Genomic DNA, 144179 nt, shown 5'->3' with positions numbered 1-144179 from the left:
TTTCAGAAGTCATAGCCTATCATCCACTCAAGTAGCAGTACATTCTGCACAGCAAAACTGAGCCCCACTTCTCACTCCATTACAAAATCTACAGCGATTTAGAGTTCGCAGCACCAGGCGACTCAACTAATGGGCTTACCTTGCTCGTGTAGATTTTTAAATATATTACATGTTAGCTGCTGTTGTAGATTGCAAAACTAATCTCCCTGTATCCAGGCCCTTTCCATGGATATGATTTTCCTGCTCCTCCCATCAAGATGTGGAATCTATTGCCCTTCCTTCTAAGTCTCATTGGCATTGAGACTTGTTTTGGTCAATAGTATTTAGTGGCACACCTGTTCTGAGTCTTGGCCTTGAAAGGATCTATGTGCTTCTACTCTTTCCTGGAACACTGCCCTGCTGCACCTATGAGGTAAGAGACACATGGAGCAAAAATGAGCTACCTCAGTGGAAGTCATTTTGAAATGGTCAGCCCCAGCCAATCTGGTTGCTGACCACAGACAAGTAAGTGATCCCTGGCAAGACCAGAAGAAAACCCAGCTAAGCCCAGCCCAGCTTGCCAACCTACAGAATCGTGAGCGAACAAAATGGTTGTTGTTTAAGACACTAAGCAAAAGGGTGCTTTGTTGAGCCACCAAAACAAACTAATACAGAGAAGAGATTATCTCTTGCCGAATGCACAGGACAAAGAATAAAGATATTCAAAGCTTGGGCAATCACCTCATGTGTCTGCCCAGAGACTTTATCCCCTGTTTAATATGCCTTATACTCCAAGGCTGTGGGGAGACACATGAGTCTCAGTAATTTGGCAGGCACTAATTATGTGATCGTGTATCACTGCCATTTCCAGGAGAACTTGGTAATACCTAATGGCTGCTCACTTCTAATTCCAAGGGAGCTGAGAGAAGGCAAATAAATAAATGAAGGGCCTCAACACATTTGTAGCAATCACTGGCTGCATAATTAAAATGGAAATCTGTCATTGACAGCCAGGGGTGAAGCAGGTAAAATTAAACATGAACTGTCACAAAAATAATTAAAAACTAGACTTTCAAATTAAAAGATGTCTTCTAATAATTAGTTAACATTTGCCATTGTTCTAAACAGACTTGCTATTAACCTTTAACACTTTGCTCAGGCAGTCTTTTCTTAACCAAATTTTTTATTATGTCTGAAGGGAAGTAAAAAGTTATCCATTCATTAATTTATGAAGTTCTTTGTCTATATAAGATGGGCCTTCATGGGATGCCTCAAAGAATGGGACAACCTCTACTCTCAAATATATGATAATATAGAAGAGGAGATAAGTGTTCCAAAATATCACTTAATTGTTCTTTTTTTTTCTTTTTTTAAACCCCGCATTTATTTATTTATTTATTTTTGGCTGTGTTGCGTCTTTGTTTCTGTGCGAGGGCTTTCTCTAGTTGTGGCAAGCGGGAGCCACTCTTCATCACAGTGCACGGGCCTCTCACTCTCATGGCCTCTCTTGTTGCGGAGCACAGGTTCCAGACACGCAGGCTCAGTAGTTGTGGCTCACGGGCCTAGTTGCTCCGCGGCATGTGGGATCTTCCCAGACCAGGGCTTGAACCATGTCCCCTGAATTAGCGGGCAGATTCTCAACCACTGCACCACCAGGGAAGCCCAAGTGTTCATTTTTAATTAATTGGCATAAGGAAAAGGCATTCTCAAAGAGGTGGCGACTGAATTACCGGAAGATACAGGACAAGAGGTTGGTATTTAGAACACACAAAGGCCATACAAAGCTACAAGCAGTGCAGTTGATGTGGGAGTCTTCAGAACTACATTTTCAACAGTGGATTGAGTTTTAGCAATCTTGGGAAGGGGATTGTCAGTAATCTTGGATTGGAAAGCAACCCATATTATCCCCTAGAGGTCCAACAGAGTTTCCTTAAATAAACAAACTTCCTTCTTAGAGCCACAAATGGCAGAGAAATGAAAGCCTAAGCACCAGGAGACTCTGGAGTGAAAGAGCTTCTCCTGTAAGAAGACCAGGAATCTGGTTCTTCAGCATCCCAGCTGTACCAAGTCACAAAACTATCTGCAGGCCACCTTTGCTATGGACGTCCTTATTTATGTCTATGGAGGCCAACTGTCCCTCTCTGGGTTGAGGATTTCCAACACATTGTTTGGAACTACAGCACCAGTATGGCTTTAAGAAGGTGCCTGATTGAGGCTACCTTAGTTGGAGGTAAGAGAACTGACTTTGGACAATGGGCAGATGTTTCCCTCCTCACTGAGAGAACAGAAGCCCCCAGCTCCCATCAGCACATCTCTCACCTACCTGCTTTTGTCTCCAGTTACTCTGCCCTCCCTCTAGACTATGTGGATGAAAGGTCCATGCTTCTAGATAAAGCACGTACCTTCCATCCTGCACAGAATCTATCCTCAACACTCAAGGCCATCAATTCAGTAATTTTCCTTCTCTTCTGTATTGTTATTTTTTCTTGCTTTAATAGGTCTCATAATTATGTTTCTCCCACTTACAAAGAAAATGATTCTCCCTTAATCCTCCATCAGCCTCCAGCAAACACACAAACAAAACTTTTATAAAACTTCTTGGAAGAGTGACCTAAAGTCACTGTCATCAATGTCTCCTGTCCCATTCTTTGTTAAACCCATTTTGACAACGTTTTTGCTCCATCATTCCAGTTAATCAATTTCTCACAAGATCATGAATGGTCTGCATGTCACTCAACCTAACAGTTGTCCGTCCTTATCTTACTTGACATTTCAGCTGCATTGGACTAAGTTGAAAACTCCCTCTTCCTTGAAAATGTTTCTTCATTTAATTTCCATGATATCACACTCTCATTTTCTCTCTCTTATATTCATTAATTCTAAGTTTCTGTTGCTGGTTCCTCACCATCTTCTTTGAATTGGAAATTAGAAGGTTCAGGCCTTTGTGTTTTGTCACTGTTTTATCTAAACTCACTCATTTGGTGATCTCATTCGGTCTCATGAGTTGATTAACTTCACTCCTACACACAAGCATAAAGAACAAGGCTCCAACATCCATCTGTCAGCCTGGACCTCTCCTCCACTCATCTAACTAGTTGACAGCCCACTTGACTTTCCACTGAATGACTAATAGGCACCTTACCCATAAAGGGTCCCAAACTGAACCCTGATCTTCCTTTTTCATGGGTTCCTCACAGAGTCTTTTCCATTTCAGGAAAATAAATTCCTTTTTTTCCAGTTGATTCAGCCAAAATCTTAGCCATCATCCCAAACACCACTCTCTCCCACACTGAAAATCTGATCTGTCAGCAAACTTGATTGACTCAATTTCAAAATATTTCCAGAATCAAATTCAGTGACTTATCATCATTTCCACTGCTATGACCCTTGTCTAAGCCACCACTGTCTATCCCTTGTAATATTGTGATGGCCTCTTAGCTTGTCTCTGCCTCCCCACCCCAACCAGTCCATTCCCAGTAGGTTATCCAGGATGATCCAGTAAAAAGTATAAACATACTGCTCTTTTTCTGGAAATCCTCCAATGGACGTTCACCTCATTCAGACTTAAAAGACAAAATGTTTCACTGGCCTCGAACAAGCTGTTCTCACCTCATTGGTCTTCTTCTCACTCCCTTGGCTCAGTTACAGAGACCCTCTTTCTGCTCTTCAAAGATGCCAGGTCAATTCCACCCAGCCTTTAAAGGTGCTTTCTTCCTCTGCTTTTCCTCAGCCATCTTCACGGTTGTCTCTCTCACTTCCTTTAAGAAAGTTACTCAATTGTCATTTTGTTTTGTGAAGTTAAACTTCCTGGCCAATCTTCAAAAATGTTAGCCACTATAATCACCTTTATTCTTTCTAACCTCCTTCCTTGCTTTACTTTCTTCTCCTCAGCAGTTACATCTGTCTAGTTTTACATACTTTATTTATCAATCCTTTTTCTACAGGATATAAACTACACAACGTGAAGATTTCAGTCTGATCACTGCTTGTATTGATGCATTACTGTTACAAGTTAATTGCTTTTTTCTAAATCCCTGTCCTTTGTCATGTGCTTTGCAGTTTATCCCAAGGGAGGGTGATTATTCCTCTCTGCCCCATGGCCATTCAGCATGGCCATGAGACTTGCACTGATCAATGGAATGTGACAGAAGTGATAGTGGGGCAGTTCCAAGCCTAGACTTTAAAAGGCATTGTAGGGCTTCCCTGGTGGTGCAGTGGTTGAGAGCCTGCCTGCTGATGCAGGGGACACAGGTTCGTTCCCTGGTCCGGGAAGATCCCACATGCTGTGGAGTGGCTAGGCCCGTGAGCCATGGCCACTGAGCCTGCGCATCTGTGCTCCACAATGGGAGAGGCCACAAGAGTGAGAGGCCAGCGTACCACAAAAAAAAAAAAGCATTATATGTTTCCACTTGCCCTTCCTATATTTCTGCAATTGCTGTGAGAAGCACATGCGTCATGTAACCAGTTCCAGGAGGATATGTAGTAGATTCAAACAACCTGTACAATGTGTAGGTTGAAGTATTGCTCAGCTGAACCCAAGCTAGATCAGCCAGATCCTAGTGACCTGACACATGCACAAAAGAGAAATAAATGCTTATATTGTATGTCACTGAGATGCTGTGATTTTTATGCACCAATAACTGAGTAACATACTGTTATAGCCACTGATTCTGGCACATAACAAGTATCTGATAAATAATTGATGAGTAAATGACCACATAAAAGAAATACAAATCATTTTATCTGTGGGAATCATTAGCTTGCCAAATGTCCTGCCTTTGCATATTCTAGCAGAGAGCACAGGGACATACAACTAGTTCTGATCAATGAGTTATAAATTGCAGTGACAGTGTGTCACTTCCAGGCTGGAGTATTTAATTGCCAGACATTCTAGAGCTCTATTTTTCTCTTTGGCATGGTGAGAAGCAATGTTTGCAATGAAGACTGCTCCATGTATAACATCAATGAGCAGAACCTCCTGGTGACCTGCAATCAACATACAACCTGCATGAGAAGTCAACTGTTGTTGCTTTAAACCACTGAGATTTGAGGTTTGTTTGTTACTGTAGCATAACCGAACCTATACCTTATCTCTGTTTTGCATATATGCAAATAAGACACATTTAGAGTCATCATAAATAAATTCAAGTGGTATGGGGGTGTTTTCCTTATGTCTTTGTTTCATGAGAGAGTAAGTTTCTAGTGTAAATTTTTGCTCTAAAGGAACTTGAGCTGAGATCTAGAAATAGCCACATTTTGTATGTGTGACATTAGATAAATCATTAAACAACTCTGACCTTGTTTCCTTATTTGACAAATAGGAAAAATAATATTCCTCTCAGAGGTTGTTTTTGTCATTCATTCATATATACCTGGCATTTACTGAGGATGTACCATTGAGCTCAAGGAGCTTGATGCCCAGGAGGAACGAGCCGTACACACATGTTGCTATGTTACCCAACAATGCACGTGAGAAATGCCAGGCTAGCCTCAGAACAAGAGTATGAGAGGGCTGGAGAAGAGAGATGAAGACACCATGCTTGACTCAGCAGCAATGATCTACGCCAGAGGAAAGCAAAATGTGGAGCCAACTTTCCAAGTAAATTCCATTCTCAGTACTTAGCTTTCTGGTCCACGAAGCTGCTCTATGCTACTTCTTCACAAGAATTTCTTCTTCTTATTCAAGAGTACCTACCCCTTTGAACATGACTTGGCTGTCCTGGATAGCACCATGACCCTAGAAAAGTTGATTTATGTGACCTTCCCATTCTTGCAGAATCTGTTAGGCTGTAATAACCCCTTGCTCACCTTCGTTGAGGTCATTGCAATCTTCAGTTATTAATGCTGTGATTATGTAACCACCAATCACCTCACTCAATGCAACGTATGTTCCATGAGGACACAGTCTATATTATATACCGAGTGCATAGCATGGTGTCTGACAAATAGTAAGAGCTCAGTAAACATGTGGTGAATGAATAAATAAGTGTCAGGTCTCCTGTCTCCACTATGTCACTCCACTCAACTCATGACTGAAGTTAGGTTCAATAATGCTTATTGAATCTGAATGCTTCAAAAGAAAAATGATCCAAATAAAATAAATTTATCTCAAATATAACCCAAACTATTCAGAAGTTTTCATATTTTAATAGAGGATTGTAAAGGAAGTCTGTTTATGCCATATGAAAGACTGTCTAATGATGGAATTTCTGATTAGAAGTTTATTTAATAGAAAAGAGACAAGAAAATGTTTTGAAGTATTTTCACATGCATTATTGTGCTGCTGTTTAAATTACACCATCTGTGTACTTGTTTACTCATAAGGTTGAGCCGGAATAAGAGAATAGAGAGGTAAAGAATCACTTGGGAAAAAATACCTACTTTTTACTAAATCAGGATAATTTTTATTTATTCTGCCTTCATTTAAGGTGAAGAACTAATTGAATTAAGTGTGTGCTAGAAATTATAATAACTGTCCTTTGAAGTGCAAATGCTTGGGTACATAAAGAATAATTTAAAAAGCAGGTCAGAAAGAGTCCTTAATGCATTCTGATGTAGCCAAACATTATAGGTTGTGTTTTTCATGTCACTTCATTTGGAAATATTTCACCATAATGTGACATACCAGAATAACTTAGGCATAAAAATCCTTTTTTTTCTCTTTAGCAAGAATGAACTGTGAACCATTATGTGCTTGGATATAAACTGAAATCATAGGACTAAAGAAGTAATTCCTCATCATAAATGCTAACTCTGTGAAGAGTAAAAGACTAACAAATCTGCAAAGAGTGTGGATTTCCATCTGAATGTTGGGATGCTGAACCAAATAATACACATACTTGATTTGGATTGAAAATCAACTCATTTAGCACAGTGTCAATGGCTCTAAAAATGGCATGTTTCTTATTTTATAGGTATCATCTGCTCAATTTGCCTTTAATTTACTATATAAGTAGTGTGACCTCATTTCATGGAGATGAAGACAACCTCGGATTCATTCAGAAGCAATAATTATGGATTGCAGAAGGAGAACATAATGAGAAGATCCCGTTTGCATAAAATTGCTGTTTGAATGTTGGATGCCAGTGTTGGCTTTCTCAGGGTTTGACACATCTGCCAGACTCAGCTAGGGCTCCAATGGGAAACAACAATTTAGTGTGAGTGCTGGAAACGTTGAAGCCTATAAGATTTGTGGGGATGGGCATTTCAGCTGATGGAACAAGTTGTCTTTCTGCAAATAGAATTATCACAGGCCTGCCAACTTGCATTTATGAAGCTTATCTCTATTCAGACTTTAAAATGACCCTCTGAGGTCAGTATTATTAGTAGTATTCCCATTTGACAGATAAAGTAACTTGCCCCAAATCATACAGTTAGGCAGTGGCAGAACCAAAACAACGAGATCAGAATACAGAGCCCAAAGTCACATTATATTACCTCTTCTCTCTCTTTAATTATCTATCTTTTATCCATGTATTTATCCACCCTTCTATCCATTTCTCTCACTCCTCATTCTTCCTTCCATTTGTCCGTCCAACCATGTTCTTTCTCTGTGTTTTTCTGTATCTTCATGTATCTCTCTGTCTCTGTCTTTCTCCGTGTATGCTCTTTCTCTGACTTGGTCTCAGCCCTTGTGAGTTTTTGTCTTTCTCTTATTCCCTGTCTCTTTCTTTCCCTTACACTTTCAGTCTATTTATATAATTCTGTATCTATCATCCACCCATTATGTATCTATATATCCACCCATGTATGTTTTGTCTTTATTTCTTCATCCAGCCATCCATACTCCCATTCATGGTTTCTATATCCCAATATCCTTTTATGACTCTGTCAAATACTTTCTATTTTCCTCTCCTTTTCTCTGTCTCTCTCTTGCTCTCACTTTTTTCTATTCCCTCACCCCCATCTCTCTCTCTCCCTCCTCTCGCTCCCTCTCTTCATTCACCATATTTTTCTCATCCAGGTATTTTAGGCATAGCCGTAACCCCTGCCCAAGGTCAAGAAATGCATCCATCCCTTGTGTCAAAGGTATATGCCTTGCTAAAGCAGTAAAACATCTACCTATGGCTCAACTAAAGGTCAACCCTGAGGCCACTTGATGAAAGACAACATATTAGAAAGAAAATTATCCATGGGACTCTCACATTTCTATATATTTTATGAGTAGAAATGAGAGGCACTAGCTGCCCTTTGTTCCAGATTACCTTTTCAAGGACATGTGCATACTGAACAGCCTTGGAAGACAAAGATAGTGTCTTCCTCTGAAGCTAAAAACAGGTTTGCTTACATCCTTGGAAGATCGAGATAGTATCTCCTTCCAGAGGAAAGGGCAGGCAGTCTTAAAATCCAGGATAAATGAGATCATGCCTCCCTTGAGCAGAGGGCATACCTGGCCAATGGGTAACTCAGATTCCTTAAGTTTAAGGTTCCTCTCCTCTAATGTAACCTACTACCTGAACAGGCATCTCTATGGGCCCATCTGTGTAGACTCTGTGAGACTGGAGGGTAAGGAGAATGGATGCTCATGTTGCCTGTGGTACCCTAAGTAACAAAGTCCTCTGTGTCTGGCACATGAGCCTCCTGTACTCTGCAGGCTTCCATGATAGTGTGGCAGGCTAATGCATCAGCTTGCAAGTGGCCAAAAATATCAGCCTCTTCACAGTCTTGCCTCAAAATTGTACGTTTTTTCCTCCTGTCTCAGCACCATATGGTCCTCAATTTTTTTTTATATCTTGAAAAGGGGAACGTTTTAACCAAATTTTTCCAGCTTCCTATTTTCCATTAGGAAATGGCACCTATTTGAACAGCCAACTCAGGTATCTCTTGCTCTATCTGTGATTTCAATGAGGAAGAAAATCATTTCCATCCAGGCCCTTCACAATGCCTTCCCCTCTACACTTAATTTGGTGGGGTGGGACTGGGCATGTACAAGCTTTACCATCTTTGCAAAGCCAACGCAACTGAAGGATCACATGACAGTGTGACATGGAGGGGCTGTACCTGGGGAAGTACAATTGGATCAGATGCCCCTGGCACCTCAACTCACATCTGATCCCAGGTGTCAGCTGCAGGCAGGTGCTTACAGGTTTTGACTTACTTCATACCTACCATGGTTCATCAGTTATGCCCTCTGAGTCTTTCCCTTTCTATTCTGGGGATTTTCTGATGTCCCTAAAGCAAGCAACTGTCCACTCCCAGGCATCAATGCACTTCCTAGAAGTGCAGAGCTGGTAGTGCCCGAGGGACTGCCCTCAAATGTGGGGTCTGGGGGATTATGGCTAGATATTTTTCTCCATTGATCCTTAGGTGGAAAATTCTGAGCAACATCTATAAGCTGTTTAGAGAGCCCTCAAAACCATCAAATCTAAGTGGCCTATAGTAGTGACCTCAACATAATGCACGCTCACATGGTTTTCCTTCCTTCCTTCCTTCCTTCCTTCCTTCCTTCCTTCCTTCCTTCCTTCCTTCACTCTCCCTTGTTCCTCTCTCCTCGTATCTGGGGTCACCTCACAAATAAACTGCCTGTACACAAGTCCTTGCCTCAGGTTCTATTTCTGGAGGAAATGCAAGCTAATCTAAAGGTGAACTAGAAAGACCAAGGCCTCTGGAACCAGATAAACTTGAATCTGTATATTAGCTCTACTGCTTTCTTCTGGGAGATCTTGAACTAGTTATTTAATCTCTGTGAGTTACAGCTGTTTTTTTTTTTTTTTTTTTTTTTTTTCAGTATGCAGGCCTCTCACTGCCGTGGGCTCTCCCATTGTGGAGCACAGGCTCTGGATGCGCAGGCTCAGTGGCCATGGCTCACGGTCCCAGCCGCTCCGCGGTATGTGGGATCTTCCCAGACTGGGGCACGAACCCGCGTCCCCTGCGTCGGCAGGCTGACTCCCAACCACTGCGCCCCCCAGGGAAGCCCAAGTTACAGCTTTTTCATTTGTAAGATGGGAAAAAATAATACTTTGCCCAGGTGGGGAATATTGATTGTGACAAAAAAACATGCAGTCCTTAGCACAGGGTCTGGCAGGGCATCAGTGTGCAACAAATAGCAGCAATTATTGTTATTATAGCCTGAGCAAATCCCAAGGGTACCCTGGAAACTAGAGGTGCAGAAATCCTGATGTTCTGACTGCAGTGACTATCTGGGGACTGCTAAGCTGCAGGACTTTATCACTTTAAGGACCCCGAACCGCATGAATTATTTATCAATTACCGTTTATAGAAATGGTTGCATCATAAGTAGCTTCTGGATCACTTAAACTTTTTAAGGCACAGGTGGAGAGAGAATACATTTGGAGAATTACGCCATGTTGTTGCTTTCTTCTTCTTCTTCTTCTCCTTGATTCTTTCTACCTCTCATTCTTTCCTCTGTCCAGTCAGCTAATCATTGTGCATTTGTGGCCTCATGGAAGTCATGACACAGCAGACATGTACAAATTTAAAAAAAAAAAGATTCAATTCTTGTTTATGTATTTATTTAATGCAATAAAGCTAGAGTAGAGGCCATAGCTTTGGAGAAAGTCTTCCCCCCTTTTTATTTTATTTTTTTAAATTAATTTTTATTAGAGTATATTTGCCTTACAATGTTGTGTTAGCTTCTAGTGCACAGCCTCCTTTTTAAATAGTAAGGAATTCTCAGAGCATAAGGAAAGTTAGAGAGAGTGGAGGTTCATATGGAGAGTATGGTGAACTCACACAGGTGAGAATGGAGGCTGTATTGGAAATGGCCCCGCCTCACCTGGAGTGCCATTGGGTGAGCCCCATCTCTCTCCCTGGCTAGTTGCTGTAGGAAATACGACTGAAATTCCACAAAGAGCTCAGTGCATTGCAGTGAGCACTGAGTGCTTCCTCTGATTGGGACACTTGTCAGTTGTTCTACCTGTTGTCATCCACTGAATACCTCCCTTCAATAGCAGTTGGATTTCCAAATGGGCGCCTGAAACTTTGCTGAGTCAACATTCAACTTACTCTATGTGAAGAATTCCCTTTTCAGAATCCCAAGATTCCTAAAAGACCTGAAATGAAGGATGGGCCCAAGTGTGGAGGTGGGAGAGTGTTATGTCTTTGGTATGGCGTCTACCCCAGGCCAGGACAGTGGTAAATCAAGTCCCATGATGCACGCATTATTTATTAAAATATACAACATATTGAAGGAGCTCAGAATATGCCACTCCAAAATATTCCACTCTGGCATATTGATTATTTTGAGCTAAAAGCACTTGAAAAACAGAATATACAAGGAAAACACTCTATCCTTCTTTTTCTTAAGAGCAGGAGATGAAATTCCCACATGAAAGATATCCTCCCCAGATCCCAGCAGGAAAGTATCATTCTTATCAAGGACAAGAAGTTGAGATCAAGAGAATTCTCTACAAGCAGTTATCATATGATCCTGCAATCCCACTCCTGAGCATATATTCAGATAAAACTATAATTTAAAAGGTACATGCACCCCAGTGTTCACTGAAGCACTATTTACAATAGCCAGGACATGGAAGCAACAGAAATGTCCATCAACACATGAATGGATAAAGAAGATGTGGTGCATATATACAATGGACTATTACTCAGCTGTAAAAAGGATGAAATAACGCCATTTGCATCAACATGGGTGGACCTAGAGATTACCATATTAAGTGAATTAAGTCAGACAGAGAAAGACAAGTATCATATGATATTGCTTATATGTGGAATCTAGAAAGATGATACAAATGAACTTATTTATAAAATATAAACAGACTCACAGACATAGAAAACAAACATATGGTTACCAAAGGGGAAAGGGGGGAAGGGATAAATTAGAAGTCTGGGATTAACATATATATACTACTATATATAAAATAGATAAACAAGGACCTACTGTATAGCACAGGGAACTATACTAAATAGTTTGTAATAACCTATAAGGGAAAAGAATCTGAAAAAGAACATATATATATACATATACATATGTGCATATGTGTCTATATATATATATAACTGAATCACTGTGCTGTACATCTGAAACTAACACATTATAAGCCAACTATACTCTAATTAAAAAATTTAAAAATTAAAGGAGAATTCTCTACAAACAGATCTTGTTAAAATAATTCTTATCTTCCTTAAGCCACCCTGCATAGTTTAATTACTTTTCCATAATTGCCTCTCCTTGTTCAAGCTCATATAAAGGCATGTAGTTTCACCATATCTTCAGATTGTCATTCATTACGAAGGCTCCCATGTTACATAAGACCCATATTAACTAAATTTATATGCTTTTCTCCTGTTGATCTATCTTATGTTAGTTTAATTCTCAGATCCAGCTGGGAAAAAAAACCTAAGAGGTAAAGGTAAAATTTTGCCTCCCCTACGATTTCCTGCATGTTTTTCTGGCTTATGCTACACACACTCTATGGTCTCTGGGAATCCTGGAGGGTAAAAGTCCACACATGTGTGGGTTCCAACCCCAGAGAAGACCATGCCTATAAGATGGGAGTTATGAACTGATCTTCACATACACCCTCCCACTTAACCCCAAAGTGTCATTTCCAGAAGATCCCTATGTTACAGTCACTAATGAATTAGACCAATGGGGATCTGGAACACTCTAGCCAGGAGGCACATCTGGCTGGAAGCATCCCCACTAGTGGCTGAGAAGTAGATGCCCTGATTGTGGATGGCAGATTCAGGACTTCTGAGATTATTACGCTTAGCAGGCAAGGGGGGATTTACATAGAGATAGAGTAAAAGCTGATGGCAGCAATCTTTTCCTTGACAATTTCAGTGAGGACCAATGCCCTCTAATTACATAAATGCCCCTTTACCATGAAAGAGGTGGTTAGTTATACAGGAAAGGTCACTGTACTTCTGAATGGCATTGGGAAAACTGTCTTCTCTCTGCCCAAGCCACCTGACCTCCAAACCTAGGCAAAACTTTTTGTAAAGTATCTCTCCTTCAGCCCATTAATTGATGGTGAATGTATTCGTTATCTCAAACTCAGTAACAAATTACCACAAAACGTAACAGCTTAAAACAACGACAAATGTCATTTCACAGTTTCTGCAGGTCAGGGACAGAGTGCAGCTTAGCTGGGTGCCTCTGGCTCCAAGTTTCTCCTGAGGTTGCCATCCAGGGGCAACCTGAATTCCTACTTCATGACCAAAAATAAGTCATCCAGCCATTGTCTTCTCTAGTTTCTTTCTTCACTGCAGAATTTACCTGTATTTAAACCCAATCCCCCTTTTCTCTGTTGTCTCAGAAAAAAAGGGATGAGAGTGAGAAAGAAATGTAATTTTGAGAGCACCTCCTCTCTGTTTAGCCAAGCTCTGTTTTATATACATATCACATATAACTTACTAATATTTTAACATATGCCATGCAATGGATTTGGCATTGAATTATCTCATTTAATCCCTGCACCATTTTATAGGTGGCCTGAGACTCAGAGAAGCTAAGAAATTGTCTCAAGCTGAGACACCTGGCAGGGGATTGGGAACCCAGGTTCCTACCCGTCACAGTTTCCTCATCTCCAAAACTGCTTCACATCTACGTTGTTGCTCCTGTCTCATCCTGTTTTATATGGGCACCTCTGCCCTTCATCACTTGTATTTTCCCATCTCTGGATGTATTGATTACAAACATGCTCTTAGGCAACAAGTTCAAGCCTCTTTTATTCTAAAAAAAAATAGGAAGGAAAGAAAGAGGGAGGAAGGAAGGAAGGAAAGAAGGAAGGAAGAGGGAGAGAGGGAGGGAGAGGAAGAGAGAGAGAAAAGAAAAAGAAAAAAAATAAGGTCCCCCACTTTCAACCATGACCTTATCATATTTCCATTCCAGCACTTCTGTTCCTGTCCCCAGATGTCCCAATAAAGGGTCTTTCCTCGGTGCCTCCAGGCTCTTGCCTGTCCTCCACCCATCCTCGCAGTCCCTCTCTAACCCTCTGTAAGGTGGACAATGAGCAGAGCTTTGGCTCAGTCCTTCTCCTTTTCTGCTCACCCACACAGACCATCCTCAACGTAAGCCTGGTTTCTCAAAATGCTCCATTTTTATGGGCTGCAATATTAACCATTCCAGCTTCTTCTGTATTTCTCACCGGTCCTCTTGATTCTAGTCATTCTCCTTCCACTCACCTCTAAAGTAAGCCTCTGTATCAGTTTCCTCCAGCTGCTATAGTAATGTACCACAAAACGAGTGGCTGAAAATAACAGAATTTATTTCTCTCACATTTCTGGAGGTTAGAAGTCTGGAATCAAGGTGTCAACAGGGCCATGCTCCCACTCAGATGCTTCATGGAATCCTTCCTTGTCTTTTCCTAGCTTTTGGTGCATCCTTGGGGTTCCTCGGTTCACAGCTGCACCCCTCCAGCCTCTGCCTCTGTCATCACGTGGGCTTCTCCCTTTGCATGTCTGTGTCCCCATTTTCTTCTTCTTATGAAGACAGCAGTCACATTGGAATAAGAGTCCGTCTCACTCCAGTATGACCTCACCTTAACTAATTATAACTGCAATAAACTTATTTCCAAGTAAGGTCACATTCGGGGTCCTGGGGGTTAGGACTTCATCCTACATTTTGGAGGGGACACAATTCGACCCGTAACAGTCCTCTTTGAGATTCTGTGTTCTACCCTCCACTCTTGTCCTTGATTCACAGCTATAACCAGCACCACCACCAGAGTTCCCAGATGATATAATTTTCCCTAAATTTTGTTATTTTGCACTAATGTTCTCTTGGACTAAAATTAGCAGCTCCAAATGCCTGAAAGATATCCCCACTTGTATGTCCCATGGGCACAATAACCCAATATTTCTAAAGGCCAATGGCCAACATGAGGCATCTTTCACTCATAAGCCGTAACCACTAAACCACCATCCTTGCTCACCTCAACCCCTGCAGCAGCCCCCCACCTAATCCTGCTTCTCCTCTGCCTTCTCCTCCATGTCTCCCAGTAGCCAACAGTAAACTCTTAAATGCAGAAAGCATAGCACTCCTTCACCCTACAAAACCCTGTGGCTTTCAGTTGCCTTTAGGGGAAGAAACCAAGCTCCTTCAAGACTGTTCATGTTCTCCTGCAGCTTCTGGTCCTGTCACATTCTGTGTATTTCATTTCCAGGAGTTCCATTCATCTGTTCCATACATGCATCCCCAGCACCTAGGATAGTGTTTGGCATATAGTAAGTGCTCAGCAGATGTGTTGCAAAAAGTAATTAACTCTTTATTGCCCCCATATTCATCACACAGACACTCCTTGAAGATGTCTCTTTCACCATCCTAGCCATTTGTGTGCAACGTTTTGTCCATCAATAATTCAGATGCAGCACAGGTAGACTTTTCTTGTGGTTTTACACCATCACTCCCATGACTGGCAAGGCCAGTGCCCTCTCTAAATACTCAGTTCCCAGAAAACCATCTGCAAGGATATCCTCCAACACCATCTCTCAGAAGTCAAGATGACCTGCATCTCTCAGGCCTTCCATCACAAGGATGTCTCTCCCTGATTCTGCGCTGTGCTTTGTCTTCAAAACCCCAAACAGCATTTCATGCACCTCATCTTCCTTAAAATCCCTCTTTAGAGCTCTTCTCCAAAAGTCAAGGGCTGGGCAGTTACTGAGTTGTGTTTTATCAGTGCATCTCAGTTATATTAGATGCAGGACCAGGAATTTGTTGTTTTTGTTTGTTTTCTCTTTTAATTTTTAATTCCAATCAATCACTAGCTGCTATTATCATAAAACACAATAAAAATGAATTACTACAAAAATGAAACGTCTGTTGGATTTCGCAGCAGTGTCAGGTTGCTATGACAGCTCCCACGTGTTACATCTGTGGTCTGAATTTCCTTCGTGGATGGGTAACCAGCAGTTCATGGGTCAGCACCAGTGCACAGAGCACACTTAGAGAAACCTTGATCGACTGTCTTCCTCCTTCTACTCACCTCTGTCCCCCAAGCCTTCCCCTCAAAGACCCTGTTCTTCCATTGACATTGTTCCATTGTTCTTCCATCTGACATTGAATGTCAACTCAGGCAAAGAGTCCTGCAGTTTCCTCGCCCTCCAAGTCATCATTTGTGCTCCTGGATGTGAATATATCCTGGATCTCTGTTCCCCACATGTGTTCAAATCCAAATCTCTCTCCTCACCAAGTTTGCTCTTTCTCTCAAGCTATCAACTCTGTAAAGAGATTGTGATTATCCCCGCCATTGATGGGAGACCACAGCCTCACCTACACATTTCCCTTCCTTTTCTCCCAACACATCCATTTGGTGGTCAGGACCCAGGGATTCAAGCCCTGCACTGTTTTCTTGCGCCTTCCCTTTTCTGCCCCACCCCATAGACACACTCCTAGCTCAGGGCCATATTATCTCCCAACCAAATTATTACGGTTGCTTCTAAATTGGTCTTCATGCTCCCTGCTTTCTCATTCTCCAACTCGTTATGCAGAACGAGTCCAGAAAACAATTTCTAAACCAGAGCCATGATGATTATCCCACAGCTTCTCTAAAGCCTTTAGTACATCCCCAGAGTCTACAGCATAGAAGCCTGTGGTCCTCAGATGCACTTCCAAGCCCTCCACAGCGGCTGAAGGTATTGTCTTTCCTACAGGTCTCAACCTGTCTCAGGTGAGACCTGTCTTTCCTTAGGTCTCAGCCAACCCCAAGAGTACTCAGAGAGTGCCAGAGATGTAACACCACAGGAAGAGCCCCTGACCAATGAGGGAGAGGAGTTGGTGGATCAATATCTCAGAGGACCCCCAGTGGTGGGATTAAGCCCACCATGGTAACCTGTTCCATGCCAACTGGAGCCTGAGGCAAAAGAAATAGGTACCCTCCTATATACAATTTTAAAGTAGTTTTAAATGGTTAATGGTTTTAATGAAAATATCATTGATGAGTTTGTTTCCATGAAAACCAGTAAAGTAAAATTATAATGAAATTTGAGTTTGATGTAAACTAGTATTTAAATTTAAAATAATGGTGTGAGTTTTTAATACACTTATTTGATTTTTCAATATCTTTTCAGTTATTTTCATGTTTTGAAGCAAATTCACCATTTTAAAAAATACACTTAGAATGTGTTTTTACATATTTTTTTTTCCTTTTGCCTCAGGCTCCATTATGGCTCAGCACAGCACCGTCAGATCCTATCTTTATTTAAAATGTTGATAATTTTTATCACATTTTTGTGGTATTTTGATATTTAAAAAAGTATTTCATTAAAATATTACACATCCTGATTACTGAGTGTTTGGAGCTCCTTACAGTAAGTTCCCTACATACGAACAAGATCCGTTCCAAGAGTTCATTTGTAAGTCCAGCTTTTTTGTTAAGTCCAACAAAGTTAGCCTAGGTACCCTGCTAAACACAGTCATTATCACTTGGTGCTTCTTAGCAGTACCAGCTACATCATCGCTGCTTTTACGCTTGCTTCCAGACATCCTGGGCTTGAAATAAAGATATGGTACTACTGTACTCTATAGAGTACTGTACAATAAAGTACACAAAAGCTCAACCAACTGTAGAGGATGCATGCATGTAACAATGTATACCAGACACGTGAACTAACTTATGTGATTGGACATGTGAACCCACGTTCGCATCTTTGAAAGTTCGCAACTTGAAGGTTTGTATGTAGGGGACTTACTGTATTTTCTGCATCGAGGTCAGTGCCTCCCTTACTCCACCCTACCTTGGCCCTGGTGGGATCTGCTCACTCTTTCCCTCATCTCTCCCTTGATTGGCTTTCCTCTCTTCCCTGCCTCACTTTGCACTCCCCTCACCCTTCTTCCTGGGATTCCTTCCCCAAAAGAATAAAGTCTATATTTTAGGATCTGCTTTTGGAGGTATCCAAATTAAGATATCGTTTGTCGTCTAGTAACAATTGACTGTCACAGAAACACTCACACCACTGTCCTTCGAACCTACACTCAGCCAGTTCAGGGTGTTTTCTACTCCTACCTTGATTAACTGTAATAAAATATGGGGAAGCCCTTGTTCTGAAAGCTCTAAATAATCATGGACAGTCTTTATTAACTTCTTGTTTGTCTAGGAAACTCCCTCTCCCTAGAATTCCTTGAGTCTATGTTTACCAGTTAAAAAATGAGTCATGCCACCACCCCCATGAAGTCACTGTTCCCACATTTCCTCACTCAAATTTATCCCCTTTCTCTCTGTCTCCATAGCTTAGTGATCATCTGTATGAGAGCCCTTATCCCAGGCAATTTATATCCTGGGTATTTTAATACCATTTATCTCTTCTATTAGACCATCAGACTGAAAAAATGGGGACAACCACTGCATCCTATCTTGCAGTGACCCATTGCACGTTAAATGTCTAGTGAATTGAATTAAATGAAGAATTCAATAAACTCAGAACCAAATGCATTCAACAACAGGACCTTCACTTGGGTGAACAGAGCAGGTGGAGATACACACAAATATATTCAAAGCAGAGCTATCAGGGAACACAACGTACCAGATTAGTTGGCTTGACTTGTGCCTGGGTGGTAGGTTCAGAAACATATGCACCCAGCAAGCTGGAGGTAGATTTGGCAAACAAGGATACACAGAAACTCCTGGCCTCACCCAACAACTAAAGTCTCTATCTTTACTGTTACCAAACTCTCTGATGCTGATGTTTGCCTCCTCGTGCATTAGGTGCCAAATATTCCTGACGGGTGTCCTCAATCAGGTCAGAATTGGGGCATGAGAAAAAATAGCTGGCATCTGCTCTGATCCTGATGGTAGGGTTGATTTAAGCCTTGGCAAGCTCTTCTCAAAACCACGTGGCAGCAAATCTGAACACACCCACAGATGCCATTCAGTTGGCATTTTATAGAACTTCCATAAATCTCTAGGTTCTCCAAATTGCTCTATGGCCAGCTGAATTTTCCTTGGCCATGATTAAACTGCTCGCGTCACCATCCCCACCTTGCCAACAATTCAGGCGGTGCAGGAGCCAAACAAAATAACACCCTGTATTTCTACCTCACAGGCTTTCCCCACCATCTAAGTCATAACAAGTTGTTCACCACAGCATTATTTATCATAGTGGAGAACTGAGAAAAAACCTAAATCACAGAGTAATGATTAAGCAAACTATTCCCTTTTCACAGGACTATATATAGAAAAAAATTACACTAATAGTAATTACTAATAATATTACTAGTTGCAGTAATTTAGATTATACAAACATGGATGATTGTTTTCTCCCTTCCATTCATAATCCATTTTAATGCATTATGGATATGTATTCCTTTAATAAATATATGAAATAATGATACATGGTACACATTTTAGAAAATTAACTGCATGGACAACCTAAATTAGAGAAAAGTCATAAAAGAAGAGCACTTGGGAGAGAGAAGTTCTAACCTGATTCTTTGCCTTGACAAAGACTGACAAATTCTCAATGTGAGTGGTGGTGGTATGTGTTTGTGTGTGTTTATGTGTGTGTATAACATCTAGTTGTAATGTTCATACATGTTAAACAACTGGCTCTAATAAATACCTCAATCTGTAGCATTTGCTGATTTCCAGAATGTAAATATTGTCACTGTAGCCAAGGGTTGGGCAGAAATGCACACAATTGATCTCACAAGGTTGTAAGAGCAGAGCCAGCCCAAGGCACCTTTGGACTTCATTTACCATTGAGAGCATCCCTGAGCTAACCACCTAAAAGTGGCTCCAGGAAAACAACTGTTGTGGTCAACTCAAAGCTCCTCTCCAAAGTTCATAGCTCCCTGACAAGACAAACTCATTGAGATACAAGATAGAAGGAGAAGGGCTTCCCTGGTGGCGCAGTGGTTGAGAGTCTGCCTGACGATGCAGGGGACACGGGTTTGTGCCCCGGTCCGGGAAGATCCCACGTGCCGCGGAGTGGCTTGGCCCGTGAGCCATGGCCGCTGAGCCTGCGCATCCAGAGCCTGTGCTCCGCAACGGGAGAGGCTACAACAGTGAGAGGCCCGCGTACCGCAAAAAAAAAAAAAAAAAAAAAAAAAGATGGAAGGAGAAGATGCACATTGCCTCTGCCCATCTGTCCATTCCCCTTGAGTCCCTCTGCTTCTCCTGAACCACTGGAGCCTTAGAGGGCTCTAACGTCTAAGCATCAGACAGGAAACTCAGTGTGGGCTTTTTTAACAGAAATGGCCAAGTTATGAAAAATGTTAAATGTGAAAAACACGTGTGAAGAAGAGCAGTAAGCATACTTTGGGATTTGTAAGTAAACATGAGAAAACCAAAATATCAATTGAAAAATTGATCAAGGAATTTCAGGGCTAGAAGGGGTCTCAGTGAATATTTAACTGTTCATTTTACAGAAAACAAAACTGAGGCCCAGAGCATTTGAATGTTTCAAAGTCAGGTTTCAAATCAGTGTATCCTGATTCCAAATAAATTGCTTTTGCCATTAATTTGGCACCATACAAAAATTCATGTGAGCTCAAATTTTAGACGGTTATAATGATCTATTTCAAGACAACAAAGACTCTAAGAACTTTTTATATTTTTCCCAGTGAGTTTAAGTAAGAAGTAAAGTTTTTTTTTTAATATCTTCAATAAGTTTATATTCTAAGCAGAAACTTTCCCCACACCTAACAGGAAGGTATTGGTATTCAGTGTAAATGAAACTCTCTCTGATACTTTTCTGTTCCCTGTTCTGGTAGAAGGTAGGCTGCCCCCATTCACCTCTTTCCATTTCATCAAAGTGAGTGTGTCCCACGCACACACTGCAAGGAAGCCGCATCTTTGACTTCACTGCAGACATTAGTCTTTGTGGAATTAAATCTGGAAATGACTTCCTCGGGAGAGCTGGAAGCTTGCTTTCGCTGTTACTGCCAGTGGGCTGCATCTTATCACAAGTGCCTACATTTCTGAGCGAAAACCTGAGCACTCTGAAACCTCATAAAACTATCCAGTTAAACATAAAACAGTGGAAAGCCAAATTCATATCTGTGCTTATATTCCCGCCATCACATTTGTTAATTTTATGAGCATGTCTTGGGGTGTGCAAATCAACCCATGCATGTCCGACACATTAGGAAGGTTTCTTGATTTGGCCACATAACTCCAGTTAGAATTTCATCTGAGCATTTCTCATTGCTAACATGCAAATATATGTTAATATTCTGTGTCACTGGCTGGAATACAGATTCAGTCTCAGAATGAAAAGTAGAAACATACTACAATACAAGCAGTTTAAAAGAAAGTAACTGGTTTGGCAATTAAGGCGTTGACATAATCCATTGTTTATGGACCATAAATTTAGCAAAATCCTAAAAAGCATAATTCCCCAGCTGATATATTGAATCAGTAAGCTTGCGATACTTATTTAAGTTTCTTCTGGGTTGTGTTGGAGGGGGATTAGAAGGTATCCCATGGGCAGAGAATAATACTTGGGGGAAAGTAGGAAGATCATTACTCCGAAAGCTCTTACTTCTGAGATTGACGTTTTTCCTGCAATGAGAGTGTGAAATTGTAGAGAATCCATTCAGGTACCAAACCACATTCACATGATGATTTAGGGAATTTGGACTTCAGTATCACACTTAATAGAGTTATTTAAAATGACTTTAAAGTTATCTATCTATCTATCATCTATCTATTATCTATCATCTATCTATTATCTACCTATCACCTATTATTTATCTATCTATCTATCTATCTATCTATCTATCATCTATTTATTTGCTTATTTGCTTATTTCCAGAACTGGAAGTTAACTTGGGGAGAATCATCTGTCCACTTGCTACTCAGAGCATGATTTCAGATTTCACAGCATCAGCATCACCTTGGAGACACTAGAACTGCAGGATCTCGGATCCCAACCCAGACCTACTGAATCAGAGTCTGCATTTTAACAACATCCCAGGGGACTCAAATGTGCATTAAACTTCAAGAAACACGGGTCTCAGTCCATGCACACCTGGAGCAACTGAAGAATTGTTCCAAGTTCTCATAGCTAGTTAATTGATGATCAAAACTCATGCCCATCCTTCTCTCCACCCCTTTGTCATTTCTGTTTGCATGAAATATCTTTTTCCATCCCCTCACTTTCAATCTATGTGTATCCTCTGCCTTAAGGTGGGTCTCTTGTAGGCAGCATATTGTAGGCTCTTTGTTTTTTTATCCAGTCTGCCACTCTACGTCTTTCGATTGGAGGGATGGACTGGGAGTTTGGCCTTGGTAGATACAAACTATTACATTTAGAATGGATAAACAACAAGGTCCTAATGTATAGCACTGGAAACTATATTCAATATCCTGTGACAAATCATAATGGAAAAGAATATTAGAAAAGAATGTATATATATATGTATAACTGAGTCACTTTGCTGTACAGCAGAGACTGGCACAACACTGTAAATCAACTATACTTCAAAAAAACCCAGAAAACTCAGACCCAGGGTTCTTGAATTCCAGAATTCCAGAACTACATCTTTTCCCTGCTTTCTGCTCTTCCCTTGATGCATTTTTAGGCAAAAAATGGACAACTCTTTCTCCATAACCACTTATTACTAATGTAGTTGCTATCAATGCCCATCATTAATGCCAGGTTTGGCTGGATCTGTTCTCTGCAATGATTTAAGTTTTGACATCTTTTATGTTAATATAGTCCCAACTTTGACACGGGTGCAATGGTTGGCAAAGTCAAGAGGAATGTATTTGTATCTGTTGGCAAAGATGAATCTACTCAGGAGACTGGACAATGGTCTTTGGAGTATTTGTCAGTTTACCAGCAAATTAGAGAAGCTTAATTCCCCCCACCTCGTTCCAATCAGGAAAAAACAGAAGTAGGCCTTGAAATAGCTTATGTTTTCCTAGAACCAACAAAGTAAACAGAGCTTTGCTTCAAAAAGATGGCTAAGTACAAACCAGCAGAGGAAAAAAGTTTCAACTAACAACTCTCTACGGAACGGAGATTCACAGCTGGTGAGAATGACCTGGAAGCAGATCATAGGAAAAACAGTTTATTTTCTATCACCCTAAGAGAAATGAATTGGAGAATATGGCTTGTTTTTTCCAGTCTCTTAAGTTATATCAATGAAAAACAACAGCCATTACACAGCAGGAAAGGGGGGAGGAGGGGGGAGCGAGCACCAAATCAGTGTCATTGCGAAGAGACAAAGACCCACTTGGTGTTTTAGTTGAGAGTTTGAAAACTGGCACAATAGATTTGCCATGGACTGTTATCGCATAGATTTCTCCAGATTCCCATTTTTTACGAAGATGATTTTACATTATTAAAGATAAAAGTGAATGTGAGAAGTCACTGTCATTTGACAGTAAAGGAAATTAGGTTCAGAACAGTCTGAAGGTCAAAGACAAGGTGTGTGTGAGGAACCTATGAATCTGACCCTCCATCCAGCACTCTGACTTGGCATAATACCCGCACTGAGTGCCTGGATTTCAAGCTGGATTTTGTAAATGGAAATAATCTTATTTCTTGTTTAACAATTCCATAAGAGACTATTTCACAAAAACAGAAAAAAATGTTAAGATCTTGGGGAGATAACAAAAGGATGTGGGTTAGCTTTAGAGGAATCTATTCTCCGGAATTTAAAATTTTGACATCCTTTTATGTTAATAACATCCAGGCTTAGAGATCTGGTTCAAATGGGATGAAGGTCAAGAGAAGTCTGCTTGCATCAGTTGGCAAAGAATAATGCATTCAGGAGGACTGGACAGGGGTCCTTGAAGTCTTTGAGGCTTAATTAGTATCTCAGTAGTACATGTGGCTTTTGGTAGCGCTCCTACTTCTGTTTCCTAACTTTAGGAAAATGAGAATTTGGCCTCAAAGCTACAGACGGCTGTGAAATTGAATGCTCTATTGGAGCATTTTAAATAGCACATTTGGCCCTTTGGAGGTAACTAAATGGGTTTCACTTCTATAGATTTATAGAACTTGCTCTTTTGCCCAAATTTCCACCTCTTCCAGCTTACTCATTCCCAGGACTTTTGAATCATGCCCTTCATTACTCACATTCCCTACAGTCTGTAAGGTAAGCTGGGATTGACTTCACACAAGACTAGCAAAGCTTATTTCCTCTCAGATGCTAGAATTTTTATCCATCTCTTTTCCTTCCCTATCAATACACTGAAAAGTACAAATTGCAGATACTCTAGTCTTGTGCCACTAGAAATGAAGATATGGTCAAGGAGTGACTTTTAACCTTGGTTGCACATTTGAAAGTCTGGGCAGCTTCAACTAATCCTCATGTCAGACTGTTTTCCAGTCCAGTTTCAATTGAACTGGCTAGGTAAGACCCAGGCATTGATATTATGTAAGCAACTCATCAGGTGGGTCCAATGTCTAGCTAAGGTTGAGAACAATTGGTTTAAAACAGTTCTTCTCAGACTTTGGTAAGTGTCAGTATCACCCAGGGGCTTGTTAAAACACAGACTCCTGGGCCCAACGGCCCAACCACTGGTTAGCAGATGACTGCCTCAGTGTTACTCAGGCGGTGGCCCTCAGCCAGCATGACAGCATCACCCAAGAGCTTATTAGAAATGCAGATTCTCAGGTCCTACCCAAGACCCAGTCACGGGAGGTGAAGCTCCTGAATCTTCAAGACTACTAGCTCTCCAAGTGCTATTGATGTTCACTAGTTTGAATAACAACCCTCTAACAATGAATACAGCTGAAAATATCTCATCAATAATATTTCAAACGATTCTAATAGTCTAATCACTCTTTAACTGCCTGATTTATCTTTTGACTCTGCAACACCCTGACAACTGTAGAAGGCCTGGTCAAATTCATTTGTTTTGTTTGTTTGTTTCTTCAAGTATAGTTGATTTACAGTGTTAGTTTCAGGCGTACAGCAAAGTGATTCAGCTATTTATATATATATATATATTCTTTTTCAGATTCTTTTCCCTTACAGGCTATTACAAAATATTGAGTATAATTCCTTGTATTATACAGTAGGTCCTTGTTGGTTGTCTATTTTATATATAGTAGTGTGCATCTGTTAATCCCAAACTCCTAATTTATCCATTTTTGATTCCTCATCTCACCTTATCTCCCCAGATGAACCTTCCTGATTCTCTCACAGACAGTACCCGTAAATGCTGAAGTCACCTCAGAAGAAGAGAACCCCTTATGGCTAAGCCAAGTCTCTGAAAATTAACACAGTGGTATGTCTGCCAAGGACCCAGATTCTCATTTTTTATCAAGGCTGGAGGAGGGGAGTATGATTTGAAAGCAAAGTCCATGACATCTTAGGGGGAAAGTGTCCAGGACAAAAATGTACGTGGGAGCCTGGCATATCTTGCTCCAGCTTCAATCCGGCACGATGTTCAATCAGGCTTCTAGCTGCTTCATGGGGCCGAGACAGTGCTCCAGACACAGAGCATACAGGCGAAAGAGCTTCTACATGGACCTGTTTCCAGCCCCTCTTCCTCCAGCACACTTCCCTGGATTTATACCCAGGGCTCCACTGCTTAACTTCCCTAAACCCTCCCTTATTATTTGCCAGGTCCTCTGAGGTACCTCAGCCCCTACGTTTTTTTTTTTTTTTTTTTTTTTTTTCTGTTCAGCCATTGTCTTCCTCAGGTGAACACTGTTCCAGAGCTGAACCAGAATGTCAAAGTCACCAACAATTACAGGGTTATCTTTCAGTACCATCACTGGCCTTCAGCAGTGTTATAATGAGCCTATGAACTAGCCTCTTCTAACCAGAGAAACTCCAAAAAAAAAAAAAAAAAAAGCTTGGATGCCCTGATGGTTGATACACAAATCACGACTTCCCAGCCTCTATCCATTTTGAGCTCAGGGACAAAAACTGTGACTATCACTTAAGAGCACAAGTCACTTTTTTTCTTCCCTAATTAAAATGCTATCTCACGTCACAATACGAAGTAAAAACAATCACTAGTGTTTCAGACACTTGATAGACATCAGGGAAACTCATTTGAACATTAGCATAAATATTGTCACTTTGAGATTTTGATTGGCAGGACCAGAAATTTGCCTTTCTCTAACAAAAGGAAGAAACATAAATCTAAGAACAGTGGGGTGAAGCTGACCTATGTTGAAATTCCCCATAGGGAGCAGTAAGCTTCTTATGCTGGTTGTGGGTTGTGTATAATATTTTATCATTTCCCACGTGTTTTGGCTTATAGAAGTGCAAGTGGAACAGAATGCCTGGGCTCAGGAAAAACATGCAGATTCAATAATTGCATAAAAGCCTAAACAATTGCTAGTCTCCGGGTCGGGTTGTCCTCTTTGTTATGAGTTTTAATATAACCACCTGCCCCCTTAAAATTATATTTTAAAAATTGGGTTCACTTCGCACATTGATGTATGTCCTCCTTAGGAAGGTGCTTTGTAACCAGGAAGCTGCATGCTAATGCAGGGGTTGCTATGGTAAGCAATCTTTTCTATTGAGCAGGAGAATAAACAGTTCCATGAATTCCTAAATCAATAGCTGGGACTGAACAGGATCCAACCAGGTATTTTAGCCCCTAAATACAGGTTTGGAGCTAGCAGAGTGTCTTCTCTGTAAATTCCTAATATAATTATAGGTGCTTCAGGAAATCTTGTGTTTTCCTCTTTCAGCTGATTGTTGATATTTTTTTCAAAGTTTTTCATAACCCTCTAACATTTGTTTAAACATTTTTTTTCTTTCAGCCAGATAAAGGCAGCTGAGAAAAAACTGCTGATTTTCATAGCTAAGAAAAGGAGCTTGCAGAATTAGTCCCTAATTAATGAATGCTTGATGAGCTAGAAGTGTTTAATGAACATTAACTAATAGTACAACAGGTATGCACTTTTTAAGAAAAGAACACAATCTAACCAAAAGGTTTGTTCTATTTTCTTGAGAAACTTAACTATCCATATGCTGCTAGGTATTCTCTGCTCACCCTATGGCCCTCTTCTGCTTGAGGTCAAGAGGAACTTACCCGCATGGACCAATCAACAGACTCCTTGTCCGCTCCCCCCAGCTTCCAATTGGATTCATCCAATGGGTGATACCAGTGGGGGATGGGGGGAGGATGGGAAAGTAGGGTTTGGCTCCCTCCTGCCAAGTTGCTGCAGGTTGGTTGAGATTCTCCACCTATAGTCACAGCTCCTGGGTGCTGGTTGCTGTTTTCTCCCTTATTCCATTCCCTCCTTGGAGTGATAAAGAGCCCCTCACTATTGCTAGCCCCAGGGGCTTCACAATTCGTTGTGGGTTCCCCTTCCTCCTGCACACAGTTTTGTAAACATATTTTTTTAACTCTCCTCAAATTCCCCATCTGAGTGTGCATGTGATTCCTTCTGGGGCCCTGACCCCTACTCCTAGGGAGTCAATTTTTCATTAGGATAAGAAAATAAATAGATTAAAAAGCATAACTAAATTTTTATTTAAGTATACTTTTTAAGCATACCTTTTAGGATATGACTCTGCATTGGGCAATTTCAGGGCCAAATCAGCCACCTCTCTGACATAATTGGTAAGGTCAAAAATTCTCTCTCATATTCTTATGAATCACTTTGATCCATAATTTGAACCTTATTTGCATCCTGTTTCCTGTATGTTTTCTGTGTCTTCACCAAAGTGAAAACTCTGTGAAGGAGGCTTTCCAGATAGCTGTTGTACTCACCAAGTGGCAAGAGACATAGGGAATAGCATAAAAATTCAACCTGCTACAAAGGAGGATGCTGTGATAAAGTTTTCCTCTGTGCGCTTTGTCTTTTACTCCCATTGGTCACTTCCATCTGAAAGGTAGGCCCTTTGGAGGGAGATCACCCACATCATATTTTTTCTCTCTACTCTAGATTCTCTTGAATAAATTTATTGGTCATGATTGACAAGCAGACACTGAGCAAAAAACTCTCTTTGACCGTTACAGTGGTCAGGTGCTTTACCTCAGAGCCATAAGGAATGGTAAGGTATGCATTTTAAATAGAAGTAGGGGTGTCTTTTTCTTTCCCCCATGGGCATGTCCTCCTTCAAATCCTAAGGCTCTGCCATCCTCCACAGAGAGGCATCCGTGTAAGAAGCATCAGGAGAGAGGCAGTGGCCCCTCTTGCCCTGACAGAGCAATCATCTCATTAGCACAGCCCTTGAACAGGCCTCTCCCTCTCTGTGGGACTCTATATGACAAATGACTCTGTCATTGGGACTCATTCGGCACACTCTAATTTTCAGACACACCATCCTTCCCATGAGAATATTGGATGATGATGTATTAGGACATTTTCCCTGTGTGTGATGGTGTTGATGGTAAGAACCCGCATCTCTTACCAATTTATGAGTAATATTGGATATAGCCCCGCGAGATAAGAAGCTAGTCTGGCTTTCAAAACTGCCTAATTCACAACAAAAGAACAGCTTAGGCCCAGAAAGATATAGGCTTGTTAAGTTTTAAGTGGAAAATCACAAGGTTATACATGAAATGTAGCTACATGCTCCTATGACTAAGTCTACCCTCCTGTCAAACTCTTGAAATAGAAGCTGAAAGTGCCCACGAACTATGAACATATATAAATTCTATGACCCACCATGCAGGTTTTACATTTGCCCATAAATTTACCTTTACTAAAAAACTTTACATTTTCATATAGCTTTCAGTTACTATCTACTGTCCTTTTGTTTCAACTTGAAAGACTCTAGCTTCTTGTAGAGCAAGTCTATAGCAACAGACTGCCTTTGCTTTTTGTCTTAAATCTGAGAATGTCTTATTTCTCATTTTCTACTTCTGAAGGATAGTTTTACTAGAGGTAAATGGTTTTACTGGATATAGATGAGATATTGACAGGTTTTGGGGTTTTTTTTCATCTAGCACTTCAAATATATCTCCACTGCCTTATGGCCTCAGAGTTTCCACTGAGAAGTCAGATGTTATTCTTACTGAGGATCCCTTGTATATGAAGACCCCTTGCTGCTTTCAAGACTTTATCTTTGTGTTCCAACAGTTTAATTATAATGTGTTTTTGTGAGTACCTCTTTGCTCAGGAATCACTGAACTTCTTGGATGTGTAGGTTCATGTATTTTATCAAATTTAGGAAGTCTGAGGCTGTTATTGGTTCAAATATTTTTTCTGCTCTCTTTTCCTTTTGGAAATCCTATAATATTTATGTTGGTATGCTTAGGCTCTGATCATTTTTCTTCAATCTTTTTTCTTTCTTCTCCTCAGGCTGAGTAATTTAAATTGCCCTATCTTTGTATTCACTGATTCTTTTGTCTACCCGTTAGAATCTCTGGTTTAACTTCTGTAGTGAGTTTTTTCATTTCATTTCAAATCCAGAATTTCTATGTGGTTCCATTTTTTATTTCTATCTTCTATCCCCTACTTGTTCATGCACTATTCTTCTGGTTGCTTTTCGTTCTTTGCCCATGATTTCCTTCAGCTCTTTGAGCATATTTGTTTTAAATATGCAGTTTAAATAGACTGTTTTAGTCTATTTAAAGTCTTTGTCTAGTAAGTCCAATGTCTGGGCTTCTTGAATGGTTGCTATTGATTAGTTTTTTTCCTTAGAATAAGCCATATTTCCCTGTGTGTGTGTGTGTGTGTGTGTGTGTGTGTGTGTGTGCTTTGTAGTTTTCTGTTGAGAACTAGGCCTGTTGAATATGGTAGTATGGTAACTCTGGAAATCAGACTCCCTCCCTTGGGATTACTGTCGTTTCTTATTGAGGGCTACAGTTGTATGTTTGTATAGTAACTTTTCCATATTATTCCTGCAAAGACTTTATTTCTTGTCTGTGTGGACACTGAAGTATTTGTTCTGTTATATCATGGTCAGCCAGTAACCTGACAAAATTTCTTTGAGTGCCTAAATCCAATAAGAGAAACACAGAGAGAGAGTAGGTGTTCTGTCTTTCATAGTTTCTTCTATAGATTCTGCCTGGGATGCCACTTTAGTCAAATGAGTTTTAAAGAGTGGATAGCCTCTCTGCTGGTCCCAATGACCCACCAGGCAGATAAAAACACACAACTTCAATTTTTAGAGAACAAGGTCCTTATTCCACATTCTGGCACAAACAAGCTGTACCAGGATCTCAGGCTGGAGACCTCATGGTTGCTTGCCACAGGGCTAGGAGATGGAGGAGGGTAATTACTGTGCAAAACCCTAAAATCCACTGAAATTTATCAGCCTCTTTCTTCAAGGACTCCCTTAGATACTATATGACTAGATACTAGAATTCCAAAATACTTCATTCTAATAGTTCTTGCCAGCTCAATAGTTATTGTGATGTAGGGACAAATTCCTGAAGCTTTCTACTCTGCCATCTTTTGTGATGTTACTCAACATATTTTAATATTTGGTAAACTGAATTCCTTATGTGTCTTCTATTGTCAGATTCTTTTTCTAGCTGCTTTTGCATACTTATTTTTCCAGGCAAACATTAGAATAGTTTTTGTCACTCTTAAAAAGAAAGAAAAACAAAATCATACTTGTTTTTCTTTGTAAACTGAATTCAATGTATTGGTTAATTTTAGGAAAATTGACTTATTTCCAGTATTATAGCTGTATCTATATAAGATATAGTTGTCCATTGATTCAAGTCTTTTTCTAAATCATATAGATTTTAATATTTTTATATAATGCCTGTCCATTTATTGTGATATTTTTCTTTATTATTTTATATTTGTGAAACAATATCAGTATTTAAAATATTACTATTGTAAATGCAATAATTTTCTGTATTACAACTTCTAAAATATCATTATTATACAAGAAAACTATATTTGATTGTTTATTTTGTGATTGGCCTCACTACTGAACTCTTCCATTAATACTAATTGTCATTTTTCTTAGCATTTCTTGAATGTATAATCACATAATTTGCAAATAATAATTATTATTTTCTTCCTACTTCCAGTATTTATATTGCTTATATTTTCAGAACAATTATAAAGAATAGTGATGATTGCAATTGTTCTTCTTTTGTTCCTAGCTTAAATGGGAAAGTGCCTAGTGTTTAAATATTAATCATGATGCTGGCTATTATTGTGTGCTATAACTACATATATAAACTTACCTATATATACACATATAAGTATGTGGAAATTACATTTTAATTAAATATTCTATTATTATTATTAAAACTTCTAGGTGCCTTAGATACAATGTGAATTATATACCTTTTTAAGATGTATTGAGATAACTGTAAACTTCATATTTTTTAATAGATTTATTCATATAGTAAATCTGTTAGTAGATTTCTGGAAATTTGGTTGTTCTTCATTTTTAGCATTAACCTCACTTGATCACTGTAATTGATAATATTTCCTAATACAGTTCATAATTTTATTGAGTATAATTTAACTTGATCAGTCTTTTTTTTTCCTCTTTGATTTTGTCATGATTTGTTTAACTAAGTTCACTGGAAAACTTGTATTTCCTTTCTTTATTTTAATATTGTATAAAATGCAGACATTTATAGTTTTTTGATGTTTAAACATAGTAATGATAAAAACATATATTGTTTTCCTTTTGTGTAGGTAGATGTTTAAGTCTTTACTGCATTTTCTACATGATTATTATATTATTTAGACTTTAAATTTGGTAATTTAAAATTTCTTAGAAAATCATCCATTTCAATTGTTTTCAAATTTATTAGCATAAAGCTATGCAAATACTCTCATAATTTTCTAAATTGCCTCTTACAAATCAATATCTGCCTTTAGACATGATTTATTGGTACATTTATTTTGTGGCTATATATATGTGTGTACATATACAAACATTATAAACATATATATATATATTTATATATTATACAAATATATAGTAGCATTATGTATGTTTAATTAACCTCTCAAAAATACCTATCATTACATTTCTGTCTTATATTTATTTATTACTATTTTTAATCTATTAAAAAATATGAGGTAATGAGTTCTCAGATATGTCACCAAAAGCACAATCTATTAAAAAACCAATAACTTAAACTTTATTAAAAATTTAAAATTTTGCTTTGCAAAATACCCTGTTAAGATGATAAAAGACAAACCATAAACTGGGAGAAATTATTTGACAAAGGTTTGGATACAGAATATATTAAGAATTTTGTAAACTAAATAATAAGAGAACAAACAATGCCATTAGAAAATGGACAAAATCTTGGATATTTTGTGAAAGAGAATATAAGGATGGCAAATGTTCATATAAAAATATGTTCAACATCACTGGCATTAGTGAAATGCAAATTTAGGCTATAATAAGATGCAACTATACACCGATTAGAAGGACTAAAATTTTTTAAAATAGTGTTAATTTTAAGTGCTAGCAAGGATGTGAAACAACTAATCTCTCATACTTTGTTAGTGGAGATATAAAATGGTACCACCACTCTGAAAAACAGTTTCACAGTTTCTTGTAAAGTTAAATATAACAATCATCATTTGACCCAACAATCATATTCCTGGATATTTATTCTAGAATCCTGAAAATGTATGTTTACACAAAATCTGTGCATGAATGTTCATAGCAGTTTTATTTGTAATTGTCCAAAATTGGAGATAACCCAAATGTCCTTTAACAGTTAAATGAACAGAGGTTCATGCATACAATGGACTACTTCTCAGTAATAAATGGGAATTAACTACTGATGTATGAAACAACTTGAATGGATCTCAATGATATTATACTGAGAAGCTAATCTCAAAGGATAATATGCTGGGTAAATATGAATATATAAATATAAATATAAATATAAATAAATATATATATATATATATATATATATATATATATATATTACACACACACACTCTTAAAGAAACCAAATTATAGTCATGGAGACTATATCAGTGCTTGGTAAGGGGTAACATCTCTCTGACAAGGAATACTTAGGGAATCCCAAAGTCAACAAGAAAGAAAAAAAAAAAGGCACGCTGGAGGAAATTAAGGTCTTTTGTACCTATCACTAGGGTAAACATTAAACATAGTCCAATTTTTAGCCAGGTTAACCTAAAACCTCACACTAAAGACTACTTACTTTAATTCCTCGTATCTAAGTTCCTTTCACATGTGCATCTTTCAACAAAAATATTAAAAGGCATGCCAATAGGCAGATGTGGAGGTTGTTATATAGCATTTTATAGTAACAAGCTGACTAATAAAGAAATCATCATCTATAAATGTTACCTAAATTATTCTGTGTCTTGTTTATGGCATGTGAAGACATTTATGGCATGAGGTTGAAATCCCAGAGGCCCAGGCAATGAGCTCCACAATTCATCACCGAGTCTGGGCTGAGGCCTCACCTCCCAGGGCTGCTCCCAGCCAATCATGGCTCATGCTAAGGTGGGTCTTTCTGAGAGACATAGGACTCCTCCTCTGATGACTGACTTTGGCTCAGAAACACCCAGAAAGCCTTGCTAGAACTCAGACTGTAAAGTGGTCTAGGAAGTTTTCACCCCACTTTTATTCACTCTCACTTTCTCTCCTGGTCAGATGTGTACTGTTGTCTAACAGCTCTCCCAGATATTCCCAGCTCCCTCCTTATTTTTTCTCACAGCTGTTCCCCTGCTAAAAAAATCCTTTGTGTTTAATGCTTTCTTGCCATCTGTTTCTCAGAGGATCTGGACTAATAGTCGCTTATCCCCTCACTACTCCAGACTGATGAACAGTGTTCCCTGGTGGGCATTTTTGAATCACAGATATTCATACATAGAAACTGTCCGTAGTTTTAGATTTATTTTCTCCAGGAACACAGAGAAATTCAGGGAACTTCCTCAAATATACACTCAGGGTTAGTTTTTGAATCTCCTGAGTTTCAAGATGGGATGTCTTTATAGAAAGCAGTGCCATATCCTTTACTGTAAACTGGCATCGTAATAAAAAGAAAAGGCTAGATTTAAGAAAGGTAGAGCCTGTCCACGAGATTCTGTATGATAGCCACACATTTCATGGATATTTAAACAAAGCCAGCAAGATGAGCTTTCATTTTTCAAATTTAATTATGAATCTTAAACACACTGAAGTTTTGTAGACACATGGCCTCTGAATTAGCTCATGAAGTGATTGGGTTAATAGGACACAGTTGGATCTTTGCAATTATATAGCCATGACCTTGGTTTTATTTCTCTAAGCTCTGAGGAATTTGGAGGCTAGGAACAGATTTTAAGTAGATCAAGTAGTGTGTATGTGTGTATGTGTGTGTATGTGTGTGTGTGTGTTTTGTGTATATGTATATGTAAGTAGGCCAGTGTGTGTGTATGTTGTGTGTATATGTAAACTAGGCCAGTTATGTTTTCTTAACTACCACAACAGCATGTACGTGTGGTTCAATAATTGCCTCTTTTGTGTATTCAATTTTGAACACTGCACCCCAGCTAAAATCCACAAAGGAGATGGAACTGTAATTTCCTTGAAGCTATTAAATTCTTATGGAAAATTACTGATGCACTGAAGCCAGTTTTCAATTTGAGACTCACCAGGAGTTTGGTATTTTTAGGGGAAGTTAAGATCCTTTTGAGTATCATATGTCCAAAAACACCCTTGAGGAAACGGCTCTTTGACACTGGTCTTGGCAACAAATTTTTAGATATGATACCAAAAGCACATGAAACAAAGGCAAAAGTAAACAAGTGAGACTACATAAAACTAAAACGTTCCTGCACAGCAAAGGAAACAATCAGCAAAATGAAAAGGCAACCTACAGAATGAACAAAATATTTGCAAACCATATATAGAATAAGGGGTTAACTTCCAAAATATATAAGCAACTCATTCAACTCAATAGCAAAAAACCCAAATAACCTGACTTAAAAATGGGCAAAGGACATGAATAGACATTTTTCCAAAGACGACATGCCAAAGGACAACAGGTATATGAAAAAGTGCTCAACGTCACTAGTCATCGGTGAAATGCAAATCAAAACCACAATGAGATATCACCTCACTACTGTTAGGATGGCTATTATTTAAAAAACAAAAGATAACAAATGTTGGCTAGGATGTGAAAAAAGGGAACTATAGCACACTGTTAGTGGAAATGTAAAATGGTGTAGCCATTATGGAAACAGAATGGAAATTCCTCAAAAAATTAAAAATAGAACTATTATATGACCCTGAAATCATACTTCTGGGTATATATCCAGAGGAATTGAAATGAGAATCTGGAAGAGATACCTGTGACATTATTCACAATAGAAAAGATATGGAAGAAATCTAATGTTTACTGATGAAAGAATGAATAAGGAAAATGTGGCATATACAAACAGAGGAATATTATTCACCCTGTAAAAAGAACATTTGGCCATTTGCAGCAACATGGATAGACTTGGAGGACACTGTGCTAAATGAAATAAGCCAGACACAAAAAGTCAAATACTGTATGGTTTCACTTACATGTGGAATCTAAAACAATCTCATAGAAACAGAAAGTAGAATGGTAGTGACCAGGGGCTGGAGGAATTGGGAAATGGGGAGATGTTGGTTAAGTTTCAGTTTTGCAAGATAAATACATTCTGGAAATCTAGTGTATAGCATGGTGCCTCTAGGTAACAATAGTGAACTGTGTACTTGCAATCTGCAAAGAGGGTTAATTCTAAGTTTTCTCACCACTGCACACCCACAAAAAAGTTAACTATGAACTGTGCGAGGTGATAGATATATTAATTAGCTTGATTGTGATGGTTATTTCATAATGTATATGTGTATCATATCATCAAGCTGTACACTTTAACTATATTAAAAAAATCTTGAAGCCAAACTTGCTTGGGTCAAGACGGAGGTGGGTTAAAAAGTGCACAATATTTCTAAACAAGTAAATTACCCAAGAGTCATGTGAATTTTCTGTGGACAAATGAATACAAACAGTTCTGCATATCAACACTCAGGTACTCACATACCTGAAAAACACCTGGCTAAGAAACCATCAGTTCATGCCAGTTGTTCACATGGGCACAACTGATCTGCTATAGACCTAGTAAGTCAAACTTTGGACAACTGACCATTCATCAAGATTGCTGGAAAGAAAAAAAAATTCCATTGGAAAATGGTTAGTCTATTGTTTCTGAATAGAAACAGCTTTAGTTAGAAAGATAGAAAACAGTTTTTCAAAGTAGGTAGTTGAACTGCTAACATCTTAGAAGAATAATAAGAAGTAAAAGACCCTCATTAAAATGAGTGTTTGCACCACACCAGAAAGCTTGGAATCCATTCTTTTCCCATAACAAAGGGGAGTGTCTCTTTCCTCAGAGCTCAATTTTGCATTTCCTTGATTTACAGATGGAAAGAATTCTAATTCTCTGTTTATTTTGTAATGCTTGGTATGTGAACCTCTAGCTGGCTCAAGTAGTTCTGATGAAATGCAGGACAATGACACCTTGAAAGGTAGTGACAGTGTCTCTACTTGAAAGTAGAAAGTACTTGAAAGTAATTGCTCCTGGCTTCATGCACAGTAGCTTCAGGACGGAAAATACATTCAGAATAGCAAATGCCAAGAATGCTTCTAATCCAACTTGAGTCCCTCCTTTATCATTTTAGGGAGGCAGATAGGATAAAAATAATGCTAAAAAGCATTATTTATTACATCAAATTTAGTGTTTGTTAAGTGTCTATGTTCTCTACTTTTTCTGTCTCTTTGTGTTTGTCTCACTTTCAAACTCTCTTTCTGTCCCTCTTTGTCTCTCGCTACCTTCCCTCCTTTTCCCTCCTTCTCTCTACCCACCCCCAACCTGCCCCTCAATTTCTCTATTTTTAATGCTTTTCTTCTTTTCTTATACAGGGCTTCCACCCAAAACAATTAACTGAATTCATTTTCAAAAGATTAATTAGTATTTTTTTTTTTTTTTGCTGCTGTACACGGGCCTCTCACTGCTGTGGCCTCTCCTGTTGCAGAGCACAGGCTCCGGACGCACAGGCTCCATGGCCATGGCTCGCGGGCCCAGCCGCTCTGCGGCATGTGGGATCTTCCGGGATCGGGTCACAAACCCGTGTCCCCTGCATCGGCAGGCGGACTCTCAACCACTGCGCCACCAGGGAAGCCCTAATTAGTCTTTTAAAATGTAAAGCTCTGGAGATATTTTGTCTTTTTATTGTTTTGAATTTAATTTAATTAACTTTTGATAGGGTGCAAAGAGCTGACAAATGGATTGATTTTACTTTTTAATATGTAAAGTTTGATGCATACAAAAGAATATATGTAATATATATGTAAAACATGTAGCATACCACTAACAACCCATGAAACATCTCTCACTTTATTTTAAACTATTCTTAATCTTGATGCAGTCACTTGTTTCCCCCTTTCCTACCCTTTACCCCGTCTTCTCCTCAACTCTTGAAGTAACTATTATTCTGTATTTTGTTTTTTATCATTCCTCACTATGTTCATGATTAGTTTGTCTCCTATGTATACGATAACTACTTCTTAATTTAGTCAAATGTATCTATCTGGATTTATGTTTAGCACTTTTTGACTCATTTGACTTCCTTCTCCAAAGTTATGGATATATTCTTCCAAATATTTTAGTTTGCCTTTTAAATTTAAGCCCTCAGTCTATCAGGAATATATTTCTGTGGGGGCTATTTTACTAGGTGCATACAAATTTAGAATTTTATATTTTTCTGTTTTAATTTTTGTTATCATTGCACAAAGACCCTTTCCACCCCTAATATTGTTTTATGTCTTAAGGTCTTTTTTTATTTATTTTAATATATTAATTATACCAGACTTCTTTTGGTTAATATTTGCTTTGTATGTTTTCCACATATTTTTACACTCAAATTTTCCATGCCCTTGCATTTTGGATATATCTCTTATAAAAAGCATGTTGGTGGATTTTTAAAAATACAATCTGACCATATTTCAAGGATTGGAAATTATCAATAAAATTTAACCTTCCAGCTAGAACTCTTTATTTTCACAGAAGTATATGTACAGTATAAAAATATCAGATTGGATTTTATTATGCAATTGATTATTACCATAAAGATGAATTAGCAGCTTTAAGAGAAGTTAATTTTATCTCCAGCCTAATTCTTTTAGAACAACTTATGCAGACACAGCCCTAAGTATACATTATGTTCCTTGGATCATCTCAACTCTTAGAAGAAAAATCTTCCAAAGAGAAATGAAAATGGCCCTATCAAATCTTATAATCACACATTTAACAATATGCCCTATTTCAGATTAATCTAAGCAGGGTGAATACCAAATTATTTAATCACATTTATTCTTGATTGCATTTAGCAATTTAGCCAGGAAAATGCCCAGGTGTAACTAAAGAAGTCTTGTGAGATATCCCCTTCCCCACCACATCCCCAGGAGAGTATTTTCTCCTATTGGGAAGATTATTCCAGCCACAGTTCTGGTTCTGAAGGTCTGGGCTCATGAAGGAAAGTAAGAGATTTATCCACATGGAAGCAAAGGCTTCATGCTTGTGGGTTGTAAAAGAAGTCTTCTGGTCTTGGTTAGGCTCATCACGTAGGTTGGTGTCACTGGCTATTGGCCGACTTAGGATGGGCTTGGCTGGGTTGCCTTTTATCTACTCTTACATCCTCCAGCAGGCTTGCCTAGACCCTGTTGATGTAGACATTACAGAGAGCAAGAAAAGCACGTGAAATATGCAAGCACTTTTTTAAAAAATAAATTTATTTATTTACTTTTATTTTTGGCTGCATTGGGTCTTTGTTGCTGCACGCGGGCTTTTCTCTAGTTGCGGTGAGCGGGGGCTACTCTTTGTTGCAGTCCGCGGGCTTCTCATTGGGTGGCTTCTCTTGTTGCAGAGCACGGGCTCTAGGCACAAGGGCTTCAGTAGTTGTGGCACTCAGGCTCAGTAGTTGCGGCTTGCAGGCTCTAGAGTGCAGGCTCAGTAGTTGTGGCGCATGGGCTTTGTTGATCCACAGCATGTGGGATCTTCCCAGAGCTGGGCTCGAACCCGTGTCCCCTGCATTGGCTAGCGGATTCTTAACCACTGTGCCACCAGGGAAGCCCCTGCAAGCACTTTTTGAGCCTCTTCTTGCATGAAGGTTGCTAACATCCTATTGGCCAAAATAAGTTATATAATCTAATTGAGTTTAGAGTCAGACAGGAGGAATTAGTGGGGCCATTAATGCAATTAATCTACCACAGAGACCAATTTCCTTCCTGGACTCTGAGAAATATAGGATATGAGCAAAACAAGCCTCTGGAGAGGACTGACAGGGAGCCATCATCCCCAAGGAAAGGCGAGTTTCGTCGGAGGCATGACCTCTCTGAAGGACAGCTTGTCCTTCAGCCTGGGCCCTCAGCAATCTCTGCTCACTTTTTGATAGCTTGCTTTTTTGATAGAGCATCTAATTGTCTTGCATCAGTTTTTACAAGGAGAAAGAAACAACCAACCACAAAGAAGCAGGGTCCTTTGTCTAACATTGCATTTATGGCAGGCAGGAAGCAAGATGGTAAAGTGACAGTGCCCATAAAGGAAAGGTATATTTCTTCTCAGGGATAGAGAGAGCTTTGGGGAAAAAAGACAAGTTTCTTATAACTGCTGGTTGGGAAGTGTTGATCCTTGATTTGCATAAGCTGTGGGCATCTCCTTTGAATTTTCAAAAACTTGCAAATTGAGAAGGACAGATACATTGAGAGGGAGCATCTAGATTTCTGAGACACAATAACAAAGTACTAAGGAGCCTTGATTTGGAATAATAAAAGGTACTCATGATTTCTGTATTTTATATTTTGGAACATCCCTTTTATTGTTTTAGTGTGTGTGTATGTGTGTGTGTGTGTGTGTGCATATGTGATAATCACACTACAGACTTGATACATAATTTTATTTGGGTTGGTTCCACAGTGTTATATTAATGCATGTTTTTGCATTCACTGCTGGAAAACAGGGCAATAAATCTTCGGACATTCAGACCTAATCTGTGTTGCCATATGAGAATGAAAAGCTACAATTTCTGCACATATTTTAAGCTGCTTCTTTCCCTAATGCCTTGTGTCATGTTCTTAGCAGTTTCTCCCATATAAGATAGGCTTTCAATGTGCATGTCGGCTTGGGGGAAATCTTGCTCCTATGTATTAACTGCTGACTCCTTTAATCCTGTTAGAATTTAATTTCCCTTGATTGAAGGCGGTGTTATCACCAGGTGCCGAGTGGCCCTTTCCTATCAGTACATATAAATCCTGTTAGTCCTCCCCAGACTCCATATGTTCCAGTGTCTTCTGAGGTCAGACTCTTCTGAAAGAGTGTTTACTCTCAGGTTCATACAATACAGAGAGTGACAGTCAAACTTTTGGACACAGATGTCTTCTTTATTTGTGTCTGGCTGAGTTGTGGAACTGAGGCCTCTCTGTCGACAGCCTGTGAGAGTCCCAGCAATTTTTAATCACTTTTGCATTAAACAGCAAGTTCAAGGACTTTAAAAAAAAAAGCCTTAAATTAAGTTGAAAGGTGTTCATTGATTAGCAAGGTACTGACTCATAAAACTCTGTATGGTTTTCAACTCTTCCACTTTTACTAAACAAAGCATTTCATTTTTATATGTGTGACCTGCTTTAGCTACTTGTCCCAGGAAACTTACTGGGATTTGTAATGAAATCAATTCACGAGGATCCCAGTGTCTTTGGTTCTTGGTGAGAGAGTCTTCCTGCTCCCAGCTTTGTCTTTCTGCATCTTATCTATTGGCCATTTCCTGCTAATTATCTTCCTTCACCAGACCAACAACAACAACAGAAAATGCCAGTTCTGTTTACAGTCAATTTTGCTACTTGTTAGCCCCTCTATTTTTTTCAAAAGTTTGATTTAAGAAGAAATTATTGGATAAGTTGAGGTGTTTGGGCATCTGTGGAGTTCAGGAATTAATTAAAATAAATCCACTGTACTAGCAATCAAGTTTGGTATGTATACTGACAATTTTTTAAAGCTCTAATTTAACTATTTCACTAACATCGAAATAGATTACATAAAATGTAGTCTAAGTGTTCTGTAGCATGCTGTAATTTAAAGATAATTCATTGAAAGCACTTTTCCTCAAGGAACTAGAATTTTGGATTTTTATGCACTATCTCATAATTTATAAAATTTAACCTTCATACTAGCTTTATAAATGATTAATCCACTACCTTTACTGTATATTTACCTTTCCAGTGAGATTTATTCTTCCACATGTGTCATTGTTACTAATTAGTACCCTTTCTTTTCAGCTTAAAGAATGTCCTTTAACATATCTTATAACACTGGTTTAGAGGTAATAAGCTCCTTTAGCTTTTGCTTGTCTGGAGAACTCTTTATCTCTCTCTCTCACTTCTAAATGATACCTTGCTGGGTAGAATATACTTGGTTGGAAGGTTTTTCTTTCAGCGCTTTGAATTTCCCTTCTGGCCTGAAAAGTTACTCTTGCAAAAACCTGCTGCTAATCTTATGGGGGTTTCCTTGCATTTAAATTGTTTTCCTCTTGTTGCTTTTAATACTCTCTCTTGTCTTTAACTTTTGACATTTTAACTATAATGTGTCTTGGTGTAGGTCTCTTTTGGTTTCCCTTATTTGAAATTCTCTGGGCTTCCTGGATCTGGCTGTCTGTTTCCTTCCCCAGGTTGGGAAACTTTTCAGCCATTATTTCCTCAAATAAGTTTTCTTCCCCTTTCTTTCTCTTTTCTCCTTCTAATAGCTCTATGATGCAAATGTTACTCTATTTGATATTGTCCCATAAGCCCCTTAAGCTATCTTCACTTTTTTCATTTTTTAAAATGTTTGCTGTTTTGATGGGTTGACTTCAAATATCTTTGAGGTGACTGATCCTTCCTTCTGCTTCATCTAGTGTGCTGTTGAAACCTCCCAGTGTATTTTTCAGTTCAATTGTTGTATTCTTCAGCTCTGTGACTTCTATTTGGTACTTTCTTATATTTCTCATCACTTTCTTGAAAATCTCATCATTTTCATTCATTCTTCTCCCTAGTTCAATCAGCATCTTTATCACCAAGACTTTGAGCTCTTTATCAGGTAAATTACTTATCTCCATTTCATTGTTTTTTTTTTTTTTTTTTTTTTTTTTTTTTTGCTGTACGCGGGCCTCTCACTGCTGTGGCCTCTCCCGTTGCGGAGCACAGGCTCCGGACACACAGGCTCCGCGGCCATGGCTCGCGGGCCCAGCCGCTCCGCGGCATGTGGGATCTTCCGGGATCGGGGCACGAACCCGTGTCCCCTGCATCGGCAGGCGGACTCTCAACCACTGCGCCACCAGGGAAGCCCCATTGTTTTTTTTTTAACGAGGTTTTATCTTTTTCTTTCATCTGGGCCATATTCATCTTTCTTCATTTTGCTCAAATTTCTGTGTGAGTTTTTGTACAGTAGATGAAATAATCACCTCTCCCAGTCTTGAAGGAGTGGCCACATGTAGGAAATGAACCTTGTCTCTCAACCCTGCCTCAGCTCCTGGTTGTCTCTCAGACCTCTGTGCTCATGCAAGCAGTTTATTGTATCTTTAATAGCTCCCAGTAGTTGAGAATGTGGCATGACCTGTCAGTGTCCCAAAGGGAGGATCTCAGCACCTAGATTTAAGCTGACTGGGAGTCAGACCCTCAGGCATCAGCTTTTAAAAGTATATGATTAATACAATAATAAAAGTATGAAAAAAAATCTTCCAGACAAACAAAGGTCCAGGACCAGATCACTTCACTGGTGAATTTTGGCAAACATTCAAAAAGAATATAAAATTAAAATAAAAAGACATTTTGAAGTTACAGACCATGTTTAGCCTTCTGTTATACCCTTTTGCAAAGAACAGTTGCAGATCCAATGATCATTGACAACTGGCAGGGCATTTCTTATTGTCTCCTGCAAGATTGATTGTTGAGTCCTCAGTGAGCTATAGCCTATACACCATAATCCACATATTATACAAGAGATGCTTCTCATTACTTGACCAGTAAGAGAGAATTACAGAGATAGTGGGCAGAATAAAGTAGAGATGAGGAAATATAAGCTCTGGGAAAGGGAGACCCTTGGATCCCAGTAGTTTTCCAGTTCTTGGATTATTTTCCACTGAAGCTAAGGTTTTATTATTTCTCCATGTCCTTTAATAACTTCCCCCCTTTTAAATATACAACAAATATATGGGGCAAAATACATATAAGAAAAATGTTAACCAAAAGAAATCTGGTATAATTATATTAAAATGAGCCCAAAAAATATTTAAGGCAAAAATGAAAATGAAAATTACAGTCTTTGAATAATGACTTAAAAATGTAAAACAGAAAAATAAAAACTTCTAAATGCTAAACTGTAAATTAAAATAAGGAGCTGGAGTCTTTTCGTGGTCCAGATGACAATGAATCACATATCTATTAGCTAATAAGGAAAGGAAGGAGATTTAAGAAGGAACAGAAGGAGGCTGACTTTGGTCCCCATTTAGTTGTGCACAGTTGTTATGATGTGACATACTGTTGTTTTATATGTTCCAGGTCACATTGATTTATGCATTATATTCTCGGAAAGAGTCAAAACTTTATAATACTCATAAAACTTTGTAATGAATGGGATGGTACCAGGTACCTAATAATATGGCTTCAAAATATATAAGCAAATTTTGACAGAAGTAAAAGAGAATAGAGACTAACACATACTCATAATAAGATTTTCATACAACTCTCAGTATCTGATAGAACAAGTAGACAAAAACTAGTAAGTCTATAGAAAATATAAACAATTGGATTAATACATCTGACCTGATTGTCATGTTTAGAATACTATACCCAACATCTTAATTAATATTATTTCAAGTGCACACAAAATATGTACCAAAATGAATATGTTTAGCTGTAAAACAAATCTAAACAAATTTCATGGGATTGGAATCACACTTAGTTTGTTCTCCAAACAGAGTAGAATTCAATTGGAACTCAATAACCAAATCAATCAAACAAACAAGCAAATAAATAATATTAGGAGACTCCTTTACTAGTGGAAATTAAATACTGACTCCTAAGTTATAAATGGGTAAATAAAAAACAAAGAATTTTAAAATGAATGAAAATAAAAATAAGGCAAATCAAAACTTGTGGAACATTGCTCAAACTATGATTCAATGAGACTTTACAGCCATATATACATAGAAGAGAAGAAAAACTGAAAATCCATTATCTAAACATTTATGTCAAGAAGTTAGAAAAGAATAGCAAATTAACTTGGAAAGAAAAGTAGAAAGGAATAAAGATTAAGGAAGAAATTAAAGAAATGAAAAGTAAATATAAAATAGAAAGAATCAACCAAGCCAAAAGCTGATTTTTTAGAAAGAAAATGGAATTGATGAACCCCTGACAAAACAGATAAGGAAAATAAGAAAGGGGCACAAAGCACCAATATGCAGAATGAAGATCAAGCACCACTATAAGTAAAAGATAATAGAAGAATGTTATGAAGAACACTGTGGCAAAATTTGTTTTGCTTTGTTTTTTTCTCTTCTGTTTTTTCTCTTTTTCATTGAGGTGACTTTGCTTTATAACATTATATGCTTTGTGGGTACAACATTAAATTCGACTTCTGTATACACTACAGAGTTCTCACTACCAAACATTTAGTTTCAATCCCTCACCATTAAGTTGATCCCTTTTATCCATTTCACCATACTTCCCAACCTCTTCCCATCTGGAAACCACCACTCTGTTCTCAGTACCTATGTGGATTTTTTTTTTAATGTTTTTATTTTTATATAATTTTTAAAGGTTACTTTCCATTTACAGTTAATACAAAATATTGGCTATATTTCCTGTGTTGTATAATACGTCCTTGAGCCTATCTTATACCCAGTAATTTGTACTTCCCACTTCCCCGGCCCTGTATTGCCCCTCCTCCCTCCCCACTGGTAACCACTAGTTTGTTCTCTATATCTGTGAGTCTGCTTCTTTTTTGTTATATTCACTAGTTTGTTGTGTTTTTTAGATTCCACTTATAAGTGATATCACACAATATTTGTCTTTCTCTGTCTATATCACTTAGCATAATGCCCTCCAAGTCCATCCATGTTGCTGCAGATGTGTGGCAAATTTTTTTAAAAATTTAAACACAATGGATAAACTCTTGGAAAAATAAATCTTACCAACTCTGAGTCCAATAGTTCATTTTTTAAATTTTAATATGTTATTAATATTTTTTCCACCAAAAAAAAAGCAAAGACAACTTTGGACTCCAAATTATGTTACCTGTGATTTCCACCAAATGTTTAAGGAAGAAATAAGACCATTATTACACAAATTATTCCAGATAATAGAGAGGGAAATCACATGGCTTCTTTTTTTTTTTTCCCCAGTACGCAGGCCTCTCACTGTTGTGGCCTCTCCCATTGTGGAGCACAGGCTCCGGAAGCGCAGGCTCAGCGGCCATGGCTCATGGGCCCAGCCGCTCCACGGCATGTGGGATCTTCCCAGACTGGGGCACGAACCCGTTTCCCTTGCATCAGCAGGCAGACTCTCAACCACTGCACCACCAGGGAAGCCCACATGGCTTCTTTTAATGTAACCAACATGACCTTAATATCAAAACCTAATGAGAACATTATAAGAAAGAAAAATTATAGGACAATTTCCCTCATGAACATTGAGGCAAACCTAAAAAAAAGATATTAACAATCAAAACCTAGTAAAATATAACTAGAATAATAATATATCATGGCAAGGTGGAAGTTGTTCCAAGAATGTGCGGATGGTACACATTCAAAGTTCAATCAATATCATTCACCACATGGAGGGAATAAAAGATAAAGCATTCGATAAAACTCAATATTCACAATAAAAAATCATTGGCAACTAGGGACAGAAGTGAAGTCTTTTAATCTGATAAAGGGAGTGTAAACAAGCTGCTTTCCTATGATATTGGGAAGGGGATACAGATACCTGCTGTAGGGGAACAGGATTCGCCACCCCCAAATAGGTCTCTCTGGCAAATTCATTATCTTAAGCTGGTTATTTCCTATGAAACAGAAGACATGGGAAGAACTCTGAAAACTGAGTAGAAGTTATTCTTTTGTAAGAAACAATTGCATTTATAAGGGAAATCTCCATTTGTAAGGGTGTCTCCCTGGATGTACCAGGGAGAGGAAGATCATCGTCAAAATCTCTAGATGGAGAAGACAAAGACTTAAATCTGCATAACGACCTTACTCCTGTTTACTATGCTCTTCCTGGTCACCATCCAGAACTGACTGTCCCTACCCTCAACACCCTCTTTTGTCTTTAGCTGAGGGTGGTATTTAAAGTGAGGGCTTCAGTTCCTTAAAAAACTAAAAATAGAACTACCGTATGACCCAGCAATCCCACTACTAGGCATATACCCTGAGAAAACCATAATTCAAAAAGAGACATGTACCAAAATATTCATTGCAGCTCTATTCACAATAGTCCGGAGATAGAAACAACCTAAGTGTCCATCATTGGATGAATGGATAAAGAAGATGTGGCACATATATACAATGGAATATTACTCAGCCATAAAAAGAAATGAAATTGAGCTATTTGTAATGAGGTGGATAGACCTAGAGTCTGTCATACAGAGTGAAGTAAGTCAGAAAGAGAAAGACAAATACCGTATGCTAACACATATATATGGAATTTAAGAAAAAAAAATGTCATGAAGAACCTAGGGGTAAGACAGGAATAAAGACACAGACCTACTTGAGAATGGACTTGAGGATATGGGGAGGGGGAAGGGTAAGCTGTGACAAAGCGAAAGAGAGGCATGGACATATATACAGTACCAAACGTAGGGTAGATAGATAGTGGGAAGCAGCAGCATGGCACAGGGAGATCAGCTTGGTGCTTTGTGACCGCCTGGAGGGGTGGGATGGGGAGGGTGGGAGGGAGGGTGATGCAAGAGGGAAGGGATGTGGGAACAGATGTGTATGTATGACTGATTCACTTTGTTATAAAGCAGAAACTAATTAAAAAAATGGGAGAATAAACATTGGAAGAATAAATGCTTCCAGTCATCAAAAGATGTAAAAAAAGTAAAAAAAAAAAAAAGTTACATACTGGGAGAAGGGGTTTGCAACATGTAACCCAAAAAGAGCTCTAGAACTTAGACTTGGAAAACTATATCTGTTTAACACTAAGCCCACTAGAAAAATGGTCAGAAGACTTGAATAGACACTTAAGAAAAGGAAACCTGGGGACTTCCCTGGTGGCACAGTGGTTAAGAATCCACCTGCCAATGCAGGGAACATGGGTTTGAGCCCTGGTCTGGGAAGATCCCACATTCTGCAGAGCAACTAAGCCCGTGCACCACAACTACTGAGGCTGCACTCTAGAGCCTGCGAGCCACAACTACTGAGCCCACATGCCACAACTATTGAAGCCTGTGCACCTAAAGCCCGTGCTCTGAAACAAGAGAAGCCACCGCAATGAGAAGCTCACGCACTGCAACGAAGAGGAGCCCCTGCTCGCCGCAACTAGAGAAAGCCCATGCACAGCAACGAAGACCCAATGCAGCCAAAAATAAAAATAAATAAATAAATTTATTTTTTAAAAAGAAAAGGAAACCTGAATAGTGAGTAAACGTAAGCAAAGATGCCAATCCAACAGTAACCAGGAGAAGGTTGAGTAAAGCCTCAGTGAGATACTATCACCATATCCACCTGAGAAACAAAATTCAAAAATTCAAACGGACAGTTTCAGAATTTAGAAAGATGTACAGTATAGGGAACTTCACATACTGCTGGTAGGGGTGTAATTTGGTTCAAGTATTTGAAAAAAAGTTTAGTACTACCTAGAATGTAGAACAGGCACACAGACTATAAGATTTAGCAAATCCACTAGTAGGTACATACACTTAGGTAAATCTATCTTGTAAAGGTTCACCATGATTCATAATTTTTAAAGTAGCATTGTGTACAATAGCAAAAAACTGGAAACAACCCAAATGTCTACCAACAAGAGAAAGGATAACTAAATTGTCAAATACTTATACAAGAGAAATGAAAACAGTGAATGTTATGGATTTCATGTCTGCTTCTCCCCAAAATTCATATGTTGAAGCCTAAACCCCAGTGAGACAATATTAAGAAATGGGAGTCTTTGGGTCATTAAGTCATGAGGGTAAAGCCCTGATAAGATTAGTGCCTTGATAAGAAGAGGCACACACGAGGGAACTTGCTCTATCCTGTGAACCAGGAGGAGGGCCCTCACCAAAAACCCATCCATTCTAGCACCCTGATCTCAGACTTCCAGCATCTGGAACTATGAGAAATAAATGTCTGATAAATTGAATAAATAAATAAATAAATAAATAAATAAATAAATAAATAAATAAAGTGAGGGCTTCATAAACAATGTCCTATTGTATAGCACAGAGAACTATATTCAATATCTTATGATAAACCATAATGAAAAAGAATATTTAAAAAAAAAGAATGTATACATATGTATAATTGAACCACTCTGCTGTACAGCAGTAATTAACACAACACTGTAAATCAACTATACTTCAATAAAAAATAATAAATAAACTGAGGGCTTCAGCCATTTTCACCTAAAGTGAGTTACTCAGTTCTCCTGGGTCTCTCCCATGTATACATGTTATTAAAATTTTATTTGATTTTTTTCTGTTAATCTGTCTCATGCCAATTTAATTCTTGGATCAGCCAGAAGAACCTAGGAGGGTAGAGAAAAATTTCTTTCTCTCTGACGTTACTATGCTATTATAACTTCTAATCATTATTGTAGTGGAGGCCTAGCCACTGCCGTAAAGAAAGAATAATAAATAAAAGGTGAAATAATATGACATGAAGGAATAAAGTTGCCATTATTTGTCAATGAAATGATTGTGCATGTAGAAAATCCAAAATAAAGACTATTTGTATTAAAAATAAAAATAATAAGGTCACTGTATACAAGATTAATTTAGAGGATTATTTAAATCCTATTTTCCAAAAAGAAACAATTAGAAAGCAACTTTAATTGATATCTTTGACTTAGACATTGGAGATTCCATATAATTCCTGCTATATTAGCTTCCTCTCTGTGATGGAGGAGATCATGAGATTGATGCTGTGAGTGCTGTTCATATTCCTTGATGAATTTAAGGTTTTATTCACTTAGCATATACGTTTTGTGTTGTTGAAAAGCACAGATATTTTTACTGAAGTGCTAATAAATGCTGAAATTTAATCAGTTAAAAAAAGGATACCCCTTTTAATAGCATTTAAAAAATGAAACACCTATTAAAAATTTAATGAAGGGTTTTTAAAACCTCTACAGAAAAACAACAACAACAACAACTAAAGAAACCAAAGAAATCCTTCAAAAATGGAAAGATTGACTATTTTCTTAAATTGAAATTTTCAACATATTTAAAATGTTAATACTCCTCAAATTAATCTATAGGTCCAATGAAATTAATCTAAAGATCTCTTTAAAAGCTGTGACATTTTTAGGGGAAATTAACAAGCTAATACTAAAATTTACATGTGAATAGTGACTAGAGAGCCCAACAGTCTGGAAGATCAGACTCCTGGATATGATGACTTGTACTACCTATTATCACGATAAAACCTCGGTAAATAAATTAAAGTGGGATTCTCTGAGGGACAGGTGAATAGATCAATGTAACAGAATTTAGAGTCCAAAGTCAGACCCGTGCATGATAGTTGATTGATGACAAAAATGGCACAGTAGAATCACAGATAAAGGATAGTTTTTCAATTAGTTGTTCTGGGTCAGTTGAACATCTATATAGAAAAATGCAAAATTTCCCCTATTATCATCTACAGAAAATCAATTCCAGGCTGATCATGATGGTAGAACAAAATATAACTGGTAACTAATAAAGCTTCTGGGATGTAATATAGGAAAATGCCTTCATGGGGCTGGGCTGGGAGAAGACACTCTAAGCTTTTAGCACTAACTATGAAAAAAGAGATGAGTAAATAGGTCTTAATTATCACTAACCACAAAGAAATAGATGGATGAAATGGGAATTAATTAAAATTAGAAACTTCTGTTCAAAAAACATACAACTAAGAGAATAAAAAGGCAAGTCAGAGGATGGGTAAAGATTTTTGCAAAATAAATAACTTGTATCCACAAAGCACTTACATTTAGAAAACATAAACATTCTTACAAATCAATTAAACAAAGAAACAAATAATACAATGGAAAAATGGACAAAATTTCTGCATGGTTATTTCACAAAAAGAGACTATGCAAAGGGCCAATAAACTTATGAAGAAATGCACAATTTCATTAGTCAGTGTAGAAATACAAATTAAAACCATACCAAAATATTTTTTATTACACACCAGATTGCCTAAAATCCAGAATAACAATACCAAGTGTTGGTACATATATGGAACAACTGGGTTTTTCACACATTGCTGGTAGAAATGTAAAATAATACAACCACTGTGGAAAACTGTTTGATAATTTCTTATAAAATTCAACCTATATTTACCATATAACCCAGCAATCATACTCTTAGAACTCAACAGAAATGAAGATGTGTATGCAACAAAAGATATGGTAAAACATGGTTATAGCAGCATTATGTCATATCCAGAATTTGAAGTAAGCCAAATGCCTACTGATATTAAAATGAATAAAAAATTTGAGTTATATCCATATAAGAAAGCACTGCCTATCAATGAAGACAAATGACCTATCATTTCTTGCAACAAATTGGATGAATCAGATAAACATAAAATTGAAGAAAAGAAACTACTCACAAACAAGAACATGCTGTATTCTCTCTTTATATAAAGGTTGAAAACACTATTAGACAGGAACAAGACAAGGCTGCCCACTCTCACCACTCTTATTCAACATAGTTTTGGAAGTTTTAGCCACAGCAATCAGCGAAGAAAAGGGAATAAAAAGAATCCAAATCGGAAAAGAAGAAGTAAAGCTGTCACTTTTTGCAGATGACATGATACTATACATAGAGAATCCTAAAGATGCTACCAGAAAACTACTAGAGCTAATCAATGAATTTGGTAAAGTAGCAGGATACAAAATTAATGCACAGAAATCTCTGGCATTCCTGTACACTAATGATGAAAAATCTGAAAATGAATTCAAGAAAACACTCCCATTTACCATTGCAACAAAAAGAATAAAATATCTAGGAATAAACCTACCTAAGGAGATAAAAGATCTGTATGCAGAAAATTATATGACACTGAATAAAGAAATTAAAGATGATACAAATAGATGGAGAGATATACCATGTTCCTGGATTGGAAGAATCAATATTGTGAAAATGACTCTACTACCCAAAGCAATCTACAGATTCAATGCAATCCCTATCAAACTACCACTGGCATTTTTCACAGAACTAGAACAAAAAATTTCAAAATTTGTTTGGAAAAACAAAAGACCCCGAATAGCCAAAGCAATCTTGAGAACGAAAAACGGAGCTGGAGGAATCAGGCTCCCTGACTTCAGACTATACTACAAAGCTACAGTAATCAAGACAGTGTGGTACTGGCACAAAAACAGAAAGATAGATCAATGGAACAGGATAGAAAGCCCAGAGATAAACCCACGCACATATGGTCAACTTATCTTTGATAAAGGAGGCAGGAATGTACAGTGGGGAAAGGACAGCCTCTTCAATAAGTGGTGCTGGGAAAACTGGACAGGGACATGTAAAAGTATGAGATTAGATCATTCCCCAACACCATACACAAAAATAAGCTCAAAATGGATTAAAGACCTAAATGGAAGGCCAGAAACTATCAAACTCTTAGAGGAAAACATAGGCAGAACACTCTATGACATAAATCACAGCAAGATCCTTTTGGACCCACCTCCTAGAGAAATGGAAATAAAAACAAAGATAAACAAATGGGACCTAACGAAACTTCAAAGCTTTTGCACAGCAAAGGAAACCATAAACAAGACCAAAAGACAACCCTCAGAATGGGAGAAAATATTTGCAAATGAAGCAACTGACAAAGGATTAATCTCCAAAATTTATAAACAGCTCATGCAGCTCAAGAGCAAAAAAACAAACAACCCAATCCAAAAATGGGCAGAAGACCTAAATAGACATTTCTCCAAAGAAGATAGACAGACTGCCAACAAACACATGAAAGAATGCTCAACATCATTAATCATTAGAGAAATGAAAATCAAAACTACAGTGAGGTATCATCTCACACCAGTCAGAATGGCCATCATCAAAAAATCTAGAAACAATAAATGCTGGAGAGGGTGTGGAGAAAAGGGAACACTCTTGCACTGCTGGCGGGAATGTGAATTGGTACAGCCTCTATGGAGAACAGTATGGAGGTTCCTTAAAAAACTACAAACAGAACTACCATATGACCCAGCAATCCCACTACTAGGCATATACCCTGAGAAAACCATAATTCAAAAAGAGATATGTACCAAAATGTTCATTGCAGCTCTATTCACAATAGCCCGGAGCTGGAAACAACCTATGTGTCCATCATCGGATGAATGGATAAAGAAGATGTGGCACATATATACAATGGAATATTACTCAGCCATAAAAGGAAACGAAACTGAGCTATTTGTAATGAGGTGGATAGACCTAGAGTCTGTCATACAGAGTGAAGTAAGTCAGAAAGAGAAAGACAAATACTGTATGCTAACACATATATATGGAATTTAAGAAAAAAAATGTCATGAAGGACCTAGGGGTAAAACAGGAATAAAGACACAGACCTACTTGAGAATGGACTTGAGGATATGGGGAGGAGGAAGGGTGAGCTGTGACAAAGTGAGAGAGGGGCATGGACATATATACATTACCAAACGTAAGGTAGATAGATAGTGGGAAGCAGCCGCATAGCACAGAGAGATCAGCTCGGTGCTCTGTGACCGCCTGGAGGGGTGGGATAGGGAGGGTGGGAGGGAGGGAGACACAAGAGCGAAGGGATATGGGAACAGATGTATATGTATGACTGATTCACTTTGTTATAAAGCAGAAACTAATAAAATAAATAAAAAGGAAAAAAAAAAACTTCTGGATGGATCAGGTTTACACCCTGTAAGTGCTTTCAATTGGACAAAAAGGACTAAGAGAAAAGAGACTGAAGTTGTGGGTCTTCCAAAGAAACCTGATATTCCCAAAGTACCAACAATTAATATGAGAGTTGGAAGTGGCAATAAAGCAAAAAAATAGAGCAAATCTAATACTTCTGTCTAAAAAACAGCTGTAGGTACAATCATTTGTATACGAAAATTACCAGAATAATATTGATAAGAAGTCTAATAAGTTTAAAAAATTGTGTACCACCAAAGAAATAGAAAACCTAGAAAAGCTCAAGATTTAAATGACTCTTGGAGTTATAACTAAGATCAGGAAGTGGGTCGAAAAACCTCCTCAGGCCCCAAGAGGGCATATTCCCTGATGCTCATTTTTTATGTGGCCAAGGAGTATAATAAAAAGTAATGAACAAAGAAGACAAATCCAAGGACCACAGTGAACTGTGGACAAGGAAGAAATCAGAGGCTAATCAAGGAGTACTCTTCACTCCAGATAGGGACCCTCAAAATTTCTCTCTAGGATTTTAGACTTGTCATGGACCAGTAACTCCTGTGTGCCCTTTGCTTTTCCTTTCTTGGATAGAGTGATGATGAATGATGAAGATACCACTGTGCATTATCCCGAAATCCTGGGCTTTGAATTTGATGCTGTAATCGTATGGAAATTTTAAGTTGTTTCTCCTGGGTAGGGGTAGATATGTTTTGCATGCAAGAATGGGAATGAACCAAATGTTTGATAACCTGAAGGACAGATTGTAGGACTACAAATTGTAGTAGTCATCAGTTCTGTTTACCAAATTTTTCTGGTTTTCTTTTTAGACACACGGTAAGTTTGTATTTTCTTGCTCCCTTTGTCCAAAGAAATGCAAACAGAAATTACTTCTGGGTAAAAGCTTACAGAGTCAAGGAGTAGTTAAATATGCTCTCTCTTTCCTTTTGGTATGGCTACCAGAACCTTTCAAGCACCCCTCCAACAGCTCAAATCCTTGTGGACTATGAACCTAAAGTCTGCAATGCTGATCTGCAATGAATGGTAGTGTATTTGAGAAGTAAACTATTGTTGTCTTAAGCCACCATTATTTGGAGGATTATTTGCTACCGCAACATATTCTACTCTATCCTGACAGATCCAAACCCCAGCTGGAAAATGAGGTTGTTAAATGGATATTAATAAAATGCATAAATTAAAAAAAAACACTATTAGATATCCCTTTATGAGAGACTGAAGGCATAGTTACACTAAGGGTCAAAAAAGTAGCTTATGGGGTGTGGGATTGTTCTATTTTGGGGTCTGGGTACGTTTACTTTGTGATAATTCATTGAATTATATGATTAATTCACTTAGTGGATGGCATACTTCAAAAAGTATTCAAAAATGTATCTGTATAGATAAAATTATATACAGAATTGAGCCTAAAACTTTAAAATTGTGCTATTACAAGTTTTAAGCTAAGATTTTTAAAATAATGAGGAATATTCACTCTCATTATTACTAGAAATATTTTAATGTGTTCACTATTCATAACTAAAACAAATAATATATAATGATAGCAGCAATACATAATAAAACAGCATAGCAAATATAAAATAATGGTTTAAAAATTTATATCATCTTTTTTCAGTTTTTTTTTTTTTTTTTTTTTTTTTTTTTGCCATACGCGGGCCTCTCGCTGCTGTGGCCTCTCCCGCTGTGGAGCACAGGCTCTGGACGCGCAGGCTCAGCAGCCATGGCTCACGGGCCTAGCCGCTCCGCAGCATCTTCCCGGACCAGGGCATGAACCCGTGTCCCCTGCATCGGCAGGTGGACTCTCAGCCACTGCACCACCAGGGAAGCCCCTTTTTTCAGTTTTTACATTTCTAGTTTGTTTGAGCTTTATAATGTACAATATACCTTATTGTAGCAGGTCATATATTTAATTTATAAATATGTAAGTATACTTATAGTATACACATGTAAGTATATGTACATGATAACATTTTTACTGCTAGGATTGCATAATTAATGACACATGGACACCGGTGATTTAACTGATTAACAATGACACCCAGAGTGATAAGCTAACAGCCAGCTGAGAATAAGAACATCCTTGCAGGTTTATCACCTTGAGGAGTTTGCAGGAGAGCAGTTTAAGAATATTTGTAAGAAACCAATCATCTTAAATTAAAATCTTATTCATTTACTTAACTAGTAAGTGTTCTATTGGTTTCAGAGGTAATATCATGTTATTGAAAGGATCCATAAAGTCAATAAGACTCAAATTTATCTACTGATTGTCTGACCTCGTTTGAGTTTTTCTTCTATCTTCTCCTTATATCTTGATATAAGAAAATATGCCATAACTATCCCTAATTATTAATATTGAGAAAAGTAAATTAAACATTATACCTGAAAGTTTTTAGCACATGGCTGGCAAATAATAGTTGATCAATAAATGGTAACTCTTTTGTCCAGCCTTTCCCTTGTTATTCTGAATTATTGTCACCCAGGTTGCTAGGGGATGTTTGTATGAACTCTGCCAAGGATGGGTATGGAAGTATAATTCTCAACATTCAGAACATGCAAGGAATTTCCCCATCATCACCCCCTCCAAATATAAGTAACATTCCCTGGTTATTTACATACAAGAGCACACATTAACTTGGACACTTTTTAATATAAGTACCAATATTTGGATTCTTATACTCTTAGGTTAATTCAGCGACACAGATTTACAATATGCAATATATTTTCAAATTTCCTCCTATTTACAATAGTGTCCATGAGATCTGTGACTGAAATTGCTGTTTCCTAACTACTGTTGACATTTTGGATATGGAAAATATTGGCATATTCTACTGCCAACTTGCATCACTTTTTCTTCAATTATGACATATAAACCTAAAAAATCACATCATGGTGATAGCTGAACAAAGGACCCCATTGTCTTGTGCTTTACATCCACTTCCTGCCCATTTCCTGTCTGCTGCATTTAATCTTCCTGTAAACTCCAGGCCTTGAAGAAGCCAATACATCTTGCCAAATTATTCGCCAGGGTCAATTTTCTATTCAAATTGCCTTTTCATCCTTCTTAAATTTTACAAAAGGAGTTTGGCTTCTTTCTGTTTCAATTTCCTCCTCGCTTTACCATTCAATTTTTGCATTTGACAGCCCTGGAGTAGGTCTGGATTAATACCAGTACGAGATGCCCGTGTTCTCTGAGCCTACTATTCTCAACTGTGAAATTACATGTTTTTTTTCAAAAAGGAAATAGAATGTGTATAGCTGATCCAATGACATATAACAAATTACATAGATAAATGAAAAATTAAGCTGCATTATTTCAAATAATAAGCCACCTTTCTCTGGTAATAGTAATACTTTGACGTATTCAATATATTTTAGTTGAAGTGAACCAAAGGTGAAATTTGCCTTGCATAGGAATTCATCCCTCCATCCCCAAATAGCAATATTTCTTAGGCTTACTTTATGAATCATAACTCAATGGCTTATGAGGAAGGCCATGAGGATTATCATGGCCTGAGCCCATCCACCTGCTGGGATGTTGGTGGGAAGAGACTACCCTCTCCTTTTGCCTCAAAAGGCTCCCTGGCTGCTTTTGGAAGTTTTCCATGGCACTGTTTGATGGGCGCTCAGAGCCTTTATGTTCCTGCTCCCTGCCTTCCTCATGTACCATCTAGCAATTTTCTCTTTGCCCAAAATTTCTCTTAGAATAACCCTATGCTCTAATATCAGCCCCCTCTGCTGGTTGAGGCTACCCCTGGAAGTCTGAGAAAGAGTCACCCCCATATCTCTTTGGCCCAAGTGTGGACACCGGCCCTATTCTGATTCCTTGGAACATACCAGAGGCCAAGCTTAACTTTTAACAAGGTGTCCCTGAAGTTTCTGCATGACCACAGATGAACTGATGGTAACAACACAAGCGTAGCTCCATCTAAAATCTCAATGTGGCTGACCACAGGCTTCTTACTGTCTACACTTACCAAGCCCATTTCAGGTTTCTCTAAGTTCTAGAGTCACAGCCAAACAAATGAATTTTGATTTTTAGAGAGAGGAAGATTCTCTTACATCCTTCTTTAAAATCTGCATAATGGGCTGAATGGTGATCCCCAAAGAAGAGAGGTCTGTGTCCTAATTCCCTAGAACCTGATTATATGGCAGAAGATGTGATTATACTAAGGCTCTTGAGAGGGTTAGCTTATCTTTCATTATGTGGGTGGGCCCTAAATATAATCACATGTATCTACATAAGAGAGAGTTTTGAGACAGACACACAGAGGAGAAAACACACAAAAGAGGAGGCAATGTGACCACAGAGGCAGAGATTGGAGTGATGTGGCCTCAAACCAAGGAATGCCAACAACACTAGAAAGTAGAAGAGACAAGGAATGGAATCTCTCCTAGAACCCCTGAAGGGAGACGGCCCAGCCAACATCTTGATCTCATACCTCTGGCCTCCAGAACTGTGACAGAATACATTTCTGTAGTTTTAAGCCACCAAGGTTATGGTCATTTGTTATAGCAGTCCTAGGAAATAAATACAATCTACCTTGCTAAGTTTTCATTCTTTCCCCAAGATTAACCCCTCTGTTTTAGGGGTAGAGTTCAACAAACTCTAGAAATAGGCTGGGTAATTTCTTATAAACTGAAATTATTTAACTGGACCCTGAATTGGTGTGGTCAGGGCCCAGATTGTCAGAGTCTTTGAAAATAGTAAAAAGTTAGATATTATTTCCTTTAGTTAGAAAACAATAAAATAAGGTTCTGTGTAGTCAGTTATAGGAGTTTCTCTGCCTCAACCATGTGCAAAACCCATGTGCTGGGCCACCACTACATGTCTGGCACCTGCAGAGAAGCCAAAGGCCAACTTCTGTGAGAGAGCAGAAGGCCTGGGAGCTTCCTAAAGCCTCGTCTGCCCCTCCATCCCTCAAAGAGCCAGGGGTCAGTATTGTTCTAAATGAAACTCAGCTCTCCTCCCATTCTCTCCATGATTCCATGCTCCCCAATATCATTCAAACTGACCAACCTTTATGTCAGAGGAAGAGAAGATCAGAGAAATGAATGTTACTCAAAACAAAATGATTTACTTGTATATAGAAAAGAAAAAATTTACACAAAGCAAAAACAAAAGGCCCAGGTGTGCATTAACCTTTCATGAACTTATGATTAAAAGAGAATGTAATGTTACTTCTTACAGATTTTATACACAGTGGAAAGGGAGAGTAAAAGGCTTTACATGGGTGATTGATTACCAGGAAAATTGATTAAGGAAATGTCAATTCCCTCCCAGAGAAACCCAACCCCAGTGGCTCTGACAAGAGACTCAGAAAATAACTCACCTTTTATATATTTCCTCAAGTCTTGTTCCCAGCCCTATTTGTTGCCCTTTATTGAATATCAGTGGTGTTAGCACCTAAACAGAATTTCCAAACTCACCCCCTCTAGGTCTAAGGTTTCATACTTTGCAAATCTGAATTGGAAGCATCAGGGTGTCCTAGAAAGGGTGAGGCAGACACAAGTTCAAGTTTAGCTTTAGCCACTTCTTAGAGAGGAGAGCTTAGGAAAGTTATTAATTATTCACCTTTTCTAATACACATTTGTTTAATCTACTAAGACAGGAAACTGACATTTATGTCACAGAATTGTTGTAAAAAATAAATACAAAGAAAGATATTTGTGAGGCCACTTTCCTTCCATGTAAGTGCCTACATCACGGTGTGAACATAATACCCTGCATTGTACCATCTATGAACAATAAGTATTATTAGGGCATAGTAATTACAGGTGATTCTTCTTATAGACCAGGGCTATAGTAACTATTTTAAGCTTTGTAGGCCATGTGGTCTCTGACACAACCACTCAACATGGCTCTTGTAGCATAAAAGCAGGCTAAATGAATGAAGTGTAGCTGTGTTACAATAAAACTTTATTTAAAAAGTAAGTTGTGTTTCAGTGTCTTTGGGCCACCATAACAAAATATCACAGACTGAATAGCTTATAAACAACAGACTTTTATTTCTCACAGTTTTGGAGGCTGGAAGGCTGAGATCAAGGTGCCAGCATGGTCTCATTCTGGTTAGAGCCCCCTTCCTGGTTCCTAGCTAGTACCTTCTCACTATGTCCTCACACGGTGGAAGGGACAAGGGATCTCTCTGGAGCTTTGTTTATATGAGCACTAATCTCATTCCTGAGGGCTCTGCCCTGATGATCTCATTGCCTCCCAAAGATACCATATCTTAATACATTACCTTTGAGGGTTAGGATTCAATGTAAGAATTTAGGGGGGGACACAAACAAGTGACATCCTACATTTGGTTTGTGGGGCATAGTTTGCTGGCCTTTTGTATAGACTTGCTCTGATCATAGCAATAGGGAATATTTAGTTGGAAAGTATAACTGTCCCATATGGGGTCAACCTCAAACATTAAGCAATAATTCCTGAATCCCAAATTCTCATTAATGATTCCCTACGAGGATGAATTTACTCATAATTGTAGCTATTGTATACTTACTGGTACTACTTAAAGATAACTAGTTAGGATTTTATCATTTAATACATGCATTGTTCATTCTTCCATTTGTTACTAAAACTGTCTTAGTCAACTTTCAAAGCATCTTGCTTGATTTTAGTACCCTTGCTAATCATAAACATAATACCTGTTTGACATTATCTTTCTAAACGACAGCCTTTTTAAAAACGTAAAATGTGATAGGTACCTTGTGAACATTCAAATACCTTTCCAGGAGAGGTAGTCCTGGAAAAAACACCCTAGTTTTTTGAACTCACCCCCTTTAAACAAAATTTTTTTTAGAATAACAGGCATATAGTAAAGTCAATGATCTTAAGTCTAAATTGATTTATACATATGCATACACCTTTGTAACCACCATCCCCAGAACAAGATCTACAATATTTCCAGCCCTCCCGACAGACGTGTCCCCTGTGCCTTCCCAGTTAGTACCACCTAAAGGGTAACCATTATTCTTTTAAAGGTTTTTAAAACTTCAAGCAAATCCTATTACCAAATTCTTTCTTGCCTTTTTATTTTCTAAAAGGAGTAGATAAATTGATCAGGCATAGTTTTCTCTAATAAAAACAAATCTGTCTCACCCCAAATGTTCTGTTCAATTAAACATTTGATGAAGCAACATTTTTGCAGAAAACCCACCAACTTACCAGGTATGCAAACGAGGTTCATTCTCTGTGATTGCCACAGTCATTCTCCTTGGAAAGGCTTCTCATGGATGGCAGACATGTTGTCAGGATGCCAGTTGGTAATCCAGCACGTACCATCAATCAGCCCAGTGGTTTCACATTTCTGTCAAGAGTATTCCAATTTTGCCCTTAAACTACTGCAGCTTCTTAACAGATATGTTTCTGAGCAATTTATGCAAATTGAATTTTATGTCTTCTCAAAATGAAGTTTTATAACAAAACCTGAATGTAAAAATGTTTAAAGCAAAGAAACTGCAGCTGGAAGGCAGGAATTCAATGGCAACTTTTATGAAAAATGAGAAAAATTTAAAGGAACTCTTTAACAGTCAGTATCCTCATATATCCAATTTATTTTTAAGCAAACTGCACCTATAGGGTGGATGGTAAAAAAAATCATGTTCAGAATCCTTAAACACTACTTTAAAAGGGCACTAGTTTGTGTTAGGAAAAGCACTTAAAATTTTATTCAAGGTGGTGAAACTTAACCCCTATACTAAAGATTTAGAATTTAACCAAAATAGTGTGGATATGCTACATTAATTACCTGGACAGAGGTATTTAATGATGGCTAAAGTTGATTGGAATCTACCAATGTATGTATCTATTTATAAATATACTGATTCACTTGGCTATAGATGCTTAATGAACCACCCCAAAATATAGTGGCTTAAAAAAGATATCATCAATTAGCTCACAATTCTCTGGATCAACTGTGTATTTCTGCTGATTTGGCAGGGATTGGCCAATCATAGTTGGGCTTACCCATGTGCCTATAGTCAGTTGGAGTCTATCTGAGGACTCCCTGGTCTAGGAAGCCTCAGCCTCATTGTTGATTTCTGCTTCACATGGTCTCTTACCTTCCAGAAAGCTAATCTAGGTCTCTCTCTCATGCAGCGCTCCTACAGAGAGCAGAATTATGCAAGGTCTCTAGAAGCTAGGTGCAGAACTTGCTTCATTGTCACTTTTGCCACATTCTATTGTCCAAACAAATAAGAAATCTGACTCTGATTCAATAACTGGGGATATAGACTCCTCCCGATGGAAGGAACTGTAAAGTCATATTATAAAGGAGTGGAAGGGTAAAGAATTGTGGATATTTTTTTAATGATTCTCCCAAACATGTATATGTGCATGGATATATGTCTATGCTGAAATATTTATATAAGTATATTAAATAATAAAAGTTTTCCACAAATGGTGCCATTATATATTGACTACATATAATCATTTTCTCCAAAGATAAGTTTTCAAACACACATTTAAGTTTCACAATTTCACATGTTGAGCCCACATACCCAAAACTGACCTGCCTGAAAGGAAATTAAAACTAAATGATTTGGACTTCCATTTCTGGCCAAGCTGGAGTAATCAGGACCAGATTTTTGCTACCACCTGAAACCACCAGAAAACAGACAAAATATATGAAACATATGTCAAGAAACTGAGTATTAGGCAATAAAGGAACAGGGATCCTCAAAAGACAGGAAACAAACATGGCCAGACCTACAATTTTCCCAGCTAACTACTTGGAGAGTTTCCACTCCATGGAAGGGGTGCACAGGATAAGACCAGTAGGCTCTGAGCTGTGAAAACAGAGATGACAGTCTTGGGAGACCAATGCAATCAAAGTTCATTGGACACAGGACCAGAGAGGAGAGAACTGAATATAGACAGAACTCAAGAAATAAGCTGAAGGTTCCACCTGGGTTTTTAGCTGAGTACTGATCAGTGCATATGTGTGAGGAAACATCTAGAGATGAAAGCTACAATGTCTCAGAAAATTACACTGATGTGTTCGGTAGTTAGTCAGACATTAGCAGCAAGGAGGTGACAGTGGTGAAAAGACAAGAGGGGAGTAGTCCAGTTACACCCACTCATCTGGGGACCCTCCCCTGACCCCACCCAGAATGGGCAAACTATGGTCATGTGGTGGGCAATTTATCCTGATAAAGAGGGAACACAGTAACACAAGGGAACTTCCCTGGGCTGCGTATGCCCAGACCAGACAGGTGTATAATCTATAGTAAACCCAAACTCATTATACCATCACTATAATAAAATCTGCATATGGTTTGGCAACACCCCCCTGACCCCAGGCTGTTCTTAGCGAATCAAAGGTAAGGGTATGCACAATAATGAACTTGTTACATAGATGGGGACTGTTAATCAAATAATGATGCCCCTGTCACTCACCCATGATTGCACCCCATCCCTCCCAGAACTCTCCTTATAAACACCTTTAAGCCTGTACAGGACAGCTGGTTTCACTTAGTAGAAAGAGCCCACTCTCCCTCTGAGAGTGTAACTATACTTTAATAAAACTTTGCTTTGTGCTTAAGCCCAAAGTGGTAGTCTGCAATTCTTTGCTTGCTCTCACAAGGACCAATGCTGGTCCAGCATTGACCTCCTTTGTTGGAGCTATTCTGACACAACGCACGCCAGCCTGGTAACAGATGGAATTAATGGCAGATTAGATATGCAGAAAAAAATTAGTAAACTTATACACATAGACATAGAAGTGATGTAAAATGAAACAGAATAAAAAGAGAACAACAGGGACTTCCCTGGTGGTGAGTGGTTAAGAATCCACCTGCCAATGCAGGGGACATGGGTTCAAGCCCTGCTCAGGGAAGATCCCACATGCCACAGAGCAACTAAGCCCATGCACCACAACTACTAAGCCTGCAAGCCACAACTACTGAGCCCTCACACCTAGAGCCCATGCTCTGCAACAAGAGAAGCCACCACAATGAGAAGCCCACGCACTGCAACAAGGAGTAGCCCCCACTCACGGCAACCAGAGAAAGCCCATGCACAAAAACAAAGACCCAACACAGCCAAAAACTAATTAATTAATTAATTAATTATTTTAAAAGAGAGAACAACAGCAACAAAGCAGAACATCAGTGATCCGTGGGACATCTTCAAATGGCCTAATATATGTGTGAGGGACATGCCCAGAGAGAGGAGAAAGGGGGAGACAGAAAGAAATAGTCAAGCAGTAATGGCTGAAAATTTTCCAGATTTGATGAAAACCTGCAGATATGAGTAGCTCAAAGAATCCAAGCCCAATAAACTAGAAGTAAATGACATCAAGGTATATTATAATCAAAATACTCAAACTCAGTGATAAAAAGAAAACGTTGAAAGCATCCAGAAAAAAAGACATATTATGTATAGTGGAACAAAGATAAGGATGATATGAATACACAAAAAGGATTACACATCATAACATGTCAAAACTTATCAACTTCCAATATGTGCAGTTTATTATATGTCAATCATACCTCAATAAAGCCATTTGAAAAAAAGAAATGATGTTCTCCTGATATAATTTCCATCTTCTATTTGGGAATTTTGCCTTCAGACACACTGTTGAACAATGTCTATATGAATGATTACACTATGAATTGTAAATATTGACCAAAAATATGCAATATTTTTGCAATTCAGAGATGCATTAAGGGTAATTTTCTACTTCAAATTTTCCTTTTTAAATATTTTGAATTCCTTTTAAAATGGTTAAAGAAAACCACATATATTAAAATACACTAAATATACTGAGGATTGGGACTTCCCTGGTGGCTCAGTGGTTAAGAATCCGCCTGCTAACGCAGGGAACATGAGTTCGATCCCTGGTCCAGGAAGTTCCCACATGCCGCAGAGCAACTAAGCCTGTGTGCCACAACTACTGAGCCTGTGCTCTAGAGCTCATGAGCCACAACTACTGAGCCCATGTGCCACAACTACTGAAGCCTGCACACCTAGAGCCCGTGCTCCGCAACGAGAAGCCACTGCAGTGAGAAGCCCATACACTGCAATGAAGAGTAGCCTCCACTCACCGCAGTTAGAGAAAGCCCGCACGCAACGAAGACCCAATGCAGCCTATATATATATATATAATATATATTATGTATATATTATATATATATATATATATATATATATATATATATATATATATATATATATATACTGAGGATTACTGATATTTTAATTTATTCTGGTGGCAACTCATTTTTGTGCAACTCTCCAAATAAAAATCCTCTTGCTGTCTCAGTTTAATTAAAGTGTGGCCTGAGTTTGCAAAGGCTCCCCATGTATTTGTACTTGGTGTAAATGTGTTGTGGATCTGAAAGGTTGCTGTTCTGTACTGACCTTTCGTGACTTCAGACCTGTGTGTGTTCATCTACTTAAAACTGTACAAATAAGTTCAAATCTACAGAACAAGGACACCATGCTCTATTAAATACAAGTAAGACCCAGGCATATCAGTCTAGCATAATGTGATCCATCTGAGTAGAAACATATTATGCAAAATTTTGTATTCCTTACGTATTTAATGTGGTTCTTATCTATTTTATTTTTAGTACACTTTTTGTTGTTGGGATAAAACAATAATTATTTAAGCCATAATTGGATCACTGATTAAAAACAATATTTGAAATGAAAATTTGATGATGTAACTGGCATGATCAAAAATGCTCAAGACGGAGCTACAAATCATGCTCTATTAGCACCAGGTGGATTCTTGAGCTGATGCTAATCACACTGAAATCAATACATAAAAGCAAATGTTAAAAAAAAAAAACCTTATGCAGTGACTTTTAACTAAAAAAATAATTGAAACTATAATGTAAGGAGTATGAATTTATCAACATATTTTTTAAGCTTTTTAAAAATTAAATTTAATGACGCCAAGCCGTGTTGGTGAGTTTTGCCGTATTTTCTATGGCTTCCTTGGCTACACTCTACTGCCCTCAGCGCTGGTCTCCATCCCACGTCTGGGCACTGTGTTCAAGCTCACCTGCTCACAACCTTGACCAAAGGGGACCCCCTAGATTCTGTCCCCCAGAACTTGAGGCTTCGTGACAATCATCCACGCATGTTCTTGACAGTCTGAGAAGGTCACAGTCTCACCCCCAGCCTTTGCCCTGGAGTCTCTCATCTTTTAAGACAATCTAGCTCTAGGACCCACAAGAGCTAAACTTTCCAAAACAGAAACTATCAATTCTCCCCTGGAGCCAGAGGAACTCAAACAACAGGAAGCAAAGTCTTCCTCGCTACTTCCAGGTCCACGTTTCCCCATGCTCTCTGTGTGAAGTGTCTGCTTGTTCAAGCGGCTGGCGAGGCTACAGTGACCCAGATGCAGGGAGGGACTGTCTCATTCCTTTGCAGATGCCTGTAAGTGGAAGCTGGCAATTTTTCCTTCAGATCATTCTGTGACAAAGTTATTTGCTATCTTGGCTCACCTATAGAATTTTTGCAAAATAAATTTATATTCATTTTTGCAGACTAATTCTATAGCTAGTCCTATGAAGTCACAGTGTAATTTGTAATCAAAATAAGTTCAGCCTAAAAGTAAGTATTTCAGTTTCACTTATCATAAATCGAAACAATAAATGCTGTCAGAAATTTTATGAAAAACAATAAAATAAGCTAATAGTGTCATTCAATGTAAGTTAATGCCTTCAATTTTCATATATTTTATGTATTTTAAAATGTGTACTTATATTTTTTAATATATTAAAATAGAAAGGCAGTGACTTACATAGAACATATATATACATATATATACAATTTGCTTTGTTGTTTAGTAAATATAAATGTAGGACCAGTGTTTTCTTCACAAATTGTACCTTTTGCCTGTTGCATACTGCCTCTCTTTTTTTTCTTTTTTTGGCTGCTTTGGGTCTTCGTTGCTGCACGTGGGTTTTCTCTAGTTGCAATGAGCCGGGGCTACTCTTTGTTGCAGTGAGCGTGCTTCTTATTGCAGTGGCTTCTCTTGTTGTGGAGCATGGGCTCTAGGCGCACGGGCTTCCATCCTGCCTCTTTTTGTCCTCTTTCACCCCTTTATCTCTTTTTTTTATTTGATAGTAATGTTTCTGCCCCAAGTTTTTAGATCCTGTAAATAAGGTAAGACTATTTTGTAAACAAATTTAATCACCTGTTTTTTCATAGGAAAACTTAGAATGTTCTCACCTAAGATAATAAATGAAGTATTGATTTTATTCTGTTCACCTTTCTTCATATTTTCCTTTTTTTTTTTTTTTTTTTTTGCTTTCTCAATTTTTTGTCCTTGTTTACTTGGAAGAAACTACATGACAGGGTAGTTTCTGATTCCTATGATGATTCTCTTCAAAGTGCTAGCACTCATTATCAAACACAAATTTCTCTACTATGTGAAAGCAAGTTACCACTTATTTCCCCTCATAAAGAAATTCTCTTCCCCCACAACTCACATTTCAACAAAATGAGAACTTTAGATATTTTTGACAACTTTTTAAAATTCATGTTATCAAGGAATAATTCACATATAGCAAAATACACAAATCCTAAGCATACAGTTACAGGAATTTGACCTCTGTATGCAATCTGGTAACCACCACTCAGGTCAAGATGCAGAGTATTTCCAGCAGCCCTGAAAGTTCCCTCAGGCCTCTGCTTAGTCAATACCCTCCATACTCCAATATAGTCACTATCCTGACGATTCTTGAACTTTTAATAAAAGGAATCATATAGTATGTGTTCCTTTGTGCCTGGCTTCTTTTATTCAGCATTATGTTTCTGAGATTCATAAAAACATCTGTCAGTAAATTATTCTTTTTATTACTGATTATATTTTATTATATGAATAAACCACAATTTATTTATCCATCTCCCACTGATAGACAATTGGGTTGTTTCCAGTTTGAGGCTATTATTAATCACTCTCTCATGAACACTTGTATATGTAGTCTCATTTTTCTTGGGCATATATCTAGGGGTGGAATTGCTGGATCATAAAGTAGGTGCATGTTTAACTTTAATTAAAAGTGTCAAATGATTTTCCAAAGTAGTTTTACCAGTTTGCATTCTGATTAGCTATATATGAGAATTTCCATGGTTCTTAGTTTGTTCCAACACAAGGTATTGATGGTCTTTTAACTTTAGGCATCCCCATAGGTTTATAGTTATATCTCAATGTGTTTTAATTTGAATTTCCCTGATAACTAATGATGATGAACACCTTTTCATGTCCTTATTAGCCACTCATACATGTTCTTTTGTGACATATATATTCAAGTCTTTTGCCATTTAAAAAAATTGTGTTTTTTTTCTTATTAGGATTTTGGAAGAATAAAATATTCATTGTATATACACCTCTAAGAATTAGTAAAGAGGACATGGAAAGAGCTCATTCAAAATCAATAATAAAAAAGATTACATGCAAAATAAAAAGAGGCAAAATAGTTGAACAAGTAATTTATAGAAGTAGAAACCTGAATAAGCACAAAACATGAAAAGATGTTCCATCTTTTGAAAATTTAGGAACTGTAAATTAGAACATTAATGAACAATCAATAACTATAATAAATTATGCAAAAAAAACACCAAAGGTGTGACATAACCGAGGGTTGGTGAGGATGAGGGAAATTGAGAACCTTTGTAAACTACTGATGGGCATGCAAACTGGAACTAATGCCTCGAAGACTCATCTAGAAAATTTGAAAGTGTACATCACTAATATTTACCCATTTTGCTTCATGGTATATATACACTGGGAGACATGTAGAAAAATCTTCATTAAAGTCTTGTTTATAAAAACAAAATTTTGGGAAAATGGGAATAACCAACAGTAGGGAAATGGATACATAATTGTTCTAGAGCAGTTAATATCAATGAAGTGTATGTATAGATATGTTTCACATGGATAGACCATGGGAACACAAATTTGAATTAAAACAAGTGATAACATTACATAGAGAATATTACTTAAAGTAAGAATTAATATATATACATATATATAAGTGGTTCTTAAAATCTGGTGCCTGGACCAGCAACATCATCATTTCCTGGGAACTTACTAGAAATGCAATTTCCTGGGTTCAACCTCAGACCTACTGAATCAGAATCTCTTGAGGGTAGCGTCCAGCAACCTGTACTAACAAGCCCTGAAGTGGATGATGATGCTTGATAAGTATGCATTGTAGTTCTACATATTACAAAGATATGTATTTACTAAAAATATAGTATAGATAGCTGGGACAATACAAAGAAATTTCCTGACTGTTGTTACTTTTGGAGTCAGAGCTGAACAAACGACTTCAAATATCTGTCATGCCATGTGTATAAATATTAAAACAGATTTTAAGAAGGAAGGATGAAATACTAATATGTGTTAATTCTCAGTGGTGAACATGAGGGTCTTTTATATTATTCTCTGCATCCTTCTAAATACTTTAAACTTTGAAAAATTAAAAAAGGGGGGGCTACAGAGAACATGATGTAAGTGATTGTTGAATAGTGTAGGGATTTAATGTGGTAACCAAAACATCTTAGTTCTTTCTCAAGTCTCCAAGTTTAATTAAGAATATCTTGAGACTGCAAGACAAGCTCTAAAAAAACAAATCAGAGCCCATGATTTGTAATCATTTACAATGTTTAAATTTACTGAATCAAACTTTTCATGATTTTCAGCTGAAAAAAATATAGAGAAATAAATCAGAGAGCAGAGCGTATGTTAAATTGTAACTGACATCTATAATCTCAATTTTAGCTATTTAATTTGATCAGAATATTGATATCATTGATTGCACAGTAAGAGAAGTTAAAATTAGAAAATATACTTAATTGAAAAAAATGTTACTTGTATTTGTTTATATATTGGGATTGTGTAATTAAGCAAAGAGCTCACTGCTTTACAAACGGTTAGCTTTGTAAGATGATGTTTTACTTCACTCTCTTCTTCCTGGAAGGGCTTTCCTTCAACCCCCAGATAGAGATATTATTTTACTTGAGTAACTTCAGATTCCCCAGCTATTCTTAGTAAGGATTTTTTAAGTCTTGCAATTCAGATCTTAGGGCGTCTTTATTATCTTCTGCCACATGACAGCTCTGAAAAGACAACAGCCATTTCCTATCACTCAGAAGATGTTTCCCCAAATAACTAAGCTCACAATTAAGCCTACTTCACTTGTCAGTACTGGAGGTTAAGCCCATACAGCCAGTATACCCTGGTTTTCTTCCACTGAACAGGGACCCTCTCTGTGTAGCACAAAAGAAGTACAAATACTGCCTTTGACCACAAAAGGAAAAATGGAAAGCTCTTATGCTGCTAAAATATTTCCCAAAATTTACCCATATATGATAATGGGACCATTCCCAATGTATAAGCAAGAAGAGACTTCATTACATCTTTTCTAACTCAGAATCATATTTTTTAATTAAACTTTTTATTTTGAGATAATTGTAGATTTACATACAGCTGTAAGAAATGATACAGAGAAATCCCATGTACATTTTACCCAATTTACCCCAGTTTTGCAATGATCTTGCAAAACTTTAGCAAAATGTCACAACCAGGACATTGACATTGATACAGACAAGATACAGAATGTTTCCATCACAAGGATTCCTCATGTTGCCCTTTTATAGTCACACATAATTTCCTCCTGTCCCATGCCCTCCTACTTCCAGGCAACCACTAACCTGTTCTCCATTTCTATACTTTGTCATTTGAAGAATGTTATGTGAATGGAATCATACAATGTGTAACATTTTAGATTTGCCTTTTATCCATGAGTATAACTCTTAGGAGAATCATCCAGTTTGTTGCATGTACCAAGCCTTTGTTCCTTTGTATTGCTGAGTAATAACCCATGGTAATAATATCACACAGTTTGGTTTAACCATTCACTTGCTGAAGGGCATCTGTGTTGTTTCCAGTTTGGGACTATCAAAACTAAACCTACTAAGATTATTTTTATTCATGTTTTTGTGTGAACATACATTTTTGTTACTCTGAGATAAATGTCCCCAAGAGTGTGATTTCTGGATCATATGATAGTTATATATTTATTTTTATGAGAAACTGCCAAACTGTTTTCCAAAGTGGCTGTACCATTTTACATTTTCATTAACAGTGTGTAAGTGATCCAGTTTCTCCTCATCCTTGCCAGCATTTTTTTTAACTATTTAAGTGTTTTTTTAAATTTTAGCCCTTCTGATAGGTATGTAGTGTTATCTCCCTGTGGTTTTTGTTTGTTTGTTTGTTTTGCAGTACGCGGACCTCTCACTGTTGTGGCATTTCCTGTTGTGGATCACGGCCTCCGACACGCAGGCTCAGCAGCCATGGCTCACGGGCCCAGCCGCTCTGTGGCATGTGTGATCTTCTCGGACCGGGGCATGAACCCATGTCCCCTGCATCAGCAGGCGGACTCTCAACCTCTGCACAACCAGGGAAGCCCTCTCCCTGTGGTCTTAATGAATCATGTAATTTTTAATCTTTACTAATTTAATGCAAGAAGTGTTTTTTCATTTTAATTTGTTCTGTTTTTCATCTTCTCAATTTTTTGACATTTGTCTTTCCTCTATAAATTATAACTCATGTGTTTTTTCCAATTTCTTATGTTTTAGTGCTTTTAAAGTATATGTCATGTTTATATATTAATGATATTAGTCCTCCACTTTTTAATTTCTTTCTTTTCCTGATAGCACTAGAATTACTTGAGCAAGTAAATATTTTAATTTGCTTATAAAGCTTTATTTTCAAACCTTGAATGGCCACTACACTCTAATAGATACTTTTGACATCTATTTTACTTCTTTGTCAGGTCATTTGGTTGATTTGAACTGAACTGAAGGCTCTTAAAATTCTTCATAGAATCTTCCCCTGTATATTATACATAAACTACTCTATTTCTATTAAGATTATGCATGGTTCATTATTCATCTACAGTACCATGTTATTTGTTATTATGGATTATCAGTTCTCTCTGAAACCAGGTGTTTTTTTTTTTTTTTTTCTGGTTAGTATTTTGTAGTCTTCAGCCCATTTCTCAGTCCTGGAATGCAAGTACTATACCTGGAAATACAGGCATTTAAATCCACAGCATGTATATAGATTTCTGAAGAAAACAGAGATTACTCATGTAGTCAAAGGACTGACAGAGCTTAAGAATTTTGCACCTGGAGATGTTCATTCAAGCTCAGCCATGAACTTGCTCAGTGACCTCAGGAAAATTACTCAGCCCCTTGCCCTTTCCATTTCTTCTTCTCTAATCAGGGATCAAACCATTTTCTGCCCCCTTAGTCTGATCCAAGTACTTCACTGATGAGATAAAAGCAGTGAAAAGGTTATGACAAGAGACAGCCTTTAGCTGGGAACAGGTTCATTTTAATTATCCAGCCAGGGAACATTTGTGTTTGCAGTAACGCCTAATATTGATTATCAAATGTGGGGGAGTGTATTGATGTCTGCAGCAGAAGGCATGGGGGGGGTGTTTCAGGACGCTCACCCAAGAACCCAGGTCTACACTAGCAGCCAATCACAATAACTGAAAGTGCCATGTAGGTCAGCCTCAGAAAGTCTTAACTACACCAAGGATTATTCCTAAGGGCTGCTGTCCGCAGGTACAGTCAGCCTGCTCTCTAGATGAAACCAGATGAAAGAACTCATGGCAACGTACAAAGGTGACGTACAAAGGTGAAACAATCTGAGACAGGGGCAAACATTGTGGGCTGAATCTACTGCTTAGAGCCTGAGAAAGTCAACCCTTGTCAGAACCGATCCTAATTCCCGCGGGAGGGAGCAACCACTTCCGGCAGGGTGAGATCCAGTGAAACATCCACCTCTCTCTGAAACACATTTAACTCTGGAAGACAAGGATTTACCTGTGGAAGGCAAGCCCCTTCCTCTTGGCTGGAGGAAGCCACCTCCAGAGTATGCCAAGCAAGGCCAGAATCCTCCCTGCACCCCCAGACTCCTGACATTTTGAGGTTCATCTAGGCCAGAGGTAAACTAACGGTCGCATGCCAAAAGCAGCCTGCTACCATGTTTTTGTCTGTGAGCTAAGAATGATTTTCACACCTTTTAATTATAGAAAAAGAAATCAAAAGATGAACAATATTCCATGACACATGAAAACTGTGAAATTCACATTTTGGTGTTTATAAATAACATTTTATTGTAATGCAGGCAATGCTTATTTATTTATGTGTGGTCTGTGGCTGCTTTGGGGGATACAACAGCAGAGCTGAGTAGTTGTGACAGGGATTGTATGGCCCCAAAGCCGAAAATACTTACTATCTGGCCCTTTACAGACAGAAATTGGCTGACCCCTGACCTAGGCCATCCTTCCACGCAATCCTTGTATAGAACCAATAGACCATCATCTTGCTTTGTGCTTCACTCCTGTCGTGGCAGGGAGTTCATCACCTCACAAGCCAACCTGTAACTTTGACAACAACACTTCTCAAGATGATCATTATTTTGAACTCAAATCTGCAGCCCACTTGGCCTAATTAGGCTGTGTTAGAATGACCTAGAATAAGTCTACCCCCTTCCATGCCTGAAGGCAAAAGAACATGAGAAGAAAATTCTTCCTCTGTTTATACAGCACACATGTTGTCAGCTGCTCAACACCATGAGCTTCCAGAGCAATCTAGTCCACTCCTCACTGCTCATTCTCCCCTCAGTGTCATTCAGGAGAGTTAGGGTGTGCAAGAGCTGGGAACCACAGAGACCCACCATGTCCCACCAAGCACGCTCTTGTCCATGTCTGGTCACAGGGGTCAAAGCTGTGGTCCTTGAGGAGTTATATGCAGTTCCCATTTGGCAATCCCAGGTGAACACATGTGGAGCAGAGATTGGCTGACATTCTGGCCTCTCAATTCTCTCAGTGGCACATCTCGAATCACTGAATTCCTGTCATTTAATATTTTATCCCCAGAACTTTCACTTCTCAGCCTATAAACTAGTCTCAAGGAAGCAAGGAAAAGTATAAGGGAGTCTCAGGTATCATCTGGTCCACTGTTGCTCAAAAAGAGGTCCATGGACCAGCAGCAAAAGTATCACCTGGGAGCCCCTAGCCAGACCTTCTGAATTAGAATCTGCATTTTCACAGGACCTCTGGGTGATTCATATGCATCTTAAAGTTGGAAAAGTATGCTCCTAACCTATTGCCATTCTATAATTTGCAGACCTGAAGTTTAAATGTAGTAACTCAAATCTGGGACCTGGTTCTGATCTCACTCTTGTGAGCAGCATCCATTAGCATCCAGGAGGGGTCATGATCATGCCTTTCAGAGAGACGTAACCCAGAGGGCTACCTCATCTCCATTCTCTTAATTCAAAATCAGTCCTCCTGGAGATCAGACCCTATTCCATAATCGATCGGCTCTGAGCTTTATCTCTTCATATCTAAGGTTAGTGAGATACTCAGCTAAAACAGATACATAGAAATTCTTAAATAAATTTTTGTCTTTTGTCTTCAGTGGGTGGATAGAAAAACAAAGTGTGATACATCCATCCCATTCAGACCACTTAGTATTAGAAAAGAACAAACTACTAATACACACAAAAACTTGGATACACCTCAAGGAAATTAGGCTGAATAAAAATAGCCAATCTTGAAAGGATAGCTATTGCAAGATTCCATTTATGTTACATTCCTGAAATAACATAATTAGAGCAATGGAGAACAGGCTGGTACTCGACAGGGACTGGGTATGGTGAGGAGAGGATTGGTATGACTATAAAAGGATAACATGAGGGAGCCTTGTGGTGATGAAAGAGTTCTGTATTTTGATTGTGGTTGTGCTTACACAGAGTAGCACTAGTGAGAAAATCACATAGAGCTACACACACACACACACACACACACACACGAGTGCTTGTGTAATTGAATAAGCTTTGTGAGTCATACAAATAATGATTTCCTCAATTTGATACAGTTCTCTAGTTATGCGGGATGCAAACACTCGGGGAGGCTGGGTGAAGAGTACACCGAACGGCCCTGCTCATTTCTTTGCAACTTCTTGTGAATTGGTAGTTAAATATTTCACAAAATAAAAGATAAAAAAATTTTTAAAGATGCATTAATATGGATGAATAAATGAGCATATTAACAAACAGAACATTATCCACAATAGGTGTGGGAGAAGTATGTCCCCTTCAATTGAGAATGTGTTTTCTCTATTTTATATTACCAAATGCTACTAAGATTTCATCAGTTATAAATCTGTCCTCTATTTTGGCTGGTTCTAACTAGACATAGTTTTGCTGGCATTTGGGAAATGAAGGGGCATTTTTTGACTTCTGATAAGTGTACCTAAGATATAGGTATATAATCAATAAATACATCACAAATCTCTAAACCCTCATTAATGAAAAATCTTTGTCTTTCTGTAAAGCCACAAAAATACATCGTGTCTCATGCATAATACTTTTATCTAAGACATCTATTTGGGGCTGAAAGTACTAAAAACACATTCATGGGGCTTTGAGGTCAAGATCTTAGTATATAGGCCCTGTCCCCACCTCCTGCATCTCAGATCCTTTTCTTAACAGCCAACTTAAGTAAAATGAAAATGGACCCTGCATTTTAACATAATAGCCACTTTTGCCCTTGCACATTTAATTGCTTGAAATTTAGTTTTAATTCTCCCTCTCTCACTGTAATTATGAGAAAAATTAAGTGCCAGAGTTCAAAGCTTCTCAATTTTAAGAAAAGAGGAACAGCCAAATGAACTCCCTTTTCCTGCCTTGAAATTCCAATTTGCTAAAACAGCTGCAACTAACATCTTCTTAGTGCTTTGCAACTGATAACACACTTTTGCTTGGAAAGCTCCATTGAGGAGTGGCCTCAGATGGTATGGAAAATGGTGTTAAAAGTTATTAAACTAGGAACAGAGAATTGTGTGGACATTTTCCAACCAATCAGCAAAAGCCTGTCTAGGTCCAACTGAGTCCACTGACACCAAAGAAGACTAGAACCCCCCAAAATCTCTCATTCTGAATTTTTGGACTCCTGACTATGGCCCCCATCACTCTCTAGGAGAACCTGATTGTGTCCTGAGCTTGGGGGAAGGAAACAAAGTTAAAGCTTGAACCAGGACCTGAATCTACTAAACACTGGTAAAAGGTAATGGCTCAAACTTGAGTGAGCCAAAGTCTACTCATTGGATGATGGCCTCCCACTAATTGGCTGTAAAATTTACCATGACCCAGCTTCTTGGTTCTTTGTGACTCCCAGTAGATAACCTGAGTGCTTGTGGAAAGCAAACAGGGCAGTTATTCCCATGGGCTCCAGAACATACATATGTATTGAATCCTTGATAGGTACGTGATTTGGGAAAGCAACTCTCACCCAAGGCTGCAGGGAATATTAGAATGAGTTGAATCCAGAGCCAAACTAGAAACCAAGTATGAAAGTTCAAAAGGACAAGTTCAAGACACTACGCTGAAGGGGCAAGGAGAAGGAAAAAAGCAAGGGTATATACAAAGCCTGGAATTCAAGCATCAGGGTGTGGTGTGTCTATGACGAATGGTTGGAGCATTACCTAGGGCAGACAATGTTTTCAGCATCGGTCTTATGGGCCATGTAGAATGTAGGTAAGCTGGCCAAGCTGAAAAGATCAGAAGGTAGATGGACTGAAGAGATGTGAGTAGAAGGGAATAAGATGTATTTTCCTCAAGTACAGTGGAGAAGTGAGATGACTTCACTGGTAATAAAAAGAAAAGCAGAATATGGAAAGTGCCTTGCTAGAGAAACAAATAAAGACCCAAAGGAATATGGGAAAAAGGGACATTGGTTTGGATTCAGGGAATCTTGGAAGGCTTCATGGAGGAAGAAGCATTTGAACTGGATTTTCACAGATAGCATTTCAAAAGCAGAGACGGTGAGGAGAAAACATTCTGAGTGGAAGAAATTCAAGTTCAAAAGCAAGAAAGCTGAGAATACACAGAGCATCCTTGGAATGCATTTCTGGAATATATAGAGGGCAAAATGTTCCCATACTAATTTGGTTGGATTATTTAGGTCAAGTTACCTAGATGCAGAGCCTGAGACAAGAATTTGCATCCCAAGACACATGATTTATTGAGAGTGCTCTTGGGAGAGAAAGAAGAAGATGTGTCAGGAGAACTAGCTGAGCAAGACTGTGGGCTCCTCTGGAGCCCAGCTTCCACTTGATCCCACAAAAAGCTTTGCAACAGGAATTGTACCACAGAGTTGGTCCCAATTTAAGGAAAAAGAATCAGCCTTCTGTACCCCTGAATCCATCACTCATTGGCTTTAGGCTGTCCTGAGTCCAAGGAGATGAGCCTCACATCCTGGGCACAAAGGCTCCCGTTGGCCTAGGGCAATTTTCTAGACAAGGGAGCAGCTGTGAGTCTTTAGTTGCCAACACACAAAGCAGCTGGGCATGGATGTACTCTCCTAGTATATGGGATAGAGGTGAGGCACCAGTGCCTGCTGCCTACCCGTTTGGATGTTCACCTTAGATAACCATATCCTAGTGTATTGAAAATAAAGGATATTTTGGTAACTCATAATTTCTTTAATTGTCCCTTGTTTCCTCCATGGAGGATGAGCTGGAAGAGAATATGTTCCAACTCATATCTCTAATAGACACACCTTGAACCAAGGTCCTGGTGACAGAAAGAGATCTGGTAAGAGTGTACCACACTCTCTGAAACTTCTTCCACTTCTAATCCCAGATTTTCTTTTCCCCACAGAGTGTCATCATCAGGATATATTCTTGTCTGAATTTGAGTCATGATCTTCGTTGCCTGGGTAACATTTTAGCTTAACCATCCATTGATCTCAAATTGCAGGAAAGACCTGAGCCCAGAAGTAGAGCAAGCACTGTATAAGAATATAAAACAAGTGACCAGAATTTGGTGCTAAAATTCTGGATCAACCAAGGACATTTCTAAGGTGAATGACTTTTAAATGAGCTCTGTGTGGTTGAGAAGCAAGAGTATATGATTTTCAGGAAAAACCGGGATCATAGTTTAGTTGCTTGTAACAAAGAATTAATGAAGGCAGTAGTTCCGGATTTGATCACTTAATGAGCTTGTTAGTTTCTGGAACATGATCATAGAAAATAGTCTGCCCAAGGTTTGTTTGTTAGACCAAAAAAATTCTTTTAACTGTTTAAAAGAATAAAGCCTTGGGGTTATATCATAAAGACACGGGAGTAACTTGAAGGAGCTCTTGCTGGCCAAATCTAGAACAATTTGGGCATCAAAATATTTAAGGAAGGTAATCCCTGAGTCCATGCCCAAAATAGCTAGACAGGCCAATAAATAAACATGGGAGAAGGAAGACTCTTGCTTCAACATAATGCTGATTCCTGGCTGGTAGATGAAGCAGATGAACAAGAGTTTGAAAATCATTATTTTGTAGCCATCATAGCAAAGATAGGAGCAGGCAAAAATCATCAAAGGATGCTTAATTAATAGAGAAATTTTGATGAGGAGCAAGATAGTTGCATGGTCGTAAGTGTCTTTGACAAACTGTTTTATTAGTTGCAAGTGAAGCATATTAACTACACTGTGAAGAAACTGGACAACCCCTGGAAGGGGAAAACCTTAGATAATACTTTGGGTGATCAAAATCATCATCACCAATGATGGGCCAGTGGACATCCTATGCCTCCGAATGTGATATCTTGACAAAGGCACAATATCCCCCATGTGATATCCCAGCTGAAAATACAGAACTGGATCTGGGCATGAGGAACTCTGGGAAATTTCCAAATGAGGAATATTCAACTAAAAAGAGGCAGTCATACTATTCAAAACTGTCAATGTCATAACTGAAAAGACAGGCTGAGAAACAGTTCCAGATGAAAGAAAACTAAACAATTAAATGAAATGTGTGCTCCTACACTGGATCTTGCAGTAGAAGGAAAATAATGCCATAAATGTCCTGAAATTCACAAGTGACTGCAGTTTATTTAAAGACTATCCTTATCCTTAGGAAATATACAGTTAAGAAACTTCTGGTAAAAATTCATAATGTATGCTACCTACTCCTTAATGGTTTACAAAAAATATATTTATGTATATGTGTATATATGTATATTTAGAGAGAGAAAAGGAAAATAAACAAGTCCAAATGTTGAGAACAGATAAAGTTGGGTGTTTGTTGTGCTACTGCTGCAGCTGTTTTGTAAGTTTCCAAATAAAAAGTTATTAACAATTATGATGTTAAAAAACAGTAGGGGCAACTCAGTACAACTATATCAATAGCATTATCCCAAAATTATTCCCTGTCAGCTGAATAAAACGGAGTCCATTCCTTCTACCTTGACTCCCATGCACAACCAGTGACCTGACACCTAGACCAATGTTGATACTTCTGGAGTGGTTTCTCGGGCTCTGAAATTCACCCTCTCTAACCACTTGGCTCACCACACACAAAATGAGTTACCCTATGGAAGGAAGCTCAGTTAGGGTGGTGTCTGTCCTCTACAAAAAAAATCTTTTAGGGCCCCAAGTTGACTACCAAATACTGATCAAACACATTTGCTTGACCATCAAGACCCTCCAAATGTGACCCCAAATCGATATTCCTTCTCTACCTTCTGCTGATATCCACAACAAAAACTAATGTAATAAAACATGAGCTTTGGGGTCAGAAAGACCCTGAGTCCCCACACAACTCCAAAATAAGTTGTGTGAGATTTGGTAAGTTCCTACCCCTCTCTGAGGTGTAATTCCTCCACTTGTCAAAAAGGAAGTTATAGCACAGAATAAAATAAGATGATGACAAGGATGATTATATTATTCCACTTCATCAGCTCCCCTGGGTCTGTAATGATTGCCATTCCCCAATTTTCTGCAAAAGTTTGTTTTGACAGGAATTGCCTCATCATTGATTTTTCTGTCTCGGTGAGAGCATTCTTTGACCCACTCTGAACCTCACTTCTTCTGTAGAAAGTCTTCCACCTTCCCCACACATCTGTAATTGCTCTCCATTCTACATTCTCATAACCCTTTTGTCATAAACCCTTTGTTTATAAAACTCATATTTTATTCCCCAGACTTGTCTTTTGTAACAATGCCCCCCCCATCACCTCGTCACCCAAATCTCAGTGGCTTAAACAACAGATGTTTATTTCTCTTCTCTAAAGGTCAGCTGTGGTTTGGCAAATCTTGATTGAGTTTACCTGGTTCAGGTGGGCTAGGTTGGACTCAAATTCAGATCACATTCAAGTCTGCTCCAGGTGTTTTCATAATTTTGAGACCAGATAAACATCAAAGACAAGTTCTTCATAAGACAAATGGTGGCACAAAAGCAGCTAAACTAACCACAGAGCACATTTGAGGTTTCTGCACATGGTACATCTGCTAATGCTTTATTGGCCAAAGCAAATCATATGAACCCAAAATGAACAGCATAGGAATGAGTACTCTGCCTACCCTACTAGAAGGGAAAATCACGTGTCAAAGGAGCATGGAAATATAACTATATTTTAAGAAGGACCGAAAAATTGGTAATGGTAACCCAGTCTACAGACCCCTCCAATGCCCCAGAGACAGCAGTGCAGTGGGGTCCCAACACAAACAGCATGTTTTCCCCTTGGCCTCCGATGTGGACTCAGCCCCAGCCATCATTTGGGAGTGGATGGATGAGACCACACCATTAGTCATGGCCAGAGCGCATATCACGTATAACATACATGCCTCAGAAATGTCATGTTGCCCAGTTTGAGTAGGCGGGGTACCATTATGCAACCAGCCAACAAAAGCTATTAAACACCTCACCTGCAACGTCAACTCAGTATTATTGAGTCTGAAAGAGAAACGGTGTGTCAAGGACCAATTGACCTCCCCAGAAAGACATGACTAACACACCTGGCAATACTGATTGAACAAGCCGGTGTGTGATTAAGTTCTCAGCCACATAGAGGCCCTCCTGGAGAAAAGGATGGTGTTTTATAAAGTGGTAACTGCACAGCACAGAGCGCATGCAGAGAAAGCCTTGGGGAGCTGAGAGCTTTGAAAGAGGACCTTGAATGTCCTAGAGATAGAAAAAGCAAATAGAAAGTGTTAGATACGCCTTTCCAGAAAGGATAACCAAATAAGTCAGGAGAGATGGGGGCCAATAATAGTGTAGGATATTATAGGATTGTCATTTAATAGAGTTTTAGAAAATGAGATTCCAGGACCAAGAGGGAGATAAAGGAAAATAGCCTGGGCTGACAAATACCATGGCTGCCCTGATCTGGGAGAAATTCCTAAGCTGTCTTTTCGTGTTAAAGTTCCATTTTCTGTGTTATTTTTTTACTGCTTCAAGCCCATGTACTTTCTGACTAAACTGTGTAGAGAGAAACAAAATTCAAATGATCCAACATACGTCACCCAGAACCACTGAGCCCTGCCATTCTTTTTTAAAGACAACCCCCAAGAGATTTCTAGTTTCGGTTTGAGATTTCCATTTCAACCAGAGCTAGCTGGGATGATATTCTTCCCTTCTCTCCTCTTCAGTGTGGGAGCCAGTTGGGATTCTTTAAAAGGCCTGCTGAGTTGCTGAGTGTTCTGGAAGGATGCAGCATTGCAGTAGCTCTGGCTGAACCAATAAATCAGGACCTGGAAGCACCAGCCATTTTGGCCTCCTGTTTATCACAAACAAAAGGAAATGCAGTGCTTTTTCTTTCTTCCTTTGTGGCAATGTAGGACCCGAGGGGTTTAAGATGAGGAAAAAGAATTAAAAGCTGACATCTAGATCGTTTTCTAGCTGGAGTTAAAATCTACTTTGGGATTATAAATGTCATTACAGCGATTTCTAGCTCTCACCCAAATCTGGTTTCAGGAGCACGGGAAGATTAAACATCCCTGCCTCTTGGCAGTGGGGTGGAGGTTTTGGACAGGTTCTGGCCAATGGCCAGAGATGTGAATGAAGCAGTGAAAAGTTCGTGCATGTTTTTCTTCCTCTGCCTGTTGAACAAGGAGGCTGCTTGTTCTTGATGCCGCAGCTAAAAGTAGCGTCCCCCATCTGCCTGGACCACTATTGTCTGGAGGACTGTTATCCTGGGGGATTTTGTGGACACTCAGTGGATGTTGCCTAAGCAAGAAATACGCCTTCCTTGGGTTCAGGCACTGAGATTCCAGGACCGTTTGTCAATCACAGTTCAAGCTACCTACCTTGACTAATAAATGCTAACCAATATCTACAAGGGACCAAAATACAGTAACTTTAACTTAGGCTAGAATAATTATGACTAGATAAAGTAGACCCCGAAGGGCAGAGGGCTTGAGCAGCATGAACTGATCCTCCAAGTTCCTCTGTGGGTCTTACTCATAGATGAATCCCTCAGAAAATCATTTAGAAGCTAGTAGTTCTTCCTTTAAATACAATTCAAGCAGCATTTCTTCTTTCCAGATTAAAGCAGAAAATTGGAAGAGAGGGTGTTCAGAGGTAACCTTGCAGCAACAAACAGAGGCAGCTGACAACAACAGCTTACCCACTTGGGTGATTTTGCTGCATTCTTGATCCTGAATTAGGTGAATTATCAAGTTCTCCTTTTTAATGTCTGATTTTCTGAAATGTCACTTCGAGTGTATCTTGACAACGATTGTTCAATGTCTCCTCTATGACCTAGATCACCTTGTAATATCAAACATTTCATAGAAAGGATACAGTTTAAAGAATATCAGGGGCATTGTGTCATTGACAGGAAGCCAGTGCAAGCACATAGCTTGAATATATGCCATGGTTTCTTACCACTGGTCCACAGCATGGATCTGAGTGTAGAAACAAAACGCCTAAAAAGTGTAGGACATTAGCTTCTTATTACCAAAGAACAGTGTGATTTACAGTAGGAACTTCATTATACACATGCAGACATACAGCAGCCCTGTCTAGGATTGCACGCTTCACCTGTACTGTCACAATCTCTTGGGGACTCTTTTCTAAGGCCAAGTCTACCTGCAAATTAGGAACCCCAGGTAAACAGAGCTATAGATCTTTGGTTGTCATTTTCTCCTGCACACTTGACTACTGTTCATAAAGAACAAAGCTGGCACGTGGTGAAGGAGGGAAATTTGATGGATGCAAACAGATCACGTTGTTCTAGAATCATTAGATGTTTATGTCCCACTTTGAGATATTCATAACCCACCTCTACAAGCTAATCAAATCATAGGGTTTCCTAAGCATCATCCATTACTTCTCCACATTGGAAGCCAAGCAAGGAGGGTGACTAATAGAAAAACTATGGCGAATTTAATTTCTAACCAGTTACCTCCCTGAGTGGATGTCTTGTCTTTCTTTTGAAAAGTGCCTTGGAATTTAAAGATGGGTACCCTGTTTTCTGGGCCAGCCTATCTTCCAGAATTGCATCTGAAAAGTCTTTGCCTGTGAGCACTGGCTAATGTTTCTGTTTCACAACATGGAGTTTGGAGTGATGCTGAAAAGAGGATAAATGGGGCTGAGCCATGCCAAGTAACTAAGTACAACCTCTAGGAGGTCCCTATATCTCTATGGCACATGATTAAGTGTCTTTGGTAAAAAGTCCATGTTGAATTGGGAAACTTTTACAGAGAAAGAATTCAATGGTGACTAATTCTTTCACAAATTAGGGGCAGTCAAGGGCCCCTCATTCTACCTTTCATGGCCACAGGAATAATCAGACCTTTGTAGCCATCATGTACAAAGTGAGTAGTCAGACACAATCATTTGTAAGCACAGTTAAGAATAATGAATTTGTGGATAGGGTCCTAATCTTAGTTGTAGCCTTCTCTATCAGTTAGACCAATTGGTCAGGCCGAAATGATGGGATTTAATTGTAAGGGGACTTTAAAGTGGGCCTGTGGGTGTCACTAGTAACTATGCTCATATTTTCAAGAGCAAGAGTCATATGATATAAGAACAAATATACTGTAATTCAGGGCTTTTCTTGATGTAGACTCAGTGACTTGCAAAACTAAAAAGAAAAACGGAGTTAAGAAGTTATTCTGTCTGATCTATCCACTTCTACAAGGAATTACTCTTTTTTTTCCCCCCTAGGAAACATGGACCTAAAACAAGACAAGTTTCTGCTATAATAATTGAGATCACATCATTTATGTCTTGCAAACTCAAGAATGCATATATTCGATTGAGGAATTAACATTTGCTTACTTTTGAAGAACTTCTCACTAATATGTGACAGTTAACCTATTCAAAGTAACCACTTTAGTTTCACACGGCAGAGATTTTGCTTATTTCTGAGAGGTCATGAAATGAAGGACTGAATCATTGTATTTTTGTTCTCTCAAGGCTGTAACAGTAGAGTAATCTGCTATTTCTGCCCCTACAGGTATGATATTGAGGCCTGACATTTGCTGACTGAAAGACTGAAACAAGAATGGTATAAGACCAGAGGGTACTGTTTCAATGTGGTGTTTTTCTTTTAGGAAACCAGACTAATTGAGAGGCCAGTAAGCATGGAGGAGTAGTTGATATTTCAATAATGGAATGTTGTTAAGGCCTATTGATTCTTTCCTACTTAAGTGATTCTGAAACAGTCATGGAAGAAGGATGATTGTGTGGGTGTGTGTGTATAAGAGAGGGATGGAAAGGGTTGGGCTACTTCCCAAAATCATTCTGCATGAAAGCATAGGTCTGTCAACTTAAAACTCATCTTTAGGCTGCTTTGTTGGTGATCTGTCTTCAAACACACCCCAGCAAAGGCAGGAAAATGCAGTTCGGATGAAAGAGGCTCAGAAGCTGTGAGCCGACAGGGTGTTGGTGCTCCAGCCAGTTGTCAGTTCTGAGCCTCTGAGGTGGGAGAGCCAAGTTCAGGACGTTGGTCCACCACAGACCTCCCGGCCCCTCATAATATCACTCAGCGAGAGCTCTCCCAGAGTTCTCCCTTTCAACACTGAGACCCAGCTCCACTCAATGACCAGCAAGATCCAGTGATGGACACCCCATGCCAAAACAACTAGCAAGAGAGGAACACAATCCCACACATTAGCAGAGAGGCTGCCTAAAATAGTAATAAGGTCACAGACACCCCAAAATACACCCCTGAACTCAGTCCTGCCCAGCAGAAAGACAAGATCCAGCCTCACCCACCAGAACACAGGCACCAGTCCTCTCCACCAGGGAGCCTACACAATGCACTGAACCAACCTTACCCACTGGGGGCAGACACCAAAAACAACGGGAACTATGAACATGCAGCCTGTGAAAAGGAGACTCCAAACACAGTAAGTTAAGCAAAATGAGAAGACAGAGAAATACAGAGCAAATGAAGGAGCAAGGTAAAAACCCACCAGACCAAACAAATGAAGAGGAAATAGGCAGTCTACATAAAAGAATTCAGAGTAATGATAGTAAAGATGATCCAAAATCTTGGAAATAGAATGGAGAAAATACCAGAAATGCTTAACAAGGCCCTAGAAGAACTAAAGAGCAAACAAACAATGATGAACAACACAATAAATGATATTAAAAGTTCTCCAGAAGGAATCAATAGCAGAATAACTGAGGCACAAGAACGGATAAGTGACCTGGAAGATAAAATAGTGGAAATAACTACCACAAAGCGGAATAAAGAAAAAAGAATGAAAATAATTCAGGACAGCCTCAGAGACCTCTGGGACAACAGTAAATGCACTAGCATTTGAATTATAGAGGTCCCAGAAGAAGAAGAGAAAAAGAAAGGGATGGGGAAAATATTTGAAGAGATTATAGTTGAAATCTTCCCTAATATGTGAAAGGAAATAGTCACTCAACTCCAGGAAGTGCAGAGAGTCCCATACAGGATAAATCCAAGGAGAAACACGCCAAGACACATATTAATCAAACTATCAAAAATTAAAAACAAAGAAAAAATATTAAAAGCAGCAAGGGAAAGGCAACACATAACATACAAGGGAATCCCCATAAGGTTAACAGCTGATCTTTCAGCAGAAGCTCTGCAACCCAGAAGCATGTGGTAGAATATATTTAAAGTGATGAAAGGGAAAAACCTACAACCAAGATTATTCTACCCAGCAATGATCTCATTCAGATTTACAGAGAAATTAAAACCTTTACAGGCAAGCAAAAGCTAAGAGAATTCAGCACCACAAAACCAGCTTTACAACAAATGCTAAAAGAACTTCTCCAGGCAGGAAACACAAGAGAAGGAAAACACCTGCAATAACAAACAAAAAACAATTGAGAAAATGATAATTGGAACATACATATCAATAATTACCTTAAATGTAAAAGGATTAAAGGCTCCAACCAAAAGACATAGACTGGTTAAATCAATACAAAAACAAGACCTCTATGTATGCTGTCTACAAGAGACCCGCTTCAGACCTAGGTCACATACAGATTGAAAGTGGAGGCATGGAAAAAGATATTCCATGCAAATGGAAATCAAAAGAAAGCTGGAGTAGCAATTCTCATATCAGACAAAATAGACTTTAAAATAAAGACTATTACAACAGACAAAGAAGGACAGTACATACTGATCAAGGGATCAATCCAAGAAGAAGTGATAACAATTGTAAATATTTATGCACCCAACATAGGGGCACCTCAATACATAAGGCAAATGCTAACAGCCATAAAAGGGGAAATCAACAGTAACACACTCATAGTAGGGGACTTTAACACCCCACTTTCACCAATGGACAGATCATCCAAAATAAAAATAAATAAAGAAATACAAGCTTTAAATGACACATTAAACAAGCTGGATGTAATTGATATTTATAGCACATTCCATCCAGAAACAACAGAATACACTTTCTTCTCAAGTGCTCATGGAACATTTTCCAGGATAGATCATATCTTGGTTCACAAATCACGCCTTGGTAAAGTTAAGAAAATTGAAATCATATCAAGTATCTTTTCTAACCACAATGCTATAAGACTAGATATCAGTTATAGAAAAAGAACTATAAAAAATACAAACACATGGAGGCTAAACAATACACTATTAAATACCCAAGAGATCACTGAAGAAATTGAAGAGGAAATCAAAAAATACCTGATAACAAATGACAATGAAAACACAATGACCCAAAACCTATAGGATGCAGCAAAAGCAGTTCTAAGAGGGAAGTATATAGCCATACAATCCTACCTTAAGAAACAAGAAAAATCTCAAATAAACAAACTAATCTTACACCTAAAGCAATTAGAGAAAGAAGAACAAAAAAAACCCTGAAGTTAGCAGAAGGAAAGAAATCATAGTGATCAGATCAGAAATAAATGAAAAAGAAATAAAGGAAATGATAGCAGAGATCAACAAAACTAAAAGCTGGTTCTTTGTGAAGATAAACAAAATTGATAAACCATTAGCCAGACTCATCAAGAAAAAAAGGCAAAAGACTCAAATCAATAGGAGAAGAAATGAAAAAGGAGAAGTAACAACTGACACTGCAGAAATACAAAGGATCATGAGAGATTACTACAAGCAACTATATGCCAATAAAATGGACAACCTGGAAGAAATGGACAAGTTCTTAGAAAAGCACAACCTTCTGAGACTGAACCAGGAAGAAAGAGAAAATATAAACAGACCAGTCACAGGCACTGAAACTGAAACTGTGATTAAAAATCTTCCAACAGACAAAAGCCCAGGACCAGATGGCTTCACAGAATTTTATCAAACATTTGGAGAAGAGCTAACACCTATCCTTCTCAAACTCTTCCAATATATAGCAGAGGGAGGAACACTCCCAATCTCATTCTATGAGGCCACCAAAACCCTGATAGCAAAATCAGACAAAGATGTCACAAAGAAAGAAAACTACAGGCCAATATCACTGATGAACATAGATGCAAAAATCCTCAACAAAATACTAGCAAACAGAATCCAACAGCACATTAAAAGGATCATACACCATAATCAAGTAGGGTTTATCCCAGGAATGCAAGGATTCTTCAATATATGCAAATCTATCAATATGATACACCATATTAACAAATTGAAGGAGAAAATACATATGATCATCTCAATAGATGCAGAAAAACCTTTCAACAACATTCAACACCCATTTATGATAAAAACTCTCCAGAAAGTAGGCATAGAGGGAACTTACCTCAACATAATAAAGGCCATATATGACAAACCCACAGCCAACATCATTCTCAATGGTGAAAAACTGAAACCATTTCCACTAAGATCAGGAACAAGAAAAGGTTGCCCATTATATTATTCAACATAGTTTTGGAAGTTTTACCATAGCAATCAGAGAAGAAAAGGAAATAAAAGGAATCCAAATAGGAAAAGAAGAAGTAAAACTGTCACTGTTTGCAGATGACATGATACGATACATAGAGAATCCTAAAGATGCTATTAGGAAAGTACTAGAGCTAGTCAATGAGTTTGGTAAAGTAGCAGGATACAAAATTAATGCACAGAAATCTCTTGCATTCCTATACCCTAATGATGAAAAATCTGAAAGAGAAAATAAGGAAACACACCCATTTACTATTGCAACAAAAAGAATAAAATACCTAGCAATAAACCTACCTAAGGAGACAAAAGACCTGTATGCAGAAAACTGTAAGACACTGATGAAAGAAATTAAAGATGACACAAACAGATGGAGAGATATACCATGTCCTTGTATTGGAAGAATCATCATTATGAAAATGACTATACTATCCAAAGCAATCTACAGATTCAATGCAATCCCTATCAAACTAGCAATGGCATTTTTCAAAGAACTAGAACAAAAAATTTCACAATATATATGGAAACCCAAAAGACCCTGAATAGCCAAAGCCAAAATGGAGCTGGAGGAATCAGGCTCCCTGACTTCAGACTACACTATAAAGCTACTGTAATCAAGACAGTATGGTACTGGCACAAAAACAAATATAGATCAATGGAACAGGATAGAAAGCCAAGAGATAAATCCACATACATATGGTCACCTTATCTTTGATAAAGGAAGCAAGAGTATATAATGGAGAAAAGACGGCCTCTTCAATAAGTGGTGCTGGGAAAACTAGACAGCTACATGTAAAATAATGAAATTAGAGTACTTCCTAACACCATACACAAAAATAAACTCAAAATGGATTAAAGACATAAATGTAAGGCCAGACACTATAAAACTCTTAGAGGAAAACATAGGAAGAACACTCTGAAATAAATCACAGCAAGATCCTTTTTGACCCACCTCCTAGAGAAATGGAAATAAAAACAAAGATAAACAAATGGGACCTAATGAAACTTCAAATCTTTTGCACAGCAAAGGAAACCATAAACAAGACCAAAAGACAACCCTCAGAATGGGAGAAAATATTTGAAAATGAAGCAACTGACAAAGGATTAACCTCCAAAATAATCAAGCAGCTTATGCAACTCAATATCAAAAAAACAAACAACCCAATCCAAAAATGGTCAGAAGACCTAAATAGATATTTCTCCAAAGAAGATATACAGATTGACAACAAACACATGAAAGGATGCTCAACATCATTAATCATTAGAGAAATGCAAATAAAAACTACAATGAGGTATTACCTCACAGCAGTCAGAATGGCCATCATCACAAAATCTACAAACAATTAATGCTGGAGAGGGTGTGGAGAAAAGGGAACCCTCTTGCAGTGTTGGTGGGAATGTAAATTGATACACTCACTATGGAGGACAGTATGGAGGCTCCTTAAAAATCTACAAATAGAACTACAATATGACCCAGCAATCCCACTACTGGGCATATACCCTCAGAAAACCACAATTCAAAAAGAGACATGTGCCACAATGTTCATTGCCGCTCTATTTACAATAGCCCGGACATGGAAGCAACCTAAGTGTCCATCGACAGATGAATGGATAAAGAAGATGTTGCACATATATACAATGGAATATTACTCAGCCATAAAAAGAAATGAAATTGAGTTATTTGTAGTGAGGTGGATGGACCTAGAGTCTGTCATACAGAGTGAAGTAAGTCAGAAAGAGAAAAACAAATACCATATGATAACACATATATATGGAATCTAAAGAAAATAAAAAAGGTTCTGAAGAATCTAGGGGCAGGACAGGAATAAAGATGTAGACGTGGGGATGGACTTGAGGATATGAGGAGGGGGAAGGGTAAGCTGGGAGGAAGTGAGAGAGTGGCATGGACATATATACACTACCAAATGTAAAATAGATAGCTAGTGGGAAGCAGCCACATAGCACAGGGAGATCAGCTCGGTGCTTTGTGACCACCTAGAGGGGTGGGATCGGGAGGGTGGGAGGGAGACACAAGCAGGAGGGGATATGGGGATATATGTATATGTATAGCTGATTCGCTTTGTTATGCAGCAGAAACTAACACACCATTGTAAAGCAATTATACTTCAGTAAAGATGTTAAAAAAAAAACAACTCATCCTTACCCACACCTAGAGATGTAACCTTTTCAACAAGTAGCATTCTAACTTAGAGTATCTTCGTATTTCCACCAGTCTCAATATGTCTATTTAAAGTATCCTTGCTACCCAAAACTCACATTCTATATGGGATTGTTAGTAATGAGAGACCCAGACCATTGTTCTCCATGATCTAATGTCTCCAATCATACTGGAGTTCTGACCTTGCACTCTTCTAATTGTTTGACTGTTTCCCTGAGCTTGGGGCCCATCAGTAGACATCGGGGGATCCACGAACATGTTACATTCTATGAAACTGTGTGTGAGCTTGTGTATGTATGTGAGTGTGTGTTTCTGAGAGGAGGGCGCATAGCTTTCGTCGGGGTCTCAGAGCACGTTCTTAACCTTCACCCCAAAAAAGGGCAAGAAACAGTGCCCAAAGGAAGAATTCCTTCTGCAGTGCACACCCACCTCAACAGTACAGGTACTTCTTCTGTCCTCTCAACACCTCTAAGGAGAATGTAGACAAAGCTCCTCTTGGTCTCTCTCTACATCCCCCTTCTGTTTCTTCTCTTCCCTGCACTTTCTCGTCCACCTGGAAGCATCCTTGGCCCTCTATGGATCACATCTAGATGCTCTCTGTTGAACGTATCCCCTCATGGGTGTTAACTACAGAATATATTAGCTCTCCCAGCACTCTTTTGCTCTACATTTAAAAACAAACAAAAAAGTCAGAGAGTTTACACCCAAGGAATAAATCTGATAGAATTTCAGACACTGTAGTCTCTAAATTGAAATTACTTCAGGGTCCCTCCAAGCGCCTTTCCAATATCACGTGTAAGCAACAATATTATGCTACTTACAGGTGTGGCTGATTCTAGACAAACCATTTTCTAAAACTACAAGAAGTCTCCAAAAGGGCACAATTCTAGTTCACCAGGAGAAAAATCAGCCAAACTTGTTGACAGAGCAAATAAGGGTTGGCTGATTTTCACATTAATTTGTATTCTGATCACATAGCCTTATCTCTAAATTGTATAATGTCTCTTTAATAACCTTGAACTATACAGGAATCTATACCAGTGCCCTCTCTACAAAGAGAAAAAAGTAGGGTATGGCTAAAGTTGCTTATCTTGTTTTTACTAAAACACAGAAGAGCATCTTTTAGAAGAAAGTGCAGGCAGGGGAGTGGTGTGCACTTTCTTGGCTTGCACTGCACTTCTCCAGCCCAGAGCAGCCTTTACAGTCTGTGTCAGCTCACATGTACAGACATCATCTTCTTCTCCTGGAGAGGACAGTGTAGCCAGTTATCTGTTGATGGTTCTAAGAAAAATGTATGTGTCTAATGAAACTGCTTAAATGAGCCTGGAAAGAAGGACCATTTTAGACCATCCCTGCAGTTTCTACGGGTTTCCTGTGACACTCCCCAAACCTAATCATCTTCCATCTTTTGTCCACTTTTCTGAGCAAGGGTGGGTGTATGTGCTTCTCTGTTCCATTATCATTAATGGGAATTGGGAGCACTTCAGAGGAGGCAAGCCTTTCCCTAGAGATGTAATTTTGTGCATTAAGATATTAAAACATGAGAGGATACACATTGATACATAGTGGATTCATGTGATTGGCTCCATTAACACTAATGGGAATGAGGCCCCCATCTCCCCGCTGTGCTGATGGGGCAGATAGAAAAACCCTTGCACCTCAGGAGGCCCAGCCTTGCTGACCGACCTCACCCTTGTGTGTATTTTCCTTTGTTTTCAAATCCAGCTGAATATATATGGCAGAGGCCCCTGATTGAATATAGATACTGGGTCTTCACCCTGCCAGTGGGTAGTCTATGGGGGATGGTTTAAATGAATGCATGAGACTGATCCCATAAGCCACATATAAACATCAGTCCAATCAATGTATGGTCACATGCTTCAAAGAATAGACAAAGCAAATTATGGATATCAGTTTTCCCAGAAAGGAGATGCAAAATCCTGAAACTCAAAGATATCTGCATGCTGCAGACTCACGCTTACTGCCTGCTACCCAGGGGACCAGCCGTTCCCTGATGGGCTCACCGTCCACATCATTCCATTCCAAGCCTCACCTGCCTTCCCTCCTTTAGGGTAAAATGTGTACTTAATTGCCTTTCCTTTGATGTTATTTCTCTGTCATACTTTCTGATATTCTCTCCCTTCTGAATGTTTTGTTGTTGTTGTTTTTGTTTGTTTGTTTTTTGTGGTACGCAGGCCTCTCACTGTTGTGGCCTCTCCCATTGTAGAGCACAGGCTCCAGACACACAGGCTCAGCAGCCATGGCTCACAGGCCTAGCCGCTCCATGGCATGTGGGATCTTCCTGGACCAGGGCACGAACCCGTGTCCCCTGCATTGGCAGGCGGACTCTCAACCACTGCACCACCAGGGAAGCCCTGAGTGTTTTGTGTATGTCATATACACTCAATTACAAAATTCCATCCCTCCCAAGCATAAAGTTAAGAGGAGATACAACATTATAAGGAAGAAGACAACATGGTCAAATTATTCACCAAGAGCCATAAGTCAGCAAGGAATACAGGTCAAGGATCCAGGGGAAAGTAAGAGTAACATGTAGCAATTAAACCCATAGAGTTGGATATTCCTGGGTTCCGGCCAAATGTTTAATGTGTGATCTCAATCGAGTCATTTACCCTGTCCTGTTTCCACATCTGTTAAAATTAAAAAATCAAGTCTACCTTGCAGGATTGCGAAGTTTTAGAATGGTAATCTGTGGCCACCATAATGCATCATAAAAAACATGCCCCAAACCCCAATGACTTACAACAGTAAACATATATTTTTGCTGATGGATCTGTGGGCTGGCTGTATGGTTCTGAAGATCTGGCATGGCTGACATCGGCCAGCTTGCTTATGTGTCCTTGGTGAGTTGGTCACTCAGGTCTGGCTGGTCTAGGATGGCCCCAGCTGGGATGGCTCATCTGAGCTCCCTGTGGCCTCTCCTTATCCAGCTGTGCCCCCTATGCTTGTTCTGGGGACGGGGGTCTGAGAAAGAGAGAGGGCAGTACACAGGGCACCCTAAGGCTCAGAGTGGTTACACAGTCATTTCCATTGTGTTTTATAGGTTTAAGCAAGCCACATGGCCAAATTCAAAGTCAAGGGCTCAGGAAATAAACTCCACCTCGTGAAACCAGGCATTGCAACAGGACCATATTGCAAAGGGTGTAGCAAAGGAGGACTAGAGGATTGTGGCCATTCTGCAGTCTGTCTTTCACAAGGCCAAGTAAATCAGTTGTTAAAGGGCTTAGCAATGCCCAGCACACAGCAAATTGCTCAGTAGAATACTCCTATTGTTAAAACCATGACAAACATAATGTCAATCCTACTTATTAATTATGAATTGTATAGTATTTTATCTGACACATATTATATGTGTCTTCAGATTCCTTTGGTACCGACCTCTCCTAGATTCTCTAAGATACTTGCTCTGTCTTAGTTTATTGTACAAATGACCGACTCTGCTCAGACCTCTGTGGCCCAACTACAAGTCACTTACCCTAGGAATGTCAGGCCCTCCACCTAGCTGAACTTTTGGTTTGTCCCATGACATCTGGACTAATGAGAAAGACCACACTGTGGGGCCTGAGGTCTGTCACTCTGAGGGGCTGAAAAGCCATTGGATAAATAAGCCTGGATGTGTGGGGGAGCCAGTCCCCTAAGGGGTCACCTTTGACCACTGGAAAATAGGACACAAAAAGGAGCAGGAAAATAAATGTCCTCTCCTCATCCTTTCCCATGGACTATTCCACAGGCATAGTCTTTATAAATCTGGTACAGAGACATTGCCTGGGGCTGAGCAAGCACATCTGTCAGTCAAACATACTATATGTCTTCACAGATCCTCAGGCAATAATGACTAGTACAGTACCCTGCCATCTTGATTTCCTTCCTTCCCCGCCTCACTTTCCTCTGTCTTCAGTCTCACTGTCCTGGGTTTCCAACTCCCAAAGGAAGCTTTGACATTTAATCCTTGCCTCAGGCTCTGTTTCCAGGCAACTCTGGCTAAAATAAGTACATTTTTTTAATATATCTTGTGCATATATTACACATCTAAGTTACATAGGAATCCATTTAAGATCAACAATGTACCAATATTCATCTAATGACTGGAGTTTATAGGCGTAACTTCTATCTAATTCACACTTGTGTTCAGTGTACTGATGAGGAGAATTCATATCCTTTTTGTGATGAAGTGATAAGACTGCTCCTGGAGCAGCTCGGAAAACAGGCACAGAGGCAGGCATTGGGAGGAAAAACAAATCTCTCTAGTGCCACAGTTAGTGCTGGTTTCAAGTTGGATCTGAGTCATGCAGCTGTAGATGTTCTGCAGAGCAGGTTGAATGGGTGTGGGGGCTTCCTTCCTTGTTCTCAGGTGTAGAAGAGCTGACACAAACTCTAAAGTCTGCTCTGGGCTGCAGAAGTGCAGTGTGTGCTAAGAAAAGTGCCCGCCACTCCCCTGCCTGCACTTTCTTCTAAAAGATGCTTGTCTACATTTTTAGAAAAGTAAGATAAGCAATTCTGGCTGCAACCTACCCTTTTCTCTTCATTGAGAGCGCACTGATATAGATTCCTGTATGGTCTGAGTTTACAGACATAATTATACAATTTAGAGATAAGGCTGTGTGATCAGAATACAAATTAACGTGAAAATCAGCCAACCCTTATTTACTCTCTCAACAAGTTTGCCTGATTTTTCTCCTGTTGTACTAGAATTCTGTCCTTTTGGCAACTTTCTTTAGTTTAAGAAAATGGTTTGTCTAGAATCAGCAGCATGATATTGTCACTTCCGGGTGAGATTGCAAAGGTGCTGGGAAGGACCCTGAAGTAATTTCAATCTAGAGACCACAGTGTCTGAAATTCTTTCAGATTTATTCCTTTGGTGTAAACTCTCACTCTTTCTTTTTGAGTGCAAGGAAAGGCTGGCCGAGCTGTACACATCCTGCAGACAAAGTCCAGTGTGCAGAGAACCAAGTGTTTTATCTCATGGAGTCTGCATTTCCCAAGTAGAGCCCAGTTGTTCTCCTTCCATACCTGCCTTTAATATCCCTCCTTCCATATCCCTCTCTTCCCTATGTTGTGACACAATGTCTAAAGCATTTCCCCAAATGCAGAAATAAAAAATAAGAAAAGAAAAAGGAAGAGACATGAGAAAGCTTGCTTCCTCTCTCTGCCCTCTGCCATGTGAGAATATAAGAGAAGATGGCCATCTGCAAACCAGGCAGTGAGCCCTCACCAGACATGAGATCTGCTAGCATCTTGATCTTGGACTTCCCAGACTCCAGAACTGTGAGAAATAAATGTTTGTTGTTTAAAAATAAAAATAAGAAAAACAAAACTGAGATGCCAGAAATGGACTAACAGGGGAGGAAGTTTTGCTCCCTCCTCCCACGATTCCCAGATCCTGCTGACTCTTATAAGAGATGCTCAGAGAGCCTCAGTATCTCGAATATCTGATAAGAGAGTTGTTCTGGAGTTGAAGGCAGTGGGGGTGGGGTGGGCATTATCAGAGTCATGATACTGTAACTCTATCTGTCTAGGTTATCCCTTAGTTGGTGTGACCTCAGTTTATTGGGAGACACTATATGGTGGCATTTAGAGCAGGACTTTGTCAAGGAGCCAGACCTGAGTTAATACGTGGGTTGTCACCCTAACTAAACTTGTGACCTTGAGTAAGTTGTATCATCCACCTTCCCTGGGTCTTATAATTGGTAATGTAATCCTCTTGGGCTAATGTCTTGGGTCAGCTCCCCATAATATGAGAACTCATGAGCAAGTAATTTTCTAAGGACTCATGCTCAGGAGAGGCTGGTGAGTGAGGAAAGCTGGTCGAAGGAAAGAAGCCAAAGAAGTACGGAGAAAGTTCAGGTAAATTCCTAACATCAGCCTGCTCCCAAGGGAAGCTTTGGAGTATGAATTACATTCCACAGAGTTTGTGCCACCTCAAAGCAAATGAGCTGAGCTCTCATATTTCAAGACCAATCAGAAAGGCTTGCCTCTTCATCTATAAAATGAGAATCATATCTACATTACTGGGTTATTTGAATTCTACACTGTAAGTGGGTAAGACACTTGGCAAAGTGCCTGGTGCAAGGAAAGAACATGACATGTGGTGAGTTGTTTATAATAATGATCGTCATCATTATTGAAGAAATTGAGCAAGCTGCTTACGAGTCACATATCCAGCCACAGGAGAGCCTTGAAAGAGGACATGTGTTTGATCCTTTCCCTTGAGGCTCCCTGAGGAGTCACAGAAACTCTAGGCAGTGTGTTTACACTCTGGGTTATTTGGTACCCAAGTGTCTTCTTCTGCGTGGTTCTAATTCTAAAACCAATTAGGGTTAAAGTGAAGAGTAAAAATGAAAATGATGCTGTCATGTGTTTGTCAGAGTTGTTCTGAAAATCTGAATATAAAAGATCAGACAACTCAAAAGGTCTTCATCCATGTGGACACATTCATATGGAAGCAAAGTTGAATTGGAAATATTTCACATTGACCAGTGTCATATTTTTGTTTGAAAGTAGAGTTTTGTCATCTCCCATTAGGTCTCTAAAACACACCTAGTACGTGGTAAAATGGAAATATATAGTGTGAATGAACCATATTCTTTTTTGAAAATATTCAGCAATTTTCCATCTTTCTTCCTCCTCATTCTGTGCACTTTGCTTCTAATAAAGAGGCACTCCGTGGTTCTTACTGGAAGAATATTCTCAAGTTACTAAAGACATTTTTCCTGCACACGCAGAGCCAGGAGGGCTGGGAGTTTACATCTTCCAGGATGAACGTTAATGACTGTTTGGCACTGAACCATGAAATGCCAGTTCCCTTATCCTGAGGTAGGTGAACTGTGGAGCTCCCCTTGGGGTCAGGTGGAGCTGAGAATTTGCCTGAAATTTCTCCATCATCACTCAGCTACTTCCTGTCCCATGTCTACCTTTCCTTATTCCTTCATCAGTCTTTTTTTGGGAACAGTCCCATAATAAATCACTTCTAAGTGAATCTTTGTCTAAGGGTTAACTTCTGGAGTCCTGACCCAAGAAGCCACTAGTACAAAAGGAGTTTCTTAACAATTGTAAGACCAAGGTAAGCTAGTAACACTGCATAATAAAAGTTAACATTTTTTGCATGACTACAGTTTATTAGGAAATGTGTAAAACAATCTATAGGCTACAGTATCTATGGGCTAAATTTATAGATAAGGGACCCATACTAATAAAGGTTAAGTAAACTATTCATAGTCATGCAGCTAATTAGTGACTAACCACACTTTGATTCAAACCGTCTGATAAAAAAAAAAAAAAACCTAGATTCTTAAGCAGCCACCACCTTTGAACCCTTGAACTTGAAACTAAGAAAGTGTGAAAGGAGATCCTTTAATTCTTATTCCAAGAGGCATCCATTTCAACCTCTGGATTAAGAGTCCAAGGAAATTCTGTCTTTGTTTTCAGATTTTCTCCTAGGTCAGCTTTGTGAATGTCTCTGGATATTTCATCATATTCCACGGAGAAAAGTGTGGACTGACATTCCCCTTGCACTTTCATACTCTGTTGCTTAGATCTTCCTAGAGACCCCATTGAGTCCCAATGCTAGCTGCCAGAGATTCTCCACCAAGGAGTGGAGTTTTAAATTATCAACGACAATAAAGGCTCATCCTCCAGAAATATAATATCCCTGAAACCTAACCTTCTTGAAGTTCAAAAGATAGTATCACTAAATTAAAAGGAAATCCTTGTATGTAGGATTGATCTTATTGGCCATAATGAGGACTAGAGTTTCAATATGCCTCTCAAGTGTGTTGTAATGAGGAAGGAAAGAAAGACAAACAAGAAAGTGCAGATGAGGCTAATTCCTCAAACTCAGTACCACAAATGTACTGAACGTCTTCTGCATTTACTCACTTTGTTACACTAGGGCAGAACCCATCCCCCCACCCCCGTCTTCATTTTGAACTTCACCATAACTCCTACAACCACATTCAACACAGCACCAACACTTCATAATGATTCTAAGGATAATACTCCCTTGGTATTTCTCCCTCATTCATAAAACCTATGTGGAAACCACAGAGCTAATGGTCATAAAAAGGAGTGAACACAGATGTATCATCAAAGAGAAAAGAGCCATGGACTTAGAACCTTTCATTGTTTCCTTGTTCTTTCTTTCCTGCCATGTATTAACTTAAAGAATGATAGATAGTAAATCATTGAGATGCTTACATTTTTGAGTGGATCCTCCCACATACTGAAGCACATAAAAGATACTGTAAGTAGGTGCAGGAATCTTCTTTGCTACAAGAAGTCTACAGTCTAGATGAGTGGTAAGACATTTAGATGGATGGATAAAGTGTGAAATAAGTAGATTCTATTTACAGTTCTATGGGTTTAGTGGATGAAGAAATCATTTAGAGCCTGTCTGGTCAAGGCAAGCACCATGAAGAAGGACAATTCTGAACAATAGCCTGCTGTGGGCAGGCTAAGAAGACTAGAATAGGCATCCCATGCTCAGGGTTCATATAAGCAAAGGTGTCACAGAAGGAAATTTATAGGACATTATCTGACTATCTGATGCACAGTGGGCCTACGTGCAGCAAAGAGTTTACAACAAAAATTTGAGATATTTTAACTAAGGCTACATAGCCTTTTAAATAGTTTTGAAATGCCAAAGTCTTCCCTTATTAAACAACAATTGGTTGTTGATTAAAAAATTATATTACTAACCTATCTTTGAATAACAAACCACCATAAACTCAGTGACTTAAGACAACCACCATTTTATTTACTCATAAGAAAGCAATGATGGACAAGCAATGTGGGTTGAGCTCAGCTGAGTGGTTTTTCAATTGGTCTAGTCTGGGGTCAACTCAGATGGGGCTGGGTGGTTTTGACGGCCTTGAATATATGCTCCTATTTGGAGACAGTCTAAAAGCATGGACTCATTCGCATTGGAGGTATATGTTCTACCTACCTCAGTCTGTCCATATCCCCAGACACTTCCATCCTTTCTATTCTGCACCAGGTGGTATCTGGCTCATGGACTCTGCCCTTCCAGCAGTGTCTTGGTGAACACTGATAAGTGATACCCAGAGAGATAAGAGTAATGGATCTGAAGCCAAAACATGTATCATTCTTTCATTATAGAGAAGGAATTCTAAGCAAGATTTCAAATTTGGAGATAAATCTTTGCTATTTATCCTACTTAAAAATGTCACCTAGTACCATGAATGCTCTGGAATAGTTAGATTGAGAACTGATCAGCCTGTTTTGTTCAGTGCCCTACAATCAGGCATGGAAGGAGTCCATGGTATCAGGAGAACATAGTTGTGATGAGCCTGAACAGTAGTCGTGGCATTCTTTACTCAGTAGGGTGAAAATAAATCTGTGTGCTCCTGGTAGATGTCTGCAGGCCCTGACATAGATATGAAAAGAACATCTTCCTCCCTTTCGGCTTAGACATGAGACATACAGCATACCAGCAACCATGTCCCCTTAACACCTACATAGGGATTTGTCAATACCTGAAGTATACTTTCAGTATTGAAAATCTAGCTTCTTAACCTCCTGATATTTGAGAAAAAAATATCATTTGGTGGCCTGAAACAGAATGTAACTAAATGGTACCCAAATAGGTTCAAATTTTCCATCTCTTTTCTAAAAGAATCCAAGACAGCCTTTTTTACAAGGAGAATACTTTGTTGCAATGCTCTGTCTGCTTACAGCTGCTTTCCCAATGGTGGGGAGGGTTCTCAAAGTACTTCAGAAGTGTTAATACATTTGTTCCTCAAATGCCCTTAATTAATGTATAAAGAGCAAGAATTTATTGCTATTAAATAAAAGAGCCACATTAGCATCTGTCCACATCCCCTTTGCTCCTAACCCTGTGGTGCACATTGACCTAAAATCTAAATGTCACCATTTGCATCTCTTTGCCTGACGGCTTCTCTTGCCCCCCACATTTCTCTGCCCTGATGCACAGCAGGCTGAAAAGGACTAGAGAATGAACATTCCTCAGGAGCAGCCATCAATGGCTGTCAGCAATGACTGACAAAAAATGAAGATCCTTAGACAGCGGCCTCCCCCTACAGCAACCCCTCCCCGCTGGTGACTTAATTCTGAGGCCTCTGTTTTACACTGGCTCCAGTGTGCCCCAACAGGAGCAAGCTCCAGTTACCCACAGTGACACTAAACCTGAGAATCTACCCTGAATCACCTACCTTGCTGCCCTGGTGTTTCCTCCTAAATAAATCACTTGCACTTGAATCTGCATCTCATATTCTGCTTCTGGGGGAAACAAATCTAATGCAAACACTGATGTATAGAGGTTGCCTTTAATTAAATGAGATCTAATCTTTAGGTTTGAGACGCAGAGCTCCTTCCATGAGAATATTGTCATCTTTCTATATTTAGAATTATGGAGTTTAAATTAGAAAAGACCGTAGAGAGTTTTATCCCAAACGCTTCATTCTACAGTTGAGGAAATTGGGGGTCAGAGAGGTGGAGAACTTACTTCTTAGGGGTAAAGCAAAGCATCTTTTTGTTCCCAGAACATCACTGTCCACAGTAAGCCACACCATATCGATTGTTTTGAGAGCATCTTTATGTCCTTCCTTATTGAATATGATGCAATGAAAATAGTATACTTCAATGAGGGAGAGAGAAAAACTTGCAGATAACAAGCAAAACAGGCTAGAAGAAGAGAGAGGGAAAGAATAGAGGAAGAAAGAAACAAGTTAGCATAGCACTGAAACGTTATGTGTGCAGTGGTTCTCAATTTTGGACATATTGGAATCACTTGGGGAGATTTTAAAACTACTGAAGCCTGGCTCCATTCCCTAGGCATCCTGATCTAACTGACTTGCTGCATAGCCTTGGTATTAGGACTTTAAAAAACCCTTCAGTTGGGGTTTCCCTGGTGGCACAGTGGTTGAGAGTCCGCCTGCCGATGCAGGGGACAGGGGTTCATGCCCCGGTCCGGGAAGATCCCACATGCCGCAGAGCGGCTGGGTCCGTGAGCCATGGCCACTGAGCCTGCGTGTCCGGAGCCTGTGCTCCACAATGGGAGAGGCCACAACAGTGAGAGGCCCACGTGCAAAAACCAACCAAACAAACAAACAAAAACCCTTCAGTTGACTCTAATATGTAGCCAAGTTTGAGAACCACTGGTTTGGTGTATCCAGCTGTGCAGTTCTTCCATGATTAGAAGATAAGAAATCATATTGCTTCAAGAAGGCCCTCTCAGAAGTCAGAAGAGGCTCCAAGGTTATTTAAAAATGAAGAAATATCAGAAGTTGTTTAAAAAGGTATATTTTTAGAGGTTTACATTTAATCACTTAACATTTAAGAGCATTGTGTGATATAAGTACATATTCAATCATGGTGCTTGTTGTAGGTCAAACAACGGCCCCCAAGAGGTCTTAATCCCCAGAGACTGTGAATATGATACCTCACTAATAAGAGGGACTTTTCAGATATGATTAAGCTAAGGATCCAGAAATGGAAAGAGTTTCCTGGATGTGCTGGGTGGACCCAGTGTAATCACAAGGGTCCTTATAAAAGAGAGGCAAGAGGGTCAGAGTCAGAGAAGAAGGGAGACTAGCAGAGGCTGAGTGATGTCATTGCTGGAAGGGTCCACACACCAGTGCAGGTGGTCTCTAGACATTGGAAAAGGCAAGAGATGGATTTTCCCTTAGAGCTTCTAGAAGGGATGCACCCTACCAACCCCTTGATTTTAGCCCCCAAGACCCATTTTCAGACTTCTGATCTCCAGAACTGTAAGCTCATAAATTTGTGTTTTCTTAAGCCACTAAGTCTATAGTCAATTGTTACAGTGGCAGTAGGAAACTAATATAGGGCTAATGGTGTGGTCTATTCATGAGATACAACTTTAAAGTTGTTTGATAGATATTTCCTTTCACTCCTGCACTCACTCCTCTCCTGATGGATAATGTAACATGAAGATACTGAAAGCCTGGAATTAAAACCCTTTGTGACTGTGAAGCCCAGGCCAAATGACCCCCTGGCTCTCGGTGATAAGCTCTGACTTCAAGAATGCATGACAATGTTACAGTAGATATGAAATAGGATAATGCCGACATCTGCCTAAATGCAGTGCCCAAAACAGAGAATCAGAGATTCTAAATAATCATGAATTAACTTATTTATCTATTCTTCTATTCATCCATTTATTTATCCATTCATCCAACACTTTTTGGCTCCTGCTATTGTGTTAGGCAGGGGGTATGATATAGTACAGTTAGAATTGTCAGATAAAATACAGTACGCCCAGCTAAACTTGAGTTTCAGACAAACAGCAAATGATTTTTTTTTAGAATAAGTGTGTCCCAAATACAGCATCATATGAATATTGTAATAGTGTTTGGTGTTATTTGAAATTCAAGTTTAACTGGGCACCTCATATATATTTTTTGCTAAATCTAGCAACTCAAAACATAGTGGTTTTCTGCCAGAGTTCCAGGACACACGACTGTTATTGGTAATTGGTTGCTATACTTTGCTGATGATCTATGTTTATAAAAATTATACCTGGTTCTCTCTCACAGAATTTATTCTGATATATAATCTGGTGCCAGAGAAAGAAGAGTGGACTTTTGGTCAGACTGAAAAGAAAAAGGCTATGCCCACAACACTTGGGCACTCCTCGGGGGATGGCAGATGCCATGTTTTATTGAAAGGTGGGAAAAAAGGGAGTGTATGGTTGGTCTTGTGTGTATTTCAGAGGCTATGGACCATATTTGAATTTTGACCCTGACAAACACCAGCTGTGTGACTTCAGAGAAGTTACATAATGTCTAAACTCCTGGGGTTTTTTCCTAAAAAAATTGGAACATTAGCCAATTTACAGGTCATTCAGTTAATCAACTGGTGTTTATTGCATACCTGCTAAGTGTCAGGCATCATTTCAGCTACTAGAGATACTAGGTTGAACGAGCCAGACAAAGTCCTTATTCTCAGAGAGCTTACGTTTCTTTGGTTATTGTGATAATTAGAGAAACTGTCACAGTATGTGTTCAGTAAATATTATGGAATGACTGCTTTGAGTACTGATGACTTAAGACTCTGCCTTCAAGAGGCTTACCCTCAAGTGAGCAGGTTAGTACTGCCTGCATTGTTCTATCATAGGCTTAGGATATTCTGTTCAGGGAAAAACTAGTTTAATCATGTGCAAAAATCTGGCAGTAGCCGTGTACTCTGAGATTATAGAGGAAAGAAATGTCTGATGGAATCCATAATATTCTCCTCATCATGACGTGCTATAACTTCTTTAATCTGTGTGCATGCCTAGGAAAGTATATGTAAGAAAGACATTTATCCACAGAATGAAAGAAAAGCATCTGTTTATTCAACAACTACCCACTAGATGTCCTTTATTAAACATAGTGCTGTGCACTAGGGAGAAAGAAAAAAAGTCATGTAAGACCTCGCTACTTAAAGTGTGATGGATCCATGAACAATTAGCATCATCAACTTCTAAAAGTTCATCAGAAAGTCAGAATCTCATACTCCACCCCAGACCTACTGAATCAGAATCTACATTTTAACAAGGTCCCCAGGTATTGATAGTTTGAGAAGCCCTGATATATAATACAGTCATGATTACCTGGATCACCCTAAGGAGAGAGAATTTATACACAAGTTATTAAATAACAAGGAGAATAACAATATGATTTTTCTCAAAGTAAAGTCTAAACTTCTGCAATGTTGTTCTTCTCTTTCTTTTCTCTGTGATTTGAAACTTTTCTGACCACAAGCAACAGTGCTGAACTAATTGAAAACCTTATTATTAGTGTTTGTATTATTTATTTCCTGGGTTTCATTTCTTCCTCATGAATTCTCAGCTCTGGGCATGCAAATTCTCTATTTACCCTCTTTTTGAATAATGCAACTTCACTAATATGGAGATGCTTTTTGCCCTCAGTTTCAAATATTTCTGCCAATGGATGGTATCAGATTAACACAACAACAAGTAAAAAAATGACCCCAACATTGATTATATCAGGCTTTACAATCTTCTTTTTATTTGTGGAAAGTTTGGCATGTCTACTATTCTGTGAACTCACGTTGATTTTTTTTAATTGAAATGTGATTCACATGCAAAAAAATGATAACCCTTTTAAAGTATACAATTCAATAGGACTTCCTTGGTGGTTCAGTAGTTAAGACTCCACGCTTCCACTGCAGGGGGCACAGGTTCGATCCCTGGTCTGGGAACTAAGATCCCACATGTCACGTGGCGTGGCCAAAAAAAAAAAAAGAAGTATACAACTCAATGCTTTTGAGTATATTCACTAGACTGTGCCATCATCACCTCGTTTCCAGAACAATTTCGTCTCCCCTCCAAAGAAATCACATACCCATTAACAGTCACTCTCCTCCCAGCAGTTCTTGGTCACTGTTAATTTACTTTCTGTCTCTACAGATTTCCCTATTCTGGACATTCGTATAAATGGAATCATGCAATATGTGGCCTTTTGTATCTGGTTTCTTTCACTTACCATGTTTTCAAAGTGCATCCAGGTTGTAGCATGTGTCAGTTCTTCCTTTTTATAGCTGAATAGTACTCCATGGTATAGATACACCACATTTGTTTATCCATTAATCAGTAGGTGGACATTTAGGTTGCTTCTGCTTTTTGACTATTAGTAAAGCTGCTATGAACATTCTAGGTGTGCAGGCTTCAGTAGTTGTGGAACATGGGCTTCAGTAGCTGTGGTTTGTGGGGTCTAGAGCACAGGCTCAGTAGTTGTGGCACATGGGCTTACTTGCTCCGCGGCATGTGGGATCTTCCTGGACCAGGGCTCGAACCCGTGTCCCCTGCATTGGCAGGCAGATTCTTAACCACTGCACCACCAGGGAAGCCCCCGTTTGATTGTTTTAATGAAGTCTAATTTATCTATCTTCTTTGGCTGCTTGTGTTTTAAGTATCATATCTAAGAAACTATTGGCTAATCCAAGGTCATGAAGACTTACACTTCTATTTTTATAAAAGTTTTGAAGTTTTAGTTTTAACATTAACATCTTTGATCCATTTTGAGTTAAATTTTGTATATGGTGTGAGGTAGGGGTCCAATTTTATTTTTTTCAATGCTGATATTCAGTCATGCCTATTCATATATAGTTTTTTTCCCTTGTATTGATAATATCTTTCTCAATTCTGGGAAGTGTATCTTCCTCTTCTATATTTTGCAAGAGTCTGTAAAGTTTTTTGCTAATTTTTCTTTAAATATTTGATAGATTCAGCAGTGAAGTCATCTGATCCTGCATTTTTCTTTGTGAGAAGTCTTTGATTACTAAGTCTCTACTTGTCATAGGTCTATTCAGATTTTGTATTTCTTTTTGAGTCAATTTCCTAGTTTATATCTTTCTAAAAAGTTGTCTATTTCCCCTAGGTTATCTAATTTATTGTCACACAATTTTCATTGTGTTCCCTTATAATCCTTTTTATTTTTGTAAGGTCAGGAATAATGTCATCTCTTTCAATTCAATCATGATTTTAGTAATGTGAGTCTTCTTTTTCTCTTGGCTAGTCTATCTCAAGGTATGCCAATTTTATTGATCTTTTCAAAGAACCAAGATTTGGTTTCTCTGATTTTCTCTACTGTTCTCTATTTCCATAATGTCCTCTCTAATGTTTACTAGTTCCTTCCTTCTGCATGCTTCAGATTTTGTTTGCTCTTTATTTCCTAGTTTCCTAAGATTGAAGAATAAGTTGATTTGAGACTTTTGTTCTTTTTTAATGAAGGTGTTTACAGATATAAATTTCCTTTATATTGAAATATAAATTATAAATTTATAATATAAATATAACATAAATTTTAGTGAAATTTGTTTCCATTTTATCCCCAAAATTACAGAATTTCATGTTTTTGTTCTTACTCATTTCAAATTATTTCCCCATTGTTTTTGTCCATTGGTATTTAGGAGTGTGTTCTTTAATTACACATATGTAATTTTCCAAATTTCCTTTTTTTATTGATTTCTAATTTTATTCCATTGTGGTCAGAGAACATATGCTATGTAATTTATCTTTTTACACTTACTGAGATTTGTTCTATGGCCTAACACATGTATACTCTCAAGGATGTGGCATGTGTACTTGATAGAATGTGTATTCTGCTGTTGGGTAAAGTGTTCCACAGATACATGTTAGGTCTAGTTGGTTTATAATGCTGTTCAAGTCTACTGTTTTTCTGCTGATCTTCTGTTTACTTGTTTTATTCATTATTGAAAGTGGAGTATTGACGTCTCCAACTATTATTGTTGAATAGTCTACTCCTTTCAATTCTATCAGTTTTTGCTCCACATATTTTGGGGCTCTGCTTTTAGATGTATATATATGTTTATAATTTTTAGATCTTCTTCATATATTGATGTTTTATCATTATAAAGTGTCCTTATTTGTGTCTAGTAACAGTTTTTGTTTTAAAGTCTATTTTGTCCAATATTAGTAAAGTCAATCCTGGTATCTTTTGGTTACACTTTGCATCATATATCTTTTAAGTTCTTTTATTTCTAATCTATTTGTGCTCTTGAATATAAAGTATATCTCTTTTAGACAGCATATAGTTGGCTTATGTTTTTGTTTCAATTCATCGTGCCTTTTGAGTATTTATCCATTTTCATTTATTGTAATTACTCACAGAGTTAGGCTTAGATTTGCCACATTTTGCTATTTGTTTTCTATGTGTGAAATATCTTTTTGTTTCTCTATTCACTCATTACTGCTTCTTTTGTGTTAAATAAATATTTTTCTAGTGTTCCATTTTAGCTCCATCTTCCTTTCCTTTATTATATTTTTGGGGTTATTTTCATGATGGGTGCCCTGGGTATTATGGTTAACATCTGAATTTGTAACAATCTAGTTGCCTTAACACAAGCTTAGTTTCAATAGTATACTGAAACTTTGCTCCTGTATTGCTTGATTCTCTATTTGATCCTTTGTGTCTTTACTGTCATATAAATTACATCTTTACACATCATGTGGCCATCAACACAGATTTATAGCTGTTGATTTATGCAGATTATTCTTTAAATCAGATAGGAGAAAAAAGAATTACAAACGAAAATACATTTATAATGTCATATATTTACTTATATAGTTAATTTTACTGGTAGTCTTTATTTATCATCTGGATTTAATTTACTGTTTGGTGTTTAATTTCAGCCTGAAAGACTTTCTTTAATATCTCTGTAGGGCAGGTCTGCTAATGATAAATTCTCTGGTTTTATTTATCTGGTAATGTCTTCATTTTGCCTTCATTTTTAAAGAATAGTTACACTAGGTACAGAATTCTTGACTGAACTGGTTGAAAAAAAAGTCTTTCAGCACTTTAAATATATCATCCCACTGCCTTCTGGCCTGCATGGTTTCTGCTGAAAAATCAACTGTTAATCTTATTGATGATCCCTTGTGTGCAATGAATTTCTTTTCTTTTGATGCTTTTAAGGTCTTTGTCTTTCAATAGTTTGATTATAGTGTATCTAGGTGTGAATATCTCTGAGTTTACTTGAAGTTTGGTAAAATTCTCATATATTCAGATTAGTATTTTTAATCAAATTTGGGAAATTTGAGGCCATTATATATTTAATAGTTTTACCCCTTTTCTCTCTCTTCTCCTTCTGGGACTCTTACTATGAGTATATTGATATGCCTCTGAGTTTCTTTCATTTTTCTTCATTTTTTTTCTTTCTGTTCCTCAGAATGGATAACCTCAATTAATCTATGTTCAATTGCACTGATTCTTTCTTCTGCCTTGTCAAATCTGCTATCATGTTCCTCCAATAAATTTTAATCTCATTTATTGTACTTTTCAATGCTAGAATTCTTATTTGGTCCTTTTAGACATTTTTCTGTCTTTTTATTGATATTCTCTACTTAGGAGACATCATTCTTATATACTCCAATAGACCGTATGTTCTTTAAGCATAATTAAAATAGCTGTTTTAAAATCTATGTCTAGTAAGTTCAATGAAATTCCTCAGGGATGATATCTATTGACTGCTCTTTTTTCTGTATATGTGCTATACTTCTTTTTTGCATGCCTCACAATTTTTAGTGGAAATTTGAACATTTAAAATAATGTGTCAGTACTTCCCTTGTGGCTCAGTGGTTAGGAATCCACCTGCCAATGCAGGTGACATGGGTTCGAGCGCTGCTCTGGAAAGATTCCCATATGCCGTGGAGCAACTAAGCCTGTGCACCACAACTACTGAGCCTGTACTCTGAAGCCTGCGAGCCACAACTACTGAACCTATATACCACAGCTGCTGAAGCCCACACACCTAGAGCTTGTGCTCCACAACAAGAGAAGCCACCATAGTGAGAAGCCTGCACACCGCAACAAAAAGTAACCCCCACTTGCTGCAACTACAGAAAACACATGCAGCAGTGAAGACCCAATGCAGCCAAATTAATTAATTAATTAATTAATTTCAAAAAATTTAAATAAAATAAAATAATGTGGAAACTCTGGAAATTAGGCTCTCCTCCCTTCCTACACTTTGCTGTTATTACTGTTTTGGTTTATGTTTGTTTTTGTGGTTGCAGTGGTGGTGGTGGTGGGTGGTTGGTTTTTTTTTTTTTTTTTTTTTTTTTTTTGCATTATGTGGGCCTCTTACTGTTGTGGCCTCTCCCATTGCGGAGCACAGGCTCCGGACACACAGGCTCAATGGCCATGGCTCACGGGCCCAGCCGCTCCATGGCATGTGGGATCTTCCCAGTCCGGGGCACAAACCCGTGTCCCCTGCATCGGCAGGCAGACTCTCAACCACCGTGCCACCAGGGAAGCCTGCACATCACCTTTTAGATCCTTGTAAGTATGCAAGCTTTTCAAAACCCATGTGGACATCTCATTTCCCAGCTTTTCCTTTTAAGCATTTTGGTTAGCCTATTGTTTTCTCCAACTGATATCTACTACTTCAGACAGCCACAAAAGTAGGCAGTCACTTCTAATTTTTTTTAACATCTTTATTGGAGTATAATTATTTTACAATGGTGTGTTAGACAAACACCCTAGGTTAAAGGTTAGGTGAGGTTCAAGTCAAGGCAAACAAAGACAAACTTGCAAGTGGGGTCTTCCAGAAAACCGCTAGACAGGTAAAATAATGACAATCTATGGGAATGAGGTTTGAAGGAGCTTCAACCCTGTTCCTCTTCTAGTGGCTGTTGGACTGCTATATTTAATCATGAGAGTGGACTCTAGGTTTCCATAGCTACCAAAGAGCTGAAGGGTGGGGTGATGGGAATGGAACAAGTTAAAATGCACTAAGAATAGAGCTAATTGTTTTTACTGACATTCACCCATTGTGATTGAGTAAATACTTCCCATATGATGGCAAGTCTTTGGGTAATTTCCAGAAGTATGAAAACATTTATTCTGTATTTTTTGCCAATTTTCTTGTAGATTTTATAAGGAAGAGAATTTTCAAAGGTCCTAGACCCTTACTCTGCCATTTTTGCTGACATCCACTGCATTAATTATTTTAAAGCAAAGATATAAAAGATATAAAATATTGATCTGAGTGGAAATTAGTAAATTCATCTTGTTTTACTATTCAACACTCCCCTGTGAGGAAACAATATATTATGTGTGTGATATTCTAGCTTTATAAACATTATGCATATTCATTTTACTGAGAATATTGTAAAGGTATTAAAATGGTCTGTATTACCTTAAACACAAATAAATAGGAGGATATTTTTTGAAGATGCATATTTCTCAGGAGAGTAGCTCGACCTTGAAGACACAGACTACACTTCTAGGAGAAATAAGTTACTTCAAGTCTGGACTTAGAATTCAAGAAGTAGTAAAAGAATCCTTGATTTAGGTGTTTTGTGTTCAAGACAGGGCCTCAAACTTGAAGCATTGCAGGAGCCAAGGGTAGAACTGTGGAGTGGTAACCCAAAGAGGAAGGAAGCTAAGGTGCAATCAGTCCTTTTTTGTTATAAACCAGACTTCTTATGATCCCAGTATTGACTGTGTTTATTTTATTTCTGTTACCATTATGGTGATATGCCTTTCTGAAAGCTACATAAGGATATGTATTCAGGAGAAATCTAGCCTTAGCCTGTTCCTATCGAGAAAATTAATTGATCAAAAGTCAACATTTATCCTATTTCAGATCATGTCCAACATCTTTGTATGCCCTTAGAGCTTATCATCAGGGGCCAGGAGGACAATTTGGCTTAGGCTACATAGTCATGAAGGATCTCAATGTTTGTTAGACTTTCAATCTTACCTTTAGATTATATCATCTGTATGGTTACAGAGGAGGGAAAAGCACTATAGCACTGAAAGAAAATATAAGACCTTGCTTCTTACTACTTAAAGTGCAGTCTGTGGACAATTCATATTACCATCTTATGAGAGATGTTCATATTTGGAAAATCTAAGGTATCACCCTAGACCTACTGAACCAGAATATACATTTAAACAAGAGCTCCCGGTGTTTCATGTGCACACTAAAATTTGAGAAGCACTGCCATAGATAATCTAGGCATGGACTGTTGAAATTTGCTTGTACACACTCCATTAAACAAAGTCTTGGGGAATTTAAAAGGTTGTTTTTGGTTTTTCTAGATATTCCGCTGCTTCAATTGCAAAAGCAACAGGGCAGCTAAAATATTCTAACCTCAAAGTGACCTCTTATAAATTATTAGCTGAACTATATTAAATATCATTCTATATAATGTCACAGTAAAGTTTTTCTGGCAAGAAACAGAAACGTCAAGCATATTTTCCCAAGAAAGTTGATTTATGCTTCCTAGAGAAATTCCACAGTCATGTCATTCCATGTACTAAACAGAGTCCACACCCTCTTTGGCTGCTTCTTGAAAGGGTGCCAGATGCCATTCTTAGACTTTAAATAGGGAGAGGGGAAAATGAAAATAATAGCCTCAGGTGCAGATGTTACCTTGTTTCATAAGTAAAATTTCTAAAATTTATTAAATATATGAATTGTCACATTATATGAGAAATGCAGTAATAAGCTGTCCAGGGTTCTTGGGATAAAAAGCCCTGGAAGGTAAGAAAGATCAGTGGAAATCAAGAGTTGTCTTAAATTCAGTTCTCTAAAAGTAGAGCATGAAATAGGGATTCAGATGCCTGTGTTGTAGTGAGAGAGGGCTCTCAGGTAGAGGGGTGTAAGGGAAGCAGGATGCGGCAGGGAAAGCAGACGAGCTCATGACATATCTAGCTTTACCCTGATCCCCAAGTGATTCTGGGGTATGAATTTCACCACAGAGCCCACTTTGAGGTAAGAGGACTAGCCCGTGGTGGCCCCGTGTCAGTCAGTCATTAACCACTTCTGGAGGCTAGACATGACCTCCTTGGTGAGGCAGCTCCCTTTGGCCAAGGGCAATTCTCCAGGAAGCAGTCCCTGTGACAGCCAACAGAACAGGTGGAGGAGGGGTGCTTATCTGGGAAAGGAGATCTGGGCAGGGCCTCAACAACAGGGCTGCAACAGATTCAGGAGGGCAGGGTTCTAGTTCATGCTCTCCCAATACGGCATTCCACAAGCTTTCCCTTCTCTAGGACTCCATTCCTTTTTGTCTAAATGTAAGGAGACAGGACTTGAGAATGTCTACAACCTTACACTCCAGACACTGCTCTGACAAAACCCCAACGCTCGTCTGATGGAACTAGTCCCTGGTGAATTTCCCACCTCCTCAAAAATGTTACTCATCCAACATGTTCCTCCAGAAAGGTCCAGGAATGCTTTGGTCCTGCCTTAAACCAGTGTGGCAAAGTCGTTCCTCACATTAAAGGTCATTTGCCCATTTGCAAGGTACATAAAGCGATCCCATTCTTTTTTATTTGTTTCAAGTTAGCCACCTTGTATTTCTGTTAAATAAAACTCTAGTGGAAATTCTTCACCTCATCAATTTTCATGACTCACAGCCAATTCAGACAAACCTTCCCTCGGTGCAGAAAGCTCTTCTACAGTGTGTCTTGGTTTTCAATCTACATGAACAACTATCTTTAAATGAATTTATACAAAATGTATTATTTTCCACTGTATATTTTTAAAGAAAAAAAATGATACTTGTGAGAAAATGTGCTGATGGATAACAGAATAGACTATGCGTATGGAAAGTCTTTCCATTCAGAATACAGAACCACCACAATGCCAGGGAGGGGGGGGGCTTCCAGAAACCTTAGCCATAGAACCTAGGAATAAATAAAATACCATCCCAAATCTATAAAATGACAATAAACATTAGTGCTTATAAGTATTCCCAGATCTACGTGGTCAACAGCAGAATCTAAACATGCCAGGCGATCAACCTCCCAATTTAGACAGAGATCTGAGCTGTGCTTCTCTGAATAAACCCATCTGAGATAATCAATAGCATATGTTACCCCTGAGTTTGGAGTAAGTTGGCAAATGCAAGTTCAATCAGAGGCAATAATGTAACAAGTGTTCCACGTTTACTAATAGTAAATTTCAACAGCCACATTAATAGGAAGGAAAGACCCAAAACTTAGGTGGCAATTAAAGCTCCTCTTTTAAATGGGAAAACTCAAGCTGTGTAGAAAAGAGGCACGTAATTGGTCACACATGCTAGAAAGGTCTAGATTCCCAAGGACAAGGGGCATTTTTTAATTCCACTAAAATAAATAAATAAATAAATAACCACTCATGGCTAATGTTGCAGCACTAAATTGCACTCAGTGAAAAATTTCATTTGGCTGCTATTTTTTTTTTTTTTTGCTGTACGCAGGCCTCTCACTGCTATGGCCTCTCCTGTTGTGGAGCACAGGATCCGGATGCGCAGGCTCAGTGGCCATGGCTCATGGGCCCAGCCGCTCCACGGCATGTGGGATCTTCCCGGACCGGGGCACGAACCCACATCCCCTGCATCAGCAGGAGGACTCTCAACCACTGCGCCACCAGGGAAGCCCCTGGCTGCTATTTTTGATAAACTATTTCTCAATGTTCAGTGAGAGCAGGACTCCAGAGGGATCAGATCATAAATGTCATGTGTTTATAAGAATTTGAAGGAAAAAAACAGTATATCTGTCAGCCTTAAGACATGCAGTCATGATGCCTCAAATTTTATGCACATAACAACTTTGGAAACATTTTAGTTTTGCTCTTTTGGATTTGAAAACATAGCTGCAAAAACAAAACAAAACAAAACAAAGGCAAGTGTTCACTTTATATATTTGCATTCTTTAGCCAGACACATTATTCAAAATCTGAAGTTTCATTAAAAAGATGGACTTGGGGACTTCCCTCATGGTGCAGTGGTTAAGAATCTGCCTGCCAGTGCAGGGGACCCAGGTCTGAGCCCTGCTTCAGGAAGATCCCACATGCCACGGAGCAACTAAGCCTATGCGCCACAACTACTGAGCCTGCGCTCTACAGCCCGTGAGCCACAACTACTGAAGCCCGCGTGCCTATAGCCTGTGCTCCGCAACAAGAGAAGCCACCACAGTGAGAAGCCCCGCGCACCGCAAGGAAGAGTAGCCCCCGCTCGCCGCAACTAGAGAAAGCCCGCAAGCAGCAAAGAAGACCCAACACAGCCAAAAATTAATTAATTAATTAAAGTAAATAAAATAAAAGATGGACTTGGAAGGGACTTTAAAAGCCATTTAGTCCAACTTCCTATCCATGCAAGAATTCCAAACAGGTATACATTCTTGGCTTGGATACTTGTAGGGGAAAGGATAGATAGGTCATTTGTCAAACATCTCACTCTCCTACAGGCCAGGATGGTATTTCCTCCTTTCTTCCTCCCTCCATCCCTCCCTCCCTTCTAAGCCCTCTCTCTTTCCTCTTGCTCTTCCTCTTTCTTTCCTTCCTTTTCACCTTCCTTCACCATCTTCCTTTCCTTCTTTCTCTCCTTTCCATCATCACTCTCTATAATTCCTTCCCTCTTTCTATCCCTATCTTCCTTTCTTCCTTTTAGGGACTTCCTTGGCAGTCCAGTGCTTAAGACTTCACCTCCCAGTGCAGGGGGTGCAGGTTCTATCCCTGGTTGGGGAGCTAAAATCCCACATGCATGGTGGCCAAAACCCAAAAAAACATAAAACAGAAGCAATACTGTAGCAAATTCAATAGACACTTAAAAAAAACTGTCCACATTCCACCCAAAAAAATCTTCGTTAATGAAAAGTTTAACTGATTAATGTGCTAAATCTCCATTCCATCCAAATTTCCCATTCATGTGCAGTTCTTGGCCTCAGGGCCCATCAGGATGAGTCTCTTTGGTTTGTCGGATACTTTTCTCCAAAATTCAACCAAAGCCTCCACACCTCTTTTTTCCCAACTTCCAAATCTCTCCCCAAATTCACATACATGGTTTGCAGAACCGGAAATCAGGACTGCAAATTAGGGAAGGAGCATTGTTTTGAATGCTTCTACATTAGCTACATTTTTATGACTTTGCTACTTTGTCCTAGGGATGGAAGAGGAGCTGGCCAGAAATAACACAGTAGACCAATCTACTGCGTATTTATCATCTGCCAGATAACTTACAAGTACTTACAGACACTATCTCACTGAATTCTCAGTACCTGCAAGAAAGCTACTTTTAGCCTTTTTTGTGCTGAGAGTTTAAGAAACATGCCCAGGGTCAGCCAGCTCAGAAAGGACACTGTCGGGTGTTAAGCCTTTATTAAGTGCTCTCATCCACTACCCAGGCCTGCCTTTACATGTGTGCAGTGTTTAATTTCCAAAAAGGCACTGTACCTAACTTTTCATTGCAGCCAGTTTCATAGTTAGAATTCCCAGGAGCCCCAGAAGCTTCACTCGCATTTCTGAGCTCTCCACCCCAGCAGGAAAGGTACCCAGCAACCATAAGACCTGCTGGGTTATCTCCAGCCTGCTGTCATGTGATGTCTGCACCCATCCTTTCAGACCTGTGCGTGTCCAGCCTGCCTCATCACAGTACCTGGAGATCACCTCCTGTCCCCGCCCTGACCTCTCACTCCACACTTTGCCTCAGGCCAAAAAACATGCTGACCTCTGTTTGAAGTTCTGCTGTGGGAGCCTTTTCATCTCCATCAGATTATGAGAGCTTCAAGGGCTGAGTCCAGGCCCTACATAGTGCTTTGCAAACAACCGGCCCTCAACTCATGTATTTTATACATATATATATATATATATATATATATATATATATATATATATATACACGGAGTATAACTGGTTTACGATGTTGTGTTAGTTTCAGTTATACAGCAAAGTGATTCAGTTATAGATATACATGTCTCTATTCTTTTTAGGATTCAACTCGTGTATTTTGGAAACGTTGATCAACACATCTTTCCTACCATCTCCACTGAAGGCTCAAGATGCCTTCCCTCCCCTGACCTTCACGCACAGCTCTGATTTCTTGAAAGAGCATGAACATATCTCAATTCCCAAATTCCTTTTTAAGCTTGCCCCTTCTGCTTTATAGCATCACCCAAACTTTGAGTTTCTCCCAGCAGCCTGCATGAAGAGGGAAGTTAGTAAGCAGTCAACAGTTTATTTTGTGCTAAAACTCTTGTTCACAAGCAACCAAAAAAGAAAAAGGATACTATAGGCCCCTGAGAATCTCAGCTTCCAAAGGAAATGTTAGAAGGAGATTTCCTTTGCCAGAGGCCCTCAAGAGGAGCCTGGGCTTCCCACAGCTCGTGTAACCGTAAGCAGGAGGCCCCCAAAGCATTCAGGCATAATTTAGCCTCTGAATAAAACATTAATTCTAATGTGAAAGGCTGCGTGGGGACCATGGTTACTAGTTAGTGGGGCCATTCTGTCTCCCCATGCCGCTCTGACCTGCTCTGGGAAGCTTTATAACGTGCTGTCAGGGGGTCTTTCCAGAGATGGAGGGATGCAGATGAAACCAAAGAGGAGGCTGCACAGACCCAGATGAAGATGAAACCAAAGAGGAGGCTGCACAGACCCAGAAGATGCCAAAGTTTTTCTCTCAAGTCTGACGTTCCCATTTTCATCAGCTGATTTTCCATTCCCATTCATCAGACCATCTCACGGAGGCTTTCTCCTCTTGGGTTCTGTGTGGCATCATCTGCACGTTACAAACACACATGCATGTGCTCTTCCTTCAGCCTAGGAGCTCACTGCCTTACTTTACGGTCTGGCTGATTTGTGCTGGCAGGAGCAGCTGCTTTCCACTTTTTGAACACTTCCCAGTAGATAGGCCCTATGCTTGGCACATTAGTTTGAGTTATGTCTTTTAATTCTCATAAATCCTGAGACAGATACCTATATTATTATTGTAAACCTGTAATCAATAATACTATATGCTACAGAATTCTGTGTAATTAAATTAACATTTAATAAAATGTACAATGGCATGTGCAATTAAATAATAATAATCCCCATTTTGCAACTTGGGTTGGAAAGATCATCCCATGACCCTCAGCTGATAAGAAATGACCACTGCATTTGAATCTGGTTTTCCTATCTCTCAAGCTCTTACATTTAACTGCTCTGATATTCCAGCTGTCTGTTCATCTTTCAAGGCCAAGTTCAAACGTTATCCCCTATGTGAAGAGCCTTCTTTGGTGACAACAGAGCTAATTGGGTGATTATTTTCCATCTCCCTATAACACTTGGACATATATAACTGAGTAAAACTGAGTCTCATAAAGGCTGATCTCAACATAGTGCAAAAATCTGAAGAAGCACCAGTCCCAGACACAGAAATTGTAGAAAAGTAGTCTAAACCTTTGTTGCAGGCTCTTGAAAGATACCAAAGGTATATGGTATTCATTAAACCTAATGCAAAATATTTTAACACATAAAGTAGTTTTTTATATATATATATTTGTTTGGCCAAAAAGTTCGTTCGTGGTTTTCCCTAAGATGTTACGGGAAAACACGAATGAACCTTTTGGCTAATTCAATATGGAGAGAGAGATTTATATATATATATATATAATATATATATATTATATATATATATACATACATACATATATATATGTATTTATATATATATATATATATATATATATATATATATACACATATACACACACACATATATACACACACACATATGTATGTATATAGGCAAACAAATAATAAACTCATGGTCAGAGTGGGTTAATCATAAAAGTAGCTTTATTTTTTCCCCAATTTTCTTTTAAAATCTATTCAGTGTTGGTTCTTCCCTTGCCCCGGATGAGAAACCCTAGCCAACCCCATGACACATCTGGTTACAATTATGTAATAAAATGTCCCATGACTTTAAATTAGAATAGCATTTAAAATGTCCAGTCCTTGTAAGAGTCAGAGGCACTCGCCAGCATCTGCGGCAGGTAGAGAGGCCTGCCATTAGGAAGGGGGGAGCCGTTGGGAAGTTTCTTTTCTTTTCCTGCACCTCCTTCCATAGCTCTCTAAGTTTGCTTTCTTAGGATTAGAGCCTGAGAAGAGTTACAGAGAAGTTTATACTTGACTGAAACTCTTGTAAACACGTTTGTAACTTCTGATAACAAAGCAATACATACTGTGTAGCAATATATCATATTAAGTGTAGCAAATATTTTTTTTTAATTTAAAACAGAACAAAGAAGGAAATCGAAGCCACCCATAACCCCATCAACCCCAAATGACTTCTGTCAACATTTGGGTGAACCTCACTGATATTTCATTCCATTTGTAGATGTACACATTGCATATGCATGTTTATGGGAGATTTTTTTCCTACATTGAAACTTAGCAATGAAGCTTCACTGTAATATATTTCTTGAGCGCAATAAATAAAAAGAAATCATACATCATCTGTTGATAATAATTATAACTACTTTGCCTTTTACAAATATGCCAGAAAATGGCGTAGTGTACAGGATAAGATGCTAGACTCCTGGGGTCACTACAGTATCCCCCTACTGATTAACTGAGTGCCCTTCAGTAAATAATTAATGCTCTATGTCTCAGTTTTCTAATCCGTAAAATGGGGATAATCATAGTAACTTTTCTCATAGGGTTATCATGAAATATAAACACAGAAGTGAATATGTATGTTTAACATTCTTAGAAGAGTGTCCAAAAGATGGTAAGTTCTATATAACTGTGAGTTACAAACATGAGGATGATGACAATGACGCTGAGAGACCCACACAGATGGAAATACAGTCCTCAAGAAGTTTGTAATTTACTTTGTGAGATAAATGAATGTAAAGCAAACAATTAGAGAAGATTTAAATGCTAATCTAATCACTCTGATTCTTAAACAAGTCGTAATAGGTTTTAATAAGCAAGGTAGAACTTGGGAGAATTTCAGTTCATTTGAGTATGATGTTTGGCAAATATATAGATACATACACTTTTTCTCAACATTTGTCTGGGTCTTTTTCATGCCTCCTAAAATACAGTTAGTTTTCTGGGATGAATTGATGACAGTAAGCTTCTCTAATCCTAATACAAAAACAAAATACATCCTCCCCCCAAAAGAAAAGGTGCTATCAGCTGTCAGCACTGCAGTCCCCTGCATCCCCCTAGACTTGTCTGGTTGGAGCAGATCAGAAAAAAGGATGAAGGTGACAGACTGTCATCATTCCCTCCTCCCCAGTCACCTGCCAGTGGATCCCCAGAAACTGGTGTGATTGGATCATCTCTTCTAAAAGTAAGAGGCCTAAAAAGGATTGGGGCAGATGGTACACCCTAAAAATTAAGCAGCTGAATTCTTCAGGTATAAGCTGTCAGGATGTAGATGGGCAGTTAGTGATCATAAGTCCAGATATTTCAATACTGTCATTCTGAATGTTTGCAAGCTTTTCTTTCCCTTGATTATTTCCTTTTGTTCACTGGACCTAGGTTTTGAACCACGAATAGGAGCTTTCCAAGGAGTAAAGAAGTGAGAGCATTCCATACAGAAGTATTTCTCTGCAATGAAATGAAACATGCAGGGTCCTATAACTGGCTCTTGGAGGCCACATATGGTTCCTCTCAGTCAGTGGTTCTCAATCCAGGCTGCAGAGTTAGAAATATTTGGGGGGGGGGGGTTAAGAAGGCCAATACTCAGGCTGCATCAAGACCAATTTCAATCAGGAAAGCACAGGGTGGAACCAAGCACCAGATTTGTTAAAAGCTCCCTGGGTTATTTCACTGGGCAGGTAAGCTGGACAACCCATGCAGTAGGCAATAGCTGAAGAGCCCAGCTTTGTCCAAACATGTGTGTTCCTTCTCTGTGTACTGAGACCCCACATCTCAGCTTAGCTCCTTGATCACAGAGGAACAGGATGAGATTTGCAGGACTGCAGCATGGCGGAAGAGAAGAGGCCAGGTTTTGTGGCCTGAAAGTTCTGGGTTCATATCCCAGCTCTGTCACCAATTTCTTAGCTGCATGGATTTGGATCAGTTTCTAAGCCTCATTTTCCTTCCTTGTTCACTTCATGGGAATAATAATAATATTAACTTTGCAAATGTTGTCTAACATTAGAGGGATGAGATGAAAAGTGCTTTGCACAGTACCTGAAACATGACAAGGGTTTGAGAACTGGTAGCTGTTATAGTTATTATTTGCTAAACCTACAATTTTAGAAATAAAATCGAGTGTGTGCTATTGACAGGGAACAATGATACCACAGTCACATACATAGGAGAGCACATTTCAAATGAATATATGTTCACACTACTGATTTCTTTAATGTTAACACCTGGCTCTAAATTCATAAGTATTCATAATTATGGATATTAACTTTCTAAATGGAGGAGGTATTTCCCATGCAGGATGTGATGCAGAAAGTGAACTGAAATTCAATGGATGCACTCAGTGTCTCTGTTGAACACGTCTAAGTGATGCAGAGACATTATTGCATCCATTTTGGCAGGTATCCAGTGGAGTAGATAAGAATACGTGTTATCATCCAAGGACAGATCAACTAAGTGGCCTGAGAACTCCGGGAGTCATAAAATCATAAAATGTTTAACTTGCAAGAGATCATCTAGTTCAATGATTTTAATATATATATATTCTCTCAGCAGTGGAACACTTTTCTCAATAGAAATCTTAACTGTTAATGTCCAATTTTGGCAAGTGAAATTCTTATTATTGAAGTGAGGCTTACCTACTTTACCCTGAAGGGTTGTTTGGAGTTCTAGAGATTCAAAAGAACACACTTTGAAAACCAAGGACTGAGTTAAAACCACTTGGGGTAAGATTGTTACTTTGGTAGCATCCAATGAAACTCACCTCCTGCTATTCTCACTGTTGTGTATTCTCTTCCAGCATTGAGTATAGCCTTGGCCATGTGACTTGCCATCGCCAATGGGACATTGACAAGCATGATGCAAGTAGATATGGTTTTGCTTCTTGGTATGTCTGCTCTTTGAACCAGTTGCCACACTCTAATAAAGCTTTGGCTAAGCCACTGTATGATGAGACCAGGTTAAAAAAAGAGACCACGAAGAGGAACATGGAGGTACCAGATTTCTGAGTGAAGTCCTGCTGCATCTTCCAGCCCCACTTTAGCCTCCAAACAACTACAGCCTTAGGAGAGACTTCAAGGGAGACCAGAAGAAGAAACACCCAGCCACGCCCAGCCCAGCTTACAGAATCATGAAGAAATAAAATGATAGTGGCTTTAAGCCAACAAGTTTGGGGATGAATGGTTATACAAAAACACCTAAATGAAAAGTTATTTACTAGAGCCCCTCATATCTCTGGCATATCCCTTTAGCTTGCATTTTTAAAATTCTTTAATAATAAGCACTGAACGGGATTGGAACCAAGATGGCAGAGTAGAAGGATGTGCTCTCACTCCCTCTTGGGAGAACACCAGAATCACAAATAGCTACTGGACAATCATCAACAGGAAGACACTGAAACTCACCAAAAAAGATACCACACATCGAAAGACAAAGGAGAAGCCACAGTGAGATGGTAGAAGGGGCACAATCACAGTAAAACCAAATTCCATAACTGCTGGGTGGGTGACTCACAGACTGGAGAACACTTATACCACAGAAGTCCACCCACTGGAGTGAAGGTTCTGAGCCACACGTCAGGCTTCCCAACCTGGGGGTCCAGCAATGGGAGGAGGAATTCCTAGAGAATAAGACTTTGAAGGCTACTGGGATTTGATTGCAGGACTTTGACAGAACTGGGGGAAACAGAGACTCCACTCTTGGAGGGCACACACAAAGTAATGTGAGTACAGAACCCAGGAGAAGGAGCAGTGACCCCAGGGGAGCCTGAATCAGACCTACCTGCTAGTGTTGGAGGGTCTCCTGCAGAGGTGGGGTGTGGCTGTGGCTCACCATGGGGACAAGGACACTGGTAGCAGAAGTTCTGGGAAGTACCCCTTACCATGAGCCCTCCCAGAGTCCTCCATTAGCCCCAACAAAGAGCCCAGGTAGGCTCCAGTGTTGGGTTGCCTCAAGCCAAACAACCAACGGGGAGGAAACCCAGCCCCACCCATCAGCAGTCAAGAGGATTAAAGTTTTACTGAGCTCCGCCCACCAGAGCCACAGTCAGCTCTACCCACCACCAGTCCCTCCCATCAGGAAACTTGCACAAGCCTCTTAGATAGCCTTATCCATGAGAAGGCAGACAGCAGAAGCAAGAAGAGCTACAATCCTGCAGCCTGTGGAACAAAAACCACATTCACAGAAAGACAGACAAGATGAAAAGATAGAGGGCTATGTACCAGGTGAAGGAACAAGATAAAACTCCAGAAGAACAACTAAATGAAGCAGAGATAGGCAACCTTCCAGAAAAAGAATTCAGAATACTTTTAGTGAAGATGATCCAGGACCTCAGAAAAAGAATGGAGGCAAAGATTGAGAAGATGCAAGAAATGTTTAACAAAGACCTAAAAGAATTAAAGAACAAACAAACAGAGATGAACAATACAATAACTGAAATGAAAACTACACTAGAAGGAATCAATAGCAGAATAACTGAGGCAGAAGAACAGATAAGTGACCTGGAAGACAAAATGGTGGAATTCACTGCTGCAGAACAGAATAAAGAAAAAAGAATGAAAAGAAATGAAGACAGCCTAAGAGACCTCTGGGACAACATTAAATACAACAACATCCACATTATAGGGGTCCCAGAAGGAGAAGAGAGAGAGAAAGGACCAGACAAAATATTTGAAGAGATTATAGTTGAAAACTTCCCTAACATGGGAAAGGAAATAGCCACCCAAGTCCAGGAAACACAGAGAGTCCCATACAGGATAAACCCAAGGAGAAACAAACCGGGACACATAGTAATCAAATTGGCAAAAATTAAACACAAAGAAAAATTATTAAAAGCAGCAAGGGAAAAATGACAAACAACATACAAGGGAACTCCCATAAGGATAACAGCTGATTTCTCAGCAGAAACTCTACAAGCCAGAAGGTAGTGGCATGATATACTTAAAGTGATGAAAGGGAAGAACCTACAACCAAGATTACTCTAGCAGGCAAGGATCTCATTCAGATTTGATGGAGAAATCATAAGCTTTACAGACAAGAAAAAGCTAAGAGAATTCAGTACCACCAAACCAGCTCTACAACAAATGCTAAAGGAACTTCTCTAAGTGGGAAACACAAGAGAAGAAAAGGACCTACAAAAACAAACCCAAAACAATGAAGAAAATGGTCATAGGAACATACATATCGATAATTACCCTAAACGTGAATGGATTAAATGCTCCAACCAAAAGACAGAGGCTTGCTGAATGGATACAAAAACAAGACACATATATGTGCTGTCTACAAGAGACTCACTTTAGACCTAGGGAAACATTCAGACTGAAAGTGAGGGGAAGGAAAAAGATATTCCATGAAAATGGAAATCAAAAGAAAGCTGGAGTAGCAATACTCATATCAGATAAAATAGACTTTAAGACAAGGAAGGACACTACATAATGATCAGGGGATCAATCCAAGATGAAGATATAACAATTAAAAGTATATATGCACCCAACATAGGAGCACCTCAATACATAGGGTAACTCCTAACAGCTATAAGAGAGGAAATTGACAGTAACACAATCATAGTGGGGGACTTTAACACCTCACTTACACCAATGGACAGATCATCCAAAATGAAAATAAACAAGGAAACACAAGCTTTAAATGACAAAATAGACCAGATAGATATAATTGATATTTATAGGACATTCCATCCCAAAACAGCAGATTACGTTTTCTTCTCAAGTGCACACGACACATTCTCTAGGATAGATCACATCTTGGGTCAGAGATAAAGCCTTGGTAAATTTAAGAAAATTGAAATCATATCAAGGATCTTTTTTGACCACAACGCTATGAGATTAGAAATAAATTACAGGGAAAAAACATAAAAAACACAAACACATGGAGGCTAAACAATACGTTATTAAATAACCAAAAGATCACTGAAGAAATCACAGAGGAAATCAAAAAATACCTACAGACAAATGACAATGAAAACACAATGATCCAAAACCTATGGGATGCAGCAAAAGCAGTTCTAAGGGGGAAATTTATAGCTATACAAGCCTAGCTAAAGAAACAAGAAAAATCTCAAATAAACAATCAAACCTTACACCTAAAGGAACTAGAGAAAGAAGAACAAACAAAACCTGAAGTTAGCAGAAGGAAAGAAATCATAAAGATTAGAGCAGAAATAAATGAAATAGAAACAAATAAAACAATAGCAAAGATCAATAAAACTAAAAGCTGGTTCTTTGAGAAGATAAACATCATTGATAAACCATTAGCCAGACTTATCAAGAAAAAGAGGGAGAGGACTCAAATCAATAAAATTAGAAATGAAAAAGGAGAAGTTACAACAGACACTGCAGAAATACAAAGCATCCTAAGAGACTACTACAAGCAACTCTATGCCAATAAAATGGACAACCTGGAAGAAATGGACAAATTCTTAGAGAGGTATAACCTTCCAATACTGAAACAGGAAGAAACAGAAAATACGAACAGACCAATCACAAGTAATGAAATTGAAACTGTGATTAAAAATCTTCGAACAAACAAAAGTCCAGGACCAGATGGCTTCAGAGGTGATTTCTATCAAACATTTAGAGAAGAGCTGACACCCATCCTTCTCAAACTCTTCCAAAAAATTGCAGATGAAGGATCGCTCCCAAACTGATTCTATGAGGCTATCCTCACCCTGATACCAAAACCAGACAAAGATACTACAAAAAAAGAAAATTACAGACCAATATCACTGATGAATATAGTTGCAAAAATCCTCAACAAAATACTAGCAAACAGAATCCAACAAGACATTAAAAGGATCATATACCATGATCAAGTGGGATTTATCCCAGGGATGAAAGGAATCTTCAATATATACAAATCAATCAATGTGATACACCATATTAACAAATTGAAGAAGAAAAACCATATGATCATCTCAATAGATGCAGAGAAAGCTTTTGACAAAATTCAACACCCACTTATGATAAAAACTCTCCAGAAAGTGGGCATAGAGGGAACCTACCTCAACATAATAAAGGTCATATACGACAAACCCAGAGCAAACATCATTTTCAATGGTGAAAAACTGAAAGCATTTCCTCTAAGATCAGGAACAAGAGAAGGATGTCCACTCTTGCCACTATTATTCAACATAGTTTAGGAAGTCCTAGCCACGGCAGTCAGAGAAGAAAAAGAAATAAAAGGAATACAAATTGGAAAAGAAGAAGTAAAGCTGTCACTGTTTGCAGATGACATGATACAATACATACAGAATCCTAAAGATGCCACCAGAAAACTACCAGAGCTAATCAATGAATTTGGTTAAGTGCAGGATACAAAACTAAGGCACAGAAATCTCTTGCATTCCTATACACTAATGATGAAGAATCTGAAAGAGAAATTAAGGAAACACTCCCATTTACCACTGCAACAGAAAGAATAGAATATCTAGGAATAAACCTACCTAGGGAGACAAAAGACCTGTATGCAGAAAACTGTAAGACACTGATGAAAGAAACTAAAGATGATACCAACAGATGGAGAGATATACCATGTTCTTGGATTGGAAGAACCAACATTGTGAAAATGACTATACTACCCAAAGCAATCTACAGATTCAATGCAATCCCTATGAAATTACCAATGGCATTTTTTACGGAGCTAGAACAAAAAATCTTAAAATTTGTATGGAGACACAAAGGACCCCAAACAGCCAAAGCAGTCTTGAGGGGAAAAATCAGAGCTGGAAGAATCAGACTCCCTGACTTCAGACTATAGTATAAAGCTACAGTAATCAAGACAATATTGTATTGGCACAAAAACAGAAACATAGATCAATGGAACAAGATAGAGTCCAGAGTTAAATCCAAGCACCTCTGGTCAACTAATCTATGACAAAGTAGGCAAGAATATACAATGGAGAAAAGACAGTCCCTTCAATAAGTGGTGCTGGGAAAACTGGACAGCTACATGTAAAAGAATTAAATTAGAACACTCCTTAACACCATACACAAAAATAAACTCAAAATTGATTAGAGACCTAAATGTAAGATTGGACAGTATAAAAGTCTTAGAGGAAAATATAGGAAGAATACTCTTTGACATAAATCACAGCAAGATCATTTTTGATCCACCTCCTAGAGTAATGGAAATAAAAACAAAAATAAACAAATGGAATCTAATGAAACTTCAAAGCTTTTGCACAGCAAAGGAAACCATAAACAACACGAAAAGACAACCCTCAGAATGGGAGAAAATATTTGCAAACGAATCAATGGACAACTGATTAATCTCCAAAATATATAAACAGCTCATGCAGCTCAATATTAAAGAAACAAACAACCCAATCAAAAAATGGGCAGAAGACCTAAATAGACATTTATCCAAAGAAGATATACAGATGGCCAAGAAGCACATGAAAAACTGTCCAACATCACTAATTATTAGAGAAATGCAAATCAAAACTACAATGAGGTATCACCTCACACCAGTTAGAATGGGCATCATCAGAAAATCTACAAACAACAAATGCTGGAGAGGGTGAGGAGAAAAGGGAACCCTCTTGCACTGTTGGTGGGAATGTAAATTGATACAGCCACTATGGAGAACAGTATGGAGGTTCCTTAAGAAACTAAAAATAGAATTACCATATGATCCAGCAATCCCACTACTGGGCATATACCCATAGAAAACCATAATTCAAAAAGACACATGCACCCCAATGTTCATTGCAGGACTATTTACGATAGCCAGGTCATGGAAGCAACCTAAATGCCCATCGACAGATGAATGGATAAAGAAGAAGTGGTATATATATACAATGGAATATTACTCAGCCATAAAAAGGAACAAAATTGGGTGATTTGTTGAGACGTGGAGGCATCTAGAGACTGTCATACAGAGTGAAGTAAGTCAGAAAGAGAAAAACAAATATTGTACATTAACGCATATATATGGAACCTAGGAAAATGGTACAGATGAACTGGTTTGCAGGGCAGAAATTGAGACACAGATGTAGAGAACAAATGTATGGACACCAAGGGGGGAAAGCAGGGAGGGGGGATGTGGTGGTGGTGTGATGAATTGGGCGATTGGGATTGACATGTATACACTGATGTGTATAAAACTGATGACTAATAAGAACCTGCTGTATAAAAATATAAAATTAAATTAAAAAATTAAAAACAATAATAAATAGTAATAATAATAAGCATTGAACTAGTCTGATTAACCAGTAAGTAGATGAATTAAACATATAACCAAAGTCTTCTTGTTCTAATACAGCCCTTGTGCTACAATTCACCTGATCCCATATTAGTGGAATAAACCCTTTAAACTCTAGATATTCAATCTAGATTCCTTAACGTTATTTATATTTTGAGATAGAAAGAACTACTTTTTTCCTTAAATCCTTAAGTTTCTGTTAACTATGAAAACAGCTAAGAACAAGAGGCTTTTAAGCAATGAACTAAGATGTTACAACATCCATGGACTTTTCTTAGGAGAATCTCTCTCAAAACCTTCATGCCCTTATTCTCGAAAAAATTCTATTTTAACATGGTTTTCTGGATTCCTGATTCACAGGAATCACACACATATATGTGTGTGTCTATACATTTATATACAATGGATAATAAATAAACTATACATAATAAAGGCCAGGTATATTTCTAAATAAATTTAATTTACTAGATGAAATTTATATTTAATCAGATTATATTGTGTATGTCAAGACCAGATCAAATCACACTTGAACACCATTCAAATATTCTGTTGGAATTCCACTATATCGGTGAGCGCTCAATCTGAGATATTTCTCAGCAGAGCATTTGTGACAGGATCTCTGACCTGTATGCTCTGCCCTCACAATGAATCTTTGACTCTAGTCTCAGTGTTTCACCACTGCTACCACCACTGCCACACCCGGTAGTTAAGTTATTATTCTTTTAATCTTACAGACCATAGATCAGGCTTTTATAAGTGCACAGAAAGAAGTTAGGAGGCTACTGGTGGTTTTATTTCTTTCCTTCCCCCAAAAGAACATGGCAAGGAAATTTATTTCCTCTTAGAATGTGAGAGGATTGTGGAGCCTGTGAATTATACCCCACAATATTGGGTTAAAAAATTCACTTTTCTCTATTTCTCAGAATCAAATACTAAACTCTATTCTCCTGCTTGGTTGATGAAAAATCCCATCTTACTGTTAAAGTAAAATTTTCAAAAGATAACATAATAATGCTCAGGCAAATAGAAAGTGAACACATGTAAAAGATTTACTCAACTCATTAATTACTGAGAGAAGCAGTAAGGTGTTAAAAACAGTTCAAAGAACATTTGAGAAGATAGGTATTTATAGGTAAATTAATAAAGGCAGGTGAGGATAGGATTTCAAGGATAGATATAAAACTGATTAACGTCTAACAGGGTGATAAACCCTAGTCTCTGAGGTGACCTGTTCGAGTGATAAGAAATAATTTGCATCTCAACTGAACACAATTCTGCAAGATAGCATGTAGCTTAAGTCTGGGACCACTAACCAACAGCAAACCATGAGTTAAAGAACAAGCATTTGCTTAATCCCTGGGTGGGTTTGCACCTCCATAAAACACTGAAGAAACAAGTCACCCACCACCTTTTGCTTTTGTCCAAATTTTGAGTAATTTTTATCAATACTCATTTTTACTGCATCTCTCTCTGCTTGTCAGTGGGTTCAGGCAAGAATTATGGAGCTTTTAGAAGCCAGAAAGTAGGAAAAAGGCCAGGCCAGCTAGGCCATCATCTTTACCAGTGCCCCTTCTGTGACCTAATCTTGATGTCATTTCAGGCCTCTACCACATCCTCCTCAGTGTGGGGGACAGACCCTAGGATAACTCCCAATGAGCACCACCTTCTGGTATCCCTGCCTTTGTGTAATTCCCTCTCCTTGTGTGTGGGTGAGATCTGTCCCTTGCCTCTAGCTAATATACTGAATAATATTGCAAAGGTGAAGTGATCTTGCACGATGTAATTTAAATCCAAAACCAATTGATTCTTTGTAAAAGGAGATTTCCTAGGGTGGACCTCAATTAATCAGGTAGGTTTGGATTAAGCAAAGCCCTTAAAAGGGAGACTGAGCCATCCCTGGGCCACAAGATTATCCTGCTGGTCTTGAAAAAGTTAGCTGCCGAGTTTAGAGAGCCATGTGGTAAAGAGCTGCAGGTGACACCTGGGATGAGAGTGGACCCAAGTGAGCCAGCAAGAAAACCTCAGTCCTACAACTGCAAGAAATGGAATTCTGCCAACAGATATGTGTACTTGGAAGAAGACCCTAAGCTCCAAAAGGGAACAAGCCCAGGCAACACCTTGATTATAGACTTGTGAGACCCCAAGCAGAAGGTCCAGCTAAGCTGTGACTGGACTCCTACCCCACAGGAGCTGTGAGATCATAAGTATGTGCTGTTATAAGCCGCTAAGCTTGTGGCAATCTGTTACACAGAAGTAAATAACTAATACACTCAGGGGTACGCCACACAGCGCGTACTTCCCTGACGGCAGACGTGCTCACAGAATTTCCCTTCAATGCCCTCAAGGCCATGGTGCTTATTTTCAGCCATCTTTAGCATCTATAGTGGCAATTCCTCTGTCTAGGAAATGGAGTAAAGCCAGCCTAGGTCTCTGCCAGTCACAGAAAACCCTGAAGACTCCATTCTTTATCTTAGACCCAGAGATGTACCCTCACATTATCACCTCCCCGAAATAATCTCTTCTTTGCAAGTCAGCCTCCTAAAAGCTTCTACATCTGAATGATTACCCCCTACATCTTCCTCTTTGGAATCCCCAGGTAAAATCTCCCTGGGCCTGAAACTCCAAAGCTCTACACTTACCAGTTTGAGGAAGAGGGAAAACGAGAGACAAATTGTTATACGGACAGCTCTGGCTTTTAGAAGATTCAGTGTTGGCCTCCCTTTACTGGAATGAGAGAGGAGAAAGAAGATTCTAACACCATTTCAGTGTTGCTTGTTTGTTTGTTATTAGTAGTAACTCACTGTTTTAAAGAGAGTTAATATAATATACACTATACAACCAGGCTACAATAAAGTCTTTTAGGGGCAGAATTACAAAATAAATGGGGGTTCTTGCCACTTTCCTGATGATGCCCTTTTTATCTCTTAAGATCATGAAAGAAAAAAAAGGAACCAGAGGCAAACATGTAGTGTTTAGTGGCAATGAGTCAGAGGACATGGCAGCAGAGGAAGACGAACCCAGTTCAGCTCAGGAGAAACTGCTGAGAGGGCTTCGCAGAGGTGAGTTTTGGGGATAAACCCGCTGGTGAGGCCAGATCTGGAACTTGCTTGTTACTACCTTTGCACAAGCATTTCTCAAATTTGCCTGCACAGGAGACTCACCTGGGGAGTTTTTAAAATCCCAGTGCCCAGGCCACACCCCAGATCAATTAAATCACTGTTTGGGGGGCTGAGACCCAGGTATCAGTATTTTTTAACGATCACCACTTTTTAAAATTCCCCCAGGGAATCGTAATATGCAGGTGTTTTAGAACCACTGCCTCACACTCTCTTCTTTTGTTCAGGAAGAATGCGTTCTCACACCTTAGCACCAAAGCATCACCTGGAGAGACTGATAAAGCCCAGTTTCCCCTGGCCCCAGCCCCTGGGGTTTCTGATTCAGCAAACTTAGAGTAGAGCCCAAGAACATGCGTTTCTAACACACTCCCAGGACCCGTTGAGACTACTAATGGGGGAGCGTTCTTTGAAGAGACAAGGGCTAGATTTTTACCTTAATGAAATTGCAAGCACAAATCTTAATAAGTGGCTATTGGCTAAATATTTAATGAACCATAACCATATGTGACCTGTGTTTCATGCTTATGGAGTACTTACAATGAATAATTCCAGATTCTACACTAATTTTTAATTTGTCTTGTTCCCTAAGCAGCATCACACAGAGACCAACGGCCTCCAGAGAGAAAGACCTTTGCACAAAAACCACTAGGAAAGGTTTGCATATTTATCTCATGTTCCCTGCATGTTAGAGTCTCCTGGGGGTTAAGTAAAAGATACCAGTGCTTGGTCCTCACCCTTGGAAAGTCTACATTACTGACCCTGAGGAGGGGTTTGGATGGGCAATGACATATATATATATATATATATATATATATACACACACACACACACACACACACACACACAATATACATACACACATATTAATATATACACATATGCATACATTAGTAGAATAATTGATAAATATAATCGTTACATATTATTACACATAATATGCATAATGTATACTATATCATTATTTAATTATTAGAATTTATTTCTTAGAGCAGTTTTAGGTTTATAGAAAAACTGAACAGAAAGGGCGGGAGTTCCCATATACCCTCTCTTGCCTCCCTCACAGTTTTCTCTATTACTAACATCTTGCATGGTGGGATACATGTGTTACAATTAATGAATCAATATTGATATTTATTAGCTAAGTGCATAGTTTACATTAGGATTCACTCTCTAGTGCTGTAGAGCTCTACAGGTTTCACCAACTGTATAATAGCATGTATCCATCATTGTACTATCATACAGAATAATTTCACTGCCCTAAAAATCTTCTGTTCTCCACCTATTCATTTCTCCCCTCTATTCCCGAAATCCCTGGCAATTCCTGATCTTTTTGTTGCCTAAAGCTTTGCCTTTTCCAGAATGTCATATAATTGGAATCATACAGTATGTAGCCTTTTCAGGCTGGATTCTTTCACTTAGTAGTATGCATTTAAGTTTCCGCCATGTTTTTCTGTGGTGTGATAGTTCATTTCTTTTCAAAACTGAACAATATTCCATTGTCTGAATGTATGTTTGTTCATTCATTCACCTATTGGATACCATTGCCTCCAAGTTTTGACAATTACCAATAAAGCTGCTATAAACATATGTGTGGACATAAGTTTGCAACTCATTTGGGTAAATATAAGGAGCCTGATTGCTGGATTGTGTGGTAAGATTATATTCAGCTATATAAGAAACTGGCAAACTGTCTTGCAAACTGACTGTACCACCCTAGCCCTTGGTATTGTCAGTGCTTTGGATTTGAGCCATTCTAAGAGGTGTGTAGTGGTATCTCATTATTGTCTTACTTTGCAACTCTGATGACATGTGATGCACAGCATCTTTTCATAGGCTTATTTGCCATTTGTGTATCTTCTTTGGTGAGATGTCTGGGCAATAGTATTTTTAAAACAACTTCCTAGGTGATTTTCTTATGAAACCAGAGCTGATGATTACTGAAGCCTGGAACTCCCAGAGAAGACCAAACGTGGAACCCAGGGACGTTGTGAGAAGAATAAGTTCCATTTTTCTGTCTTGTAAGTGGACTCCATAGCATCCTTGTACATCTTTGCATCTCACCCATATCCCCTCAGCCTTAGGATCCTAAAGTGTAATGGCCTGATTTCTAAGCCCTAGGCTTTCTCTGACCCCACAATCCTTCCATACTGCACAGGGAAGACTGTAAGTGTCAGAGAAGTAACCCCCATATATTCCTCAGGAGCAGCCCTCAACCAAAGAAACTGATAGGAATTGGTGTATAAACTCCCTGGCTGTCTCACCCCTCCAGGGGGTAATTCTAAGATGTGTTCTACACTGTCTTGAGAGTCCCCCTAGCAGGACTGAGCTCCAGTTCCCCATAAAGGTAACTCATTTGTTCCATATCCTTAATTCTCTGCTTTCCTAATCTTCTACCAGTGTTTCCTGGCATCAACTGCCAAATAAACTACATACTCTTATAATCTGGTCTCAGGATCTGCTTCTAGAGGAGCCCAAATCAAAACAGCCTCTGGATAGAATAAGGTTGGTGCTGGAGGAGATTGTGCCAGGGCATAGAGTAGAAAACTGAGTGAGGCTAAGAAGGCCACAGAGAAGATTAGCCACTGGTAAAAGGGACTGGTGGGTAGTCAAACAACATAACATTTGGAGCCATCAAGTAGCTTACCTGTATCACTCTGAAAGCCCTCTGCCATGGATGGATTCTCAGGCCACTAAACTATTTCCTAGAAAATGGGGAAATACACAAATCAATCAAAACCTGCTCTCTTTTACCATTTTCACAAACATAATTGATCTTACCCCGAGTTCATTAGACAGCTGAAGGTGAGGTTTAGGGCTTATGTTATATTATTTTATTAGGGTATGTAATGCCAGGGAAGAGGAATAAGAAAGAGGAAGAGTCTGGAAGGGAAGGAGGGAGAACCAACAGGAGGAGGCTGCACTATGCAGGTGGCTGCCACAAGGGAAAGTGGTTACTCAGTCATGGACCACTGAGCCTTTGCTGATCCATACAAGCTACATCCCAAGACTGATGGCAGCTGGGTGTCGTGAGAGAGGAGAAACGATGTAACCACTGGCTCCCATCACCAATGATCTGAGACAAATTTCCAGGGGATGGTTCGTGGAAAAGAACAGAATCAATCCTCCCATAGTTGACTGGCCTCCAACCCCTAATGAATATCTACAGAAGAACGTGTGGCCTTCACTGTCTCTCCTTTCTGCCTTTTTCAAGAGGTTGGGTGTCCTAATTTTCCAGAGACTGACTGTGAGGTATTTCATATATATCCTAATTCTCCGTAAAAATTTAGTAGCTCTCTTACCTTAAGAAAGAAAGAAAAAAGGAAAGGAATAGGAAAGTCAGCACTTTCCCTGCCTTTTCAATATAACAGACCTGAGCTGAGCTGAGCTCCTCTGGCCCTGATCTCTCAAGATACTGGAGCCTCCGTGAAACTCTACCCCAGGATCTAGGGTCACAGCCTCTCCTGTGAATCCCTGCAGCTGTGATCTGCCCCAATTAGGGTGTGATGAGAAGCACAATCTTCCTTCCAGAAAGAAGTTCTATACAGACAAGGAATACAAGGCAGCTCAATTACATTATAATTGACTCTAATTGGCTCTCCCATGGGCTCTTGAATTCTTTATCTGCAGCCTGGTAACACATTAGAAAGCTGTAACACCTCTATCCTGCCCTGGAGAACACAAGAGAAAATGTTTTAAAAAAAAACCACCAAGCAGCTGAGCTTGGAAAAAGAGAGCTCCGGTGGGGTCAGTAAAGTGGAGGTGTTTTTAGGAAGAGTGTGAGGAGATATCAGGGGGAATGTGAAACTTCTGACTGCCTTCTAACTGCAGACAGAGAAGAAAAAAGTTCTGGTGGGGTTATTATTGACATACTAAGAGAGTTTCTTAAATGCACATATCTTCCAAGAAGCGTTTCTACTTGCCTTCATTTGTTGAGTATGCATAGACTCCACCGTGTCAGGGCTGGAGATACAGAGTGGAGAGACAGCCTGTAGAGTCTGGCCTGGGAAAGAAGATCCAGCAAGATGACCCCAGGCCCAGATGAAGGTGTGTGAGTGGGAGAGGGCAGGTGAAGAGAATTAGCCAGGAATGTTCCTGGTAATTGGAAGAGCCAGGGTGAAGAGCCAGAGTTCAGAGCGGACCCAGCAGGATCTACCTGAGCCCCATGCTCTTGGAAAACAGAGAAGCAACCCCAATTCTCTTGTCTTCCAGAATGGCCTACTGCAATGGACCACCCTTCCACATTGGACTTAGATGAAGCTCACCATGACCTCCTTGTTCACTTAGACAACGTCAGACACAGACCCTCCAAATTCCCATTCTTTGCTCCATAAATGATTAGCTAAACCTCTCGTCCCCACTGATCAAATGGCACAAAATGCTTGGAAACCAAACTTCATTTAAGATTCTCTCCTTCCCCTAGAGCCCTGAACTTTGACCCCCCTTCAACCTGAATCAGCAGATATCCCCTCCTTACAGCCCCTCCTAAGAAAAGAACAGTCTCTGATAGACTGTCTTGTCATGCCAGCCCCCCTTCATCCCACCCCCCACTCCAGGTTCTGTCCAGCTGTGTTCACTCTTCTCTATACAGGCAGACCTCAGAGATACTGCGGGTTCGGTTCTAGGCCACCTGAATACAGCGAATACCGCAATAAATAGGGTCACATGCTTTATATGCACTGATTTCCCAGTGCATATAAAAGTTATGTTCACACTACACTGTAGTCTATTTAGTGTGCGATAGCATTATGTATCAAACAATGCACAGACCTTAATGAAAAAGCAATGTTGTTGGAAAAAGGACACCGATAGACTTGCTGCTCAATGCAGGGTTGCCACAAACTTTCAATTTGTAAAAAACGTACTATCCGTGAAGCCCAATAAAGCAAAGTGCAATAAAAATAAGTGTGCCTGTAAAAGAAAAGACCTTTGGCTTAACCCTTGGGCTGCTTGAAGATCTATGGACAGAATGCTCTCCCTATTACAAAGGTCCTTCTCCCCATAGTAATAATCTTTAGAAGAAGGTCTCCCGTTACTAAGTCCTGATTTTTTTTTATTTGACATGACCACACATGTGTACTAGCCGTTCATAAAACTGAGTAGTACTTTTTTTTTTAAGTGTAGTTGATTCATAATGTGTTAGTTTCTGGTATACAGCAAAGCAACTCAGATATGTATATATATATATATATAGATAGATAGATAGATAGATATAGATATAGATCCTTTTTCATATTTTTTTCCATTATAGGTTAGTACAAGATGTTGACTATACTTCCCTGAGAGTAGTTCTTAAACTTGAGCTTCATCAGAATCCCCTGAAAGCCATGTTAAAACACAGGATTCTGGGCCAGAGTTTCTGATTCAGTAGGTGCATGGTAGGCCCTGGAACTTGCATTACTAATAAGTTTCTAGATGATGCTGAATCCTGCTTACCCAGTGCCTGCCTTAAGAACCACTCACATAGACTAGGACAGGGAGAGGCAAGTGTGAGGACTGCCAGAGAATTAGGCAGAGGCCAGGCGTGAGGGACCATAGAGTCTACACTTTTATCTCAGGCACTACTGAAGGATGGAGCCAGGGAGGGACTTAACCACATCTGCCTGTCTTGGAAATCCCTCTGTCTGAAGTTTGGAGAACAAATTGGAAGGGGTACAAACCAGGGACAGGAGGTCTGGAAGAAGCTGCTGTGTGATCCAGGTGAGAGTGGTGGGGCCCGGGCTGAGGTGGGCGGGGGTTGTGTGCTGGTGCCTGAGGAGAAGCAGAGATTCAGGTGGTCTTTCAGCAACAGCTTGCACAGGACTCTATAACTGACTGAGGGTGGGGCATAAGAAAGAGGACAAGGCAAACTTTTTTTTTTTTTTTTGCGGTACACGGGCTTCTCACTGCTGTGGCCTCTCCCGTTGCGGAGCACAGGCTCCAGATGCGCAGGCTCAGTGGCCATGGCTCACGGGCACAGCCGCTCCGTGGCATGTGGGATCCTCGCGGACCGGGGCACGAACCCGTGTCCCCTGCATCGGCAGGCGCACTCTCAATCACTGCGCCACCAGCGAAGCCCCAAATTTTTTTTAAATTAATTAATTAATTAATTAATTAATTAACTTACTTATTTTTGGCTGTGTTGGGTCAGGGCAAATTTTTTTTTAATCAATTAATTTACTTACCTATTTATTTATATATTTTTGGCTGCATTGGGTGTTCGTTGCTGCGGTGGGCTTTCTCTAGTTGTGGCAAGCAGGGGCTACTCTTCGTTGCGGTGCGCGGACTTCTCGTTGCAGAGCATGGGCTCTAGGCATGCGGGCTTCTGTAGTTGTGGCACGTGGGCTCAGTAGTTGTGGTGCACGGGCTCAGTAGTTGTGGCGCACGGGCTAAGTTGTTCTGCGGCATGTGGGATCTTCTGGACCAGGGCTCAAACCAGTGTCTCCTGCATTGGCAGGCGGATTCTTTTTTTTTTTTCTTTTTTTTTTTTTTGCGGTATGTGGGCCTCTCACTGCCTTGGCCTCTCCTGCCACGGAGCACAGGCTCTGGACGTGCAGGCTCAGTGGCCATGGCTCAGGGGCCCAGCTGCTCTGCTGCACGTGGGATCCTCCCAGACTGGGGCATGAACCCATGTCCCCCACATCGGCAGGCGGACTCAACCACTGCGCCACCAGGGTAGCCCAGGGCGGGGCTATTTATGACTCATCTTTCTCTCCCCTGCTAGACTACAACCTGGAGAGTACTGCTATTTATTAGTAGTTTTTGCCAGTTGTCCCATAAGGAGTTTGATACCAATTCCAGTGTGCCTGTGTGTGTGTTAGGGGGATCCAGGGGGTGGTTCTACACCACCGAGAAATTCTCAAACCATCTGGGTGTCCTATCGTTAAACCCAATTCTGATGATATCTACCCAGAGACAGCATCAGATTCCACAGGCGAAGGGCTCAGTCCAAGACTGCTCCTCACTTCAGATGCCAACCACAAGTCCAGGTTGTTACCTGTGCTTTGGACCAACTGACTATAAATCAGAGGGTTTCATGACCCCCTCCTTAAATTCAATTAATTTGCCAGAATGGCTCACAGAACGCAGGAAACCCGTTTGCTCACTAGATGACCAGTTTATAACAAAAGTTATTAAAGGATGTGGTCAACAGCCAGATGAAGAGATACACAAAGTGAGGTTCCAAACAAAGGAGCTTCTGATCTCCTGGAGTTTGGGACCCATCACTTGGAACTGTTCTGGCCCCCAACTTGAAAGCTCCCCAAACCCCCCTTTTTTTGGGTTTTTAATGGAGGCTTCATTACATAGGCATGATTGATTAACTTAATTGGCCACTGGTGATTGATTCAACCTCCAGCCCCTCTGCCTTCTCTGGAGGTCTAGGGATGAAATCATCCCTAGAAACTTCTTGGCTCCACTGGCAACAAGTCCCTATTCTTAAGTTTGGTCCAAAAGTCACCCTCATTAACATAACAAAAGATACCTTAACACTCATCACTTAGGAAATTCTAAGGGTTTTAAGAGCTCTGTGACAGAAACAGGATAAAAACCAAATATATATTCCTTATTACAAATCACAATATCACATCCCATCTAATGCTTATTCTTCTTGGAGAGTGTGTTTGACAAAATCAACAAAATCAATATTAATTTGTCAGTGTTTGTTTTTAAGATATAGCAAGGAAACAAGTGACAAATATTAGGAATATCTTCTCCCTTTGCTCCTTTCTACCAGCATCTTTCAACAAATAGACATGTGAGAGATGATGGATTGACCCAAGGATAAGACACTGATCAGCAGGTCTGAGCCGGGCACACAAAAGATGAAGCCACACTTACCAATAGTGCTCTAGACCTATTGTTCTGACATTTTTAGAGAGGATAAAATGTAGCTCTGTGCCCCAGAAACCATTTGTTATATGGTTGTGCATATTTATATAGAGACTGTTATATTTTTAGTTGGAGGGAGGTGGGCTTTTTCTCTGTTTCTATGGTAAATTGCTTGTACAGTCTGCATTTGTATGATTAAAGTATTGACACTGAATTGGCCAATTTGCCCAAGTAGGAAATGCACCCCACTGCCCAGTTTTAAAATACATGTACCCTTTATAAGTAGAACCATGCTAATGGGGAAAAAAATGGAATATATATATATTTTTTAGTTTACCATCCTTGAAATGAAGCAGAACCCTGCAGGGCCCTCCCAGGTACAAATCCTTCATTTCTTGATTGTAGGAAATAGGCTTCATTCAGCCTCCATGACCTTCCCTGAGTTCCAAAGGGCAAATTCAAACAGTTGCTTATCAGGGAAGGGAGGGAATGCAGAAACAAAGGATGAGAAGTCAAGAAATAATAGTGCAGCCATGGTGCAAGGTCCTGGTTCCTCCTCAAGGAATATACATAACAAAATACCTCTGAGTTCTTCTGCAGGAACTAAGGTCCAAGATTCCTGGAACACCACGAACCAATTAGAAGAAAGTCTGTACACAGTGGAAGATAACAAAGACTCTGACTCCCTCCCCAAACAATTCTCCCTTTAAAAGCTTTCATGGCCAAGAATAATCTTTGAAGCTGGTTTTTGGACATGAGTCCGCCTTCTCCCCAGGTTGCCAGACTCCTGAATAAAGCAAATTCTCTGTGTCTACTAGCACCCATCTCTTGAGTACTGGCTTTCAAGTGGCGAGCAGCTGAACTTGAATTTGGTAATATCCTTCAGACATGAAGTTAAAATCCCCCAATCCTGCTTGTCTCCCAAGGACAACACCCTGGAGTGATGGGTCTGCTCCCACTTCCTACTCACCTTGGGGGGGGATGGGGCACAGGGCCTGCCATCAGGTCCAGGCTCAGCTCACCGTACTGTGCACTGTGGGACCCACGAGCCACACATGGTTCCTGGCCACTTGAAATGGGTGAATCCAAATTGAGATGTGTTTTGTCAGGTATGCACTGAATTTGGAAGAACGTAAAATGCTTTTATGTTGATTACACGTGAGATGATAATATTTTTGATATACAGTGTTGACTAAAATATGTTATTAAGAAAATTTTTTCACTGCATGTGAGTTTGCTAGGGCTGCCGTTCACAAAGGACCACAAACTGAGCAGCTTCAACAGCAGAGGTGGATTGCCTCTAGTTCTTCTTGCTAGAAGTCCAAGATCAAGGTTTGAGCAGGATTGGTTCCTTCAGAGGCTAGGAGGGAAAGGTCTGTCCAGCCCTCTCTCCTTGGCTTGCAGATGGCCATCTTTTCCCTGAGTTTCTTCACATCCTCTTCCTTCTATGCATGTCTGTCTGTGACTAAATTTCTTCATTATAAGGCCAACAGTAATACTGCATTAGGGCTCATGTTAATGACCTCATTTTAACTTGATAACTTCAGGAAATGCCCTATCTCCAAATAAAGTCACATTCTGAGGTACTGGGGATTAAGACTCCAACATACTTTTTTCGGAGTGGACACAATTCAACAAATAACATACTGTTAATTTTTCCTTTGTTTAAAAGTGGCCACTAGAGGGCTTCCCTGGTGGCGCAGTTGTTGAGAGTCTGCCTGCCGATGCAGGGGACACGGGTTCGTGCCCCGGTCCGGGAGGATCCCATATGCCGTGGAGCGGCTGGGCCCGAGGGCCATGGCCCCTGAGCCTGCGCATCCAGAGCCTGTGCTCCACAACGGTAGAGGCCACAACAGTGAGAGGCCCGCGTACCGCAAAAAATAAAAAGAGGGGCACCATAACACGCGGGAACTTCCCAGGGATATGCATGCCCAGACCAGGCAGGCATATAACCTGTAGTAAACCCGCCCAGGTGGGCGTTTCTTAGCGAATCAGGGTGAGACCATGCGCAATAGTGAACTTGTTACATAGCTGGGGACTGTCAATCAAATAATGATCCCCTGTCACTCATCCATGATTGCACCCCACCTGCCCGCAGAACACTCCTTATACACCTTTAAGCCTGTACAGGAATGCTGGTTTCACTTTGCAGAAATAGCCCGCGCTCTCTCTCTGAGTGTAACTATGCTTTACATAAACCTTGCTTTGCACTTAAGCCCAAAGTGGTAGTCTGCAATTCTTTGCTTGCTCTCATGAGGACCGAGATTGCTGGCCTAGGTCTTCCACTGACTTTGGTTGAAGCCATTTGACACAATGCACGCCAACCCGGTAACAACTGAAGTCACGAGGGTCAGGAAAGGTCAACATCATCATCTTTTAGGTTCCAGTTGATCTGGTGGTTGAGGCTTCAGGCTAATCTTTACCACTGAAACAGAACTGGGAGTCTTTACCACTGATATATTCTCTTTGCTGTTTTTACTTCTCTAGCCTGACAACAGGTAATGTTTCTGCATTCTTTCATTCCCTTAAGATCATTAATTACTGAGACCTGTTCAAAGGCAAGCACTGTGGCCAGGCTTAGATCACAGAAGGTCTTAGGCCCAAAATGGCTTCTCTTCTGTCAAGAAAGCCCTGTCTGGTTCTCTTTCTCTGGGACACCCCCCTGCCCCACCTTATCTGCTTATGGTGGGAGCTGAGGAACATAGGTTTTTAAATAGGAGGGTGGGCAGCATTCCAAGCTATGGAGAGAAACATGGAAAAGAGGTCAGGGAAGGTAGAGGAGAGATGCATGAGAGCAAGAGACAGGGACCAACATTCAGGTTCTATCCAAGAGCTTTCTCTTCCTTACTTCCTATGCATGTGGCACAGGAAGGCTTTTTTATTTTTTATTTTTTTTTAAGAAAGTTTGCCCAGAAGTTAGATGTGAACTCTTCTCACTACATACCATTCCTGTCAGCACTTCTTGACACCTCATGAGCATTCAAGACCTGTGGGAATTTCTGCTTTGCCAAAAAAATAAATAAATAAAACAAATTAAAGATTAGGAGGGAGTTGTCACCAATTCCTGCTCTTTTTTACCAAGTCATGGAGCAAAATTATTCTACTTTAGCAAAGGCATGGAAAATGAGCTGGGGTCCAGGACGTGCTACCCTGAACTATGGCATCTTAGCCTCTGGAATATTTTTAGCTGAAGGAGTTTGAGAAAACAGCAGAAGCAGGAAGGACATTCTGACCTTCCCTCTCCCTTTCTCTCCTGAACCAGGTCATAAAACCTTCCTGTAAGCAGTGCCCTCTGTATACCTGGAGGCAAGGAGAATCTTTTTCTCGGAAGACAAAGGGACACAGAGAAGACGCTGAACAAACAGGCCTTGCCAAGTCTCCCACAGTTTACTCCGCTTCCGTCACACTCCTTGACCTATCATATTTCTCCTGACTGTCCACTACTCATCAAACAGCATAAAAATATGCAGGTTCAACTGTTTCTCTGGGTCTTCATTTCCTTACGAAGCCTCCCACATCATATAAAACTGACATTAAATGAGCTCGTATGCTTTACTCCTGTTCATCTGTTCTTGTCAGCTTAATTTTCAGACCCAGCCAGAGACCTTAAGAAAGTACAAGAAAATGTTTTCTTTCCCGACAATAGATTCTTGAAAAGTACAGAAATCTGTATTTCTTTTGGACCAAATTGGGACTGAGTCGTCTCCTGTGTAAAAATCACGTGCAGGTCCTCTCCCTGGATGCACAGGATGAAGTCTTTTTAACAAGTTTCTTTAGAGTTGCTTGCATCTCTCACATGAACCCCTTAGAGACTGAGTTACTCAGAACTAAAATTAACTGCAGCCTCTCACTTCCCAGATTCATAATAACCCGGCACAGTACGGGAAGATGTTGGTAGGCATCCTACTCTCCCTGGATTGACCTCTTTACCATCCTCCTTATCACTACAGCAAAGCACATTTCCTTCCCAGGGAGGAGACGCAAAACTATTCCAAGTTGGCAGAACGGCCTGGAGGAGATAAGATGGCACTGAATTAACCTTCCCACCCAATATGCTCCTGGTTCCAAAAGGAGGGAAAACCAGACTCTAATTAATTGCAGTTATTACTGACATACTTAGGGCAGGTCACAGATTTTAGTCTGACTCTCCCTCCCAGGTCTGGACACCTCCAGCAACGCTTTCTCTGGGATAAAGGGGCAGGTGGGCGATGCAGCTTATTTCTGACTATCTAAGATTCAAGAGACAAATCCATCTTGTGGTACCTGCCAGCCAACAGCTTTCTCAAATGCTGACACAAAAACACTTTGAAGGCAGACCGCGATGGAAGGTCCGAAGTAAACCTTGGACAAAGGACTTGGCAGAGATAACTGGTCACACACAAGTGCCACACTGGTACCCAGTAAAGTTGAACTGGCCATAAATCAGCTGGGCAATCATAAACTTAGCTTTTGTTGAGTGCATTAATAGGACAGAAAAGACATGGTATCTCCCAAATCAGAAATGAGAAAATAGAATGTGTTCCATATGCTTTCCCCTATGTTATCATAATCTAACCAGCATATTATAAAGCCATCAATCTATCCACTTTGTACTAGTGCTTATCATTTCTGGCTGCAGTTCATTGAGATCCAGCTGTCTGAGGTATCCCTGTTCCAAGACTCCCTTTTTCAGTGAGAACTGTATTTCTAAGGTTGAATTCCTGCCAATTCCTACTTAAGACCAGGTGTAGTAGCTTGATGTTGAATTTAATTAATTTAAATGCAATTTAATTAATTAATGCCCTCCTTGCATCCATACTCTGTCCTGTAACTTTTGAGCCCCTCCCACTCTCGCTCTGGACTTGGCCATGTGAGTTGTTTAGACCAATAGGAAGTTAGCAAAGTGGGGAAAAGCAAAGGCATGGGAAACGCTTGCACATGTCGGCTTCCTCTGTCACTTCTCTGGGATTCCCTGGAATCACAGGCACACATGAGGTGGCTTAGTGGAGAGATGGGAGAGACTCCTCAGCAGAGGACACTTCAGACCAGCCAGCCCTAAGCAACGTGCCAGCACACCTCAGAAAATGAGCTGTCCCAGCCCAGACCAGCAAGTCTCCCAGTCAACCCACAGATTAGTGAGAAGTTTTTAAAAATAATAATAATGCTTTAAGGCACTGAGTTTTGGAGTGATTGTTATACAGCTGTATTATGGGAACAGCTGAGAAGAAGGGAAGGTGATAATTGAATATTTGAATTTGTTGTTGTTGAATAAGAACTAATAATACAACTTGCCAAATGAGTGTAAATACACCTTATCATTGATGATGTAGTTTGCTATTTGACCATCTTATGTCTTATGCCAAAATTTGACATTCCCTAAAACTTGGCTCAGAGACTAGAAACATTGGGGGAGCTGCCCTCCTCTTCCCCTGAGTTCTGGGGGCATTCAGCGTGAGCCTGTCTCCTGGGCCTTGGGCTGGGACAGCATCAGTTTCTTCCCTTCTGCAGAAAGCAGTGTGTCCTCTCCTGGATTTCTGGCAGTCCTATCTCAAGCTAATCCTACACGGGCTCCAAAAAAATCAAGTTCGTATGCTTGATATGCTATTAATCTTTTTCTTTTATACCTATCATAAATTTGCCTGTCTCTTGTATTGAAGAGAAAGTGTATTTGTGAAACTTTTAAGCGGAACGAATGTTGATGATCATATTTTCTTATTTGCATAAGTACCTGTCTTTCTCAAAAGGAAATTTCTGGGCACTGCTAATTAATTTTTTTAAGGCAAAAACCAGCACTTCCTGTTTGAGGCAGGTCAAGGGGAGCACAGTGAAGAGAACCCCTCTTCTCTGGACCTTCTCTTTCCCTCTCCCACAGCCCCCAGGCACCCAGGATCAGTGTTTCTCAAACTTTACCAAGTGTAGGAATCACCTGGAATCTTGTTAAAATTCAGATTCAATATCTCTGGATGGGGGCCTGAGATTCTGCATTTCTCACAAGCTCTCAGGTGATATAACATAGCTGGTGCAGGAGCATACTTTGTGTGGGAAGGCCCTAGAACATTTCAGAGCAACTCAAAAAACACCGACTTTTCCCAGTCCCTCCTTTTGCAAAGAGGGGGTGTGACTCCAGGAAGATGACATTTAAGGTCAGGCTGGGACTCCCCACACACATATGAGTGTTCTCTCTTCTCATCTCTGTCTCTGACCTAAATCCTCACAGGTTCATGTCCGACAGTAAAAGTACTAGTTAATAAACATGTTGGTCTAGGCTTCATATATACTTTTTCTTTCTGCTAAGATGTTTTAGCTCACGAAAAGAATCTCTGGTTTTAAAATCAGCTAGTTCCAAGAAGTTTTGCAGAATAGAAATACTTGCAAAGATGTCCAGTTTAAAATAGCATCTGTTACAACACCATACGTGCCACTAAAACACATATAAATCCACAGAAGATAAAACAAGCAAAACAAATGATCACATGACCCCAAAATGAAGGGTGCCAAGTGGCCTAGTTCCAGAATTTGGAAGGAATGTCCTCTCTCTGTAAAGTCATTGAGAGGGGGCTGTTCATGTTTTGCTTCGTGATACAGAGCAGCTCCACTTACTGGGAGAAAAGAAGAGAAAAATGCTTCTCATGAGTCTGACCCTGAGTCCCAGAGCCTTGGCATCTAACCCCCCAGCAAAGCCGCAGCCCATTCTAGTGAGGGAACCACGTGGGGAGGAGACACATCCAGCCCAGCAATGTCACACTGGATGAAATCCAAACGTCTAGACTGGGAGCTGTACACACAACATTAGCTCAGGGTCTAGCCTTGACCTGAGAAAGAGCTTCCCCATCACCCATGTGGACAGAATGCTGAGCTTAGGTCAATCCGCTGGCTCTGTGCCCTGCCCCAGGTCCAGAGAAAAACTCCCCTCAAGGATAAACACAAAATGCTGAGATATGATATCCTTAAAAATTCTACAGATCAAGGGAAAGAGGATTTTATGCTAAAAAGTCAGAGGATAAGCACAATGGAAGGAGCAGAATTTTTTACCTCCTGCGCCCACTTTGCCTACAAGGCTCTCAGCCGCCTCCTCCATCACTAGCTCACTCCTGCTCTTCATTCAGGTTTTAGTTTCAGTGTTACCTTCTCAAGGAGTCCATGCGTTACCCCCAGATCACATACTTTCAGGGTACCCTGTGATTTTGTCAGGATATAATTATTTGTGTGATTATTTTGTTTAATGTCTATGACTGACAAATATGCTACTGAGCATGAAATAGGTGTTCAGCAAATAACTGTTGAATGAATGACTCAATTCCCATTGACACAAAAGTTATGTCTTAATCAATATAAAATAGAAACAGAAAATCAAAACAAACAAACAAAAAGATGAAATATAAAACCTCAGAGTAAGGCACAAAAGGTGAGTGAGGAGATAGGAAAGGCTTTTAAGGACACTGATGTTAGAAAGTCCAATAAAAATCCTCACTAGAGGGAAGAGAGCAGATCCAACATCATTGAGAATTTA

The sequence above is a fragment of the Mesoplodon mirus genome (genome assembly GCF_964341445.2).
Source record: "Mesoplodon mirus genome assembly, chromosome: 15".
NCBI lineage: Eukaryota > Metazoa > Chordata > Mammalia > Artiodactyla > Ziphiidae > Mesoplodon > Mesoplodon mirus.
The sequence above is the reverse complement of the archived record's forward strand: the minus strand, read 5'-3'. Positions refer to the sequence as shown.